The 144179-nt window shown below is 37.4% G+C and overlaps 4 protein-coding genes across 4 annotated transcripts in view; 3 read left to right on the top strand and 1 right to left on the bottom strand.

Annotated features, from left to right (window-relative positions):
• Positions 1-57858: 57858 nt before the first annotated feature.
• On the top strand, positions 57859-60631 carry LOC140232385 (uncharacterized). The gene is made up of 3 exons (XM_072312512.1): positions 57859-58196; positions 59217-59338; positions 60127-60631. Exons 1-3 carry the CDS (start codon positions 58079-58081, stop codon positions 60235-60237), a joined length of 351 nt encoding a protein of 116 aa, XP_072168613.1. The 5' UTR covers positions 57859-58078; the 3' UTR covers positions 60238-60631.
• A 2770-nt stretch (positions 60632-63401) lies between these two features.
• Positions 63402-74417, top strand: LOC140231547 (cytosolic Fe-S cluster assembly factor NUBP2 homolog). Its single transcript, XM_072311684.1, has 8 exons — positions 63402-63531; positions 64656-64744; positions 65475-65578; positions 66485-66556; positions 67268-67350; positions 68799-68909; positions 72369-72438; positions 74089-74417. Exons 1-8 carry the CDS (start codon positions 63403-63405, stop codon positions 74229-74231), a joined length of 801 nt encoding a protein of 266 aa, XP_072167785.1. The 5' UTR covers position 63402; the 3' UTR covers positions 74232-74417.
• Positions 74418-80506: 6089 nt separating this feature from the next.
• On the top strand, positions 80507-126197 carry LOC140231562 (uncharacterized). Its single transcript, XM_072311700.1, has 6 exons — positions 80507-80595; positions 83589-84034; positions 96816-96945; positions 115927-116023; positions 123562-123805; positions 125618-126197. Exons 2-6 carry the CDS (start codon positions 83664-83666, stop codon positions 126195-126197), a joined length of 1422 nt encoding a protein of 473 aa, XP_072167801.1. The 5' UTR covers positions 80507-80595; positions 83589-83663.
• Positions 126198-142711: 16514 nt separating this feature from the next.
• LOC140231505 (RNA exonuclease 5-like) overlaps positions 142712-144179 on the bottom strand; it is a 13048-nt gene continuing 11580 nt past the window's right edge. Inside the window, exon 11 of the mRNA XM_072311640.1 lies at positions 142712-144179. This exon is cut by the window's right edge and continues 928 nt beyond it. The gene's annotated coding sequence lies outside the window, so the exon portion shown is untranslated.

Raw genomic sequence — 144179 nt, 5'->3', positions numbered from 1 at the left:
TGTGTTTCTCAGAGGATAGTTCCATGTTGGTGGGGGTGGATAAATACTCTCTCAGTGGAGCTCTCTTATCGGATGCCTCTTTTCCTCCTCAAGACTGGAGGAGATGGTATATAAATCATCCTGTCTAACCCTTCACACTCCAAGTGATATCACAGTGTCCTGCAGCAATACAACAGTGTCCCACTACATAATCCCACAGTGATACCCATCCAGGTGTACTTCCGACAACATACCTGTGTCCCAACCCAGCTAGGTTAGTTCAATCCTCATGACAATGACACTCTTACAAACTTCCAAGTACTGATTTTCATCGTTATTTTATCCTCCTGCTTCTGTTCTCAACGTCCCAGTTTAAAAGAGTGTGTAATCCAGCATCCCTCATAAGCAATTTCAATGTATGTAATGGTTCAATTTTTCTTGAGGACATGCCACCTGGGCCCCATTTCATAAAAGATGTTAGGGTGGCAACTCTTGCTGAAATGGGAACTTCCCATAGCAACAGCCACTCTGGAAGCTAGATTCTTGACATTACAACATAAAATACATAAATAATGATAGTAATTATCCAATGATGATGATAATAATAATGATAAATAATAATAATAATAATAATAATAATAATAATAACAGCAATAATAATAACATTATTATTATTATCATTATTATTATTAGTAGTAGTAGTAGTAGTAATAGTAGTATAATTATTACAGTTATAATTTACAAATCTATTCCTATATCTAATATAATATTTATGTATACTGTTTCTATACACATGTATATATAGATTGATAGATAGACAGATATACAGATGGATAGATCTATATATTGCTTTGACAATTGTGCTTCTGCACAAACTCGCCTACTACGTGAGCACACAGCATGACATGTCCTTCAGATGACATTGTTGTTATCACTCCGAGTCTTGATTCCACATCACCTATTCTGTTCCCTACCAAGAAGACACCAAGGAGACATTTCACACGCTGCCTCAAGCCTTGCTCAGACACGTCCCCTCCGCTGTTAAGTAGACTCGGGCATAATTTGGATGGAAGCTTACGCCACGACTATGTGGAAAACTGATTGAATTTCAACAGGCGACAGTACGTGCTGTAATGATCGGCTTTAATGTATGCCCTGCCTTATTTGAAGAAATGATTATGGTCCATGGACGACCTGCATTCAGCACGAGCAGAGTGCCGAGTTTCCACACCCGATTTAACCCCTCCAGAGCTTGGACCCTGGGTGAACCTGCAGACACCCCTGTCTAGGGCGGCATTCCAGGGACCGACCCCCCAAGCCTTGGCTCCAGATGGTGGCCAAATCACACACAAGTACACTTCACCTCACCTCACCTCACCCTACTCCATCCTTCTATCTCTTTCCCATTTATTCTTTCCTCTAGCTCTCTTTCTCCTTCGTTTTCTTTCCCTCTCTGTCTGTCCGTTTGTCTGTCCCTCCTTCTCTCTCTCTTTTTCAGTCACCGTTTCTCCCAGTCACCCTAGCTAGCCTATTGATTTCCAGTAACCTTAGTCCCACGCACTTTGCTAAAAAAACCAGGAGGAGAAGAAAATCTGACCGGTGTGTTTGGACATCACTGTTTGCACTTGATTGGTTTCAGTGAATGAAAAAGAAAAGGTCAGCACCTCTGCATGACTCTGACAACAGGACCATTCTCCCAACAAAAACAAAACTATGGAACAAATGAGTTAATAAGAGCAAACTTTAAAGGGATCGTATAGTTTTGGTTGAGACCTAACTTAAGGTTTTTAACATTTTTTGGTGAGATGATGAGAAACCTCTCATGAAATATGAAAGAGCATGTAATTCCAAGAGGGATTCAATGTTTATTTGATGAAAATTAGTTTTGAAATGGCTGAGATATCCAAAACAGAGCAATCCTAATAAAAGGTGGAACCCACCTTTTATTAGGATCGCTTTCTTTTACTTTGTTTTTGGATGTCTCAGCCATTCCAAAACCGATATCCGTCTCGTGAATTTTGCATTCCTCATAGAGAGGGTATTGTATGCTCTGTACTATTTCATAATTGGTTTCTTGGTATCTCGTAAAAAGTTAAAAGCCAAATCCTCGTCTCCGCCGATAATATACCATCCCTTTAAACATTTCAAGAATATTTTGAATTCAGACATCTAATCGGAGATCAGCTTTATCAGAATTGATGTCGTGCTCATAAGAAAAGGTCTGATAACTTTGATCACAGCAATTCAAGCTGGGATCACAGGAGAAGTTGAAGGTCACTTTCATAGTCAACATGTTTCAAAAATGCTATTTGAAGTTCTTAAAAGTCTATATATCAAATACACTTGTGCTGTAAATTCTGTAAATTCTACTATAGTGATATTGGATTGTGATGAGTATTTCCTTAAACATTTTTTTCTCAATTGTTAATGTTTTGACACTTGTTTTGCTAATGGGAACTTCTTCTTTTTTTAACAATGGCAGACCATTTTGCTCAAAAACTGTCAACATCTGGTCTTTGATAACTTAATAATCATGAGAATACAACTTGTATATCACAAAAATAAATAAATAAAAATGATGTAAAAGTAGAAGGATACACTAAAGTATGTGAAACGTCATTGCAAAAATTCAAAAAGTGATATTGTAGAGTGATGAACCTTATGGAAGAAGGATGATTAAATATACAGTATAACCTTCTAGTGACTTTGAAGAGACAATATAAATTTTTCATGCATATCTTTACACAGACTAGTGTAAGTCGTGACCCCTCAGAGACCCTGAAAAACAAACTTTCACCATCGTCAATATTTTAGTGTCTACTCAGGCTCCCTATATCCACAGCATCTTGTGTTTAAGATGAGTGGTGTCAAAATTTTGTGTAAATTCAAATCAGAAAGATAAATCTGCGATATCAAATTACTGCCTGTAAATCAAACAGGTTTCAGCACGAGATACACCATTAGCGCTATCACGTCAGACTTTTACGTGCTTCAGTGTGTCGTTGTTAGCGGGCGGGGCATAAAATACACGGCAGCAGATGCAAAGGTCAGGCTCATCCCTCCACCCGAAGCCTGGGGAATTCGGCCCGATCTTCAATTAGTGTCTTCAAAGCGACCGTAATGGGGTCTTACAGGGGGTACATGCGCCCCGCACCCCTTGCCGCATATACAGCTAGTTTTAATACTTAATGCGGCCATGCATCGCGGGTCTCTCTGTTTGACACCAGAGCACTCTGTGCATGATGCCAAACAAACTGCCCGCTCCGACTGGGTCATTTTCGGGGTAATAATGCAACTACCGAAGACCAAAATGAAAAAGAAAATGGTGCTGGTTCTGCGACATTCACAAAAAGCATTTGTGTAATTGGGTCATCCATTACCATAGGGATAATCAAAATGTCATTGAAAGGCTGCAGAGAGTGTGGTGGTGGTGCTATGAAGCAGGAAGTGGTGGGCGATTCCTGCACTATGTACAGGTGTACTTGACTCTTGCCTCAGATATAACACACTGAAGTAGAGGGTGGAAGGTGACTGTTTACAGACTTCTGCACTCTCCCTCTCTCTCTCTTCTTTATCTCCCCCTCTCTATATCTTTCTCTTTCCCTCTTTCTCTCTCACTTTTGTCTTTCTCTCTGCTTTGGGAGAATATCTCCTCAGAAGCTCCTTAACTCTGTGTGTCTATCCACTAGACAGGCCTAGAATATGAGTGATTTCAATGACTCATGTAAACACTATGCAGACATCAAATTTGTAGAGTTTTGGCAGATATGTCAGACCAAACTCATGCAGTGGGCAACGCACTACACAACCCTCTCAGAGAGTGACTAAGAATAATTCATTGCTGGGGGGAATATCCCACAGGGCAGGCATTGGCATACATAAAAAGTAAGTTGCTCACAAAGACCATCAATAGCCTTTCTGGGTATTTCCTTCCAATTGAACTTGCAAGCACTGATTAACGACCAGTGTGATGTTTTTGTTGAACATTCTGTCAATTTTGGCCCAACACACTATTAGCATTTCTGATATTGTGTCAAAATGAAGCTCAAAAAAAAAATTATAGACAGTGAATATTATTTGCATCCTGTAAGTAAAAGTCTCTTTGTAGTGACTGGATTTACTGTGGTCATTTCACATGAACAAGGAGTTTGAATAAATCATTCTGGAAAATGCTTATTTAGCACAGTATGTATGCTTGTGCACAGAGAAATGGTGACAAAAAGTGAGTGCGCTTGTTTATTCCCTTGGACACAGCTCAGTATAAAAGAAAGTTTGACAAGTTTTGAAATGTAGCCACCACTGCATATGTATGTTAAACAATTGTCTTTAACAGACAAATGATTGCACATACTGTAAGATATCTGCAAATCTCTTGAAAAACATCACATGTGCATAATAATAATAATAATAATTAATACATACAATTTCTATAGCGCCGTTCTCCACTTTGATTAAATGCTCAAGGCGCTTACAAAAAGGGCACACTCATCGATGGATTCCCACAACAGAAATTTATTTGGCATAATGTCTACCTGCCTGGAATACCGATAAATTTGCAAAATTTGTTTTACTTGGCAACTTCTGTGCAGTGCACTTATAACCTTCAGTGTTTCTTGTCATCAGGTGTGAGCTAGTATCCTCCCCCCTCCCCCCCCCCAGGGGAAAAAAAACCCACACAAAACACAAAGGATATTTTGCCTTTGTAAATACACATGCTGATGTTCACATGATTGGATTAATTTATATTTCTCAGTCACACTGAGAATATTTCAAAGGACATATCACATTGTCATTGTTATCTTATCAGTTTGAGAAGAATTCAATAAAAGTAGTAAAAAATATTATCTCTTTGAATCCTCTGAATTGTTCCTGAATCAGTTTATGATATTTATCATGTATCACATGAAATAAATAAAATTTGAAACAGGATTGATAATCTTAAAAGACAATAATGCACATGAGTGAAGTACTTCAGTGGGCAAAAGTCATCTTTTCACAATATCTTTCAGGGGCGGATCTAGCTTTTTATAAAGGGGGAGGGGGGTGGGGGCGGTATGCGAGGAAGCGTAGCGACCGAGCCCGAGCGTAGTAAGGAGAATTTTTGAAAATCTGTGTGTGAAAATGGCATTTTCTTGCATCTAAAACACCACTATTTTTGGTATAGAGGTCATTGCCATAAATAGAAAAAAATGAAATTACAAGTGTAAAAAAAAAGATAAGATAAAAAAAAAAATGGTCCCCAGATATTTTTTTTTTTTTGGGGGGGGGGGTTGCAACCCCCCCCCCCCCTTCTAGATCCGCTTCTGAAATAAGACAGAGATGTACAGTAAAGATTTTTTTTCTTCATCTGCTTCACTGCAAAGCCTACTCTGTCTGAGAGTCAGTATTGAATTCATATTGATGGGCTCACTAAACAAACAGACTTGCAGACTAACTCTGAAATATGAAAACAAATTTGATTCTATCAGTATACTTCTCTATGACTGCAGGAAAAATAAGCATGCTATTTCTGTATGATAGTACCTGAATTTTGCCTGAAGTTTTGCATGGACCATTGGAAAGAAAATGAGTTTTGAGAAGATAAAACCTAAAGAGAGGTTGAAGCTGATGGAAGAAAGGAGAAAAATGTCTGACGGCAATATAGAACTGCCTCACTCAACCCCTGTACACTATGATGGACTGCTCTTGGTTTTAATGCCCTTACCAGTCACTCAGGCATTCTCCATGGGCCCGTTGCTAGGCAACACGTCTCCCAAATTTCCGAGTGCAGGAAAGCATCATCACTGATACGTCCATGCCCTCTCTGTACATTCCTCTACCTCACTACCTTACTCTCACCCAATTGTAGGCAAGGCTAAAGGCATTGTAGGTGAAATTGAATTACAGACCAAGTCCAAACTTGGGGTAATGAAATATAGTTCCAGGCAGTGAAAATATAGGGCATTTGCAGACCCAAGAAATTACAGACAGAGCCAAAATAGCACACAACAAACAAGAAAACAAGGAGTCTACACCAAAAACAACCAAATGATAAAGAACGACACAAACAAATAAAAGCAGACGGTGGACACCTTTCTCATAATTTCTAGCTACTACCCCTCCCCCTCCCCCCCCCAAAAAAAAAAAAAAAAAACCTCTAACAGGAAAAAAGATTAATGAAGGATAGCACAATAAATATTGATTTTTATTCAACATTTTTACAAGATTGATGAAAATGAACTGTGAATGATGCTGACAAATATGATGATAATTTCCTTGTTTTAATAACGAGTTGTTTCTGCCATTCAGAGCTTTAATCAGCGTTAGCATGTTGCTTTCTTGGATGATGTCTTTCTAGCATATAATTCAATTTCAGAACAACAAGCAGAACTTCTACAATGCTTTTATCAAAGTAGGGATCTATATGGCTGTGATCACCCAGGATGGCTCTACAGATGGGAATGATATAGAGAGATAGGCAGATTCAGCTAAAGATGGAGAGAAAGATAGAATCAAAGTGGTCTCCACTTGTCTTATATAACTCCCTCCTCTCCAGTTTCATTATCTGAAAAGTTTGCTTGCAAAATGAGGTAACTCCATTCTTGTTAATTTGAGATATTTGTGATTACAGCCAAAAAAAAAAAGAAGAGAAAATAGTAAAAAGATATTGGACATTGTAAATCACTTCACTATTCTTGTTATGTAACTAGTGAGGTATCAACTGAAAGGTTTTATTTTGTTCTATCCGATGGTGGACTTACTTTTAAATGTTTAAATATGGCATTTATGCTGTTTTGCAATCAAACTCATCACATACCGTCAGCAAGCTGCAAACAGAAAGGCCAACAGTAAACGTGGAAATAAGGGAGGGGAAAGAAAATATTACAAATGATAAAACTAAACAATTGAGTTACGGTTGATGCAGTCTTCTTTAGAATACAATTATGTGGCAGGGAATGTATCTCAGCTTGCCAATGCCAGCTCTGTGTGGGTCTGATAATCATTCTACGAGACAGACAGTTGACCAACACTCCTTGGATGGGGGCGGCGGAGGGAGGGCAACCAGGAATGTGCTGGCCCCACCGGTGCTAGTGGAGAGCCAGAATGCCTGGAATGCGATTAGGATTCACTGCGCTAGGGGCAGAGCCTCCACATCCGCTCGAGATTAATGGGTTGAAATCTGCTCCCCCCCCCCCCACATCTCCCTTTTTCCACATTTCATCCAACTCATTCAATTTCATTCTTACGACTTACACTTTACAAACGTTATTAGTAATGTTAAAAAATCAAACAATCATCAAATGAAGACAAGAAAGTGATGTTGATGTGCCATCACCTTGATACCACATGATGTGGGAAATCTGTCACCTGTGCGGTGGACTCAGAATTTAAACGCGTTGAGGATGAGTCCCAAGTATACTTGGGCAAGTGTCTATGGGAAATGCGTATTGTTGTAGCAAAATCAGCCCGTCCTCAGTGGGGTAAAGGAACCTGGAAGAGATTTAGACAGGAGAGGCCATGTCTTAAGCATCATCTTGTGACATAACAGTTGTCTCCATGGTATGTCTGATAAAGTTCAGTCAAATTTATTATGCAGAGTGAGTATTTAGGGGAAAAGGAGGACGCAGTTGACCGGGGATGGGAATTTCAGGTTTGCGTGCCCAGAATTGTTTGGTTTTAGTTCCTCCTAAATACCTCTCGATTTCTCTCCCATGGGCCTACTGCTGTGAGATTATACCCAACCCTACTACAAATGACATAGTTCACACTGAAAATATTCTAGCCTTGCTTTTCTTTTCTTTGTTTTACCTCTCGAGTGTCTATCAATATATCTCCTCTTCTTCCTGTTTCTGAGAATAAAAGGAACAGAAATCTTCTAATGATATGTAAACAAAGGTTGAAGAAAGACGGAAATCTAACTGCATGCATGGTAGTACAGTATGCAGCATATCTGGTAAAAATAATAATAACAATGCTGATTTTTGCCTTTGCTCATGTTAAAAAAATAAAGTGGGTGAGTCCCCTTTCCCTTGAGTAGACTTTTACCTTTACACTATAGCTGTCTTTTACATATATATATTGCATGATCTTGGCCACAAAGAAAGAAATAAAAAAATCTCGGGGGAAAATGGATTACATTTTACATGCGATGTTGTAACTTCCTTTTAGTTAATACAGACATAATATGCAAAAAGACCATTTTCATACACTAACAATCACTGTTGTTATCTTCAGCGAGTACACTAAAAGAGATGTCTTCAGTATTTTGAAGCTGTTTATCTTGACATGTCACTGGATATGCAAGTTGGGATCTTAAAAGGTTAATCTTTTTGTTGAGCAACCACAGATAGACAACATAGCTTTAGTCTTCAGCGGGTCACCACAACTTCCTTGAAACAACCATGCCAGTTCAGTTCATTCTACTCCTTCCATGTCTCACAAGTTATGATGAGGTCATAATATGACTTCAATATCAGGTAATGCATAATGATAGAAATCAACACTATGGCATACCTGCCAACACTTCAAGATGAAATATCTTACTCGTGGATTGCAAAAATCTTATTTTATATGCAAACTGAAGTTAAAAATCTTACTTTCGGTCAAATCTTCAGAAAATACACATGAAAGGTATATCTAAATATTTTTCAAAAATCTGATTTCTCTGACAGAAAATCTGATTTTGCTATTTTTAACGTAAAAAATCTTACTGAATCTGATAAAATCTTACTAGTTGGCAAGTATGCTATGGTATCGTCTTAATTATTAATTTCCATGATGCATGCCTCTCAGCATACATTTAAATGTCCACATTATCAATTTGTTTAATTCACACATTTAGCATACAGCACATCTAGAGAATATGCCACTGGCTATACTCTCTGGTATTTACAAACATTTAACCCTTTCTGCGCCAATGAGACAAATGTGCACAAATTTCACACACAGACCTATGGGCAAAATATTAATCTGGCACAGAGAGACTTAAAGCACATCTCCTGGACACAATGTTCATTAAAACACTAGCTCTCTTTATCCACACACAAAATTTCTAATTCAAACAAAGGATTTGATAATACATTCGCATGTGTGACTACAGGAATGTTCTACCTTACAGATAAGGGGCAAAATGGCAGGCCATGTGCTCAATGACATGTGCATATTATCAGCACACAATCTCTTGGACATTTGAAGGGTTCATTTGAAGTCTCGTCAAATGTTGTTTATTACTGGTACCCTATCAGACGGGCAAATATTTACAAATTGAACATCTGCCACAGACATGGCACCATGGTCTACATATTAACCCATGGACTGCCCCTACACTTGGTCCACCGATCCGGTCGTATCATCCATCATGCGGCTCCAGTCCGCTGGGGACAGACGCAGTGATTACAATACTTGGGTAGTGACCCAAATATCATCAGCCAGTCGGAGATGTTATCGCTATGATCAAAGCATTTCCATGGCGTGACAAGGCAACATCGATACGATCGGGACACAAACCTCCACTATAGCGATGTCTGTTGTTGTGTCACCAGTGTTGACACAGCAACAGACAGATGGCCCATCATGTATAAAATAATTCTCTCATGCCATGTTCTCTGATAAACAGATCCATCTTGACTGCACTGAAAAGTGGCAATCATCACATTTTATATCCATGCCATGTGACCTCCATACCATCGCGTTGAACCAATCCTGTGAGGTCTCGTTCTAAAAAGGGTATGCACATCAATCAACAAAGTTCAGCCTATGAATAAGGCTAGATGTGGTGGAAGGCAAAAGGAAAATAATTGTTATTGATCTGATAGTCCTTACTATCAAACTATTCTGATCTAGACTCACAGATTAAAACCCTTTCCCATGGGTGGTGAATTTTGTGATGAAAGAATGAACACATGAATTACAATTTTATTGATTTCAGTGTAATTGATGAACAATAAAATCTGCACTATCCAATACTCCTTTTATGTCCCTAGCTATATTATTGTACATGATACAAGTCCCTTGGGAATAGTGACATGTCCATTTACAATACAAAACAAAAACCTAAATCTGACTATAAACTGATCAGTGACATATAATGCACATGGTCCTTAATTGTACTTCAAAAGTGACAAGCTTGAGATGTTCCCATACCATATTTGCGTATGTTTGCTTATTTGTTTGTTTATTTGTGAGTGTTTGCTTGTATTGGGATAAACATAATGTTTGGATAAGTATCCCAATATTCCTTCGTTTTTCCTCTCTAGCTCGCATGCGTGCACCCTCTCTCTCCCTGTACTCTTTCAGCTACTGACTGGCCCAGCGTACCTTACTTTCAATGTTTTTACATCTCCTCCTTCCTACTTTGTAATCCTTCTGATTCAGTCCTTGTGGTACCATATCCCATTATTCCCATTTTGCTGTTGTTGTTGCTGTTTTCTTTCTGTGAGAATAAACTGGGGCCTGGATCAACTTGGTATGCATAGCGTGGACTAGCATTGAATGATTGTTGGCTTGTGAATACGTGCAGTGGATATCCAGTCAGCCATCGATGTGCGGACAACGCTCCTCGTTAGTCTAGGCACATACCAACCTACATGAGGTGAATGTGAATTGAAGACACAGCAACAAAGATATAGCTACTTGCTAGTTGGGTCAATTATATATTTGGGGCCAGAAAAAAAAAAATTGATTTCCTAATTCAATTGGGGTGTTGGCAATTTAGTACAAGGAGGACAGACTTACGAAAATTGACTACTTTTACATCAGGTTAAGATCTCTTACTGAATGTGGTGAAATTATCCACTGGTATTTTGTTTTCTTGTTGTTTTTGTCTTTAGTCATGTTATGTGTACCCAGTATTCCTTTTCCTTGTATATTCTTGAATTTTCCTGCAAAACAAAAATCAAATTTGCTAATTATAATCATACAATAAAAAGCATTCCCTTCTCTAAGTAAAGAGATTTTTTGTCCCCCAAACAAGCAGAGATTCTCGTGAATCTTATATCCATACATTGTATGATGCCTGTCTAGCAATTAGGAGGTCACAGGTTCAAATCCACTCATGACTTTCATCAGGGTTATTTGATACTCAAAACACTGAAAAATTAGCATGAAGCAACAGTTCATTATAGATATTTCCTGTCACAAAGAATGTTTGAGTTCTTCTCTGCGTACATACAAGCCAGCCAGAGATAGACGGGTCCTTTAAAGTAGCGATAGCTATCTGATGAATGACACATACCTAGGCTATGTGGCCTGGCCCCTCACACTCTCCTACACAACTCAGTCATGCAATTACTCATACTGCTCACAATGGGCCTCATCAATAAGGAGGTAACTTAGAGGTGTACAGCAATCTGTCACATCCCAGTCAGCCACTGGACCACTGGGACTTGCAGTCACAGTGGCCTGTACAATGCAGGTCGTGGGTTCAAAGCCCATATAATATGCAAGTGATACACCTATCACCAAGACTTGCTCTTGTCATCATCCAATGCCGCATTCTTTGCATCCACAAAGTTATTAGGGGGATCAAAAGCATATTATTTGTTTAAATGAAGGCATTCACACAGTTCTGGAGAAGTAAATTAACAGTCGATCAGCATATCAATACATTACAAAATACAGTAGTTTATCAACACATGTTATGGACATTCACAAATATTGATAAATTATTAGGTACTACAAGAGTGCACAAGTGTTTGACTTTGATAGAGCACATAAAGTTGAGCTGATACTTGTAATAATGTTATCTCTTGGCCTTTAAATTCTCCATTGGAGGATGTGTGGAGAATTACTAAATATCAAGGTGGTGCAGGAACTCACCCAAAAATAATATATTCTATAGACTTATCATATAGATACATCACTAAGGAAATTCAAGGGTTGATCTCCACCAGAACAAAAAAACAAAGCAAGAAAAGACAAGATCTTCAAGTCCATCCACAGTACTCTTGGAATCTGTTTGATGTGGTTACTAGTAATGATGAACCATTCACTCCACTCAGGAATGATGAAAACATGCTAATAAATCCACTGGATTATGAGGAAAAAAAAAACTTTAAGAGAAGAGCAAATAAAAAGTTTTAGTGCATTACAAAACTTGCATAATCATCCCTTCTAACTCTCACATGATACATTTCTATTACAATGGGAACGTACGTGACAGAAGGCGTATATCCTGACACTATCCGAGAGAAACGGATTAAGGTTTGGAAGGAGAGAAGGAATGGGGGTCGGATCATCCCACGATGGAATGTATCATGTCACTCACTGAGGTTCTACCCGTATCGCAGTCGTCAAATAAGTGTCACGTTATACAGCCCCAATGAAGGGGGAAAACTGCGAGGACCTGGGTTGTCCTTGAGGTAAGACGGTACGTAGAAGTTCAATACCCTTCGTGTTGAAGGACGCCCTCTGTCACCATCCATTGAGCATTATCGTTATCTTTACTTTGCCCCTTGGCAAGCAGGGCCTCTTACATCGTAGAATGTTAATTAATTGTAACTTCCAGGTAATGGAAATTCGACGCCTTTTGGCAGCCAGCCTGTTGCACACTCTGGAACGGTATTTTTAACAGCCAGAATAATCACATCAAAAGTACAATCACCGTTTGCCTTGTAACTGAGTGTCATTTGCAAGAGATGTCAAGAAAAATCCATCCCGAATCATAAAATTATGTCTATCACACTAACAAATGCTGTATGTAGGATGGACTCAACAGACACTCCAATGTTCCTATATCATTTCAAAGAATATCTTACAAATTAAAACAAACACACACACACATCAATCTTCACAAATTACAAAAGAAATTTCCAAAGATGTACTCAATGTAAAGAATGTAAAGTTGCTGTTTAGAAATTCATATCTAAATTAGATCTGTCAGGAAAACAACAATACCAACAAAAAATAATATAATTAAAGACTTGTCTTTTTTTTGGTAATAACAATACTTCATGTTTAAAACTGTTCAATTCTGTAAAATAGCAGTGGAGCTTTTCCAAGATTTATCAAATCATATATCTACATTTCTACACATCAATGAAAAAACAAAACTGATGGAGAAGATGCATTTTCTTTTCTTTTCTTTTTTTTAGGACAGTATACTTGGATGAATTATCATACTCCATGAGTGTAGTGAAGGTATATAATCCAATTCCATAACAGTGTGAATACAGCATTTACAGCCTCACATCTTTGTATAGAACCCCTTAATCTCTCTTTATCACACTCTTTGAGCAATGCATCATATGAAACTAACAACATATGATACTGACAGAAAAATGATGGAGAAAAGGACAAGGAGGAAGAAAGAGAAATGAAGGAGCACAGAAAGAAGATTGATGGAGAAGGAAAGTGAGATTTTGAAAGTGAGAGTAGTCAATGAACAGTGGGCACCCTTACATTGTGCCACAGGATAGCATGCAGTCATACGAACTGATTATAAATCTTGGCTGGGAGCCAATCAGAGAGATATATTTAGAGACTCAAAGTCCCTTTATGCACGTCATCTATGCCAACTTTTTATGCATCACGGCCTTCATGATGGTGGTTATGAAATTCAATTTTCTTCGTTTAGCCCCAAAGTATCATGACCCCTCCCCCCCCCCCCAACCCCTTGCATATCTGACAAGGACAGTGAGAATCTATTTTCTGCTAGTGTACGCTACGCACTGCAGCATGGGCTCAACAGAAGTGGAAAATGCATCAATGTAACAGCCTCGCTAATGTTGCACCACACAAAATGGTTCCAAGATTGCATGGGTTTGTGGGATTGCTCTAGGTTTGTGGGATCGCCTAGAGCGATCCAGACTGTGGCTGGTGGAGCACGTAGACGAAACACATGGTAGCGTGTAGCGAGGATGCTGTGAATTGTTTACCCATGCATGGAAGTCATTCATGTAGCTCCTCATGTGTCTCCAGGGGTAGACGGGGGCAGGGACGTGCCTCGCATCCACGCCGTCCTGGGTCTATCATCTCGGGTAGGCATCTCTCTGAGCCAACATCAAAACACTTTCATCATGGATACCCATCTCATTCCAACTATCCCATCTTAGCTGGGAGTAGCTCATCAGACTGTTTGAACACGAAATACAGAGGACAGCCTTCTGATGCACTTTTCCTGATAACAGCCGAGGGAATAAAGCTATTATGTTCTCCTTGCTCACAAAGATTGGACTAACATTTCTGAAAGCCAACCAGGCCTGTGTCTTCAGTTAACATCATTTATCATTTGAAACTCTTCTTGAGGATCCAGGAAATCTGGAGGCAAAGCCACGCTAAGGTTATGAGGAACATTGTCCCCATGCTCTCCTTGAGAAGTTAGTAAAATCATGCGATGGTTCTTGAATCAATAATTGGAGTGAGTGTGGGGGAGGGGGGTAGATACACAGTCTCTTTTATGAATATTAGAAAACACGGGATTTAACCCACTGCTTGGCCAAACTGGATGTTCTATGTTTTAAATCAAATGAACACTGTCATATCTCGGATATAATGGCTTAAGAAATGACATCAGTCAAATGCATCCTGTTTCAGTTATTAAAAAGAATGCCATAAAGATTGATCTATTTTGATTGATTAGGACAGGATTTTTTTGTGACTTTCAAGAGAGGCTCTCATGAAATCCATAAACAGTAAGAATCATTAGCTCTGGATCTATAAATAATTAATTTCCTTAAATGAGGAGCTTCTGTAGATATAAATGTATCTCACTCACGACATTAAGCCGTTGAGGACGAGTCCCGAGTATACTCAGGCAAGCGTCTATGGGAAATGCGTGTTATACCAAAATAAACCGTCCTCAACGGGTTAAGTACATACTAAAAAAAAAGAATGGTTAGTTAATCCTGGGACAGGGAGTCTAGCCTGCAATCCCTACATCCCACTCAATACATGTCATCTCCACCCCTTGCTAAATTCATATTGACCACCTCTTCCCCCCCCCCCCCCATCTCTTTCCATCTGACCTACCTCTTCCATGTCACATTGTCATCCTCCCCCTCTACACGGGCACCCTCCCACCCCCTTCTCCCTACCCCCCCCCCCAAAGGGGAAAAAAAAGGCATGGGATACACACATAATGAGAAGGCTGAGTATAGAAAGTGTATGGCAGATTGTTCTACACTGCTGAGAGCACACACTACGTTACCTGCCTCACCTAATAACATCACATCAATAGCATCACAACACATTGACAGGTGCAACTCCATGCAAACTTGAGCACATATCACATCACACTATGTGAGTAGGAATGACCAATGGCAGAATTAGGAAACATATTGATAACATTATTCACAGCAAGGTGATAAGAAATATGTTAACTTGGTGCATGAATCACTGCAGCGTGGTTGGACAGGATATTGAAAATTGAAAATATTCTCAGTAGCCACTACCATCTTTGTACAGAAAAAAAAATGAAGATATTCCCTGTAGTCACTGAGAATGTTCCAACAGTATACATGTATTGATACATGTACAAAGTTACCATATTTATTTCCTATCCACATGTGATGCTAATGTAGGTTATGATATTGTATTTTTATCCCTAGCTTTAAAAAAAATCCTTTTAACAAATTTGTTGAAAAAAATATGAGAATGCATGAAATAATTCAGTTGTGTATACGACCTCACACAAAGCTGAATGCAAATTTGTTTTTAAGGTTGAAACAATACAAGGCCATGCGTTCCCTTTGGAACAAGAGATGGGAATTTGTGTGATACTTCAAACTCAGTGATCCTCACCATCTGTATGCAGCCAAATGGACGAGTTATAATCTACTCAGCATAGTGTGTGTGTGAGAGTGAGAGAAGGGACCTGGGCCCCGTTGCTAGAAACTTTGCGTTTAAACGCAACTTGCAACTGATTGTCAATGGCCAATCAAAATCATTGTTGCATGCATGTCTTCTTAATAGGGCAGACCCTGAGCCAATCAGAATGGTTGTTTCAAAATTAGCAATTATTTGCAATTGATTGCAACTTTCTTGCAACGGGGCCCAGGTGTGTTCTGATGGGATAGAGAGAAATTAATAGAAACTTGAGCTACACTGAGTTTGTGTTTGTGTGTGTGTGTGTGTGTGTGTCTGTCTGCCTGTCTGTGTCTGTCTGTCTGTCTGTTGTCTGTCTGTCTGTTTGTGTGATAGTGTGTAAGGTGGAGGAGGGGCTCAGTGTTGAACATCGTTTAAATTGAATTGGAAAGTAAATTGAACCATAAATATGTATGGAGGGTAGCTCAGTGCTTACCACATCCACTCAGCGAGACGCTGTGCCTTCACGTGCACTGGGCTCCAGGGGAGCAAGAAGTGCTCGTTTTCAATCATCAGATGTGATTAGAGTCATGATCTAGCAGAGGTGTGAAGCGACGAAGGCCCGCCACCGCCCTACATGCCACGAATCGGCTCGGCTGCATCGCGAGATGGTGGCGTTAATCAACTGAGAAAATGAGGGAGCTGGCCCAGTGAGGCGTAGGAAAAAACATCTCGGCTGCCACACACTGCGCAGCTATGGTAAACACTGCAACAACAACCCAAGAGCTGAATATGAACACATGAAAACATTTTTTTCCCTATTTTTATTGTGGTTCTACACCAAGGCAGTGCAAACATCAAATATTAGTAATATTAGCAAATAGAAAGTGGATGGGCGATGCGTATACTGTATAGGCTGTCATTTTTGTGAGGGTTTAATTTTTGCGAATTTCGCGAATCATGGTTGGACCATGAATTTAACAACACGCGAAAATGTCGCCATACGTGAATGTTGTAGTGCGCTTAAGTAGGCCTCCGTGTCAAATTCGTGAAAACAACATCTCGCGAAAATATCTGTACGCGAAAATAACAGCGTATACAGTATGCGCTATGATGCGACATTGTCACAATGATCAACCTGTGATGATGAGCTGACATATTTCAATTGACGTTTACCCAAGTATACATGTACTTGGGTTTAGTCTTCAGTGGGTTAATGGTGAATCCACAGTCTATGAAAAAATCTCAAGACCTTTCCAATTTCTTCATCAATTTTTAGTCTATAGTATGTGCCTTTTTATTTACATTATTGGATCTTGTCTGTAGCATGCATCATCTGACATTTATAATCATCTAAACACCTCCCAAGCCCACCAGTACAGAACTGACATGGCACCCATTACATTGATTGTCATTGGCCCATTAATCATAAGACTGCTTGTTAATTTGTCGCAGTAATTAGATCTTCACACAACGGCCTTCGACATTCATCACCAAGAGGAGAAAACTAAAAGGGCATGACGCAGTGTGACCTCCAAATACGGTAGGAAAATTATCAATAACGGATTGATTAAAATGACCAGCATTTACTATTGAAGTCAACAAAGGAAGTGGGATGTAGTCAGCTCCTTAGAAGCCTCTACGTCTTTGCCTGTTGGGCCTCTTGCAACGTGTTTTCGAAATAATCAATCCATTTTACAAAATAAAACCACTCACTGGGTACTACACCTGAAGAGAATGAAATAATCATTGACATACTGTGACTGTACCTTCCTAGTCAGCACATATATCAGACTGTTTCATGCTGCTTAAGAATATGGAGTAATGCTCGCAAATATATTACAATAAAACCTGCAACATGCAAACATGATATGTACAGCACTACCGCACTTTGTGGATGGCTTGTCTTAGGGTGTGTTTGAATCCAAAAATTCTGAGGCAGAATCACGATCCTAAATGCATTAATTTTGAGGAATTTTGGGAGGATGGATAAACGCAACCATGTTTTCAAACGTGTTTAGAAATATGGATTTGAAACACCATTCGAAGGGCGTTTTAAAACATGCTTGAGACTACGATTGCCTTTCTGAATGTAGATAAACATAAATGCATTTTGAAACATGTTATCTCTGAGCTGCCACGATCAACTTCCATGCAGTATACACCCCCGCAGGTTACAACACGGACCTCAGTTGACCTCTGCTTCTCGTGTTGAACTGCACAAAGCAGCTGGGCAGTGACAACACTTGAATTGCGATTCGATGATGTAAGATAATCGCAGCGCTCTGAGAATTGCATTTCAAACCATGTTCACAAATGCCATTCCAAACATGTTTCGAAACGTGATTATCTCCCTCGACTTAGATAAACGCAGCCTTTTTATATAGAGAGCTGTTCTCTGAAATCTGGGGCAGCATGCTGCAGTCCAAACAAATGCCATACCATGGATGACTAGAAGGAGGACAATTCATTCTAAAGTTTCTGCCTTCTATCAAGCACACATGAAAAACCTCAGGTGGACTGTAAAAGGGCAAAGTAGAAAATTGGTAAAAAATGTAGGATTTCTGCCAACTCCCAATCCTGTAAAAACACTGCACCTATCTTCCGGTATATATAACATTTTCTGAGAAGGGCATTTCAAAATTTACATGCTAAATGCTGGTTTCTCTCTGCCGATATTAGATTATGTCCAGTGTGCATTTGTGAATGCCCACTCTGCATGTAAACTCGAGGGAAGGCTACAATCTTGTTATCAAATTTAAATTTGCAGGCTTCATTCAACTTCACCATTCCCAAGGTGGGGAGTTGGAAGAAAAATGCAAAATTGACAGTTACAACTTGCCATAGGAATGACTGGACCTTTTCAACAATATTCAGTGGAATGCGTGGTTAGAATAAGTATGTGTGTGTGTGGGTGTGTGTGTGTGTGTGTGTTTGTTTATGTAAGAGAGCGCCTTTGTGTGTTTTTGTTGCAATAATTACATCTTTTGCAACTACGCTAAGAGAACAATTATCCCGGAAAATTAAACAATTTGGGCTGATGTCATGCTAAATAGTGTACATAGGTAAATATCATGTTAGAGGCATCGTTCCTTTGAAACCGCAGTACATAAACTTTTTTTTCCTCAAAAAAGGTCGCCTAATCCTTGGAGAAAGACACGCTCCATCTGCTGTTTAATAAGGTTATATGCTTGGCTGACTAAAGGATATGAACAAACACATACCCAACACTGTGCTGACAGCTCCAAAACATGACACAGTGTGAGCTTGGAGTGAGACAAGTTTATATATTTCAACTTTTTACATACATCCAAATTTCTTTATTGCTTTTAAAACATAGTGGTTTGTCCTAAACTTCCATCCAGGATATTTTCTCCCTTTTTGTTACTCAAAGGCAATCCTCATATAAAGGTGCACTTTCTCAATAAAGCACACTGGACAAGAAAAGTAATGTGTTTTCTTTTTCTTTCTATAACTTGCAAGTGATGTCACAGGTGCTGTTTTCTATATGCACATGTATAGAGTAGATCATTTACACTTTGAGATACAAATTTATATGGACTTGTCAACATATTGACTATAATTAAGCAGAGTCCTGTCAATTAGGGGAAAAAAATCTATCAGTATTATTTCTTTTTAATGCAAAGTTAGTCACTGACTACCAGTTCAGCATAATGTAATCAATCATGTTGAAAAACAGTGATTGTAACTCTTTTGTATTGAGCAGCAAAGGTTAAACAAGTATTTCAGAGGGATTTGATTCATCATTATCTTCTCCTTATTCTTCCTTCTCAGCCTTCTCCCCTTGCTCTCTTCATTTTCTCCTACTGACCGGTAAACACATACCACCAGGCAGTGTAAAATAATGTGCACTATCTTCCTGCATTGGGACTCCCCAATACACCTGTCATCAGTGGGATCTAGGACTGATGTGAACACACTATTGCCAATTTACAGTTCATCTCTGCACAAATCCTTTTATATCACAAACACAGTTCCCATTCAAAAACCTTTGCCACAATACATCCATATCATCCTCAATTCATCTTCCATCCCTTCTTACATGTACACACCGTACATACAGCAGTTTACAAAGTAAAGATTTGCTTCTAAAAACATTGCGTTAAAGAGAAGCATGTACTATTACCTTTCTTGTGCTTTAAAAGTTCATCAGGGTTTTTTTTTTTTTTTGATAAAAATGTCGTATGTATTTGCTATATATTGATTCAGAATACCCCAAATTTGTATTCTTTTGGTTCAAATCACAGCGATGAAAGTCAAAAGTGCTCTTTTTACCACAGCCTTTGATATTAAATCAGTTAGAATGATCATTAGAATGATTAATATTTTCATATCCAGTGATGGTGATACATTAAATTACATGTTCCTTCTTCTTTGGCAACAATGATGAATATAATCAACAGTAGCTTATTCCTCTTGTACAATCAAAGCAGACTGTTGATATCATCATCTGTATCATATATCGTACAAGAAAGCAGCATTGTAAGAACAGGTGCACCGGTTCACACACTTACATGCCACTTACCTGCTACTTAACGCCTATCAAATATCGCTAAGTGGCTGAGTGATATGGGCGGATCTCTTGCGCGCATCACTGTCAGGTAGCCACAGCACCTATAGCTTTTACTGTCTTGCCTTTACACGCATTGATTAGCGAAGGCTCCACATACATTTAGGCATACAATGGGCCCTCAAATGGGGATAATTACAATGGCACGAGAATTGACTGCTTTGCCTATTAAAAAAACAAAAACATAAAAAGCATTTATCCATACTCTTTCTAAACTCAATAAGGCTGATTAGCAATGGCTATGTGTACCTTCTCACACACAATAGGCTCTGAATTGGGGATGATTATTATAGCAAGTGACGTGAAAAGAACTGATAAGGTGGTACGCCATTCGATATTCTGTATGGTATAAACACAGGAAGCATGCATACAAAATATCTTTCCCAACCTGGTCAAAAAATTCCCATCACCATAACTGTCACAGAATGCAATTCATTACCTGACTTGACTTTAATGATAATGATAAAATTACATTATTATCATCATTATTATCATCATTGTCATTATCTATTTGGCATTTGCAAGACAATACAAGTGAATGACCAAACAACAGACAAACAAACAAACCAAGTGTAATGCAAGGATACAACATGTTACGCTTTCTCTGATGAGCTTCCCCAAGATGCAGGTTTGGAAAAAAGCAATCAGAATCACAATGGGCCTTGGGCCTCTCCAACCAAAGTTTATAGCAAACCGACAACGAAAAAAAAAAAAAAAAAAAAAAAAAGACCGGCAATTCATTCATGTCAGATTTTTCTTACTTTAAAGGGATTGTATAGTTTTGGTTGAGACCTAATTGCAGGTTTCTAACATTTTTTGGTGAGATAATGAGAAACCTCATATGAAATAAGAAAGAGCATGTAATTCTATGAGGAATTCAATGTTTATTTGATGAAAATTGATTTTGAAATGGCTGAGATATCAAAAAAAGAGCGATTCTAATAAAGTGTGGGACCCAAACTTTATTACGATCGCTTTGTTTTACTTTGTTTTTGGATGTTTCAGTCATTCCAAACCCGATTTTCATCAAATAAACTTTGAATTCCTCTTACAATGGAATGCTCTGTACTATATCATAAGTGTTTTCTTGGTATCTCGCAAAAAGTTGAAAGCCCAATTCTCATCTCCACCAAAACTGTACCATCCCTTTAAAGGTCCTATTTACCTTTGGGAGCAGTGATTTTAAAGTGTTCAAGATATCACATTTGATGCATATGTGTAGATCAGTTGTATCACAAAACATCCTACCATCTAAGAATTTTGCAGTAGAACCTAAAATACAAGGAGATAACTATTTGTCTCAATAAACAGTATTTAAAGTGTAGATGGTTTAGTCTGGAACATTTTTATTATAGCCACTGTTCATATTTTGTGTATCTAACAATACTTAACATTGATTTTACAAATTCAAAATTTTATATTGGTTGTTTCTATACCTAACTCACATTTTGGAACTATTTTTGAAGCATTAATGCTGGGTTTTTCTTTCATCTGCAAATGGTAAATTATGCCTTTATCTTTCAGAGAAGATGAAAAAGGATCCTGCTCACACGCTTTGACCTCAGTATATTCAGTAACTAGGGGGTATCTCACATTATGATCCCAGAAATCTGATTTAATGACACCCTTTCAAGTTCATTACCTTTGTTACCTTTCAGAAAATGGACAATTAAACTTATGCATCAGGTTTCTTTTTTTTGTGGCTCAAACTTTGATCGGGTAATCAAATAAATTGACACTATTTATATAGTGTCTTTATCAACGCATTCAGATTTATAAGATCTCTGTATCACACATTGGACATTACTTTTTGTTCTGATCCAATCTTCTTATCTAATTATTCTTCATATATTCTTTATTTTTTATTGATTCTTTTTATATTCCAATTACAGTTCAATGTCTCTATTTTCATATGCATATGTGTGTGCGTGTGTAAATGAGAATAACCAATTTTAGAGACAAGTGTGTTCACATGTCATGATGTGTGTGTACATGTGAATTGCCCATTTTAGAAACAAGTGTAATCAGTTCTTAAAGGTTATTAATCATCCCATCACTGTCTTTCTGCGACAATGAAATGAGCTACATTCAAAACAGAAATGAGGCTCTTTTCTCTTGACAGGCCTCTCAAAATTTGATGCACCGTGAAAAATTACCGCTTGCGTAACCAAATCTCGGCAGGTAAGCACAGCATACGTGTAGTCAGAATCAGAAAGCTTCATTTGTCTGGCAGGAACCTGCCGGACTCCTGGAGCGGAGAACATCAACGACAGATTTTCGAGAAAGGACTGCAGCTGCGCGCCGTCATTGAAAGGCAGAGCGACACTGGGAAACTTCCATGATCGATGATCACTATACAATGAGCAGCCGCTACCATCAAACCACGACTCTTTTTAACTGTATCATGAACTGCAATTTCTGACTGTTCGAATGCAGAGTAGGTCACTACCAGAGAATACATCATGTCCCTCAATATTACAGAGTGAGGACAAAAACCAATTACGAAGCTGTACAAATTGCTTTTTAACGGCTCTGGACTCATCTATACTCATTGAGGGAAGTATCTCTATGAACTAACATTGACCTGAACACAATTTGTAGTGACATATTAATTGAATGAAATGAGATTGAGTGTGCAATCAGAACCATTCAATATAAACACTAAATCTACATGTATAGGCACACAACTAAATAACTTAATATTGCCCGTGTCTTCTGCAGATGTCATAAAAATAACATTGATCTTTGTCCTAAAAATGGTATTAATTCGCACGGAAGTATACTAACATAATTATATTGTACAGTGATATCTAAAAGTGGATGTGATTTTTTTTTTTAAGCATCAAATCTTTGTATGATGATGATGAGAAGGATAAGAACACTTGGAATGCAGTGGTATCCATCATGAATAGATGATGCTCATGGCTTATATCTTCATTCTGTACATCTGCTTTATAAGTGGATGTCATCAATGATATACCAACTAACAATAAATGTTTTACCCACCCCCCCCCCCCCCACACACACACACACATACATACCATACATTTATCAACCCATTGAGGACGAGTCCTGAGAATACTCGGGCAGGTGTCTATGGGAAATGTGTGTTGTAGCAAAATCAAGCCATCCTCAACGGGTTATTACTGATGAGGATATAATTTGTACACAGTAGCACAGCACCACCTATTTCTATCTTGTGCAGATAAAAACAAAGTATATCACAAGCCTATATCACACTGATCACAAGTGTCTGTCACACTCCTCTAATAGTGTCCGTTTCTTGTTTCTGTGCCTCCCCTTAGGCTTCCTCTCTCTCTCTCTCTCTCTCTCTCTCTCTCTCTCTCTCATCATCATCATAGCCCCTGTGACTGATGATCTACCTTCTCTTCCTAAATTTGCATTGATGTCTCGATGATTACACACAGACATCGTTATTTACCGTGTCAACAGATTCTGACTTTACGAAGCAGATGTTTGAATTTCCGCTTGTTTTGGAGTGCTCCGTCCACTTGCAATGAAATCCACTGATGACTGTATTTGACAGACGGAGCGACACAAAGTCGATGTTGTTGATTCAGAGCCAAACTAATCTGCACTGGGAATGGAATCACTGGTTTGTGACAAAGCCACGGCTAGGAAATGAGGGAACCAATACTGAAGTGAAAGTTGGCAGGAAAAAAAAAATGCAAGTGGATCAACATGAGATGAGTTCAGTGATTCTGACCCAAAACAGTCATCTAGTGTCCTTGGAAAAAAAAAAAACATGTCAAAGACCCTGTCTATAACAGCCACTTTCTTTTGTCTCCCTTGTGGGGGGCCACCATAGACAGGTTTGACTACATATTTTACACCATTGTGCTCTAATAAGTCAAGCCTATCCTGCCACAAAATGATGACTCACATGAAATGGATGGAATCAGATATTTCCCTTTAATATTAGATGCATAATTCATCATGACTATGTTGTGACCAGACGGATTAAATGCATGGTTTGATACAATTGAAAATATCACACTAGATACAGGCAATTCCCATCATAAAGAAGTTCTCGGGACCAGCAATTTTTTTTTTTTTTTTTTATCAAAATTTTGTTATAATCTAAGGGAATTTTACACCATAGACTTTAATGATGATACTTTTGAGAACTAAATGTTTACTTCATTGTTAATGAAGAAATTTTGCTATAATCATATTCATTGTAATGGGAGCATCGTGTATCAGATGATCTTCAATTCTGTTGCAACATTCAGTGTAGTGTGCATGGGACTTATAGTCAGATTACTCCGCATATGTTTCATCGTTTCCTCACTCCTCAAGCCTTGGGAATCAAGACAGTTTTATCTTCCTGTGTTTGATTTGACTTCCAGCTCTCTGTTGACTTGTGGAGCATGGCTTATCAGTGGGGAAGGGAACTCGACTGTGAATGGTAAATACAAGCTAATGCAGTCGGAATGAGTGATGACTTACAGACGGACTCCAATAAGCTCAGAGACACTGTCTATCTGGTGCAGCACTAATTACGAACACTTGCTGCAGGCAACCGCGATAAAGACATGCACCCTGCTATATCACACACTGCATAACACGGTAGAAAGATATGAGCCTCTTCTATTTTCTGTAGACATCACTGTCTTTGCAGCCGTTAAAGAGAATAAATACCTTTTTAACAGAATATAGAGCAGATTTGAATATTTCATGAACTTTGTCACATTTGATATGGAAAGGCATGATGAATAATGATGCCTCCAGCAAGAACACAAAGGAAAATATCTTGATTGATAACATAAATTTCGACATAACTTGAAAATTTGTCATAATGTTGCTGTGTTATGAAATATGCCATAGAGTTTATTTCTACATCTAATATCTACACTATATACTTGGTGACATAAGATGCAGTCATGTCTTATCAAATGCATGATTTGGTTAAAGGTTTTCTGATTATATCCTAGAGACTACCAAAGAACAGTACAGCATACATGTAGGCAGCACTGCATTTCTTTGGGGTTTTTTTTTCACTTATTATATTTCTGAACACTGCATTTTTAGCAAAACCTGTTATTAGTATTCAGTTCTCAGTTTCAATAACTGGGCAAAAAAAAAAACCCTCTCAAAATCTCAATACCCACCCCTTGGTTGCTGTGATATATTTCTTTTGTCTTTGTCAGTCAACACAGTTGAAACTAGTACATGTCAAAGCAAGCTCCGTCATGGAGACTGCATTAGTAAGACACTCTCTGTATTTAGCTGGAGGTGCTATAACCAATCTAAAATCCATTTTGCTGTCGACATAGTCCATCATATACAGTGCAATCACAACCGACTCTCATGAGATTAGCAAAGATTGGTGTTTCAAGCAGGCCAGCTTTACATGCAGCAGACTGGTTGGCAGTCTCTAAATGTCAGACATGGTGAGAATATAGGATATCACAAAACAGAAAAAGAAACAAAAAGCTACATCTTCATTCAAGAAAGCAGAGCAAAAGTCCACTGAAGTTCTACTTTTCATAGTTCTTATACGTCATACTAACTAAAAGTTGTACATATCTAATCTGAACTATTTATAGTTTTTATACACTTGTAGTTACACTGTATCTACATGTATTGATGTGTAATATTGCTACTGAGTTTATCACTCTTAGTTTATTCATATATATATATATATATATATATGTATATGTATACACATATATATATATATATGTATATATATATATACATATATATATATATATATATATACATATATATATATATATACATACATATATGTATATAACCATTATATTCCTCTACCTTTCAAACATACAAATTATTAATCATTTGCATGAAATGTTTCGAAAAAAAATTCCATTGTGTGTCCAAACGACACTTGGTGCCATAAGACCCTTGCAATACGTGAAGCAGTTCATTTTTTCTTGACTATATCTGTGTCCCACTTCACAGGAGAGCCACCACATTAGATGAGTGAGAGGAAGCGGAACTAATTTTCCCTGACAGTGCTATTCCCTCGGCCGTCTTTCCCGACACCACGGCTGGCCGACATCGTCTGACCCACGGGAGCCGATGGAAACCGCTCTCATACCATATTACCCTCAGCCAATTAAATGCCAATTTGTGGGACTACAGGCACAGGGGGCTGAATCTTTCATAAAATGCACAGCCGTGGTATAACCTTGAGGGAAAAGAGAAATGATAATGGTTGGACACCTCGGCCACACAGACATCACATGGCAGTCTTTCACAATACATTTTATTTCCTCCAGCAATTCCTTTGATAATATGAGTGCCAAAAGTAAACAGTGCATTGAGGAAACAGTTTATTTTTATAAACCAACTGCACAATGCTTTGTAAATTGGAGTCATAAGAAATTTGACTGTGCAAAAGAAGTTATAATGGTAACTAGTTATAATAGTAATGATTATCACATCGGTGGAAGTGCTATTTTCAACAATTGTTTGTTGTTGTTTTTTAAGTAATTTGTGTAACACCTCTGAGGCTTGGAAACAGTACAGTGAGCAATATGCACAAAAGGTGTCCTAGCAGTGTCCAAAAGTCACCTCTGAAAGTACAGTGCGTCCATGTTTACACACAAACAAAGCTACACACATCAGACTTAAACATTCATGTTGATCCAAACACAACATATGTTATTCTCTTTTTTTTTGTTGTTGCAAAATGCAAACATAAATAAAAAAGGACTTTGTATTTTTTCATGACTAGAAAGCTGTCCCATAGCTTGTGCCTAACATATCTACTACCACAGCACATAAACCAACTGACAAGGAATACTATGTAAGAACCAGGAACAAGTGACCCAATTATTAAATGAAATACATTATGAGTAAATTGCATCATACACCTTCAAATGATGCCACTATATATGAAATACAAAGAACAACCAACATATCACCTGTGTTCAAAACATTACCTGGAACAAGCAATTACACGATGTCATCTGATCATGACTAATTAAAAGCTGCAGCTAACTGCAAAGAGACATCATGTTTGACCAACTTTCATTTTTTATTCCTGTTGCATTTTTAATTTTTCTGTCCTTGAATTTCCTTGGGCCAGCTGTAGCATTGAAAGTCACATTTTCTACCACATCAACTTCCTTTCTGAGAGAGAATGCGGCTTATTATAATCATCTTACAGAGGGGCTCATATTTACACCACAGGCCTAAACAGGAAGTGATAATAGGCCAATACAGGAAGGAAGAAACGGGGAGGGAAACATAACTGAAGGTTGCATTTTCGACATGCCCATTAGAATTTCCTTGTGCAATATGCATATTTAAAAGGAACATGAGACCAAGATCTTTCATATTCAACATTTCCACAGCAGTTTCTGTGTATACACTGTACATGTGAAAATAAAACACATGATTACGCTTAATATCTGTGCGAAGCACTAGTGGCATTGTACAATGTAAGTTGCTATTAAACAATATTGCTGGTACACAGAGTGTGGATGCATTATGATAAATGTCACACCAAATATTACAAGGGGCATGTACTATATCAGTCTTGTAACAGACAAGTGACATGTACAATGTGTATTGTATACTTCAAATGAATATACGTCAATAAGTTCAGTATCAGATTTTTATAATCGTCACCAAAGCTTATATTTTCTTGGAATGCTATGAACTATCCTTCCATTGGAATGATAATGAGGTAAAAAAATAATATGGTGAGCAAGCAAACAAAATAATACTCTGAACGTTTACCATACAAATCATTGTTTACATGTACTGTACTTAAGAAGCCATCCTACTGTTAATCGAGATCCCCCCCCCCCCCAGATTTTGTAGGTTTTATCGCAGCTCTCACAAATCATTTTAAGCTGATAGTTTTCACATCACTACTCACTGAGACTCCATATTAGGTACTCAAGCACCAGGAAATTTGGTCATAAAACATGATTTAAAGGCTATTAAACAAAATATTGCCTGAAAAAGAATATCCCTATTCTACATCTCCAGAGCACTGCCATTAGCCACATGGTAGAAGATAAGTCCCCTTGTTCACGATTCTAAACGCAGCAAAAATTCTTCATGGAATGGCTCACGGTTGAATATGATTAGGCTTATGTACTTCCGCCTCATTCATTACAGTTTGGCAACCGTCAGACAGAAATGTTTACATTGCGGCTATTATCGTCCTGTCACGCTGAAAATGCGCAGCAAGAGTGAGTGCATCGGAGAGAGAAGGGGAGAGAGAGATAGGAAGCAATATGAAGTGAGAGAGGTAAAAGAGAGAGAGAGATGGGGAGAGAAAATGGAGGGAAAAAGAGAGGAGAGCCAGAATTGTTGTCATAGAGGCACGGTTGCCATGGCGATGACTGCCTCATTACCCTTGACGCACCACAACATGTTGTTTCCATTGCAGAGGCCAGGCAAGCGCCGACTCGATCCCTCCAGAGCTGTGTGGACTGAAGCAATTTTTGTGTTTTAATTAATGAGGGTAAGATGCTATTTAGGGGAGCTCTTTGCAGCTATATGGTCTCTTCACCAATGAGATTTCACATGGGGGCTAAAACAGACAGGATCTTCATCCATGCACAATAAGTGAATGCTTACAAAATATAACCAACATTTGCTCTTATTTACACCACCATCAAATTCTGAAGATGTTGGATAACATCTTTGGGAATACACCACACAAAAAAAAGGAAAACACTGAAAAATTGCCCATCCATCAAAATGAAGTAAAAATCTTCAAGAATGGCGTAAGGGCCCAGGACGTACAGAATTCAGCTGAAGGCTGACATCTGACAACCAAAACTTCCAATACCACTTTCTATAAATCACAAGTAATCTTAAGGACTCACAGCATATCACAACAATGTACAATGTGTCACATTTTTGTAAAACATTGAAGGGGGGTCTACACCTGTAGTCACTTACACGATTGTAGGTCATAATATGTCCATAGGCTTTCATGTCTAACAGACTAGAGTAGTGTTATCTTACTCAGACATGAAACTAGTATTACAAACATTTTGTAAAATATCCCTGTTCACATGCTTTCTGTGCAATTTTCATTGACCATGCATGAGATGGGAAAAAAAACTTCAGGAAAAAGTAAGAATCCCACACCACTGCCACCATAAAATACTGCACAGGATTTAATTTGCATAATATATCCACCTCAAAGCTGGTGGAGGGGGGGGGGGGGTAAGGGCTGCTAATCTTGTCAGGTGCAGCACACTTCAGGTTGACAAAACCCTGTGGATTGGATTATGCTGTGACACTGTACACAGCAAAATTTATCCGAATGTCTACAAATCCATTGTGCCACCTACTGGCAGAGCTCTTTTGCAGTTCATATATCAATGACTTCATTTATGCTTTCACTGTCTACAACCTTATAATTGCTCACTATGTCATGACTTGCTTGTTGTGTGCGACTCATTCACAGTCACATGGATATCTTATCATCAGCTTTATGATCAAATAGTCCAATAATGTTTGTGACAGGAGCTTTTAGAGAATTTTGTTTTCACATACATGTACTGTTCAAATGGAAATGGCTGCATGGTTAACTTTCATACTGAACTGAACCTCTGAGAACCCTGAGAGCTTAATGTGACACAGCATTGATCAGTATTATGAAATTCATGTTCACAAAAATTCTATCCGGGCTGACCTCCTTGAAAGATAGCGAGCCAGTACAACACTAATTGCCACGTGGTAACAAAGTTTTAGAAATCAACAAATGGAGTTAATACATTCTACAGATATTCACATCAAGTTGAGGGAAGATATGTTTTTCTCCTAAACTGTCCATCCTCAGCCATTATTATTATTATTATTATTATTATTATTATTATTATTATTATTATTATTATTATTATTATTATTATTATTATTATTATTATTATTATTATTATTATTATTATTATTATTATTATTATTATTATTATTATTATTATTATTATTATTTGTGGTACTTCCTCTGTTGTAGTGGTACTACATACATTAATAGTTTTCTATCATCTGACAGACCCTCCTTTTTTCCTGTCCTTTCAGTATTATTTGTAACCAAGACAATCTGAAAACAACTTGTGGTATCTTGCTAAAATTAGGTATATCATGCCAAGGCAATACGAAGTGATACAGCTTGGGGTTTGAGGAAGAAAAGGTCACAAGTCAATGTCAACAGACCAATTTGACTCATGTCCAGTGGTAATTCCTGAAGAATTTGAAAAATTCAATCATGCTTAGCATGATGATAGACTGTGACAAGACAATTAACTTCTTTAATTTTGAGTAAATCAAGGGTTAAGACAGATTGCTAAAATGAGATAGAGTATACCCTGTAGCTTCTAGAGAATCTGATGATGTTCTACTAAACTTTCTACAGTCAAAAGCAATAACACAGACCACTTACTCCTTTGACTTTAAAGTCACTTACTCCTTTGACTTTAAAGTCACTTACTCCTTTGACTTTAAAGTCATCTCCAGGTCAAAGTTTAATCACTATTCAGAAACTTCTGATATTTCTTCCCAAGAGAAAATAAACACAGCAAAAACTATGCCAGGGTAACTAAAAAAATCTTAGATCTGCAACCCTAGCTTCTCTGCATAGGGTAAATTCCCCAACCTTCTAAAAGATTATTGGTTTCCTAGCATTCATGGAATACCCAAAGAGATGTAATCAAACGATGTCAGCAAAAGTGAACACTGTCACTTAAATACATAAAAAGATGATGTTTCTTTCAGGATTTCTGTCTGTGATGTCAAAGATATCATATTTGTGGGAAGCAGTCTGAAAGAACTGTACAGCTTTTACAAACATTTTCATGAACTCATTTACATAATTACCTATTGATTTCTTCTTTTTTCTATAACATTACTGGATCACTGTACCCATCACAGCAAACTCTACCCAAGACATTGACCGGCCAAGATAGCCTGCCCCAGCCCCATGCTTGCGGCCTCTTGCAGTCCTGTGGTATTCCAGCTGCTCTCAGTCTTAGTCCTGTGGCATTTGCATTTTCCACTGACTTAACTCCCTTGGGTTGTAAATCATAGCTCGTCTCGTAAACCATCAGTTATACCTCTTCTTTCTCCTCCTCCTCCTCATTCTCCTGCAATACTTGGGCACTCGGACTCAATGGGAGTGCCTTACCCAGAGAATGAGGACAATCTCCAGAGTAGGATGCTATGGCATAGCAAATGCAGACTTTGACCCCCTTAAGCAAACTAAAGTTATTGTGAAAACCACTAAAATGGGCAAGCTATACAACTGTAGGACCAATAAACTCAGGTGGGCTGGGTTGTTACGTAGCTTCATCAGATCTGAAGGCATTTTATGTCATCTATTAGATGACCCTATCTATCCCTGTCTGTTCTCAAGCATATGTCTATTAAAACAGAAGGATTTACAAGAGCTGAGTGCTACTAAAATATGATGGTAAATATGCGGAATATAATATGTGTTGTGGTCGGTTAGACTGCATAACGCCATTGTGCAAAGATTTCGGTACATGGCAAAATCCTAAATAACGAAGCTTCTCTTTCTTGAAGTATAATGGCTTTACAACAGCTATAAAACAGTACAAGGAACATGGATATGTTTTTACATTCACTTCGACTATTTGGATATTTTATGACAGAATTTATTCATTCATTACTCATATAGGGGGTACTGTATCTTGAATGTACCTTTACAAACATCCCTGCATTTGTGTAAATGTTTACTATGCGTGCAAGTTTGTGAGTACTATATGTATGTATAATATATTTATGTGTATGTGTGTGTGTGTGTGTGTGTGTGTGTGTGTGCGTGCGTGTGCGTGCATGTGTGATTATGAACGTATTCATCATGAATGTGTTATCTCTGAGGGAGAGAGTATCTTACTGTGCTCCCAGAAAAGATATAAATTATGCTGACACATGGTGCATTGCACAGTGTACAAACAGGGAATAGAGGAATATATTTCTCTCCCTTCTCTCTCTCTCCCTCATTGTACACTTTGTACTCCCTCAGTCAGACGGAGCGGGAGGGGTTTGCATCTTTTAATGAGTCACAGATGAGCAAACACTCAATGTGCACACAGGGGAGATGTCATGTACAGGTCATATGATGAAATCATGTGCATTATAAGCCTGTCATAAGATCTACAAATGGAAACTTCCCACAGTGAAACTCTTGTTAATGTTTAGCCTCAGGTAAAACATCTGATGTAATTTAGCAAACTGGCGAGGAGCACCCATTAAACATCTCATTAATCCCCCAGTCAGTAATTGTAAGAGCAATTTGGCTAAATTGATGTCAATAAATGACACAAATTGTCCCACAAACTGACATCTCAAAGAGGTGTTTTGGGATCAATAATAAACAATCAACATTACATGCATTCAATACATAAACCCTCTTACAGATCACGGTGTGTTCACACAGTAAGAAGTACCAACAAAAGCTGTGATGTTTACATATTGTATCTAATGACTATCTCTACATTTGAACTGTTAAAGTCATGCCTGCTATATGCATCACATCCATCATGAAAAATCTTGATTTATTAATATTGTGCAAACAAAAACAACAGATTTTAATTGTAGGTGATGACGCAAGACAAGTTGTCATGCGACTGCGTAATGTAGCACTGTCTGTAAGATTAATTCATTGGATGATATTGAGTTGCTCCTCTGCACATTGCAGAGTCTCAAACAAGATTATATTATGTGTGTTGGTTAAGCAAATGATTCGCTGTGTTAAAGACAACCATGCTTGGAAGCTCAAAGATAACAGTAATTATTTCTGTGCACTTTGAACCCTCAAATTCCAAGCCGGCCCCCTCATATTTCCATACAACTTAATGCTTATCTGTTGCTGACTTTACTGGCCTCAAACATAGTATCAGGTTTTATTTGAATGAACTTCCATATATGCTTGGACAAAAAGTACTTCTGTGAATTCCTCTCAACATTTCTAATACTTCTTCCCTTTGCACTGTCAACTGAATGCTGGAATATTCATGCTTTTACCTTTGATATCATAAACCGAATGCTGAAATCTTCATGCTTTTACCTTTTAACTTTAACTACATGGCCGGCGGAACAGTGGAGGCTCGGGCCCCGACACTTTTTGTGCACCAGACAAAGGAATACATAAGGTGTCATCACTTTGGTCCCCCCCCCCCCCCCCCACACACACCTTTTTTAACTCGGAAGTACGTAAGTGGCACTAAAAAGAAATAGATAGAGATTTTGAAGTGTGACTGGCAAGGTTATGTTTTTCCGCTGAGCACCCCTTTTTTTTTTGCTTGTTAGCTCATCAAACCCGGAAGTGGGCCCCCTCCCCCCTTCCCCCCTCCCCCTCCCCCCTCCCCCCTCCCCCCCCCCCTCCACTTTTGAAAATGCTCCACTGGCCCTGAACTATACATGTAAATGGATCAATATTCGAATTTGTCAATTAGATGCAAGGGAATGTTGTGTGAATGATCACATGACATGTCAACGCTTGCAGTGGCCATGTCATGGGCTCACGTAATAAATTCAGCTAGCTGGAGATATCCCATACTTTGCTATTCATGCATACTACATACAGTGGCATTCGACTCACTGAACATGACATATACTGTTTCAAGCACTGCTCTGTACAAGAGACGGTACAGTCTTGGCTGTAAAGGTGGTGATTTTGCTGCTCCCATCTTATCTTTCACTGCATCTACTGGAGCTAATGCATGAGCGGAAGAGGAAGATGTAAGAACTTTACCTGCCTTTTGAGTGTCAGGTAATAACAGTGTAGAAAGGGGACTGAAGGAATAAACATAGCCAAAGATTTTGAATAGTGGCTGATAAGACACAGAACCAGTCCAAGACAGCAGTACACTGTATTTTTCCTCATGCATGTAGAAACTAAATTCCTTTGGGGAATGCACTGTTAGTTTGGTTTGGGGCTATAAGACATTAATAAGATATTAACCAGACAAGTCACAAGGACTACAAGACAGCAATTGCCTAAAAGTTGGCATGACTCAACCTCTGATATGGGAGATCTGACAATCATTAACGTTTTTACTATTAAAATAACTTCAACACTGCTCCTTGTGCAATGTACTTCCTTGCTGAAAAATCAAAGTGCATACAATTGATGAACAGCTGTGAGTGTACATACAGTGTACATAGAGGTTATTAGGTGATCCGAGTATCCTCTCGGATCACCTTCTGTATCTGTACTGAATCTTTCTTCTTTCTTTGTTTCTTTATTTCTCCTCAAAAGTTGTGCAGAGGTTAGCTCAGAAAGTGCATTGCCTCTCAATGTCAAACTTATACCATATATGTATCATGTCGCAAAGACGACAGCGCAAGTAAAAACATAGTGATCAGTCGACCGTGACGTCACTATGACGTCATTATATGAAAACACATTTTCATGCATATCTCATTAATGGAATAGAATATTTCAATGAAATTTACGTCACATATATTTCAAGTCATGCGAATTCTACTCATATTCTCAAAATTCGTTTATATCTCAAAACGCTACGCGCGCGCGTTAAAATATTTGCTCAAATCGAGCTCAAAACTTTTTTGCACACGTTTCAGACCATTTGGAGCATTTTTTGAAAAATTGAAAAAATTGGACGGACGCGTACGCGCGCGCACATATTCGCACGCACAGCTCATATGAAATAGAAATTTTCAATTTTTTCACACGGATCGGATGTCCGAAATGTCAAGGAATATTTATACCAAGTTTCAAGTCGATCCGATTCAATATGACGTCATACGGACCCGTCAAATTCAAAATTCCGCGCGTGCGTCAATGGGGATACACAGTGCAACTATGCCAAAAAACCGCCAATTTTAAATCGGATTTTACTCGTCAGGATGGACGGTGACCCCCCATTTTCTTGACATATTCTGAAAGCTGATGAGTTGTACATGTCATTTCATGGGCTGGCTATGCTGACAAAATGATTGAAAGATATCAAATTTCTGAATAAAGTAAAAAAGTAAATTTTAAAAATGACGTCATCAAATTTCAAGTTTGCTCGAGTGTATCTCACTTATCCTTTGCTAATTTTCACCTAAATTTCAATATGTTGTAGCTTATGAAATGCTCTTTCATAAATGTAATTACACAAATTTGATTAGATGACTACATCACCTCGAAAAAATGGATTGAAGGTAACCTTGTCAAATTTGACCAGTTTACGTGTAATCTCTATGGGAGTGCAATTTTTATGGAAATGAAAATTGACATGACTATCTTTATCGAGCACTAGCTCACTTATGCTTCGGTGAATTTCTCTAAGATTTTAATATGTTGTAGCTGAGACGTAGGGCTATCGTTAGTGTGCCATTTGTTTTTTCATACGTTGTCGGGATCACGTGAAAAAAACTTGGTTGAAATTAAAGCTTATCTTCGATGTATTGTAATATTTCTTTCTTTTTACAACTTTATGTGCAATAACTCAAGAAAAACATACCCTATCACCACCATATTTTGCACATATTTAGTTCATGTCACGAACATTATTTCATAAGAGAACAACTACTTGATCAGACGCTATCTTGGGTATGTAAATTAGGGTCAAAGGTCATAAATGTTTTATCCTGTATCTTGGTGAATACATGTCCTGTCTTTCCCATATTTTGCACACGCAAAGATCATGTTACAAGAATCATTTCACAAAATAACCACTCTTTGCTCAGATGCCATCTTGTCTGTGCAAAGTGGTGTCAAAAGGTCATATGTACTTCTTTCAGTTTCTTCGTTATGACGTGTTATCTCTATGGGAGGGAATTTTTCTAGATGTGAAAATTGACATGATTGTCTTTATCGAGCACTAGCTCACTTACCCTTCGGTGAATTTTTCCTCAGATTTTAATATGTTGTAACTGAGATTTTGCGCTATCGTTCCGTGCCCTTTGTTTTTTCATATGATGTCGGGATCATAATACAATACTTGGTTAAAATTAAAGCTTATCTTCGATGTATTGAGCTATTTCTATGTTTCTGCAACTTTCTTTGCAATAACTCAAGAAAAACAGCCCCTATCACCCTCATATTTTGCACATGTTTAGTTCATGTCACGCACATTATTTCATAAAATAACAAATACTTGATCGGACAATATCTTGGGTATGTAAATTAGGGTCAAAGGTCACAAATGTTTCATCCTGTATCTTGGTGAATACATGTCTTATCTTTCCCATATTTTGCACACGCATAGATCATGTTACAAGAATCATTTCACAAAATAACCACTTTTTGCTCAGATGCCATCTAGGTTGTGCAAAGTGGGGTCAAAGGTCATATGTACTTGTTGCTGTATCTTCGTTATAGTGTATACAGATTTGGTACCAAAGATGGCAGATATGACTCCCTTTTCTAAATGAGAATCCAAACATCACACGGCCAATGTCTCGAACACAGATGAAACCTGCATGGCCATGCCTATTGCGATCAGGACTTGAATCATTGATTAAAAAAAAAAATCGGATCACCTTAATTTGTCAGTGATGACAAATTACAATCTCTAGTTAACTATAAAAGCTGTACACAATTTGTCACAGCGATTAGAATTCTTGACTACACTGTATATGAGCAGGGCCAGCCTTCTCACTCAATGGTATCTCCATGCTATACAGGTCCGTAATTATAAAATGGACTTCCTTCATCCAGCTGATAATACAGCTAATAATCAGACCCGTTTTAAAAACAAATAATAAAGTTTGTGATGTTAGCAGAGATGCAAGACTTGCACTCTCAGGTATTCACAATGTTGTGCAATATTGTAAATATCCTCAGGTGCACAGCATCTCCACCTATTAAATGCACTCTCACCTGTGCATATAATTTGTATAAATATGCTCACATCATGTAATATAAAGTGAAACAATGTACATGTACATCCTTTGCAGGGTAAACAACTCATAGTTCATACATGTATATTATTTCATGATGTCCATGACTAACAGTAATTGGCTGAAAGGAAGAAAGGCTATGCAGACTTTGATTAGTATATGCCTCAATGTCCTATACCACTTTTTGACATCAAGGACACTGTACTTATGACTACAAATAATCCCACTTCACAGCTAGCGCACCTCTCTCATGTAGTTTCGTTATTGACCAGAGTCCAGACTAGACCTGCCAGAGTCCATCAGACCTTGGAAGTGATGCTGATGAACAGCTGGGATCTCAAGTCAAGACGACAGTCTCAAAAACACAATGGACATCGCAAGAGGGGACTGTCTCATGGCATAGCATGTGATGAGACTCATAGAGACGACTCTACTTTCACTAGATGGGAATTTAAAGGGCGCCTACACTGTCTCGCAAGCAAGGAATGCTCTTACTGAAGGAATGCTGCATGTGTTTTATGGAAATTAGTGTATGACGATGAACTCTGGTGTTCCTAAAGATTTCTCTTTCACATCCAAGCAAAGTGAAAGTCAAACAACTTCGCCCATCCCTCACTGATGTACAATGTAAGCTTGGCATGCCTTCAGTACACAACTCAATTCAATAATACTCCCATATTACTATTCCAGACAATTTGAACTTGTTGAGAGGAAAAAAAAAAATCTCTCCATGGGTTTTTACCTCCAGTGTCATATTTGGACTAGTCCTGAATATTTGAAAAGAGGCAAACATCATGACACTAATTAATGTCAGAGACAAATAATTTAATGGTGAGACCATTTCATAAACCACTTCTTGCACACGGCTTAAACAGCTATGTACTTCTATCACATGGCTTAAACAGCTTTGTGAAGTACAGGTTCATGATCAAGGCCACACTTTGATTATTATCGTTTTTCCTCCTACAATCAAATTTCCCTGGCAGAAGCAGGTTCACTCCAAATATGGCGGCATGCAGGGGATGGCAGTTTATCATCAGCAGTAGACAGCTGGTACCAGTGAAGTGAGGGAGAGAGAGAGAGAGAGAGCATTCCAGGCTGGTCTGGCCAACAAGCAGGCAGCCATCTCTCCCCTAGCAGCCGCGGCATACTGAGTGCCGATTTCAACAGTTTTCAATGAGACTCCCACACCATAGGAAAAAATATGGAATAAAAAAATCTGCATGCTTCTCTCTATCTCACCGGACCTGCCACACGGTATCAGAGCAGAGCGTAGAGCAGAGCGTATGGCAGAGCCTCGGCGGTTTCTCTACATCCTAGCATGTATGCATTAACATTGAGAAGGGGGTGGGATGAGGTACTCCGGCATTGCCGGCAAAGAGATCGCTGGGATTCCTACTGCACAAACAGTCACCACACCACACACATGCCTCACGACAAAAGAGTCAGTATGTCTGCTTTAATAATTTATCAATTTGACTTTGTTCACCTTTTGTATGATGAGGGAGAGAGCATAAACATCTCATAATAAAAACTCACGGCCGACTGCTTTAAATGGTTCTCCCGTCAACTCATTCCCATGTCTCCCGCTGTATGAAAACAGAGTTACAATATAAATAAAATTCTGTGCATCAGCCTGTATAAATCACAAAGTTTGTAGTTTTCAAAATCTCTCTCAATATCAACTATACCAGCACACACACTCGTAATAAAATATGCAGCACTTAGGAGTATGTGAGCATAGAGTTAGTACTAAAAGAAAAAAAAATATGGCACAGCAAAGAGTATCTCAAATGGCAGCCACAAAGTATACAGAAGGAGAAGCTTAGAGGAAGTTTAGACCGAAACACAGAGTGGGGAATGACAAGACAGCCAAACAAGTTGACATTGACAAATTTGTTTTCATTCAGCTGACAGTGATAGATACATTTCCTGGCAAATAATGATGTAAAGCAGACTTTTCGGGCTAAATTACGCTGCACGAAGTAAAGCATACTTCTTCTCTGTATAACTGGCACTTCACTTATATCACATCATTTGACAGTGACAAAAATTCTGTAATTGGCCATCATACCAAGGAGCCGAACACATCATGCACCTTAGACAACTTCAAATCAGATATATTACTTCCCCCTCTAAATTTCTATATAAACATGATACAGATATCCCTTCTAATTCCTGACCTCTACTCTGAAAGAAGATATCTTCATGATCGCTAAAGATCAGCAGCTTCAAATTCTCAAGGATTCTATTGCCAAACAGAGTGTTATCACCATGACATAAATCACCAAATGTCGCTTCCCAAATATCTGATGCTATGAACGCAAAGTTAAAAGGCATGACTCCAGCCATATATTTCCAAGATGCGATAGAGCAACCTGAATTCTAGAAAGGCAGATTATCTGGTGCTCTTTTTGTTACTTTATGTGTTTAACATGCCTTTGACACATTCAAGAGAAATAGACTGCTTCAGTAATGTACAAATTCCATGCATGCTATGTTCACAAAAGTAGCCCATAACAACCACAGAGCTTCCTGGAGGCTCGTCCTACTTTGAAACAACTAACTGAAATCCTGCTGAAAGAACTGAATTTTAACTTATTGTATACTTCTTGAACTTATAGAAAAATCAAGTAATATCCCATGCAAACCTTCTAGTTGTTATAAAAGAAGGATGTCCATTGCAGATTTGTGATATTTGAACATTTTTGGCATAATAAACATATTACCCGGTACATAGTAACATGAGCATGCACCCAATCAGTCACAGATGTCACTGATTATATAAGCACAGCTGCGTAATTTGTGTCTCTAAATTTCTGCAGAGGAAATACATGATTTTTCTCATTACAATCTATCTTTTAATAGGCTGCTTCATATTCATGCAGTTTCTAACATACAAGTATACTCATACCTTCACATTATGCAAGAACATGCATTATGAGCACTTTGTATTCCTTCATCTAAATTATGCAGGTACACACCGTACTGCAATGTAACACCTTCAGCACCACCACACGGAAATCATCTTGACATTGCATTCATGTTGTAGATCTATGAGACAAACAGAGTTAATTGCCACCCCCATACTATTCATACAACGTGAATATAAGAATCATACGTAAACTGTCACACCCTTCATAATTTAAATCAACTCTTGCAATAAAAATCAAGTTGTTGTTTTTTCCAATAACCTCTTATGAGTTGTATATTGAAGTAAACACAAAATGATATGTTTATGGCCAAAATGTATAGAGTGGTTTATGGCTAATTTAGAGAGACAATAATAAAATGCTGAAAAGGCAAAGGTTATCATTTCAAGTCCTGCACACGACTTGCACAAGTAGCGAACCTCCATCGGGGCAATTACACTGCAATGGGAATAATATCTGTAAATCACCAACATGTGCAGGCAATTAAGTGAAATGATGTCATCAGCCAAATATGATTTATTTGAATTATTCACTAATTTCAGATTTTTCAGGATAATGGGGTTTAGAAATGTACATGCATACTATTCCAAACAGAGAAACACACATGTACAGTAACATCTGAAATGGACTGACTTTCTCATCTCATGCTCACATTTTTTAGTCATGCTTCCTTCCAAATGATTTGTAAGGTCAACCCATGATATACAAGAGAGAAATTGCTGCAGAAATGATCAGTGGGTCATTAATAAATCAGTTTATCTGAATTTCACTGTTCTGTGGTGAGCATCTTATTAGGTAAAATTAATACATTTTAGTCACTACTGATATAAAAAAAATTGTTACCTCACAAGCTTCGACCTTCAGAGAAACTCATCATTCTTTTTGTGGTTTCCTCTGGCAGATAACACCTTATTACATCAGTCCTCACATACATTGTACATCAAAGCACAAATCTACACCCCTGCTCAATAATGCTTCAAGCCTTCCTGCCTCTTTCCATTCAAATCATCTTTGTCCCCCCCCCCCCCCCAATCACTTCCAGCATACAAGCATAATAGGAATATAACCCCCATATTGTCTTATTGCTGTACTTCTTTGTTCTGTCAGATGAGTTCTCAAAGACAGTAAATCCTACAGTACATCAGTACACACTCTCTTAGCATGGACTCTACCAGCACTCACTATCGGCTATTAGGATTCCTACCTTGATACAGCTCCTTGAACTTTACAGCCCTTTAGCAAACAATAATGGAAGTCTGTGTTTGTTGAGTGGAGCAAATCGCACTGATAACAGTCGCCATTATATAAAAAGTATTCACAGACAATGCCTATTAGCACTCTGTTGTTTTTTTCTTCATGCTTACATAATTGCACATTCCTAAATAGTTTCTAGAGATTTAAATTAACTGTGACTGTAATCTGCTATTATGTTGAAATGACCACTGTTGAAAAAGCTAGGCTCGCATAAAATTTTTGATGGTGAATTATACAAACTATTTTATTTGTATGTAGTTTTAAATTATTTGAATATCACACTTGGTGAATTTTGAATTTAATGAAAACTGCACATATTTGATACGCACAATAACAATATTGACACTCTCTAAATGGGGACCTACATTTTAACACACAAGAAGTTCAAGTACAATGTACTATCAGACCATATTATGTTTGGCACGCCCAAATGAGTGCACTAAGTACTTAAAACTGACAGCACTGACTGGTAATAGAAATAATATCGTATAAAGCAATATTAACATACATCAAAGAAAGTAAATAAAATCACCAGATAATTGCAATGGATAGACATTTTGACTGGAAGAGTAAATCATTAACATTGAATAGTGATGTTAAGATTACTATAATGAATTTGAAATTCCAACTCTGAAATTGAAGAGCTTGCTTACGAAAGGCCCTAAATCCATCATTTTTTGATGGATTTAACACCTTTTGGAAGCAAGCTCTTCAATTGTGGTTGCAATCACTTACAATTAGTTGTATCCTCTGAAAGAAGCACTCTGTTTAAAATTTTCTATGCCTTTATTTGAATATTGTCCTGTAATGGTATTCTCTTACTAGGGCATGGATTACACACTAGATTCATTCAGTCTATATTCTAACCTACACATTCCTCACTCACACAAAAGGCATCTATCCCCTAATTTTTTCTTCCCTGTGTTCATAAAAAATATTCCAACCATTTGTTCCTGCACCCTGTGTAGTCTAGACACTATCTATGAATAGCCTTTGAAGATTTGACTGATTTCAACAAGCACCAAATAAAAAGCTTGATGCAAGTACAATGGAGTGACTGTTGGCACTCACTTCTGTACTTTACGCAGCATAAATAAATATGCAAATGTATGGTTGAAAGTCTACCACTGGCAACGTACCATGCAATGTGTATTGTGTGCATTTCCTAGAGATGAAGTGGGTTAATTCTGGCATGTGAACTCAACCTTGGCAACTACGGACTGGAATAGGTTGTGCACCATTCATATTATGACGTCCTTTATGTGTGTCTGTACACTATGTGTGTGTGTGTGTGTGTGTGTGTGTGTGTGTGTGTGTGTGCGTGCGTGTGTGCGTGTGTGTATTGGCACCACTGTAGGTGTGGTTCACACAATTGATCTTTGCAAGTTTATACAAACAAAAAAAGATTGCATTATCACAAACTACTGTACATACATGTGAAACAGTTGTTGTAGCTTTCCTATGGTACAAATATATCTGGACATAATTTACAGTGTAAATGGTACAGCATTCCTCTGTACTACACATGGTCGTAATATTATTGTCAGATATCTATTGACAATTAGAGGCAAGAGGTGTTAAAAGTTGAAATAACAATTTTTGTACATTGTATCATATATCATGCTGCTGTTAATTGATTCCTACAGGTGTACATGGTATCATGGTATCACTGCACGGTATTTCAGCCATATTCTGTATATAAGTACATGTAGCAGCTGGTATCTTTATGAACATTTAAGATATCACAAAGTGTATTTAGTGTCACTTATATTGTACGTCAAAATATGAAATGTCAGACTAACCATGCCATCTAACTAGTCAACACTTGGGGCAGAATTACATGGCCAAGTGGCAAACACTTTTCATAAATGATCATTTTGATAATGTATATAAATCTAATATCCATTCAAATGTATGACAATGCAGTCATCATCTAGGTTAGAGGTACTGCGTCTGTCGGCCAATAAGAGCTATATAGCCTTTTACGCAGAACACATTATCTATGAAAATTCATCTGGTTAGCTAGTCATTGCAGAGTATCAGGATGCATTATGAAGACATTCATAACTACAAAGATGTCTTGAAGTAGGTGAAATGTCATTTTTATGGGCACAATTAAATTCTATCCGACAGATACATGTAAGTATACTTCACCTTTTTCTATTCACGAGGGCCCATGAATAAGAACCTTGTATTTACAACATATACAAATTGACTGGTACCTGCTCATATTCATGCTTTCACAATCTATGAACAACACCATTCATACACCAGCAGAGCCAATACACTGCCTTGCAAAGGGGGCCCCATCTAGGTCATCATAATTAGCAATAAAATGTCCTCGAGACAAGTTGGTAGGGAGGGGGTTAATTGGCGGAGACAATGGAGTTCCCATCATGCTCCTGCCCTCCGCTTCCTCTCAGTCAGCTCCAATCGCCATACCAAGGATGACGACAGGGAAAGCCATCTGTCCACCCATCATCTCTCTGCTAGCTGTCACCGGCAAGCTTGATCAAACAACACATGTATGTAGGCAGCTTGAAATGCATTCGAGATGCAGGACTGATGCTTGTTGAAATGCGACAATCAGATTCCACTGTGACACTTCTTGCCTAAAATGTACACAGCTCTCCTACTTATGTTCCACTTTCTGCCTGGAAAGTTACCTTTAAACCCCTTGTCAAATCAAAATTGTTGGAAAAGAGTTGTTGTGACTGAAATTTTGACTAAATGATGTATTTACCACGACTATGAGACTATGTAGTATTGTACAGTAGGTCCACTATTCATGAAAGAATAATTTCAGGTCTGAAAATAAAGAATTTTTTATATGGAATTGTCTGTCAATCTCATCTGGAATCATTTGGGACTGAAGTCACATTTATGCAGTATGCAGTTTTCACACCGCCACAAGAATGGATCAATACATGGCCTGTACAATGGGGCTGATCAAACAAAAAAAAATCTCTCATAACCCTACAGGTGGAAGGCACCAGCCAATTATTAAACTGTATAGAATTTAAAAAGTTCATCATCTTTCTTTGAAATCAATTATCATTTCATGGATGAGTCAAAATGCCTCTACTTTAATCGAATTGCATGTGTTTCATCTCTTTGCTTTGCTATGCCAGATATTAAATCCCCATACACAATAAATTTCCACTGTCAGTACCGGCAGTGACCTAGCTGTTCCCATACAATGTTGATGGCTTTAAGACATGATGGCCCAGTTACAGTTAATTGGTTGTCTGACTGATTGAATGAAAATGAGCATTTCACTCTCTACCACAGGACAACAGCACTATAGTTCAGCCAAGTATATTGCAGATTCTTGTGTAAGCTGCATAAGGGATTATTCCGTACATCAAACTAGATTTTAGCCCTCTGGTAAACTGAGTATTATACTGCTTTACAATTTACATTTAGTGTGAGATGTAATCAGAATACTTTAACAGCATGAAAATTTTGATTTCATTAAAAAAATGCATTGAAAAAGCAAGTTTATCTTTTTATTTATAAAATATAAATTTTGAACCTCAATCTCTGGTTATTTAACAGGGTAATATGAGATCAAAAATGTACAAATTGTAATGTACACTAATAAGAATCTCTCTGTAAATATGTCTGGATATTAAATGTCATTATTTACATCAAGTGTTTCTATCATTCCCATCCCTCCAAATCCACTTCATCCCAAATATAGATTCCCCTTTCCACAAATAGCAAATGAAAGAGATATTTAAACATTGATTTTTTTTTCTTTATCACAGCTGTAGGCACTTGTACATATGTAGAAAGATTGTCATTCTCACTCAACGTGTGGCACACCAAAAATCAAAATGCTCTCAAACTACACAGCCTTTTGTCTACTGTACAGTGCCATATAAAGTTTCCATCTTTGACAAAAATCATGGTCCTTTTAAAGCTCATTCAGCCATGGTTGCCTTGCAATTGTTGTCAGCGAGTACAATTATGATGTGTTTGACTGCATTGTACACACTATGCACTGTAAATCAAGACAAAAGGCAATGAGTACCCTTGACCCCTCCTGGGGTACATGTATTCTAGGTTACCATGGAGTGGGTATCATACATTCATTGTATACCTGCAGATCTGGTTGCAAACAGGACAGGTTGGTCCTATTTCATCTTGTTACACAATTCATAATTCATCAGGGCACTAGATTAAATGCATCTTAAAGCAACATGTTCTATCCCAGGGGGTATACATGCCACTGTCATCACTTTTCAATACTGTTCATAATGGATTCAGAGAAACTACAGCAAGATATTCTGAACTGAAAATAGCAGTGAAAAGGGATATTTTTTTTTCTACATCCAGGGCTGCACACTAACCCAATTTTTCTACTGGTTTGACCTGTCTGTCAGATCAGTAGGTACCCAGTTTTTCCATTTTCTACTGGTCCATACATGAAAAAGTTACTGGTCCAACAGTGAATTTTACGGGTCAGGGACTGTCGGACCAGTGCCAGTGTGCAGCACTGACATAATCATACCACAAAGAAGGCCTACTGTATGTGTCACATCTTCACGCCTCCAGAAGACAAAAAAAAAAAGAGAGAATATATATATGATTAAATATGTAGTATCAATCTTACACAGAAAATACATGCACCACAACTGAAAGTTGTCAGATCTGTAGTATTTCTGATCAATCATCTGCTGTACCTAAATTGATACCATAATACAAAAGTGTTTCTTTGCTGAAAATATCTAAACAAAAATGAAATGGTAACAGAATAATTTTGTCCAGGTGCACTTTAAATTGCAAGCACCAAGACTTAATATTTCTGTAGCCCATATCCCTCCCTGACAATTTAAAAAAATTGGAGAAAAAAGCTGATTATTTTTAACAACTGCATAGATCTGTGTTGGTAGCCTGTGCTGCATTATATTGTAGCAATGAGCTACAGCACAGCATTGTACCAGGTCTGGCACAGGGTACTCTTTAGGCCCCTAGGAATCGGATTAATTTCACGGCTACACTAAGACAGGTGCCAAGTGAAGCCCTCGATCCTCACTCTGTGACAGATCTTTGCATTCCAATGATGGTCCATAAACAGTTTGGCGCATACCCCTTCTGACCATAACCCTGGTCCTCTTACACTCTACTGACGGAAAGGAAACAAAGTGGAGGCATATAGGGAAGGAGCCAATGTCACATGACCAGTATGTGTACCACCACACCCACAAACATCGCTGGCTGAAGGTTCTAGCGATTCCACATGAGAAAAAGAAGAAAACCAGACTTTAAAAAAAAGGAGTGCAGTGAAGTGCCTACTACTACAGCTGGAATTAATCCCTCATGGAACAAAGGCTATCAGTTTGTGAGTAGGACTATTCAACTCTCAAGGAAAAAGCATGGCTCCTAACGAGACATTCAAATTCATTCCATATCATTAATAATGATGATAATAATAGTAGTAGTAGCAGTAGTGATGATAATAATAATAATAATAATAATAATAATAATAATAATAATAATAATAATAATAATAATAATAATAATAATATTAATAGTAACCAATATTTATATTGTCCCTTTTCTGTACACACTCAAAGCACTTCACAATTTCAACACTTTAAACAAGAAATCAACAATATATACTAAACAAAGTAAAACAGATAAAGTAACAAAACAAAACAACCAAACAATGACTTTGAACTTGTCAATGGCTAACTACATCATGTTGTAGATATTTGTGCAAGGGAAAAGGAAACAATCAGTTGTGCGCTTAGAAACATCTGTATTAAGCGCCTTATAAATGTATTGTATTATTATTATTATCAATCTGTTTCTTCTTCTTTTTTTTTCTTCTTTTTTTTTGGGGGGGGGGGGACATATTGTCTGACATCTTCAGTTTAGGCTGAACTATCCTTCTGTGACACACAGAAAGTCTCTGTTCAATCCCTAATACTAAATAAAACTTTTATTTGTTGAGTCTGCCAGTCTTGTGTGTACAGTCATCAATGTTGCTCTTATACATCTGGATTAATCTGACTGACCCAGACAAAAGACTTGAAATGTATAAAGAGCCCAGACACTTTACAGGTATAAGCCACTACTTGGGGCATACTTGTAGCATCTGTAGATCAATCTCAGAAAGAAAAAAAAAAAGTTGTGTGCTGTTTATGAGACTCAAAAGCTATCTAGATGGCATTCAGTAGGTCACTTCTGCATGAATCAAGAGAAAATGTCTGTAGGATTTTTTTTTGAATTTATATCTTTCCACAATCTATCCAACTAAACCTCTATCTAAAACATATCTCACACAAAATAGTGTGAATTTGCATAGTACCATACACACTATTACACACAAACATTACATAACACAATGTAAGTCAATAAGAACATAAAATCTACATTTCACATGAATCAAATTTTGAGGAATGCTGCAAAGGATATGGCCAGCAGATCAGTTGTATACACCACAGTCGTGGGAGAGTCGTCTGTTTACAGCAGTAAAAGACCTTATCATGCAGGAATGGAAACAGACTTTCCTCTCCATCCACTTCCGCATCACTGCTGGTCACTCCATCTCGATCAGTCTTGGGTGACCCTGACTCCTGGTCCCGTAATCCCTGCGATCCCTTCTTGCTGCCAGTGCGCTCCAGAATCTGCTCCTCCGGTGGGGTGCGAATCCGCACGTTTCCTCTCGATTCTTCGCTCATTTTGGTGGGAGGTGTCGAGACGGACTGGGTTCTGAGCTAGACACCGAGACAAGCGTTGCCTAGGTTACCAACCACTTTTTGTGTGCTTCACTGAATCACTATCAGCTCATCACAGTCCCACAATATCTGTCAATTTCCAGCAGCTCATACATTACCATTTATTGAACTCCACTTGATCGCCTACATGAATATGAAACTATTAAATGCACTAGTACAACATACTGCATTACTGGCTTTGGCTGTAACTCTGGAACTTTCTTGGCGGGATGTAACTCAGCGGCTAGTGCAAGAAAAATCTCAGATTTTTAACCCAGATCGAAAAATTGACAGTTAACCAAGATACATTCGTTGCTCATTAAGCATTTGTCTGTGGGCAAGTTTTGCGGTCTCACGGTCTTCCAGCCGGAGCATCCGGCGAGATAGGAGGAACCCGTACAAAAGTGTCTGTACGCGGTGCGCAACGATCCTCCACCTCCAGGATTCACCGATAATCCTACAGAATATTATCCACGCCTCACTAGCTCTAGAGTTTGTTCGAGTCTTTCCAAATAGAATAAACCAGTAAGATCACTCAACGAGACACAAAACATTTTATATGATCTCAGTTTCAGGCCGTTACCTCGTATAATCCGTAAAATACGGCTGCCAATAACAATCTCACGCTCTTAATTTTGCTTCGGGAAACGCCGCACCGCATCACAGCAGGTACAGAACCCCCAAGATAGGTTGTCGTGAAGTGCGCACATTTCGGTATTCATGGGGTGCGCCGAGTCTCGACTTGGTAGATGACGGCAGGCATCCCCCTTACCGGCTCCTAGCGACCCAGCTGCGAGAAGAAACCAAAACTAATCTTGATTGTCGAATCGTGTAAATTCTACAAAAGAAATCCGGCCTTGGCTAAGTCATGACGGAGACAAGTGCATGAAATCAATGGAATTCGCATAAACCCGGAACAAATTCACGAGCAATGCACTCGTATTTCGGACCCATCCTCGGCATGACACGACATCCACAGTGTGATAACAGCATCCACGTAGAATATGCGACACGATCGTCGCTAATTCAATGCGAACCCTTCCAAAATGCATGCATACCGCACCACCAGTAATATAACACCAGTGTACCCAGGTAGGTAGCGAGCATGCACTGAGTGGAGTACACTCGCCTTGTTTTTCCCTCCTGGTCCGATCCTTACGTGTGCGCTCTGTCGCCAGGCGCCGCTGCCGCGTTGTGGTGAACGCCAAAGAAGAGAGGGCGGGTGGCAATTATGAAAAAACGAGCAACCATAATTTACATTTCTTTGCAAGCATTGGCTTACGTCAGGGTTTTGGTGTTATGGTTGAGGTGGGTATTTTCCCTCTGTAACGTGACGTTTGCATTGTTACTCAAAGGACTCGTACTGTTTCCAGTTGATTTCTATTGCCTCACTGTGGAATTGATCATTATCGACATTATACCTTCTTTGTGTGTGTTTTTTAAATTATTATTCACAGTTGTGTGACCATATCCAACATGCAATATTCTTCATGTTTGTTGATCTTGCAGAACTGATGAAATTCAAAATGCAAATAAAATGACCTTGTAAAACGCTCTATCATGTTCAATTAATGCGATTCTTATAGTGCTATCTGAAAGGATTTCCACAACAGTGATTCTCTTCATGCTATTTGCGTGAATATAACTTTCTCTCCCGTGTAAGAGACTTAAGTAAACAGTACAGATTATAATCGTGATAGTATGTGTTATAATGATAATGATAATACAGTACATTCAATTTTGGCAATAACGACATTAATGAGAGTCGATTTCATCAAATTGTGGGAAAGTTCCCTGAAGCCTTCTTGACCCCATCCTAAACACACACACACACACACACACACACACACACACACACACACACACACACACACAAATACACACACTCCCTCCCCATTTTTGAAGTTATAAGCCTACATCTAACCCACATCGACTGAGTTTCCTTTTTCATTTTTAGAAAAGAATGGTTCAAGTGAAAAAACCATCACCTGTAACCGGACATTCTATTGTTCCTTTAGAAATTGCATTTATGATTTAACGTATTCCATCGTTCATAACGTGGGATTTAACATTAAGGTAATGTGGTCTAGTATACTTACAGCAAAACTTTATAATCTACAGATGTATGCATTCCAAGATTTGGATTTATTTCAAAATCTTAGTGATAGCTGCTGGATATCATTCCTTGTAAAGTGTCAAACTCTTTATCTATCTATTTGTCTTCTGTCTATCTGTCTATATCTATCTATCTATCTATCTATCTATCTACCTATCTATCTATCTAGTCCGTTTATTTATCTATAATCATGATCAAATCTAGCTGAGAGTGAATGCAAGTAACAAAGACACAGAACGAACCTACTCCTCAAAAGAGTGGAAAATGGATAGCTTGTCCCAAAATATTTGGCTTAAGACCTATATGGAGGAAAGTCAAGGAGATCAGTTTTACAGCGGAGCTTATTGAGAGTCATGCTTGGGACAGAAAAGTTTCATACTGAATTCTGACATTCCCATATTTATAGACGTAATATACAGGCCACTAAGGTTCTCATATATAAGGAACTGTTTATCGATCCCTCGTCAGGTCAAGCGTTCAAAAGCTTTAAAAATGCCGATTTAAAGTAATTTATGTAATTGAAATATGTGTTATTTCAGGACATCACCTGGAAAATTGAAACTTGCTGTTTATAATTATGTTCTACTTTATTCATGTTTTCTTTCTCATTCATTTGTGATTTCTTCTTGATATTAAAACATTTTAAGGATCGGTCATAGCACCTTTATTGGGTGAGGTAATATACGGAGAATAGCAGATGAAGCTTCCCACGAAAAGCTGCAACAGGGATTACTCCTTCAAGGTTCAAGAAATAATAATAGTGATGCCATATGCCATATCCTTTCTTGCTCGTGTTGATGATGTTTTTGTTGTTGTTGCAAGATCAAAACTAGTGCGTATTATTGAGAGCATCTTATTTTAGAAAACAGAAACATCAATGATTTTATTATTCTGATTAATGATAGAACGCCCAAACCCCATAACTGACTGATGCCACGACGATATGCCAGCAATCGATTCTAGCCTATATAGCGAGTTACAATCTCGGCGAAAAGCCATTGTACCAGTGACTTGGTGTTATACAAAAGCTTTATTGATTGTTTTGTGTAAACACCTGTTTCAATGAATAGAGCGAAAGCCCACCCTGTGTGGCTTTGTGTTCTCGTTGTTTAATGCGATCTATAGCTGCACGCAAGTTTATGGGATTTTGTGGTTGCCCTTGTTCTCATTAAAGTTTGTGGTCATTAAGGAGAATGACACATTCCACAAAGTCCATGCCGATTTTTGTACGGTTTCTGACAGTTCTTCTCAGTAGTATACTCTAGACCATAGCAGTTCGATACATTTAGATTTCGTCTGTCGAATGAGCCACTGTTCTGCACTTTGTCATAATGAAAACTGGATTGTAAAGACATGTCTATTATACTGCCACAAGACTGTGTAATGTGCAGGCTTCTGTCACGGTATACTTGAGTACAAAAGAGAGCATGTTCGAACTGAATGATTTACACCAGTGTAAGATAATGATATCACATTCCGCATTCCGGGATTTCTTCTTCTTTTTCTTCTTCTTGTTTACCACTTCTTCGTCCTTTTCCTCCATCATTGAAAAGCATCAGTGATCATGAACATTTTGATGAAAACAAAATAGCATCATAATTATAATGTTATGGCTTCATCAAACCTTGGTCACCCCATTTTGTTTGTACCCTCTTTCCACGCAGAGGGACATGGTAGCAACTTCATTTTCAAAGAGGTTGTAGAAGGTATAATACACACTCATTCATATATTATGGCTTGATTAATGCAGGAAGGGCCTATACGGAATATTTTTTTTTTTCGGCGATTTATGATTGTACGTGTCCGAGTGAATTCGAACCCATGTATAATGACAGAATCCAGCGTATTGCAGATTAGTATTTATCACATCGTTTTTATTTCTAATGATGCAATCAGAGCGGTGGAAATGGTTCACTAAACCCTTCATGTGCTTTGAGTACCGATTGACAAGGAAAAGCCTATATAGCGTTGTATATACACTGTCCAAAGACCCCGGTACACAAAGGGTATAACAGATAACATAGAAACAAAACTACAAGGTATATCCTTAAAGTTAATGAGAACTCTCACTGATCTTTTTGTTTTGTTTTGTTTGGTTGTTGTAGTTTGTTTGTTTGTTTGCTTGTTAACTTTTTTTTGGCGCGGCCTTTCTCTTTGTATGAGTGTATAACCAGGGGGGGGGGGGGTGGATGCATTTAAAAGATTAAACAGTTAAGATTTCAACACACAATAATTTTCTCGTTATACTCGTGTAAACTTTCGTGAATATTTTTGTTTTGATTTGTTTACTCTTTTTCTTCCTTTTTTTTGCGGAGCTTTTCTATAAGTACACATTTTTGTAGTTAGGACCCTACTTAATACCAAGGCGGGGAAGGTGCATTGAAAGGGTTAAACAGATCAGATTTTATCAACAAATCTATCGTTATGTTCATGCTAACTCTCTATAGATCTTTTTGTTTATGTTTGTTCTTTTCTTTGTATTCTCTCTCTATTTTTATCTCTCTCTTTCTATGTGTAATAACTATAAGTCTATAGGTACGTACCCCAGGACGGTGAATCAGTCTAGTCACGAGTGCTAGTCACGAGACCGAAACCCACGAGTCATACAGCTCACGAGTTATACAGCCTTCGAGTCATAATAGTCGACACTAAGCAAACAAGGCCCACGAGACCTACACATTGGCCCGGCGCGTTGTAAGTTCGAACTCGTGGGCTGTTTTTACCTAGTGTCGAACTCATGACCTGAATCACTCGTGGGCTGTGAGAATCATGGACCTTATTTCAATGACGAACTCGTGGATTGTGTGACTCGTGAGTGTCGGGCTCGTGGGATGACCCCGAACCACATGGGGAAACTGCATGTCAAGTTGGCCAGCGCTCTCGCTTCTTTAAGGTTGACTCCTGACTAAGAAAGGTGGGGGAGGAGTATAAATGCCCTTAATTAAAAAGTCCACCCCCATGATAGGAAGAATATCGCGGTGATATGGGACCCTCGAACGTGATGAGGTTTTTTGTGTTGGTTATTTTTATTATTATTATTTTTTTTTTGGGGGGGGGGGCGGATAACAGCAAACAGTTTGTATGTATGTGTGTGTGTGCGTGCGTGTGTGTGCCCCCCCCCCCCCCCGTGGAAACCATATACAATTTATGTAACAGACTTACAGTGCGCAACACAACTTGTTACAGATGGCGCTATTCTCCCTGTCTTCCACGACGTTTCTGTTCCCTTTCACATATTACAGTATATGGGAACCAACACTTCACTCGTATACTGAAAGTGACTAAATTGTTGGCTCTGTTCACGATTGCATTCAGTTTCAAAATCGATGGGAATACCTAATTTATGCCAACGTGATTTTAATATGATTATCGATGAATAGATAGTAGGTAGTTATATGAATTAATATAATCCGTTAGCTTCTAAGGGAAAAATTTCCTTTTAATTTGCAAAGGTTAATTATCAGTAATTTATATCTCACACATTCATCTTATATTAACAAAAAGTTTTCCCTAATGCTTACAACTCGGAAGTGTATGTACCCGACATAGCGAATATATATGCGTGCAAACTAAAGTCCAATATATGCAATTGCATGTCCTTAAATGATACGGGAAAATAATTGAAGGGGTCGGTGCATTATAGTGCTAACCCACACAATGTTCATTTTGAGATAATCGCTTTTGAAAGTTTGAAAAAATCCATAAATCAGGTTAATGACTCGAGAAGGCCAATTTTTTCGTATATGAAACTTTACATACTCAAGATTGAATAGTGTCTTGGGGAAATTTACTACCCTGTTATTTTGGTGGATTCAAGAGGATTTTTCAAGTCACATTTTGAATTTGTGGCTTAGCACTTTATTGCAGCCAAATCCGTCGTGTATACAAATACTCTTTATTTTTTGAAAACTCACAAAATATCAATATCTCTTCGCTAGAAATGGAAAATTAATGTAATATTTGAGTTTTTCTCCTTTGTGACGTGAAATTAAAATAAGATAAACTTGTTTTTAACTGTCTGTATTGTATAATCTGTGTGAATTATGAAGACAAACATTGCATATATTTCAGACGCACACACGCGCACAGAATCAATCATTGTACGCATAAAGACATCTTGAAATGTGGATATCAAACAATTTCAACAATTCAACTTTTAAAAGAAAAAGCATTCAGTGTCATACAACATAATAATATGATTTGTTGGGGGGGGGGAGGGGTTATATCTCATTGAGGATTTTACATCTTCCGTGTACCTAAAAGCAGGGAAAGAGTCCCTTCTTCAGTATTATGCATAACGCATTTTAAAGTTAGGGTATCTAGATCAGAGAAAATAAAGTAAAATGGTAGATATCAACATTACTCCAGAGATTATCATGTCTTTTGTTAAAGGGAATAAAATACCATAGATTAGACATTAAGGCCTTGTTTAGCTAGATTGGTTTTCTTATTTAGGGTATCAAAATCACCAATAGTACTCTAAAATCCTTCTTTGTATGACAACGAATTTACAAAAAAAAATAGTGTTGCATGAGAATTATGACTGTACGTGCCTCAATGAATCCTCCTCCTCCATGTTCGTTGGTAAATGCAGGCTGTGTGAAATTATGCAGGAAAGTTCTTATCATAAAATGAATGACTAACTCTTAATGGCCAAAAATCCATGAAAAGAACAGTTTTAAAAATTGGGAAAAATCTCTTTGGAAGTCTGAACACTTAAAGATTTCGTATATTTGGACAGACCATACATGCTGAAATCCAATGTGCCGAATAAGACCAAAGTAGTCTACGTATTATACCAAGTTGGTGTGTTTATACACATACATTTTACCCCATATGCATGTTTTCAGACTACATTTGGATCTTGAAGATCATTTAGGAACAAGAAAAAAAAATGTTCTCATGTCAAAGCTGTTACGGTGACAAAACATACACGAAAAAGTGAAAACTCTATATGCTTTCAATAATTTTATCAATCACAAATCTCCAAATTAATTTGAAGGAAACTTTCTTTTTTGTAAATTAATCTTGAAAACAACCCTGTGGAAAAAAAAATAACTCTGAAATTTGTAACAGAATACAGCAAATACATTTTCTTTCCAACATAGAGACTTCTTCATAAAAATGCATGATAAATACCGAGTTTAAAGGGTAAATTCAGTAGTGGAAAAAGGGAGCTATTGACTCACAATCAAATTACGTTAAAAAAACATTATACTATCAGCATTGATGCTTTAAATTCCGCTTTGATTGCTTTCAATGTGTATTGATTTAAATTGAGAAACCGTATAGAGGTATCAACAACGTGGAACTATGAATTTTATACGACAGCGTTAGATTTGAAAAATAATGTTTCCAGTTCTATCATAAATGTATTATATCCTTTCAAAGGATGTTAAACATGCAAGTATCGTGTCTCGGTTATTTAAGAAACTGCAGGGAAGCACAGCTGTATTGACAGCGGCAGGATTTTTTTGGGGAAAATTTGAGGTAAATCAATCGATATTAAAAATGCATTTTGTTTTCATCCATTTTCTACTGTCTATAGCTAATCCCCCTAGATATGGCTGTGAAAGCATAGCAAAATTGCATTTTATTCAAAAGAAGTTACAAATTAATCAATGACAATTTCAAATGTTGTTTCACTAGTGATCTAACTCTGTAAGAATTACTAACAGATAAGGCACATGTCCAAACATCCAGCTATCCGTACATTTTTTTGTACCCATATTTTTTTGAACGTTTTCAGATAACACTTGCATCGGGAAAAAATCTAAAATTTAGAGACAATACATTTATTATAATAAGCCATTTTGATGAAAAAAAAACACACATAACAAATAAAGATTTTTATTTTGAATATATTTCATCAGTTATTTAACTACTGATTAATTTTGAGGAAGCTTTCCTTTTGAAGCGAAATGTCAGCATGAATAAAGTGCTAACCCACTAATGAAACTTTAAGGTGCTGGGACAGACCATGAATGTTGATTAATTTTCTTATAGGTCATAATGCACAATGCTAAAATACTCCTAAAACCAGTGATTGTGGTATTTTCCTGACAAGTTCAACAAATATAAAAAACTGGCGAAAAATGTCATGATCAGCAGAATTAGCATGAAAATAGTGCTAACCCCGACAGTACAAAAATTAACAAAAAATACTCATTAAATGCTTAAAATTTCATTAATGTTTATCTCATCTCCATTTTCATTACTGGCAGAAGAGTATACAAGTTATGTTATGAATCAGAATCACTCATTTTTGTAGATGAAAAAGTTTCCTCACTGTTCAGATTTAGATATTTTTATGACACCCTTCTGTCTGCTACCATGGAGGTCGCCATCTTGAAAAGTGTGGCTTAGCATTAGATATATTCCTGCCTATAAGATGTGATTAATTTTCGGGGCAAAAAGATGCCTGCATTAAAAAACCCATTTATTGCTTAAATTTCAAGATGACATTTTTAGAGATTATAGAGCAGTGATTCAGGATGGTGTAAATGCATGTAACTCATTTTTCACCAAAGTGTGGGTTAACACTATAATGCACCGACCCCTTCAATTCCATAAATTTGGCAACGAGACAGGCAAACGAGAGAGTTGGCCTCTTAGTCCCTGAAAACTGCATGAAAGGTTGATTAAAGATATATTTGTGGTTACTTGCCTCCGATGCCATCTCTATGTCCCTATTATTGACTCTATGACCATTACTTTAATTTGAGTAAACTAGACGTTTGAACTGTACGAGATATTTGCCCATATAAATCGTGACGTTTGTACATTCGCACAGGCTACTAAGCGTATAGGTGGTACATTACAGTGAAAATGAAAAACATGGTGACTTCTATGAAAAAAAATAAAACAAATAAAAACAAACATTCATTTTTGGTTGTGACCCATTTTTGCTTTGTGAGAACACAGACATTCTAAAATGTTTATGAACGAAAAGTTTGAATGCAAAATCTGATGATACAATTAACACATTTAAGTAAGATCATTATCAAAACGGAAAAAAAAAATAATAGGCCTACCTTTTCAGTGATAATGCACTTTTTACATATTAGTAACAAGGAACATTTTTGAAGATATTATTGTCATCACATGTATTGTGATTATTTCTTTGGTTTTTTTTTTAGCAGATCTAATCTCAAATATCACAAAATGACAATAGTTAATATATTTTTGTTCATGGTGTAAACTCTATATGTGATCTCGCATATCATGTTGTCATTTCATGCATTTGTATTCAGTGTTTTTTGTTTCCTTTTTACTGACGTGCATGCTGGTGATTAAGACCACCTGTCGTAGGAAGTTTCCAGCATTAGTTGACGGTATATCAGGCAATTTTCGGGCAACCTTTGTTAAAAGGGTGTGCGCAAAAGTTTGGATGAGTCTACATAAGGATCGAGGTTTTCATGAAACACTGAATCTCGATGAGATAACTTTAGCTAAATGAACCTTCATAACCTCATCTGACAATAAAGGGCTTACGTAATCTATTACAATAATTGTATGTGCTACATGCTGAGAGCAAAACATTTTTCTTGGTAGCCAATAAGCTTGTTTAATTCTGCCCTTCATTTATAGCAACAGTTGATGAATGTTAAACCACCAGAACGAAACATTCATTTTATTTGAATACTACAAAACTCCTGCATTCCGTTAAAAACGGGGACACGTTTCTGTCAGCTGTTCTCTCAATTCGGTGTACATCCTCGAAATTTTAGAATGCAGAACAAGCTTACAGGTTGTTAAGGGTTACTTTCGTTACTTACTGTATAGGCATCAGAGAATGGATCTTTTCAGTCATAAATGCTTTCTCGTAATCACCCTTCCGTGATTGCATGGCGAGACTTTTGAAGGGAGGACACAGCGGTGCTAATAAAGAATCTGTGCATGATATCGAGAGCAAAGAGACATGCTTCTGTTCGTGAATCCCCTATTTATCCTTGCCCTGGCCCTACTGTTCTCGACTACCATCGGGACAGGGACGGCTCCAAAGACGAGGGCGGACACAGTCAAACGTTCTACAAATGGTGAGATAAACTGTTTGTTTGTTTGTTTGTTTGTTTGAGGGGGAATTATCAGTTGGCAAACATCTTGCATGTATCATTTTCCTGTACCACTGAAATTCATTTGTCACATTAAGTTTTTTTTTCTTTTGTTTTCATTGCGGATAAAGAAATAAAATTCGCTCTTTGCTGCTTTGAAAGGTGCACTAATCAAAGTCTTGGTTGCAGCAATTTAATAAAATCTTTCCTGTTTTCGTCTCAGCGCTGTGGGAGGTCAACTAGAGTATAGTCAAAGAATAGAGCGCTTCAAAAGATAAAAATGAATACTTTAGGTCTTATCGTCACCATCGAATTGCATTTTTTTGGTCAATAATTTACCCATTTGATTATAAGCACTCATCGTTTTTGCAAAGGGGTCATCTCACGAGACCGACACCCACGAGTCATACGGCTCACGAGTTCGACATTGAAAAAAGGTACATGAGTCATACAGCCCGTGACCTCAACACTGTGCAAATATAAGACACATGAGTCCGACAGTATACAGGCAAATAAGTCGGATACTATTTGCTAAAGAGGCACGACACCGGCATTACATCACGGTTAATGTGTCGGTCTCGTGGATCCTTTTTTGCGTATACAGTGTCGAACTCGTGGACCTTACTCACGTTGTTAGCCTCGAACACGTGGGCCTTGTTTGTCGCGTGTCGGACTTCAAATATTGGGCTTTTTTGCCTAGTTTCGGGCTGACGGACTGAGACTCGTAGGACGGTGTCGAACTCGCCACGTGCACCCGTCATGAGACCATATTTTGGGATTCCGCAAGTTCAGCGAGAAAAACAATAGGAAAACGCCGTGTGTGTGTATGTGTGTGCGTACTCATAGGTTTTGTTTTTCTTTTCTGCAGTGCGAGATTGAAAAACAAAAAACAAAAAACGAAGTCTAAACGACAAAAAAAAAAAAAACACGGAAAACCCAAATTCATAATTACTGTCCCTAAATGCTAAATCCTGACTTTATTTGTTTGTTTTACATTTCTTAAAGACTTCGCAGGACCAGAGGGGGAGTTTATTGAAATTGCCCTTGGGGATCACCGCAAGAACCTTTGGACTCCTGTTAACATGACCCCTGACCTCAAGGCCAACAAAATGTCGGCAAATCGAAGGGTAAATAATTATTTCATCAGAATTGCTTATAGTCTGTAAAGCAATTTCATCTTAGATTTTCTATAAGTCAAAGTATATGCGAAGGTAATCTAGCTGGTACAGTGTTCTTCGCGCAAAACGAATAAAATGCTTCGTTCGCTTAAAAAAAGTGTAACATAATGTTTTGTGGGTCTGTGTACTAAATACCGCGTTCAACGGTGATAACGAAATGATCGTCTTGTGTATTAATATACTCCTCTATCAAATTGACAGGGGCTTATTGATACTATTCCAGTAGCTTATTAAAACCAATGTCGCTGTGTCCCTTGAATTATAATTCATTTTTTTTTATAATGTGTTATACATCTAGAGATTATCAATGATCAATGAGAGAATTTTGAAGGAAATTGTCCGAGAAATTTTTATATAGAATTCATGGAATTGGCGAAGTGCCATTCTATATTCAAGTTGGTATAGAGCAAAATAGAATTTTTAAATTTCATGACAATATGAAATGAAGGTTATTGATAGATGCAAAATACAAACTATAGTGAGGAGAGGTTGTCGTTACATAGAGCTGATCTGCATACATGCAAGTTAATCTTCTCAAGATTTCAGTTCTTACGTTGAATTTAATATTTGTATTTACAAATGTGATTATCTTTCTCATCAAATTGTTGCGATGTAATAATCATTCAAATTTTCGGCGTTAGCAGTTAAATATGTCTTGCAGCAATCCTCCAAAGCTCTTTCATGGATGGTTATGTTACTGGACTTTAAGGACCTACTGTCTTCATTTTCCTTTGCAGAGGAAGCGTGGACTTCCAGCGGCAAACTCAAAGAAGGAGGAAGTACTAAGGACAGAACATCCGTCAGAGAAATACAATGCCATCAGAAACACGGATGGATACGTTTCGTAGTCTTTAAAACACAGCTGTTGGATAGAATAGACCGTTGTAGCCTGTGACGTGAATGTTTGATTCATTCAGATCTCTTTATTTGATAGGGGTGTATAGATTTATAAAAGAAACGGAAAATAGCACATATATATGATAATAACAATGACAAAAATTATGAATAATCAGGTATTAATCTATGATGTAAAATAATCTAAATCTGAATATATTTATCAACTATGCATAATCCACTCAGGTCATTACATAGAGAATCGCATAGATTTGTATCAAATTAAATGAAAATAACACACAGATATTCTATTCTGAAATTGATGATTATTATTACTGTTTGATTTATATATTCATTATTAGTCATTCACGACACTACCAATGATGATCTAATTTAGAACTAAAAATTAACGCCATTGACTGATTTTCTTCCAGCCTATAAGGTATATGTTACCATTCTTGCAGATTTAATTTTTGTTAGTTTCTCAGATGACAACAACGTATCGAGGGCCATGAATGAATAAAATTCATAATGCAACATTGGTATGTGTGACTTGTTTGGACGTGCATCATATATATCGCACAGGTCATTCATCTACAGTTGAAGAGTTTGTTTGCCAAAACCGATAAGTCCATATTTGCCAAATGGAGATATTTGCGATTAAAGGTCAAGAAAAATACAGAGAATAATAAGAAAATTTTTGCTTCTTTTGACCATAACTTCAAAAATATACCTTTATATGTAGTGACCAATATATCATTTAAAAGGTATTATTTTGTACTTTATGACAGAGACCGTACTTCAAAATCTTAAAAAATATACTTATCGGTTTTTGCAAACAAACTCTTCAGTTCATTCTCAATAACCATACATAATTATGCCTCATAACATTCGTACCGTATAGCCATACAGCAATGTTAAAAAAATAACAAATAACAGACAAAATACTATATGATCTGCTTGTTACCAAATGTTTAATCGCTTTATTGACTTTGTCGATAAACAATTTCCAAGTACAAAGGTCACCAGAATATTAATCATGATGTTATGGTCATGACTTTCTTACATTACTTCCGACATTATTGATTTAAAGAAGCGCTGATGATGTTTCTTACCCTATCAACATCGACGATTATCTTTCATCCACTCACAACAAACGATTGTCATAATACAGATGGTTACTGGAAGATCAGCAGCTGAAAAGGGCACGATGCTATTGAGAAGGGGGAGTGAGGGGCGGAATGGGGAGCGGAGGGGCACCCCTTACAATGGCATGAATCCTTGGAAGTCATGGGTGCTTTTCTTGAGAGGTTTTGTGTTTGTTTTGTGTTTTTTCCTCTTTCTTTGTTCTTTGGGCCAAATCTGTGTGTGTGTGTGTGTGGGGGGGGGGGGGGGGCGTTCTGCATTGACAGGACTGATACTGACACTACTTTTCCAAGAGATAACTATTGTTCCGATATCACACAAAAGTACATTAATTTTTCAAAGCGATGATTTTTTTTTTGGTCAGTTTGTATTGTTATTTTCACAACCACTTTCTTGCTTCAAGAATGTAAGAATTGTCGAAGGAAAATGGTGCTCATTGACTTAATTTAAAAAAAAAAGTATGTTATATCATCCGACTGTGTGCTCTTCATGATCAGTGGGGATTTCAACACTTAACCCTCTGCATTAGTCCCTGCTTCTCAACCAGTGGGCCGCTATTATGTCGGGTCAAAATGAATAATGAATATATATATATATATATATATATATATATATATATATATATATATATCTATATCTATATATATATATATATATATATATCTATATATCTATATATATATATATATATATATATATATATCTATATCTATATATCTATATATCTATATATCTATATATCTATATATATATATATATATATATATATATATATATATATATATATATATATATATATATATATATATGCCCGTGCAGATAGATAGATAGATAGATATAGATATAGGAGCCAACGTGGGCTTTGGGTTGAAAAAAGTTTAGAAACACGGCTATAAGTAACACCATCTCAATGTAACATGGTAGGCCTGGAAGTGTTCCACAGATATAAGTCCATCTTTGAAACTTAAAATCAACTTAGGCCTATATATTTTAGTATATATGCTGTGTGTGTTCTAACATGTCTAACTCTCTGCTAAGTCTTGGAGACTTTTTCATGCAGCCATAGATATGTAAATATATATATGACAAAGGAACTGAACACAACCAGTGGCACACCATAATTTGAAGTTGATCTCAATTTTTAAGATCGACTTAATAAAGAATGAATTCTTTGTGAAACACCCCAGGCAATGTAGTAAGCAGGAAAATGTTGCAGATGGAAAGAATTGACACTATGTCTTTTGTACCAATGCTCCTTGAATTGCCGCTTAAAAGTTATGCGCTCCATCGCAGGTGATTGCTTGACAAAAAACAACATTTCTGTTTGAATATGCAACATTCATCAATCACAACTTGCAAGTGAGCAGCAGTTTGCTGTCCTTTTCAATGTTTCCTTCAACAATTATTTAATGCGTACCGGTAGAGAATCGGACACGCATACAAATGTCACAAAAATGTAATAACTAGGCCTATTGTTAGAACAAAACAAAAACAATGACAAACAAACACGCATTTCTCAATCCTGAAAGATTTCACAATAGGTATTTGTAATGCACAAATATGCGCAAAATGATCCTGATATTACTTTTTCAGTAGGCCTGTAGGCCTACTGGAGTATTGATAACAAAAAGATTAAAAGAAAAGAAAGATGAAACGATTGTTCGTAACATATTACCAAAAAGTTCAGGATACAGGAGACAACTCGACCTAAATAATGCATAAAATTGCCAGAATTGAAACCCTCTTGTTTGGGCTAGGCCTATGGCTATGGCAGAGAAAATCAAAGCCAATGGCATGCGAAGCATTCAGTTGCCACTCCGCATGAATTTGCAAATCATTTGTGTGAAGAGATTACAACCTATCGTATTGCAGCTGAGTCATGCTTGTTGCCTGAAGAAGTCGCCAGTTGCAGGCTTGCAGGCTTGCAGCTGGCACTCGCTGTACACGGGCCGCGCCTCTGGCTGTAAACCAAACTGTACAGTGCCGCCTCGCCGCACGACAAGATATTGCGTAATCATCTTTCGCGAGAAAGCATGGATGAAGTACAGAACAACTTATCAGGTGTAAAGCACACCATTCTCGTTTTGTCAGGAAAAGGTGGAGTAGGGAAGAGCACTGTAACAGCTCAACTAGCACTGGGTCTTAAACATGTAGGAAAAAAGGTAAGTGCGTGGAAAAGTGGTTAAAAGTTTCACGTTTGGATGATGCGTAATTTAGCTTTATTGCAGCGACGAAGCTAGAATGTTGTCCCACATATTACAATTTGTGTTAGTTGAATACGAAGACTAGTGTATACGTTTCGAACTCATTGCAGTGTGTAATTTATTTGCACCACCATCAATCATGTGTGTATGACAGCTACCCTCATAATAGCGCAGCAAGCCAGGGGTGGGGGGGGGGGGGGGGATGTCACATTTGAACCACTCTCCCGAGGCTGTTTGATGGAACTTCTGTAATTAGAATCTAATGCATACGTGTGATCATTGTTCCTACCAAAACTTAGGATGTGACATTTGTCACCAGTGAACAGTGTCTGTCTGCCAGTGACAAATTTCAACGGCCGGACACCTTGGCTTCACCTTTGACAGCTCGCATATTGTGCATTCTGCAGGAGAGTGACTTGGACATAGTTGATTGCTAGGGGTTGCGCATGATCCACGACTGGCTTCAATCATGTAAACTTATTTCAAATTGCTCGTTCATTGCATGATCTCAACATGTCAACCATGGCATTCGTATTTGGAGCAAATTATGTTTCTCCCATGCAGTTTACGTGCAAAGTTCACCAATGTATCTTTTGATAAGTAATATTCAGCACAGTAGATATCCTGCTCTGACATTTTGTCTATAACCATTCATTTGCTAGTGTTCTCAGTGCTTTATTTCTTCTTGTCTTCTATCTTTCTCTTCCTGTTTTGAGTGACTTGTTTGTTTATAATAATTGTATTTCTTCATTGCAACTGATTGACGGAAGAAATTCATGAATTTGAATAACAAAGCAGTACCCGCTGCATGCTATAAGGATTAGAACCAACACTTGCTGTCGGGCGAAAGCTCGGTGGTCTAGTGGAGATGACGCCTGTCCGGTGATCAGGAGGTCGTAGGTTCGAATCCTGCTCGAGTATGTACACGCCCATGATTTTTTATCATGGCTACTACTAAAAAACACTGATCAATTCAGTGCTTATTTACGTCGATGTAGGGCAATTTGTCAATCAGTTGCAATGAAAAACATCTCGACGGAAGAAATTCATGAATTTGAATTGTATTTCTTGTTCTGTTCTAGGTCGGTGTTTTGGACATAGACCTTTGTGGGCCAAGTATCCCTCGTATGCTTGGTGTCCAAGGCCAAGATGTACACCAGTGTCCCCAAGGGTTGGTATAACAAACATTTGTATGACCCTATTGTGACCTCACTGCCTGAAACCTTCTCTTTCCATTGTTTTTAATTTTTCCAATCACAGATCATTTTCGAGCAGGTATCAGTGTAGCAATAGGTTTGCCACATCTGTTGATATGTGTGGTTGGGTTGAATGCTCTATTACAAACTAACTATATTTGTAATTGACATGTTTCACTGAAGATATAATTCTGCATGAAAATACGGCCTTTATGAGAATGACATGTAACTGAAGCTGCTTATTAATTTTGTCTTCTTACCATCATATTTTCTTGTTTTTACACCAATGTCTCCGAGCAAATAGCTTTAATAGGCAGGGCCTACCCACTACAATGTACCGGTAGATGATGATTTGCTTGATGTAGGATATTTTAAAGATTTTATTGTACTGACACTGTTTTTGTTTGCTTTTGTTCTTAGAAGGAAAGCCAAGGAATATAAGTCAACAAGTGTATGATAGATGTTGCAATGGAAAGCTTACACATCAAGATGATGGGATTGGAAACAATACTGAAGCTGTTATTTTCGTGAGGGTTTAATTTGTGCAAATTTCGCAAATCACTGTTCGAATGTGAATTTAACAGCATGCGAAAAAATCGCCATGCTTAGGGTAACTAGGAATTTTCGATAGTATCGTGAAAATATGCAAAAACAACGGCTTATACAGTATTTTGTTTTGTAATATCTTGTGTATTGGATTTTTAGATGGGTGCCAGTGTATCCTGATCCTTCCCTTGCTGTCATGTCCATTGCTTTCCTGCTTGGTGGTCAGGATGATGCTGTCGTATGGAGAGGACCTAAAAAGAATGGTAATCTTCACAGCTTCAGTGACTTTCATGACGATCCCTTTAAACTTATTGTGGTGTCACATGGAATACATATCTTGATTCAGCAAACTGTCACCTGAAGAAGATTGGAAGAATGAAAACTTTGGTATGATATTATTATCTTTAGGTTTACTTACCAGAAGAAGCCTCGGAATGGAAATGATGAATTCATTTTTGCTAGTTAGTGTATGCATACATTTCCATGTGATGACTACATGTTCTGTGACATACACACACAAAAAAGAGTTTTAATAGCAGTCTCCTGTTAATGCCTAGAAATACCTGTTGCAACAGTCCTAACTGTATTAAAATATGCATGTGTGTGGTGTATTTGTTGTGTGTTTAGAGATGCACAACATTATCGAAAACAAACATGTTAGTTATGAAGATTGTACTCTAGAAACTTTTTCTTTGTTTAAATTGGATTGTACTTTTTAAACAGTAAATTGAGTTTGTTGTTATTGCAAGTCAAGTTTGCTGTCTTTCACTGTTTGTTTCTGTCTCCATGTAACTGTATGAAAGAAAAGTTGCCATTCATATGTATTCATGTATTCTGTCATCCTTGATCATCAAATCAGATGTCTCTAACAAGTTTAGCCCTTGTGACTTTTGAATATGGATTAACAAGATATGTGTATAGAGTCTTACATGAGAGATTCAAGAATATAAAATAATCCATTACATGTGTTTTAAAAAAAAAATCACGTATGCTAGGAATTTGTATATGAAATTGAGACCCCAAAATCAGTTGACAAAGGTAAAATTCTTTGAAGTTGCTTCCATTGGCATGGAATTCTCTCTTATAATATATATGAAAATCATTCAATTCAAGTATTGAGGCTATGTGCTGTTTATAGCTTATGTTTCGTTCTTTCTCTTTCTCTTCAGCCATGATAAAACAATTCCTGACTGATGTGGTGTGGGGAGACTTAGACTTTCTAATAATTGACACACCTCCAGGTAATGCAGCTCAATGTGACATCTTGTCATCATTATCGCCCATGCCTTTTTTATGTTTATCAGTTGCTGTAATTGGGGAATTGTGAAGACAAATGTCATCATTGTAAATGCCATAGGAAGGAGTGAATTTAATGTGACATACTGTACATTGTAATTAGTGAAGATCCCCACACATTTTGCATATGTGTGTATGAGTGTGTGCATATGTGTGAGAAAAAAAAGTGAGTGTGTGTTACTGTACTTGTTCTCTCCTGGAAAAAAAAAGAAGAAGAATTATTTGTGAACAGAGATCTGCCTGTATGTATAAACAAATGAAAATTGTTTTTTCCGTGTTATAATACTAAAAGTTTATTATATGATATTTTGGCAGTAATGTTTTTGTCATGTTTGTGCCCATGCTGCATGGAATGAATGATCCTCTCTGTCATCCAAGCATAATGAAGCAACTTAATATATATTAAAAGGCACAAGGGTTACTGTCCCTAAGGACACACTGCTCAAGGTCTTTGCAACTGATTGACAAATCGTCCTGCATTGACGTAAATAAGCACTGAATTGATTAGTGTTTTAGTAGTAGCCATGATAAAAGAAATCATGGGCATACATACTTATTTATGTTGATGTAGGGCAATTTGTCAATCAGTTGCAATGAAAACATCTTGATGGAAGAATTTCATGCTCAAGGTCTTCTTTGGTATTTCTACTTGACAGGTACATCAGATGAACACATCACTATTGTGGAGAACCTTCAGTCTCATAATCCAGATGGAGCAATCCTTGTGACAACTCCACAGGTAGAGGAATTTGTGATCTTGTACTCTAAAGCATACAAATATCACATAATTGCATTATTACCTTTGAACCTAGGCATTCTGAGCTTAATTTCTGATACAGTGTCAGTGTATAGATGAGGTTCTGTGATGTCAAATAACATGTTGCCGGAAGGAGGGGGGGGGGGAACAAATCATGTGTGTATTCAGCGCATAGCTCCAGTGCGCCATACATGTACCACACACCAGCCTGCCTGTATGGCCTGATAAAATTGCTTGCGATGGTTGGACGTGGGAAGTACGAAGTAATGCTTACACGCTTACCCACACGTATGGGGGCTCCCATAAGCAGTTTTTGCCACTCAGCATGGCTTGATGGCATCTCTGGAACCTTGTCTACATACTCAAACGGAGTCAATATCCTTGACTTCAGGTCACCGAGTGAAGAGTTTGATCGCAGAATGACTTAACTTCATTCTTGTTAATTTGAGATAATTGCTGTCAAAGCTGCTAAAAAGAAAATGATAAGAACATGTAATAAGAATATATCATGAGAATATATTTTTGTCACAATTTTCCTTGTTATGTAACAAATGAGGTATCACTGGAAAAGTTTCATTTGCCTTGTGTAGTGATGGACTTACTTTAGATTGTTTAAATATGGTGCTTAACCTGTTTAGCAATCACACTTTTCAAGTAGAGTCTTGGGTTATCAATAGATGTTATTGTTTGCTTCTATTCCTCTGCAGACTCTTCCAGCATTTCAGTATTCAAGGAAGTTTTTTAGGGAAATTGAAATGCCGGAATTAGAACTTATGCAGAAGGTTGGCAGATTATAGACTTTAGTCATTTTGCTCAGTCATAGCAACGGGGTTCCTTCTTTCCGAATGCTATGATGATCAGGCAGTAGCCCTGGCGTCAATATGGGACTTGATACAAGTACAATGTACACCAATTTCTCATTTAATGTCACAGCATGACTGTTAAACCATCCTGCTATTTATATGCTGTGCTAGGTATCTAATTTGCCTTGTACAGCTCTCATCTCACTTACCATGATATATTCCCATATATACATTGTAGATCTATTTATCTCTCTATTGTCATGATAATCCATCTTTCAAGTAATCACTCTATTTATCTTTCTATATAATCATCAATCTATCTACCTATCTCTGTCTATTTCTCAGTTTGTCAGTCCACCAATATGTGTTTGTGTCTGTCACCATTAACCTTTAGTGATGTCTGGCTGACTGTATGTTCCTTTGTAGGCCCTATAATGCAGGTTATTAGTATTGTTCTCTGTGTTGGAAAGCTGGTAATGATAATCTCTTTATCTTTTTGCTTTTCTACAACATGGTTCCAGAAGAGCTTTACAAACTATTATCACTCAAATTCATGCCAATGATCTGTTTAGTTGTTTATTGTCGTCATTTTGATTTTGATATTTTTTTAATGTAAACATGATCCAGGCTGTTGCAGTTGGTGATGTAAGGAGGGAACTCACATTCTGCAGGAAAACAAGGTTACCTGTACTTGGTCTGGTAGAGAACATGAGTGGCTATGTCTGTCCTCACTGCTCAGTAAGTCAGCTACAGCTGGATCTCTTCTTTCAGTGTAACACTGTGTACGGAGGACAAAATATTTCATTAACCCATATCAGGCAATATGTGACCCGCTACAACAAAAGGATTGGAAAGTCAGGGGATGACGATTTTCTGAAAATGACATGTCATTATTCCCTTACTCTTCCTCTTTAATTTTATACAACACCACTCATAAAAGTACTTGGTTGCGGAGATGTAGATGATTTTATAAGCGCATGCTGAGTGGTTTTAGGAAATCAGCATTTCAAAGTTTTTCTTCCAGTGCTATCATGATCAAGGGGAGGCAGGACAGTTTTCACCTCTTGACAGTAGAAGGTCTGCTCCTAGCAACCCCCGCGATGTTCATTCAAGCTTAGTGCCAGTGGTCTACGCACAACCAATCAGTAACCACGATGCCACGTACTGACCAAATAAGATCACTCCCTTATTGCAAGAGACAGAGTCTGTCTGCGGCGCGAAATCCAAATCTTCGGACACATTTCTGTTCCGTAGAAAGTCAGAAATTCATGGCCCAGAAAAACGTTAATTTCTTGCCTTTTCATCGATCATTTAGCTTTGAAATTTCGGCAGATGATGGACGATCAAATTAGACTACAAAATTATGCCAAAAACAGAAATCTATTGTTTTGACCAATTTTTATGCCTCCGCCACGAAGTGGTGCCGGAGGCATTATGTTTTCGGGTTGTCCGTCCGTCCGTCCGTACGTCCGTACGTACGTCCGTACGTACGTCCGTACGTACGTCCGTCCGCTTTCGTTTACGCGATAACTTGAGTAATATTTACTGGAATTTTACCAAACTTGGTCCAAGTGTGAAGTATGATGGGGCAATTAATTGATTAGATTTTGGGTGAAATCGGCTGAAGGTCAAAGGTCAAGGTCAAATCATGAAATTGTATCCGTTTACGCGATAACTCAAGACTGGATGGAGCAAATTTCACCAAACTTTGTTGGAGGATGATGTATGATGGGACAATTACTTGATTAGTTTTTCAGTGAAATCGGACAGAGGTCAAAGGTCAAAGATCAAGGTCAAATCCTAAAATTTATCTGTTTACGTGATAACTCAAAACTGGATGAAGCAGCTTTCACCAAACTTGGTCCAAGGATGATGTATGATGGGACAATTAGTTGAGTAGATTTTAGTGACATTGGCAAGAGGTCAAAGGTCAAAAGGTCAAGGTCAAATGCTACAAATGTTGCAATTTCCCCCATATCTATGCAATGCCCAAAGGTATTTTCTTGAAACTTGGTGTGGACATGTACTACTGTGTAAAGATTCTCCAGAGAGAGTTTCATGTCATAAGGTCAAAGGTCAAAAGGTCAAAGGTTAGGTGAAAATGTTGCAATATTACTTTTTCTCAAATGCTTCAATGTATCTTCGTGGAACTTGGTACATATGCATGTACTGTCTGGCAGGGATTATCTAGGGAATTTAGGGGTCATGGGTCAATAGTCAGGGGTCAAAGGTCAAGGTCAACTCCTCAAAATTTTACTATTTCCCTCATATACTAGTATATGCAATGCTTGCATTATTAGTTTCAAAACTTAATACATGCATTACCTAATGGAGATTCTCCGGGAAATTTCCAGCCAGAAGGTCAAAGGTTAAGGGTCAAAGGCCAGGTTTCAATGCCCCCCCCCCAAAAAAAAAAAAAATCTCTTTTGTACCGTCATCACACTCTTTCTTCGTACCTTGGAAATTACTCATTGCATAAACTTTCCCAAAATTCCCCAAATATGTGTACCTGCCCTCTTAGAAAATTATAACAAACCCAGTTCAAGACATTTCTGACAAACCAGTCATTTCAATATTTTGCCAGTTATGTGAAACTGTCATGGATCACACATTGTAAAGACATTGTACTATACGCCTATTGGGAGAATCATGCATTATGGCGGAGGCATCAGTCGCCATAGCGACATTTCTAGTTATGATCTGACTTCAAATTCCATTTTCTCGGCTCAGTCGTCGGCGACTTTAGGATCCTTTTGTTGTGGCAGGTCACATATACGGGTTATCCAGCAGTTGAAAAAGCAGCAATGTAGCTGTTCATTGAAACGTTTTCAATGCCATGATTGCTGAATAAATTGAATGCAAGTGATTCATGTGTGTAGATACACAGAGAATTGATTTTTCTCCTCTCTGAAATGATCCATAGCTTGCCCGTGATTTATTATTTCTTTGCCAATGAAGAGTGATCATTTTGAGAGCTATCAATTTGAATGCGCCCATGTGGAAAAGGGGGTGGCCTCCTTTAGCTGTTTGTGCAATCATGTGCACTGGCCTGATATGGGTGAACAAGCAAGAGAACAGATGAGGAGAAACTGAGTGTGACATTACCAATTTGACCAACTACTAGAGTGAGAGTTTTAAGTTTAGTAAAGCATGATGTGGGAGTCATAAGATAGTCTCTGAGACATGTGACTGTGTTATGTTAGAGTTGCTTTTCATGTGCATTCAATCGTGATTCTCTTGTAAGTCTTTCTGTGTTTCTGGTAAGAAGTGATTACGCGGGTAGACTTTTTCAGATTCCATTTAACTTACAGCAGCAGAATGTACAAACATGGCATCAATAAAATGGCCAGTTTGACAGTTTACTTAATTATTAAAAGGAAACCAAAACCCAAATGTAAATGTGTATTGAGTGAAAGGATCAATATTAGTAGAACACATTTTATAAGTGGAAATTTGAGGAAAATTGAACAATCAATTTAAAAGTTGTGCATTTTAAAGTAACGGTGCCGCCATCGCTGGATAAGGAAACTACTAATTTTCATTATGGACAACAACAAAATGAAAATATAATGAAAATTCAACATATTTTCACATTTCCAGCATAATTAAAGATAATTAAAGAACGCTTGACTTAGTTCTTTCAGAAAGTAGGGAAATAACATTACCCTTAACATATGTCAGTAACCAGTCAATGGAATGTGTACTTTCCATGAAAAATAAACTTTTGTGAAATTCACCTTATATTTTCTTTATATTGTTACTTAAGTCTATATTGATGTCATGAACTGTGGTAGTCTTCTTATTCAGTGATGATGGCACTGCAACTTTAAAGATTCACAACCTTTGATAGAATCAATTTTCCTTTAACTTTCAATGATGTGTTCTACTATTATTGCTGCTTTCATTTATTTATATATTTGGGCTTTGGTTGCTTGTGTACTCACTTAAACCTGTCATAAACAATGGAAAATAAGGTGAACGCAGAGTCAATAGCATTTTTAGTGGCCACCCAGAGGAGGTTAGTGTTTATCAAATTGGAGGAATCAAGGTAAAATGTCCACATTAAGATTGGATATGGAATGAAAATGAAATTCAAACTTAGCAAAATAAGGATGGAAGTCTTGCAAATAGTAGCAAGTATTGCAATGAAGAAATATGTAATATTTTGGTTTTTCTTCTTTGTGTTTTTTTCGCCAGGAGTGCTCAAACGTCTTCTCCAAGGGAGGGGGTGAGTCACTGGCAGCGGAGTGTCATATTCCCTTTCTTGGTGAGTTTGCTTCATCTTCTTTCTCCTGCAGTGGTGGTAGTGATGATGGTATTAGTGAAGTTGATAGTCCAGAGAACCCAAGGATGCCTTCTCCCTAGTGGCCTTTGGAGAGATGAGGAAAGAGGGAATGTGCATGTAGAAAGAAAAAATAAATACATCCCCAAACCAAAAGAAACAAAATACTTGCTACATTTATTGAGGACATAATCTGTATAAATTGTGAAATTAGGAGATGACATATTCCTAGTCATGTGTTTTGACAATGAAATATCATATGCCCTGCACTGATACATGCACAGATGTGGTGAATGTGTCCTGATGCACGCTTGTCATCCCCATGAACTACTGTAGAACGAGAAATGTTCGCGTGCATTTTAATTTCGTGAATTTTGCGAGTGCCAAGATGTGCGAAATTAAAATGCATGCGAAAGTTCTTGTCTACACTATATGCATTGAATGCCCATGTCAATTCGGGAAAATTTCATGACACAAAAAAGGCTGTTGGCTCCAATGCGCGAAAATTTCATGCCGCAAATATAATGTTTTACAGGACCCATACCTGATTTTACGTACCCGGTATCTCCCCCTTCCCGCCACACACTCATTAATACACCGTAATAAAGGTTTTCAGTGCTACATATCTTTATGTGTATAGTAACAAAGATGATTGCGAACAGCTGCATTTAAAAGAAGCATTAGGGGGACGAAAAATCACGAGAAGGAGGAGAAGGAAGAGAACTTGAGAGGGCAAGCAGGGAGAAGAGATTGAGGGAAAGGAGGAAGAGGAGAAAGTGGAGAAGGAGCAATGTGTCTTTAGTATACTGAAAAGATTTACACAGTGAAAATAAAAAATCTCTTTTTAGTATGACAAAGAATTACGAAAGCTCTCCCTAATTTTGGAATTGATTTTGCACAGTAACCTGTTCTTTATGAAGGCTTGGCATACCAGATTCCTAAAATGTAGACAATAGTATCTGCATTCATGGCCTAAATTCATGTTTATTTGTGTTATGCTCACCAGAAAAATTACATTGATCAAAAGATCTAGATTAGAGTTCTTCTCTCAATGTCTGTTCTCTTTCTGTACCTAAACTGTGTGTATTTTTGTCCAATGTACCTTTTCCAAGGCAGTAGTGTGCTTGTTTGCTGTAAAAATTGTATGAAGATGTATGTTTCCATCAAGGCTGAGCTCACTGGATTTTGACTTTTGCTGACCCCATTCAGGTGCCCATTCGCTGACCCCATTCAGGTGTATAACAAAAGAATTTGTGAGCCCGTCAGCATACGCGCTATTCATACAACAGGTCCGATTGATATTATTGTTCGATGGCGCATGCAGTTTGTCATGGAAGGAGATGTGTACTGCTGGACTACTTTCCCATAGGTGGATTACCAACCTGTTTGTTCTCTGTTGATGGGTCAAAAAAATCTCATTTTGGGGCATTGAAGGCTCTAGGAGAATTGCGGAAGGAATGGGTTAAGAAGCATGCAAATGGGTGTCTCCCTAAAAGCTGTCTGGAATCTCCTTGATTTTGAGGTGTGAATATTAGCAGCCCTGGATGTAATTCATATCAGCCCTTTTCAGGAAATCTCCTTTACTCTTAGTATTAGAATGATATCATAATATTTGTCTCACTTTGTTTTCCACAGGTCACATACCCCTGGATCCTCAGCTCACCAGCTGCACAGAGTCAGGCCAGAGCTTCATCGACCGCTTCCCTACCTCACCCTCATCTCAGGCCATCCAGAGAATCATCCAGACAGTTTTAGAGAACTCAGCACAGGCTACATGACAGCGGATTTCCTACCCAACTGTCTGTTGAAGCTGTAAACGCCATATCTACCAGTGTAACGTACAAAACTAGGAACATCATTTTATAGGCTCCTATGCTATCTGTGGCAAAAGCTGCGGTGGCTCTGGCAGAAGATCGAGAAGTTTAAGATCGCTATCTTTAAGATCTCGAAGTTTTCCCGCGAAACTTGTTGTGAAAATTCCCACTCAAACTAGGGGTATTTGAATACTCGCAACTGAAACTTCGTGAAGTTTGTGATGTGACCAGTCCACCACCTGCTTGTGGCATCAGTTGATGGATATTGGGTGGTGCCTCGATGGGAAGTACCATGTGCATTGATACGTCACAATTGTTAACTGTCAGATGGTGAACTCTTTCTTCTTTCTTGTGTACGCGTACTAGTGACCCAAACTTCTCAATCCAAAGATCGAGAAGTTTGGCTGCCATTGTGACAGGATGACAGAAGATCACATAGACTTCATGATCTTTTGCCAGTCTGACTACGGCTATTGTTTCAGCCAGAAGTTAAGTCTATTCTGAGGCATATTTTCCTTCAGGTATAAAGTATCAACTAGTTTCTGTGTCACTAGAATCTCAGAGTATGTTGACACCCATAGAGATGAGAGTAAGAGGCAGGTGACATGAATAAGGCGTGGCATGAACTCCAAGACTATCTTCACTCTCCACTTTATCAGGTGGTGTTTTAACCTTGTAACATTATGTAATGTCATCAATATATTAAATTAAAGTATACCAACACTAAATTATTGTGATACACCATTTTTTTTTATATAAAGTCTCTTTTCAAAGATGTAAAAGCACATTGTCTGTGAGACATGTAAAATAATTAAAACTGCATGCACAGTCAAGATATTAAAAGCACTGTCAAATCCCAGTAATAATCAGGAATTTATTCCAGATGCCGAAGTGTTACCTGGACACACAAGCATATTCAAATGATAATCAGCAACCAATGGTTCTATGATTGCATAAATACATATGGAAGATGCCCATTGATCAGACTTGTTCCATGATTGCTGCTTTTAACATCTGAAGACTGTTGGAAATTGAGGGAAATGGTGATGAAATTATTTTTCTGTATTATTGTACATCTTATTTCAATTTTCATACCGAAGATAGATCCTGTTTACAGTGCGAGGCACGGCCGCGGCCGAGCCCGGCCTCTTCTTGGTGTAAACGCAAACTGGGCCAAATGCGCAGCCAATTTTAGTCTGGCTTCCAGACCCTCTCCCCGTACTATTTTGCTATTCACGATATCAACCCCCTCAATGTCGAAAACTAGTATAGTTTAAGGTGGTTTTGTCCTGCAAAGGATTTTTCCTTCGGCAAAGGCCTTTGCCTGAATGGCGACTTCGTCGCCACGGAATCCAGTTGGCAAAGGGTCTGAAAACCAGGCTATACCAAATTGCGTTTGTTTACAAGCAGAGCGCCACTACAACAAAATATTGAAAGGTTTGAATTAAAAGCGCGGCCGAGCCCGGCAGTGTAAACGGACAAAATTGCGGGGCTCGGCCGCGGCTTGGCCGCGGCTCGGCCCAGCCCTGCACTGTAAACGGGGTCATACTCTTTATAGACAAATATCCACAATGAGAGCCATGCTACAGAATGGAAATAAAAGTCACACATTTGTGGAAGTAAGAGCAAATCATATATATATATGTGAGAAGAATGTAAAGTTATTGAAGACATCTCTTAGAAAATCCCAAACAACAATTCTGAACATTGCACCATTATATCACAATGTATTTATAATTGGTTTTGTGTGCAAAAGGATCAAATGATCTCTAATGATTTTGTATTATGATTTTCAAAGTTTTGTAGTAGTTTATAAGAATAAGCATATTTTGATATATCCTAACTTATATATTCATACCACAATCAAAGGTAAAGTTAGGAGAACATTTTAAAAAGGTTCTCTGTAATGTTGTAAGCTGTACATCCATGGAGAGTGTTTGATGTACCTAATTAATTCTGTAATAGATAAATTACTGACATTCAATGTTCCATTTAGCTAGAAAAGTCAGCTGAAATAGTATTCTTCTTACACTACTTTTTATTGAAGATTCATATGTAGGAAATTCCCTGAAATCTTCTCTGTTTGCTGTTCATTGTTTGACAGATGCCCCCAAAGTTACCGTCAATAAATGAGAGTTCAGTTATCCTTTCACTCCTGTTTTATTACATTGACCTTCATGTTGAATTGTTGCTATGTTCCAGCTGTGTGGATATTTCTAACTTAACTACTGGCAAAGATTATAAGGGTTATGAAAAATCACAGGTGTTTTGTAAACAGCTTTGAAGGCTGATACTCCGGTTGTCAAATTGTACACCAAGTAACAATGTAAATTCAGTGCACAGTCTACTCCACCATAGATTTACTTCAGAGGGGCTGGTGAATCTTCAATGTCACTCCTACGAGTACAGTGGACTCTTGTTATAGCAAAGTCCTTGGGACCGGCTGTTTTCTTTCGTTATATCGAAATTTTGTTATAATGGAACAAATAAACAATAAAAAACATAGAGCAGATAATGTTGCGTCTTACTTTGTAACCGGAATTTCGCTATAACCTTGTTCATTATATTGGAGTGCACTGTACTGTGCATAGTGGATAACCTCAGAGGAGAATATGTACATGTTGTATGAAGTGCTCTCACGCTCCACTGACATGAGACTCATGGCATGAAAAGTGGATGGGGAGAATTGGGGTTGGTACAATTGCATGTAAAATGTTGTGATGTAACATACTACATGTATATGACAACGAAGGATAAGCTCAAGTGTTAAACACATTGCATTGATTCTTTATGTGCTAGCACTCTTTAACGAGATTAAGTCTAAAAAGAGTACTACATACTGGTGTGTATTTTGTTGTAAATGTCATTTGATGTGCAATTTCTCATTGCCTGGTATATTATGACTACTATGCCAAAATCTAGCTTGATGTAGGATCAAGCTGATTAAAGAGCAATTCAATAAATCTTACGTCTATTCAGATGATTTCATTATATGCTTCACTTGATGTAGACTTTTCCCAACTCTTCAACCAAAATAAAGAAAAGAAGAAGAAGAACAAGAAGGAGAAGAAAAAAAAACAAAACAAAACACACACACACAAAGTAAAGCTTGTGTAACATTTGAATTTGAGTGGGGTTGCATGCATACCGGTATAGTAGGATGTTGGTGGTGACAAGGATTTCAATGAATTCCAGTACCATCTCTCGATCTTCTAGGCCGCATTCCAAACCAAGGAGCAGATACTGGAAAACAAAATCTAATGTTACCAACAGTAAATAAACCTGCTTAGATCAAATCTAATAAATTGAAGAATCAAACAATTGTATCATCAACCGATCAATCATAGAAGAAGGTGAGTATATACTGTAGTAAGTTTGTTGCAGAATAATCACAGGCTGTTATAAGACATCAAAATTTAGGCTAAAAATCTACAATTAATGAGAAAATCCCAAATCCTTGCAGAACTTTGAATGAACCAGATGCAATGACTAACACTGGATGATTTAAATGTAAATTTTATACATAAGTAGTCTTATTAGGCCTTTTCACATCAGCCCGATGTTTCGAAATAGCGCGCTATTTTCTGACTTGGAAAATTAACCCGATCACAAAACAACACGCTATTTGATAATGTGAATACAAATTAGCGCGCTAATTGATCTCGAAAATTTCTTGAGTCCAACTCGGGAAATTTCCAAGATAGCAGGATAATTAATGCGAACTAGCGCGCTATTTGATAATGTTCGGGCTGATGTGAATAGGAAATGAAATAGCGCGCTAATTTGCGATCGCAAAAAATATCTTGAGCTTGGATTTTTATTGGGCTGATGTGAAAACACCTACTGTATGAATTTCAATGACATTTTTTGTGACATTTAGTGACATTGGTTAGAGTTTCTCATCCTAACAGCACACACTTTTTACAAATTACTTTTAACTGTAGAGGCCATGGATTCAGAATATTGTCTGTTCTTTTTGTATTTTTTTCCTTATAATATTGCTTATTTTTCCACAAGCCAATTTTTTTTTTTTTTTTTTTTTGGGGGGGGGGGGGGCTGCAGTCTCCCCTTTCTGTTCCATGGCCCCTGATATAAGTTTTCTGTTTCACATTTTATGACTGTTTAAACAATTTACCCGGAAATTATGAGTCTGTTTTATCTAACTAATAGAAAGAGATGCAGAGCAAGAAGTCTTTGGCATAGAGCCCTATAGTGAATGGTGAGCATGATCATGAAAACATTGAAAGACATGTTCACCCTCATTTACATGTGGATTGAGTGAATGTGGCATTATCATAGAACACATCAGTAAAAGTTTGAGGAAAAGCAGAGAATCCTTTCAAAAGTTATGAATTTTTAAAGTTTTTGCGCAGTTACTGCTGGATGAGAAGACTACTACAGTCTATGATGTCACACGTGTAGAATAGTAAAGGGGAAAATATAAAGAGAATTTCACATTTCATTGACTTGTCACTGAGGTACACTGTATGTTAAAGTTAATATTATTCCCCCTGCTTTCTGAAAGAGGCAAGTCAAGTGTTCTTCCGATACAAGAGAAGTGAAAATTGAAAAGTTGATTTTGTTGTTGTTGTATATTTCTTCTATATCATTCTACACGTGTGACATCACAAACTGTTGTAGTATTCTCATCCAGTGATGGCAGCATTGAAACTTCAAAAATTCATAACTTTTGAACGGATTGTCCGATTTTCCTTAAACTTTCACTGATGTGTTCTAATCAATATTACTGCATTCTCTCAATTCACATGTAAATGAAGGTGAGGTATAGATTTATTATGTTGATCTATGTTAGTTTTGTCTGGGGCAAAGTATGTATAGGGTCCCAATTTTTTTCTCTCTCTCCTTTTTTTTAATAAAAACAACAACAGCAACAGCAACAGCAGCAGCAGCAACAACAACAACAACAACAACAACAACAACAACAACAACAACAACAACAACAACAACAACAACAACAACAACAACAACAACAACAACAACAACAACAACAACAACAACAACAACAACAACAACAACAACAACAACAACAACAACAACAACAACAACATACATACATACATATATCCAGAAAATGTATTGAACAAAATTATTAATACAATGAATTAGCACATCATATATATCATTTATGTACACTTGCAAACATATAAACAAACACAGTACTTCTTGCTCATGTTGTGTTTTTGTTCTGATTATCAAGATATTGATAATGAGAGTGTGGTCTCTGTAAACTGAAGACTCGATGAATACAAAATATGCAGCATTATTGTAACCAGGGAGGTGTAAGAAAAGGAGAGACAACTCGTTCGTAATTCATGCAAACACATGTTTGGTTTCAAAGCGTTACAATGGGACGTCTATCATTCCACTATACACTTTGAAGTCATGCTCTGCACCGCTCTAGTTACAAGGCGAAGTTCGGAGACGAGAAACGCATTTCACCTTTCGTTGAATTACAAGTTTCATTCCCCCATAAAATTTTTAATGAAATACTCGAATTGATTAAGAGTAGTTTAGGAAAGAATTCAATATTATAAACATGTATTTCTTCGTAATGTGCAAATCAAAATGAAATGGCCCTCTTAAAAACCTAATATTTTTCTATAATGCGTACATTTTCGCATGTTATTTTTCTATCCTTTAATCTGGGATATTTTGATTTTTCAAATAAAGTACTCCGCTAAAGCGTGCTCCAGCGTGCTTTTAAACTATTTGCTGTTAAAATTGTCAGTTTTACATTGCATTTTGATACGCTGCTCCAATTCAAGGTACACAAATTCATTGTTGCCATCACATTGAAAGAGAGAGATCGAAATGCAGTAGGGGCAAGTATTCTAGATGTGAGAGCGTTAGTCCCGATTATTGATGCTCTCTTTTGTCAAAGCACCTGATTTCCACCTGTCGTTAAGCGCATAACTTCTCGGCGGTGCCGCGCATCCTTCGAAGGAGAGCAGTTGTCTCTCCTCTTCTTACACCTCCCTGTTGTGACAGAGCAAAGTACAATGTATCAGAAATGTGGTAGAACGTAGATGGCGCTCGACCACAAGAGATTACGATCGTTCGATTCTCGTCTCTCGAAGGATTTTGTTTTTCTTCCTTGCTGCACACGGTACGTTCACTACGTACACTACGTACCGATACATCTTGCATTCATGACACACATATTATACTAGTACATACGTAAAGGGCTCATAGGGGGTGTAGAAAAGGCAACAGAGACACGAAGGTAAGAATCCACGTCTTCTCGGAAGGACCACGAATATTCGGATGGTTTTATGGAATCGGATATGAGATCACTCTTCGGATCATGGTGAGTATAGATATATATTTTCTGTGCCTTTGTGCTGGCTATGGTATTTTAATGTCTCTCAAAACTGACGTATTTTGTTGAAGATCAATCGCCTTCAATTATGAAAATGGTTAGTCAAGTGTTTTGTATGTGGCGATGTAGCATACAATTTTCGTAGTCCTATACGTTAGAATTCGTGCTGGCTGTTGTAACACGCAGCAAAACTGAGGTACGGTTCATCACTTTGCCCGTCACTGCCACACTGGCTCGGAACCTTGAACCTGTCCTTGAATCTTTAACCTTAAAATGCTTGGACTAGAGCATGGTACAGTAAATTAATCCATAGTGAGCCCTTGGCCCTTATGCTAAATAGAATAAAATGACACATGAACCAAGCGCGAGCCCTACCACTACCAGAATTTGACCTTATTAATGTTAATTTACATAATACATGTTACACTCGTGCCAGTCATTTAAGCACAGCTTTTTTTTTTTTTTGCAATTATTTTTTTTTTTCAACTGAAATAATGCTTGCAAATCCATACCTAACAAATGTTACATTACAACAATGTATGTTAGATCTAGACCCTATGTTAAACTTCAGGTAAAATTTTGAAATCGGCTCCACCATTGTGCGCAGGCACCTGGCCGTGCGTTGCCATTTAGAAAGCAAAGTTAGGTTTATTGTTAGGATTAGGTTATAATATAGGGTTGTATTTATGGGTAAATTGGTCATTGAATTAGTCGAGGGACATTAGGAAGTCGTTTCGTGATTAAAATGTTTAAGAACAAAGGTAAAAAGGGAAAGAAGGGAGGACAAAAGATGCTGCTGTGGAAATCGGCTGCTGCTCTGTCAATCAGGCGTAAACACCGTTTGGTGGGGCTGCATTCACAAGTATTATACTGTGAAAGTATACTTTCATCCAATACTCCACCTGCACCAACTGTTTCAAACACTCTTATATTCCATGTACATGTACCATCAAGGACTGGAACTCATTACACCGGACATGCAGGGCACAGTCAACAAAGACACTTTTTTTACTTCAAGCAACCACTTTTTATTTCACAACCAAGACTCAAGCTGCAAGTAGGGCCTACTAACAGAGCAATATCGCCCACTCCCCCTTTCCTCCTCGTTTGGTTCCAGACAGAACGTTGAGAAGTACCTTGAAGAAGAAGAAGAAGAAGAAGAAGAAGAAGAAGAAGAAGAAGAAGAAGAAGAAGAAGAAGAAGAAGAAGTGGAAGAAAGCCCCACCGCTGTGCTTACTGTAAAACATGATATATTTGCAGCACAAAATTTTTGCGAATTGGAGCCGACGGCCTTTTTCGTGGCATGAAATTTCGCGAATTGCCACTGGCGTTCAGTGCATATAGTGTACACAAGAAATTTCGTGTGCATTTTAATTTCACAAATCATGGCGCTTGCAAAATTCGCGAGATTAAAATGCATGCAAACATTCCTTGTTTTACAGTACATGTACTGTCGAACGCCACACAGTGGGGCTGAATTCATGCATATAATAGGACAGCCGCCGTAGTATTAGTACAGCACATGCAGTGGTTGGGCCTATTTCACAAGTATGCCAAACTTCTTTTATCTAATTTTGATTTTGTTGTTGTATACACTTCATAGAATTTCACAAAATCCAAAAATATAACACTATGATAGCCAACCAGAACTGGCCGTGCGTGTTTAAGGCTGCTGAAAAATGCGCTGCGGTATATCTTGTTGGCGCAAGGTTGCATTGAGGATGTTCTGGTGTCCGTTGGTGACTGAAATGTGGCAAGTCAGCACTTGCATTCAACCCTTTTATATTTAGTGACTGCATCAACACGTACAGGGATTTTTTTTCCTTTTGAGTTTTTGCGAATACATGAACCGTCACACTCTGAGCTTTAGTTGCAATGAGTGAAAAATCTCACAACAGAACAGCATATTTCTTAATTTTTAGCGCTTTTTGGGTGACCTGGTTCTTAACACTTGACTTTTGAATACTGTACACTTTGGAAATACTGTGCCGATCTCAGATTTTTTACAGCAAAATTTGGCATTTTTGGAGGTGACTTTCCTGTTGTGAATGACAGTGCCAGTGTGTGAAATGATGTGATTGATATGCGTGTGTTGTGACAATAAAATTTGCTGGCTTGTGATTAGTGACAAGTGGCCGAATTCTGGCAGGTGGCCGAATACTGATCAGTATACTCTAGACCCCTACAAAGAGCAAAGATTTCAATTTCTAACCGCAAAGCTGACCATTGCCACAATTCAAAATGGCAATTCAAATGAAAGCTATCAGCTTTGAATGATGAGGTTATGAGATCACTCTCATTGTAATGATGATCAGTTTAAAAGTATGATGTGCATCACACTGCATGTTGATGGGGCTACAAGTATGTCTAGCCTGCTACAGTACTTCAGGCTTTGAATATATGTACATCACAGTCACACACGTGTGACTGTATCAAGTGACTGGGACCACGGATACAACCACACGCATGCTGCTGAATGGTAAAGACACAAGTGTGTGGTTGTATACACTTCCTTGCTAGAAACTGTGCATGTGAATGCAACTTGAAAAATAAAATGCAAGTTCCCCAAATTGTACACAAATTTGCTTTTTAAATGCAAGTCTGTTGCTCAAAAGACTTTGAATAGATTTTGTACACAAAAGGCTACATGGTGTTTGATTCTGCTCAAATGAAAAATGTATACATGCCTTATCATACATACCTGTAAGGAAAATACATAATCAGTTCTTATTACTCTCTCCTTAATGCATCATATTTACTTGAAAGAAAACATATACCAAGCAAATGGTTATGTCTCACTTGCATGCATGTATGCTGTGCTAAAAGGGATTTTTTTTTTTTGAGTGATAAATGTGAGAGAATGCATACATTTGTACCGCACAATGAGAATACTACCAGAAATATTTGAATTTATCTTTAGAGTAGTACATTCTTCTTTCATGGCTGTTCACAGGTTTTTGATTGTTCTCTTATATTCACAGAGTTGCTGAGACTGAGTTGCTGCAACCATGACCAGTCTGATGCAGCCTGCTTGTGTCAGGCATGAACTGTAGACGATGAGCGCGCCAGAGCAGGGGCCTTGTGCCGCACCCGTGCCATCGGTGGTGAAAACGGGCGTAGCACCAAAGGAGAGTAGTAACAGTGGGAATGTGTGTGGCAGCAGGCGTGGTGTTTCCACCGGTACCCAGAGCAATGGCAGCAAGGGTAGTGGCAGTAATGGAAACAGCAGTGGTAACGGCAGTGGTAGCAGCAGTGGTGGCAATAGTCGCAGGAACTCCCTGACTGCCAGGAAGAGCAGCAGCGGTGGTTGCAGCAGCGGGCGGCATCGGGGAGAGGCGTACATTGAGGGTGACATCAAACTTAGATTTCTCTGCCCCGATGACGTCGAAGCTGTGAAGGGACTATGTCGAGAGTGGTTTCCTGTCGAGTAAGTACAAATTGTATCAATATCTGACTTTGGTGTCAGGGCAGAAAAGCTGCACATTCCCATGGTGTGAAATGAAGTTAAAAAGAGATCTATATTAGAATATAGACTTTACCTCTTCTTGAGTCAGAGACATACATGTAATAGTGATACATGTTGCATCATATTTGGAGGTAGAGGGCAATCTTATTATGAAGAGGAAAGAACAAAGTCCTTTTTCTAACAAGGTCCTTACTGTTTTCATTTCTTTGTTTCTGTACCCAATTATGCTGTAACTAGTGAGAAACCTGATGTAAAACTTAGGTATTTTTCTTGGTCTTTCAAAGTTCTCAATATTACAAAGTTCCCCTGTATTTAGACCCAAAATACTTTTTTATTATGTCTATCTTTTCGGCTTAAAGGCAAACAATTTTGATACAGTTATAGGTCAAAATTAAAGCATCATGTGTTACAACATACAATTGTACAGTCTGAATATGACTGATCTGTTGTACAGTGCTAGTGATTGAAGGAACAAAGATGAAATTGAAAGAAAAATTGACAGATGGATGTAAAAACAAGGCAACTCACTGCGTGTTATGAACCGATGCAGTGAAGATTTACTAGGAATTGAATACCAGTAATTTACAGTAAGTCAGTTACCAGTATTTTTTCCTCTTTTTTTATTCAATCTCCTTCCAGTACTGTGCATAATCTCTGAGAAGTATACTTGCACAATATGTGAAGCGCTCTCAAGTCCCAATGGCATGAGACTCGTGACATGATCTACAATGTAAAAAGGTGATGGGAGAATAGTGTGTGTAGTAAGTGCTTCACTGGATTAAATGACTGTTAAAGCAGGTTTCAAAATACACTATGAAGGCTGCAATGTGTTTCAGGTCACACTGGTTAAAGGTCAGAATAGAATTTTCTAATGATTGTTTATATTAAAGGGAACTGATCCTTAACATTTTTGTAACCAACTTCAATTCAATAATCTCTAGATTTCCATACTTTGTGCACCCAGGTTCTGATCAGGCAGGTCATTACTCCCTTCCCCCCTGTAAATTTATATTTTAGGCTTACAGCTGGTACACGTGTAAGTTTTACCTGCATTAACAGTCAAGAACATAACGTTAAAGTCTGTTGAGGGAACTTGTCTTGAACTGATCTTTTACTCTTCAGAAGTGTAATAATGTTTTATTGTGTTTGTTGTCAGGGAAAACCCCTCTTAACTTTTCTTTGTAATCTGCTCGTTTTGAACCCTTTAGATGATACTTCAAAGGGTTTTGTAGGGATAGTTCCTAATAGCTACATAGCATGCAGGAGCGGATCCAGGAATTCCATAAAGGGGGGGGGGGGGGCACCTTTACAAAGTTAAAGGGGGAATGCACATGCCCCCATTTGTTTCTTTTTATTTCTTTTGTTTTAACAAAAAAAGAAAGGGGGGGAGGGAGGTATACCCCTGTCTGGATCTGCCACTGTGTATGTCAATAATTTGTAATATTTAAACCTTTGTCACTTTAGTAATGACTTTTATATTGTAGGTGATGAGTCTTTATTTCATGACAAGCATACATACAAATCACCTGGGCAATTGTGCTTTGCAAACAATGGATTAGTATACATTGTACAACTGTAACTTGTATACAGAGAGTCAAAGTATGTCAGAAAAAAATAGAGTTGTCAAACAAAGAGAGAAATTTAGGAAGTAGGTTAAGACAGGAAGAATGCCATTCAACATTCAGTAGGACAATGATCTGTCCTTACTAGAAGGAATACATTGTAGGAGGAACAGACTGAAGAGTTGTGAAATCAAGCATTCAAGTCCTGTGTGTGCTTTTTGTATTGCTTTTCAAGCAACAGGTCTTTTTAAGTGTCAATAAAACATGAGTGTTTGTGTGTGTGTGTGTGAGCGTGTTTGTGTTTGTGTGTACAATGTATGTGTGTGTTCATATTGGGTGACTGAATTATCACTTGATGTGAATATTCTTTCACTCCTGTGAGTAAAATTTGTTGGGGGGGGGGGGGGAGTAGTACAATCAAACAGTACAGAGAATTCTTCAAGCTAGTTATACACTTCAAAGATTAAATATTCTAATGACTTCATGGAGACGTTTTGGGTTGGATTTGTCAAGTGCTACTGAGACCATGGAGAAAAACATTTCATGTATGTATGTGCTTGTGAGTGGTTTACATTATGCATCCCTCCAATACCGTTTAAAGGTAGGGGATACACTTGTACCTTTTACAGAACTCCTAAAATGCAGCAAAACATTACATATGAACCTCAGTGGACCTGTTTAGGCCACTGCTTAGAAATTTGGAAGTCAACAGTTATCTACAATTTTAATAATGCACAAAACTCAACTACTCAGTAGTTCTGTGTGTCAGCCACACTTAAGCCTTTTTGTTGCAATCTTCTGTATTTTTTATCTATAAACACAAATCTAAAAGTATAAGAGCTGATGTAATAACATATAGAGTGTGTGGCAAAAATGTATATAGAAATGTTTGTAAGTTTTGATGAACTTTCTTCACAAAATATACACTGTACATGATGGACACACACGCAGTGCATGGGTCTGCAAAGGTAGCTTAGTAATGTACTGGAATTTACGGTGAGCCCCGAAAAAAATTCAATTCAAAATCTAACGGTCAATAAAAATGTACTAAATGTTACCTTCCACTTTCAATACTTTATGGGAGTTTCTAAAATGATACTCTCTTCAACATACCACTGTGTTTATACAACTTCATTTAAGGCATGCAAATGGGATTCCCTACCTTTAATGCATCTCTAATGTCTATGACCTGTGATTATAATCAGTGCTCATACGTGTTAGCAATAGACCTATACAAAATGTACATAGTCTGCCAAGTAGTTTAATATTAGCCTCAAGGCAAGTCATAGAAGAAAAGTTTTTCTATCATTATGATTGGAAGATCTATAATTAATGACAAAGGTACATGTACTGATTGATTATGATAATACTTACAGCTTGTATTAACATACTGTAAAACGAGGAATGTTTGCTGGCATTTTGATTTCGCGAGTGGCAACATTCGCGAAATTAAAATGCACGCGACAGTTCTTGCCAACACAATATGCATTGGATGCCAGTGGCAAGTCGCAAATTTCATACTGCGAGAAAGGCCGTCGGCTCCTATTTTCGTAAAATGTTCATGCTGCAAATATCGTGTTTTACCGTGAGTGTTGATACCAATGATGAAGTATTCAATACATGTATTGACAATAATAGAATGATAACACCGAGTTTTAGAGATGCCATGTACTGAATAACACAAGTAACAAAGTAGACCCTACATGTACAAGCACTATTTAAGCAATAGATCTACAGTTGTATGGTCAAAACCAAGGGAACTTTGAAAATGAATGGGGCATTTGATAGAGAGGAAAAATTTGTTCCATTCAGAAGCTGCTGATATTGAATTAATGCACACCCCTTTTCTTTACAATCAATTTAAAGATAATAAAAAGTTTTGGTACCTCAAAAGTTTCCCTGAATTTCCTTGTCTTGGTTTGTGTTTCAGGTTAAAGTACGTTGTCTGTGAGAATTACTCGCCCCAAAGTGCTCTCATGTCTTAGTAATCATGCAATAATGGTTTCGTACCAGAGTCGTCGTGGTACCGCGGCGAAAATTATAGTATGTACAATGTATGTGTATTGTACGAAACCACTGACTGCGACAGACCAGCACTGTGCAGCCCCATACGCATAGCTAACAGCGACCAGCAGCCCCATACGCATAGCGTAATGGGCTTCACATTGTAGCATTCAGGATCATGAATTGAAAGAATTAGTATCGCGGGTAACAGTCAGTTTAAAATCCAAAAATTTCTTCAATTTGAAGACTTACCAATTAAGTTGAAGTATTGAAAACAGGCTTCGGACAACGTTTGGTTCTGCCAATAGTCCCTTTCTGTTCGAATTGATGACTGAATGTGACTCGGTCGAGAGGACCTTGGGAGAGCTACATACACTGAATACTACTGTACGGCCAGCGCATGTGCACACAAACATCTTATCCGTTCATGGATTTGAAATCTGTGTGCATGCATGTGATGTGTTCTCATGCACTGGCTGTAGTATTCAGTGTACGTAGTTCTCCCAAGGTCCTCTCGACCGAGTCACATTCAGTTATCAATTCGAACAGAAAGGGAATATTGGCAGAACCAAACGTTGCCCTAAGCCTGTTTTCAATACTTCAACTTAATTGGTAAGTCTTCAAATTGAAGAAATTTTGGGATTTAACTTGACATGTACCCGCGATACTAAATCTGTCATGATCCTGAATGCTACAATGCGAAGCCCGATTACGATATGCGTATGGGGCTGCTGGTCGCAGTTAATTGCATGATTACTAAGACAAGAGAGCACTTTGGGGCGAGTAAGTCTCACAGTGTTAGTTATATGAAAGGTGCTTTAACCTGAAACACAAACTAAGACAAGGAAATTCAGGGAAACTTTTGAGGTACCAGAACTTTTTATTATCTTTAAGGCAGAACTGCAACACTGTAAACTTCCATAAGAGCAAATATTTCATCCCAGTGGACAATGCAACTCAAAACACAGCTCAAAGTATGGTGATGTTTCATTGTGATTCACATCATGCAAAATGATTCTAAATGCAATCTTCAGCTCTAAACAAATGTGTTACATGGCAGGATGAAGTTGAATTACTGACCATAACAAAATGTGGACAGGCCAGCTTTGTATTGAGAAACCTTCAAAATTCAAATCTGCACCTGAGGGCCACGTGTGAAGTTCATCACATAGTGAACTACAAATTGTATAAGGCCTTTTTTACGATCAGTGGTGTAACTTTTGTACTCAGAGGGTCAAAATTTCAAACAAAATATTTTTTCATTATTCTGTTTGATTCCTGTTGGAAAGTATTCAAATTTTTGAAAAAATAACATTTCAGACCTTAAAGCTGAAGAGTTATTGGTGTAATTTATGGAAAACCCTGGCACCTGAAGTGAATTTAAGCAAAATTTTGTTTTCATGAATTGCACCATAATGACAAAACTCTGTAGTCAAACTTCACCATGCAAAGTTTTTATGGTCAACAACAATATATAGTTTGTGAATCAAAACTATTTGGGGTTGAATATAAAGTGAATTAAAAAAGAAATACATGAGATTTATAAATTTTTGGTAAAAATTCCAATTGACATGCAATTTTTAAGATTTTAACTATTTATTGGGGAGCAAGACAGGTCAAACTCTATACTATAACAAGTCTTTAAGAAGGGCTACCTTCCTATGTAGGTTAAATGAAATTCCAATCATTTCTTTATATCTTGGATTTTTCACACATGGATGTTTCGGAGGTGACAGTTAACATAATGGAATGTTTCGGAGGTGACATTAATATTAACGCTCAGTTTTTTTGAGAATAAGTGACAACAACACAAAACTTCTTCTTTTTATCAATGTTTTTAATAATTATAACTCGAGAACAAGAAATTAACTCCTGTTTCAAGCAGATAAACCACACAGAACAAGTGTTTTTTTACACTTCATTAATTAGCATGGGCACCGGTACAATAGTTTGCCTTCCATTTGGACGAAGGTTGTAAGCTAAATATTGTAATCTGAAGAAACATGGCATTCCATTTTCTACCTTAAATTGAGATGAGGGTGTGAGATCACTTTAGTAATGTTTCTTTGCTCTCAGAACATTTTATTCCACAACACCAGGGAAGAATCACTTCGTTTCGGAGGTGACATTCAATGTTAACATTGTGTTGAAATATTCATTTACAGTAAGAATATGACGGACATAAGCTAGATATTGTAACCTGAAGAAACATGGCATTAAATGAGGGTGTAAGATCATTTTAGTAATGTTTCTTTGCTCTCAGAACATTTTATTCCACAACACCAGGGAAGAATAACTTTGTTTCGGAGGTGACATTCAATGTTAACATTGTGTTCAAGTATTCATATAGTATGTCCCCCCTCCCCCCCCCCAAAAAAAAAAGAAAAAAAAAACAAAGAAAAAAAAAACAATTACAATTAGACTTTTGCATTGATAGCACCCAGTACAATGATTAAATCAGCTAAAATCGACTTTGGGGTCTTAAATTATAACATCGTAGCTCTATTTTGCAGAAAGCCCCATTCAATTTGGTTAAGTGGTCTCAAAGAAATGTGGATTGTTATAAAGGCTGTTAGGAGTCTGATTCTTCCAAGTTTAGCACTTGGATGCTCTTGGAACTGCATATTAATGTGTAAACACAATATACAGAACTTGGAGGGAAGGGATTCCTGACATGCTCTACAAAAATCCTCATTTCTCTTTGACCTCTGAAGCAAATTGAATGGGGTTTTCTGTTAAGGTGTGGGCAATGAGTTATAGTTTGAATCCCTGAAATTGTATTTTAGATTGATTCATTATCTTTAAAGTTATCGTTGCAGAGGGTACCATTGTAATTTTTTGGTGGGGACATAGGTTATGAATGCCAAAAGCAAAAATTCTTATTTGACTTGTATTATGTTTTTGTTTGCACATAGTATTATAAATAGATTAATCCAAGGATGTTCATGAATTCTTCATCATTCTTGATAGCCACCATACAAATGTTATAATACTGGTGAAAGGTGTTTGGTTCATCTGGGATAAATTTTCTATATACCAGATTCATTTAAACTGTTGACATTACTAAAATATATTTTATGTATCTTTCTGAATTGCTTGAAAATTACCAGCAAATCATATATATTAGTCACTTTTGAGAGTAAAAAGTATAAGATAAGAAAAAATCATTTTATTGTTTTGGAGGTGACACGACACAGAGACAACCCAACTTCTCAGGTGTTAACTAATATATTGTGAACATTCATGTCTTTCCTCATGGCTTTAATTTTCAAATATAAGCTCTTTCTTTCAGTTCTTACTTGTTATTTTGTTTCGTTATTCTCTTTCATGATAGTGGATACCAGCTCATATTTTGTTTTAGATTGTAATTCATACTAATCTTCAGCAAGTTTTTACAGTTTGGTTAAGACAACAGTTTGTGTTTCCCAGCTGAAGAGAGCAGCATAATGCTTTTGTGTGAACTTATGGGGAAATTTTTTTTTGTTCAGTAATTTTACCCATCAACTTCACAGAAGGTCCCGGACACAAACTGGTCTCAAATAACCCTATAAGGGACCGAAAAAGGACAAGTTCACCTCAATAGACACGAGGGTTGAGTAAATACAGCAATATTAGTTAAAGGGAAGGTAAACCCAAAAAGCAATGTGGATTGAGTGAAAGCAGCAACATTAGTAGAACACATCCGTGAAAGTTTGAGGAAAATCGGACAATCGATGCAAAAGTTATGAATTTTTTAAGTTTTGGTGTTGAAACCGCTGGATGAGGAGACTACTAGAGGATATGACGTATGAGTGGACAACAATACAAAGAAAATATAAAGGAAATTCAACAAAAACTCACTTTTCTAGAATTATGAAAGAGCAATGGACCAACCTCTTTCAGAAAGCAGGGGGAATAATTGCTACCCCTAACATATGTCAATATCAAGTTGATGGAATTTGTAATTTTCGTGAGAAATGGATTTTTGTAGAATTTTCTTTATATTTTCTTGGTATTGTTGTCCACTCATACGTCATAACCTCTAGTAGTCTCCTCGTCCAGCGGTTCCAACACCAAAACTTCAAAAATTCATAACTTTTGCATCGATTGTCCGATTTTCTTCAAACTTTCACTGATGTGTTCTACTAATGTTGCTGCTTTCACTCAATCCACATTGCTCTTGGGGTTTATCTTCCCTTTAAACACATCAGTGAGAGTTTGAGGAAAATAAGGCAATCCGTTCCAGAGTTATGAATTTTTGAAGTTTCTGCTCAGTCAAAGCTGAATGAGAAGACTTCTATAGCTTGTGATGTCACACGTGTACAAGGATATAGAGAAAGTATCAAGAAAATTCAACATATTTTCACTTTTCTTGCATAACAAAAGAACACTTGACTTCTCTCTTTTGGAAGGCAGGGTGAATAATATTGCCCTAAAATACAAGTTGAAGAAATGTGCACTTTTTTTCAAAAAGTAAAGTTTTGTGAAATTCACTTATATTTTCTTTATATCGTTGTATGCATGTGACATCATACACTGTCGTAGTCATCTCATCCAGCAGTGATTGCATAGATACTTAAAAAAAACCCATAACTTTTGAATGGATTGTCCAATTTTCCAAACTTTCAATGATGTGTTCTACTAATGTTGTTGCATTCACTCAATCCACATGTTTATGAAGGTGGACTTGTCCTTTAAGAAACCATTTTCTTTTCCTTGAAATTCCAGTACTTAAGCCAAATTCTAAGATAAAACATAACAAAACAAGGTAAACACGTCATCAAAATTATATTGAGATAGAACTACAAATCTTGTTTTTTGGATCTTTCCCTTTCCAGTCCTGGGGACTTGTTCCTCTGTTCACTTTAGTTGTCAGATAACTTCAATAATCTTAAAAAAATACAATGTCATAAACAGTTGGTTCAACTCGGAAAATGTAATAATTATTGTCACATTAAAAAAAAAAAATCACATAATTTTGTTTATGATTACCACGTTGTACATGGAAAAACAACAACTAAGAATTCAAGAACAAGTTGTGCACCAGCTATAGGCATGTGGCCTTTTTGTGGAGTTTGATTATTTTATGATTTTTTTTTAAGATTGTGGACTAGGGCATGCATGAACTGCCACATGTATCACTTTGGTATCAAGGGAATTCTGGTGAGCTAGGTATACAAAAGTCACTTCTATTGTGATGATTTTGTAGATATTAAATGTATTTGAAAATGTTAATAGATAGCGAAAAGGAACTGAAGTCTTGCCTTTCACTATCACATAACAATATGGTGTTAACAAACAATGTCACCTCCGAAACACAAGAAAAAGCAACCTACATGGAAAGCTTTGATTGGTAAATCTTCACAACTAAATTGCTTAAATTGGAAATCAAGCTTCTAAGATGAAAGCATCTATATGTTTACTTAACTAAAGCAGGAGAATTGATCTTGATTACAATATTATATATACCACAGATGGGTGTATTTTGTGCATTCTCTTTGTTAAAAAAGTGAAAAAATGTAAATTTGCCCTAAAACGTACAGTATAGTAATAAAAATAAGAGTGAGAGTGTGTTAGTTGATTTCTCCACTTTGAGACTTATGTTACTAAAATAAATGAAACCATTGGTGTACATGATATGGTTTCTCTTCAATAGAAATGAGCAAAAACTCTTGTTAACAGTGTTTTGTCACCTCCGAAACAGTAATTCTTAGTTTTTATTAGATCTTTTATTAATCTCTAGAAAATTCTCACTTCCTGTTGCCATATTACTATTTTCATCCAAAAGAGATTCCTGTCAATTGGACAGAATCAAACAAAATTGCTTTGTCTTCGAGAAATTATCAAATATAATACGCTTGTTGTTTCGGAGGTGACGATTGTTTCGGAGGTGACAAGTGTTAACGGAAAATTGTAAATTGCTCCAAAATGAAAACAACAGGGTATATTTCTACTACCTTCCTTCAGAGATAATGTGAGGGGATATGTTACATTTTTGTAAATGTAATGTATAACTGATGTCAAGAATAAAAAAATCAAATACATAAATCTGTTGTCTCGGAGGTGACAGAAAAGTTAACGGAAAAGTTGCATAAATTTATAAACACTCACCAAAAAATGATAAGCTATTTGAATCAAATAATCTTTGGATCAAAGTTCAGTCAGATTGATTACTATTCTGTTTTGATGGAAATTAGCAAAGTTGAATTTTATAATTGTGAGCAAGAGCTAACTCAAAAGAGGGGTTAATTGTTAACGGAAAATGTCACCTCCGAAACATAAAGTTTGGATAATTTCAGTCTTTAAAGAAGATAAAGCAGAACCTGGTAAACATAATAATTCTTAATGTTGGATACCTGTCTATCACCGCAACAACAAAAATAATGAAAAGGAATAAACAATTTAATATGCTAGGTCTGACAAAAAAACCATGTCAGAGTGCATACACCAAAAGTGTTGGATTTCAAGCATGTAAGTGCATGCCACATCTGAAAGAAAAAGAGAGGAAAGTTCATTAAGGTACCCAAGGTAGACACTGTGGTTGGTAAGTTTATGAGAAAAAATAATGCATATCTGTCAGTGTATAAGAAAGTTATACACCAATTAGTGCCAGAACCGTGTTTTACACCACTGATTGTAAAAATGGCCATAAAGCATACTCAAACTGTGTGTTGCGTGATGGCATTCATCTTGAGATGGAAATAAAACAGATTTACTGCTCAATTACATCTGAAGATGATGAATGTATGTTCTTAGACCAGGACAGAAGATGCTATGTACAGGGCCTGCCAGCTCTGACCATTTATCATACAGGACATTGACGGCTGTGACTTGTGGCATGAATATAGTAGAGTGTACTATGACAAGCTATGTACAGCATACTGCCCTGTGAGTCATGATCTTCCAGAACAAAGTGCAGAGCACCACCTCAAACTACAGTAATAGGTCACCTGATTCATGGCATCATCATGTGACTCATTGTATACACTCATTCCCTGACTGTGTGAAATTTAGACTGAGTTCCCACATTGCAGTCTGAGAAAGTTAGACTGGGAGTTTATGTATTTCAAATAAAAAAAGTATTGAATCCAGTTGCAATGTACACACACATGCATTGTAGTTGTTTTCTATGCCACACTAGCTCTACATTGTATGTAATGCTTGAGATGCCCCTATCAGCACTTGAGGCAAATGGACTCAGAAATGCATGCAGAAAAGACATACAATCTGTAGAATTTCTATTTCACTTTGTTTAATATTGAGGAAGATTTCATACAACATTTGTTATGCACAACATGATACACCTGTACGTACCGAGCGTGAATGTACAGTAGCTTACAATGTAATTGTTCTGCACTCCTGTCAATTTAAAGTCCCCCTGTGACTAGATTAAAAATTTCAACCACAGTTTCCACAATTATTTTGCAACACCTGAAACAATCAAAAGTGCCTGTATTCAATTACAATTTTTGGTCAAAATTGAGTAGGAAACATAAGATTACATGCCATAAAGTGTACCTTTTACTTACCAACAAGAAGGTTTTGAGAAAGTCACACACCTACATTTATCTTGACAGACATACTGTAACCAATTTTGAACATATATGTCCAAATTAAATATTACCTTTGAAATAAAGAAAAAAGTGATTTTGTGAAATCATTCTGATTAGACGTATAAAAATTTTTTAATTTTTTAAACTGGTGTTTCATCTCTTGTGGTTATTAAAGATTGCTTCATAAATGATAAGTATAACTTGAGTTTAGTGAATGTACGCTTTTCTGTTTAAGTTTTGTCAGTCCACGTAATGTACGTATGTTTACCACTATGTCTACAATCAGTGGTATAAAACACAATACAATAGAATGCTGATATTATCCATTGTAATCAATACAGACCATTTAGTTGAAAAAAAAAGCAACAACCAAACAACAACAATAAAGATTCAGGGACTATTTTTGTTTTACCTTCATACAATGTATGTTTGTAGAATGTCAAGTCTAGTGTTACCTACAAATTATACCCTGTGTTTGTCCAGAATTTTCATTTTGGCATAAATTCTAATATACATTGTATTCCTTGTTTGCCACAATCGTTGGTCAAAATCATCTCTCATTAATGTTCTCAAAGATCATATTGCATTTTGGGTGTAATGCGCATTGGAAATAGAAAATTGCGTAACTGGACATCCCTGAAATTGACCCCTTTACTTCGGAAATGTACAGGCGTATGCAGGCCTAAATGGGAAATGTTCAAAGTTTAATGAGCAGTATAAAGTAGTTTGCTAATTTCGTACCATAAAATGGTGCTTCTCTGCCAACAGCTTTACGCCTAGAGTTAGTGAAATGTGCCGAATATGGTACACTGTATACAATGTATGTTTACCACTTCTTGTGGGGTTGTTATCGCAAGTAGTGTTTTGTTCATAATGAAACCATCATGGACAGTCAGTACATGTACAATGTACTATGACACAACATAGGGTCCATTGAAATGTGAGAGCTGATCAGTTCCGATCTATATAGCAGGCCTGTATACAGGGAATGTTTGCATTATAGGCCTACCTACAATGTACCTCTCTGTTTATGGGAAAGGTCAACTTTTCATTTTATTGCATTATCCTGGTAGAAGAATAAATGTAAAAGGTTGGGTACCTGCCTAAAAGCCAAAAGAGAAATAGACCGCATTGGCTGCTGGTCATTGTTGAAATTGATATCCATATCCTTATCTATGCAAATTCAAATCTTTTTCTTGAACATTTCTTTATTCAAGACATACAAATGTTCAACCCTAATCAGTCTAAAACCTTCTTCTGATCCTTCTTAGCTTCTGGAATATACCTAATGTACAATGTAGATCAAACAGTAGTTTCCATGCCAAATACCCTCTATACCTCTCATGATAATTTCCAGGTACAACGTAGAGTGCTCCATGTTATTAGAGTTTGTACAAAGTTTCGTTGGTTGCAGGGATGTATCAAGAGTTAAGCTGGTGTTGTGATAATGCATTAATATGTGCTTGTCCGATTTCATAGATTGATATGATATTTGACCAGAGAAAATGTTCTAGCAAAAATCGGTTTACAGATCATACCTGTATGTATTTTGTATATTAAGAGCTGCAAAAGGATTATTGTTTTGTGTCTGCTATGATAGGTACATTGTAAATTGTTTTAAATTGTATTAATATTTGTCCACAGATACCCAGACTTCTGGTACAAAGACATCACCAACGACAAACGATTCTTTTCGTTGGCTGCTGCTATCAACACAACCATTGTGGGTTTACTGGTGGCTGAGGTGAAGACTAGGGCAAGATGTCATAGAGAGGTAAGACTGCAACAGGGAAGTGGAAAGAGACTACAAAACTGATAGTGTTTGTATTCAATGCATACTGTATACCTAATACTGGTATACATTTAAAAAAAAAAAAAAAAAAAAAAAAAAAACTTTTTTGGTGAGTCTTTTTGTTGCTCACGCTTTCATTTTTTCCTCTAGTTGAGTATTATCTTTAGTACTTTAATTTCATAAGATTCACTTTCCCATTCCTGGTAATACATCATATGTAATGATGAGTTTGCTTACAGGTATGAATATAAAATGTCAGTATCATGCCCGTGAAATAGCCTTCATGTTGCATTATGTACGTACTGTAGCTTATGTAGTGCAGCTAGTCACTATCAGTACTCATCCTGGAAGCTTGATGAGATTGCCCACTATACAGTGAGTGACCATCAATGATTGACCATCAGTGATTGACCATTTGGGCCCAGAGTGGTGACTGATAACTGTGGATATCAAGACAGATATAACTGTTTTGTTGCTGTGATGTACCAGGATCCTGTGCATGATTTGTCATTGCGATAAATTCCTCATTAGTTTCCCAGTTTGGATAGTTCAAGGACTTCTTGGTAATATCTACAATGTAGTTCCTTCCTCTGCTGTTGTATTGCACTCCTTAGATCTGCATGACTGCATAATCTCTATACATAAAGTTGTAGCTATGAGTGGATGGAAATTTGATATTTTTTTTTGCCAAATTCATGCACTCTATTTATACCAAGTGCTGCACCAGTAGGCATCAGAATTTTAAAGGGTACCTCCGGATGATTTTCAGACTTTTACATTTAAACAACTATAATTAGTCAAACTGAGTACCAGGTACACAGTTTCAGAATTTATAGTGATTTGGATAAGGAATGAGAATGTTTTAAAAATCTAAAACGAATTGCAATGAACAAGGATGATGACATGACAGCCTCACCATAAGAATGCATGAGTTGGGGCTCAAGGTAGCAGAACAAAAGAAGAAGGCATGCATAGATTTTTCACAGGTGAACTTGTTGAGCAAGCAGTATTGTAATGGAATTACACTGCTACATTTCCGAAATATATGAGGCTCTGATGTCATCAGCACTGTTCAGTGTAATTTGTGTAAGATTTTCAATTTATTGGTTTCTCTGCTCTAGGACCACAATAAATTCCACGAATCTATACATGGAGCTGTTGAATTATGTACTACATGATGTGAAATTATGAAAATCGTCCGGAATGCCCCTTTAATACAGTGACTACAGTCGTTGTTAGATTACCATTACATGTGCAAATCAAAAGGATGAAATGCAGGTCATTCAAGAACCTGCCTGCATTCACATTCCGTCATCATATCAAAGCCCATCTGGTCAGATACATTTTCAAGTCATTCAATAAGAAGAGTACTGCAAACTGTAAATGTTACTAAAAATCTGAACTGTGTTTGGACTAGAATCTTCTGATTATTTTTTTCTTCAGATGGCAGATAAAAATGTTTTTTTTTGTCATTATATATGTCATATATCTAGCAAATCTATTTTTTGGTGAATTGGGACTTCCCGACAATTTCCTGACAATTGAGATGCCTGCCTAGCTTCAGGCAAGCTCAACTGGGATATCCCAGCAGCCCCTTGAGCAAAGCTGTGTTGTATGATAAGTTGTGACTGATTGCTTGTAAAGAAAACGGGCAAGTGCAAAATGGCTCTCAGCCAATGAAAGAACATGGCCATTAATTTCGTATGATTTCCCACAACTAGCCAAGTTTTTGTATTTTTTAATGAAGTTTTCATGGTGCTGAATATCGCTGGGTAATTGATTGTCAAATAGATGTGTTGGCTTGTTATCACTGTCTGTTGCATTCTACCATGTGGAAGCTATGGAAGTACAAGTGTACATCTGAGTAGGCAATTTTTGAAGTACATTGTATTTCCCTCTTGAACCATTGAGCTAAAATATTTGCTGGAACTGCTTGGAATCTCAGACATTCTCCCTATAATCTCCATTGACCAGAATATGTGCAGTATTAAGTTTGAAAGCCCCTCAGCTAGTTAAATACCTCCAGTATTTTTTTTTTAGATCATTCTATATGCTGTAAGGCCTTTTTTGATATGCATGCTACAGAAGGCAGCAGCAAAAGTGCTAAAAGTACATATGTATTATTTGAGTTGTGAACTTTGACGTTTGTTGCCGAAATACAATGTATGCTCTGATTCATTAGGATTTTGTATACCGGTAATCCATATTCACATTCAGTGCAGAGCTCAGAGACTCTTGCACCAGTCTCCTGTCTACTTGAATAGAAATCGAGTAGATTTGCTATTGCTTGATGGCTTTCTTGGGCCAACAGACATATTGAGTGAAAAACCCGCACTATTTACAAATCCAGCTTTTGTGATCTGTGTTTAAAATTTTACCTTTGAATGAGCAGTTGCTGGCAGCCATTAGTTACCACTTTCTGAGAAAATACCACTGAAGCATGACATCAAAATACGATGTATTGTAGGTGAAGTCAGAAGCGGATCTAGAGGGGGGTTGGGGGGGTTGCAACCCCCCCCCCCCAAAAAAAAAAAAAAAAAAAATCCGGGGACCATTTTTTTTTATCTTATCTTTTTTTTAAAACTTGTAATTTTATTTTTTTCTATTTATGGCAATGACCTCTATACCAAAAATAGTGGTGTTGTAGATGCAAGAAAATGCCATTTTCACACACAGATTTTCAAAAATTCTCCCTACTGTGGGAGGGGAAAAACCCCCCTCCCACACCCTCCCCCCCCCCCTCGCTCGCTCAGGCTCGGTCGCTACGCTCCCTCGCATACCGCCCCCAACCCCCCCCCCCTTTATAAAAAGCTAGATCCGCCCCTGGAAGTCTTTGCCTCTAAAACTTTGGATGCTATGCATTTCATTCTTTTGATAAAAATAACAATGTAAAACAAATATCAAAATAAAGAGAAAAACTGAACAAACATTAATCATCCTGTAAAATGACTAACCGAGATTCCAAGGGCCATGGCATTCCAAATAATAATCCAGCTCTACTCTAATTTTCATTTGTTTGTTTTGCTAAATACATACGCACTTTCAGTCCAAATACTCGTACTCATCAGAATAGTAGATCATGCTCTTTTAAGAAGAGCATGCTTGCAGTATTGTTTGTTATAAAATGCCAAGGGCATGGTCGACAAAGGGATGTCATAGGATCCTTCGTCACATTAGTGCTGCTTGGTGCCATTTTATGAATGAATCATTAAAGTTTGTCATGCCGAGTTAAAGGTTTGATCTGACTAGGTGCACTTATCTTACCTTGGTTTACCAAGTACCAGCAAATGGTAAATGCATCATGCACAACATTCTTCTAAATGTGACTTAAACATTAGTTTACTGCAGGTACCCACTTCCTCAGCCCTGCTTACATTGTTCTTTCAGACTGAAAGCACAGCTATTCTATTTGCTTCCATTTCACCCTACAGCACTTCTCACTCTCAGCAATGTGAGTAGGCTCTATTTGAGTGACTCCGTGAAATTGTTGGGTGTGGACTTAAATTGGTCGGCATTCACCGCCAACCCCATGGTGGCAGTGTTTCTTCTCCGAGGCTTTGGGTGCTGGTGCAGAGCGCTGAGCATAGTTTCATTTTTCATCTCTGCCAGCGGCTTTAACCTTGTTAGGGGCGAAATGGATCTTTTGGTCATTACACTGATTACCTGTGGGCCATTGAACCAGTCCTGTGGAATGGAAGAATGCTGCCGAAGGAACCATGACTGTTGTGTGGGTCTGTTGTTTGTGAATGCCAGCACTGGATGTCTCATTCAAGGAGCGATCCTTGTGAGACAATGTGGGTTCTTTCAGTGGAACGATGGTCTCCTCCACAGACATGAATAGAAGGAGGTGAAAGCATTGTAGTGAATGAGCTAATGAGATGGATATGCAAATTAGTGCTGTCATGCTCTGCAGTCAGCAAGCAGCTGTAGATTTAAGAAAAAGTAGATTACCCAGCTCAATGAATGGGAACTCAATATCTTCCAGCCCCCTGTAGCATACCAGGTTGTGCAGCTATCAAATTAAAGTTGTTTGTTTGCCAAGTGGTCCATGGATGTTTTACTGCCTCCTCTTGAATGATACATTGTAGGAGAGAGCTTTTGAATTTATGCACTTGTCAATGTAATGACTCACCCCACTACCCCCGGACATGGGTGCGTCATTTCCTCGTTTGGTCCGTCAAATTTGTGACCCACGTGTTCGTCATTTTACCAGCTTTGTCCGTTAAATTTTTGACCGAGGGGTGCGTCAAAATCCCATCATTGTCGGTCAAATTTTTGACCGAGGGGTGCGTCATGGTACGTCACTTGGCTATGGAAAATAACACGCATTATTCTGAACCGAGGGGTGCGTCACTTGGCTATGGAAAACTGCACGCATTTTTGCACGCTACCAGTACCGTATACACGTACCGCGAGTGAAACTACAGTGAGCGTTTTCCCGCGGCAAGTGAAAATCAAAGTCAGGAAGCGTTTTGGAATAAGAGGGAAAAATGCTTGCCAGAATCTGGCAAGCAAATAATTTAAAAGCCACCCTTTCTCCTCACATTTTCTATCCAACAAACTCATGAAATCACACGTATACTCAATCTCAAACCAGGGACTGTTTAGCGATGTAACAATTTCAACCTTACTGTTGAACACTTAATGCCTGTTGCACATTATTGCGATGCAACACCAACACACATTGCTATCGAAGAAAGTTCGTTTATATTCCAATATGATGTGCGCCTAAATAATGTCCTGTGGTGACAAAGGCGAATTTTTGACAGTAAAAGAAGCGGCAGTGAAAGAAACTGCCTGCCGCATGCCATTTTCTGCTCGCGGGATTAGCCCGACGAGACGCGCGACGCTGTTAGTACGCTGTGTGAATCTCTACGTACAGCGACTGGGCTGTGTATACTCGCGGGAATGCCGTGGCGTGGTGTGTACCTGCGCTGCAGTATGCATCCACCGGACTAGCAATGGCCACGCACACACAGCGCATCTGCACACATGTGATTGTCATGTATGGATTGCATGCACAGAATACATTATGTACGGAATATCGTAGCATGCAGCAGCGTGATGTACGGTGAATGACGGTACGGTGCTTACAGGGCCAGGGTAAGGGAAACTTGCCGAAACTTTTACAAATTATGTTTACGAACCAAAAGAAAATGAAATTGCTTGAATAAAACGTATGCAAAAATCGTTTCAGTATTTTCAGGGGTGCGTCAAATGTACCGAGGATGTCCATCAAAAAAGTGACCGAGGTGTGCGTCACTTTCAACGTGTTGTCCGTCAAAATAGTGACTGTGGTGTTCGTCACTTGCAGCGTTTTGTCCGTCAAAAAAGTGACTGTGGTGTCCGTCAAAAACCCCGTGTGGTCAGTCAAAAAATGACCATGACGCACCCATGTCCGCGGGTAGTGGGGTGCGTCATTACATTGACAAGTGCATTACATGACTAAAATGATCTGCAATGCAAAACCGACTTCCTATCTGTATACACTTTGTCTAGAATTGTCAGTTAGTGTCCCACAGAGACAGTTGATACACAGGTCAACATTGTGATGTAACATGCTCTGTGTTTACAGAAATACTGCATTGTCATGATAATTTATTACTGCTTTGACTGGCCAGAGTCTGATAGCTTCAAGAAAAACAAACAAACAAACAAAACAACAACAACAAAATTATAACCTGCGTGATAGCTGTACCAAGTAGGGGGGATTATACCATTAATGTGAAGGTCATGTACATTGTACATATGTACATGTACGATTCTAAAGATGACTCGCTTTGGGGGGGGGGGGGATTTGTCAATATATTGTGACCTTGCCCTATCACAAGTTTTTAGTAGTTGCTTTGTGGCTCCCCCCCCACCCATTCAGCTCAACTTCATTTTTTCTGCTATTTTTTCCTCAAAATTACTAACAGACAGTGTATGTAGACCTGCAGATTAGTGTGCTACCATCATCTGTTTCAATTTAGTCCCAGAAAACTTATTAGTAAAGAGAGCTAGGATCCTAACCAGTATTGTGCACAGTACATGTAGGTGCTGTCAGACATGGGATGATGTAAGAATGCACAAACTTCTCCAACCTATCGTCAGTAAATCTGGAGCGTGAGTTTTGAAAAAATTTTTTAGGATATACATATATAAGGATATACATTTATGAGTGAAAAAGAAGTATCACTTTAGAATGAATGAGCCTCTGTGCCTCTGCTGCAATGATTTGTACACCCCAAACTTGGTGATGACTATGATTTATGTCTGTGTAGTGATGTAGTACTGGTAGTGATGGAGGGAGATCTGTATCTAGCATCGTCTGTCATCATCTTCTCATTCTGTGTGGAGAGAAAGATAGAGAAAGAGAGAGTGAGAGAAGGAGGAGAAGAAGAAGGAGAGAGAGAGAGGGAGATAGAGAGAGAGAGAGAGAGAGGGGAGAGAGATGCTTCACAGCTCTGGGCTTTCTAGGATGGGCTTTAATACATGCATTCAGTGCACAAAACTACGACACTGGACCTGGCGGACATAATACCGTTGTAAATGCTCCATCTGTACCCTGCCTTCCTACATGCCATTTTCAAATATTGACATTACCAGGACCTCTGATGCCAGTTGAATCCAGTGAATGTTGACACATCTAGATATTCTCTGGCAGTGCTCAGATGCAAAGAGGGGTGGGGGCGTTACAACGGCACTCATTTTTTTTTTTTTTCCACTGAGGATGTTTCTTAAACATAGAGTAGTCTTGCAAATGGACGGAACAGAACTTCTTTTTTTTTTTTGACAATTCCTGGGGCAGAAATTTCGTGACGCTTAATAATCAAAATCCAAAATATGAAGCGTGAGCCAGAGTATGATGTGAATGATGTGAACGGATAATGGTTTTGTATTACAAAATCAAACCCAAGCTCAACACCATTATCTCATAATACTACTGGTGTACACCCGTGTAGGTTTCATCAAAATCGAAGTAAAAAAAAACCCCAACCAAACAAACAAAAACAAAAACAATAGGTGATACGCTGATAGCTTATCACCTACTGTAATAATGGAAAGGCGATTAATTTTACATACATTTTCTGCGTGAAACTGATGTAAAGTAGCAACCACATACATGTATGCCATGTTGAAGACATGTGTGAGTGTGTGTGTAGTCTAACGTGTACATGTGTGTGTGTGTGTGTGTTATTTGGTTTAGGTATCATACGTAGTAGCATATTTTATTATCTCTTTAAATTATTTGTATCTGATATTCAGGTTGTTTGTAGCGTAGATTGCTTTGTGTTTTCATTTGTACATTGTGTTATTTAACTTTGCAAGATACAAGAAAGACAGAAAAAAAAAGAAGAAGTTAAAGATGATGTAATCACCTCATTACCACATTGATTACCCAGATGTCCGACCATGAAAATAGACGGATAGTTGTACCGTGCTAAGTATTAACCAAAAGCACATTTTCATCACATTTTTGTGATCTCAAACTTTAGCAACATGCCTGTATTGGTCCCCAAATATGTGAATGGCTTGTGATCAGAAATGCACTACATGTATTTGAAAAATTCAAAGAATCTTTCTGATATTGGTTGTATAGATAGAATACCGAATTATCACTTTGATGTGTACAGGTATCAGATTCTACAATCATTTGAGAGAAAGGAAAAATATGAGTGTTCATGTACAAAGTGTTCCTGTGTGATAGATCTATACAAATGTCAGGGGTGTGCTGAGGAAAAGATACTAGTGCTGTACTTGCTGTGGGTATGGTATGAGTGACTTCTGTGCATCTGGACATCATAGTATGTTCTACAGACAAATTGGACACACCACTTACTGAACTAGGAAATGCCCTACCCAAACGCGATGCAATTACGCGAAGTGCGCCATGCTGCATTTCTCAAATTGCGGAAGGTGTCTTCTAGTAGCCCAAGGTCAAATTGGTTAACTTTGCATGGCTGTTGTGTGGTGACAATTAATTTAATTAAATGTTAGTGTACATGGCGCAAGTGTGTGTTTAACATGTCAGTCAAAACGTCAAGCTGGAATGACTCTCTTTCTATTTATAATTAGTAATAATGATAATTTTAATAAGGCATTCTTCATCCAGGGTTGCCTTTTTAGTGTTGCCACTGCTCTACAACTGTGTACCAGAAGGCCCTGCCATTATTATTACCCTAGCGTTGCCAGGTACTCATTTATACACCTGGGTTGTGAGGGACATGATAGGTAAAAACATCTTGTCCAAGGACATAAGCACTGGACGGGAATGAAACCCGGGTCCTCCGAGTGGGAGTCAGGAGTCTTATCCACTACGCCAAGTGCAGTGCTCCCGATCTTCAAACCGCCACCACCACCCCCCATTTTCACACATACTCATACACACACACTCACATTGAGGTTGCAGTACAGATAAAAGTTGCTTTTCAGATGGCCTTGTGGAAGATGCAAATAAAATATTTCCATGTTCAGGTAGAGTTTTAACAAAATTATATGCTAGGCCAATATCTTCTTTCGAACAAGTCATAAAGGCCCGAATTCACGAAGGTGGTACAAATGAAACCATGGTTTAAACCATGGACAAAAACCATGGAGTGCCAAGTGTCGCATGGAATATTTTGTTAAGAAATCAGTCATTTCGTCGATGAAATGAGTATTTTGTAACGGAATGACAACATTTTGTAACTAAATGAACATTTCATTAATGAAACAGTCATTTTGTTGATGAAATGACCAATTTCATAACGAAATATTCTTTGCGACATTTGGCGCTCCATGGTTTTTGTCCATGGTTTAAACCATGGTTTCATTTGTACCACCTTCATGAATTCGGGCCAAAGTGTTTTTATGTCTAGCTGTACAAGGTCAAAATGTAATGGAATTCATTTTCCATAACAATACATGGTCACCACATTACTTGTCTGTGTTGATACATCATAGCTTTTGAAGAGCATCATTCCTATTTAAAGTTTTGTTGGCTTTTTTTTTTCTGATGATGGTCCATGCTTTTTCATACCGGATGAGATTTTCCATTTCAAGACATCAAGATCAGAACTGCCTGCTCAGATACATGTATGTTCACTAATTTAATCCAAGGCCTTGATATTGAAAGTAGAATTTATGTCAATATGTAATTATTAACCGTGTATACGTCAGAGTCTGTGCATTTTTCTCAGAGTACATTTGAATTTAACATCGACTGTATTGTGTTCACATTGAATGCATTTGACCATGCAGAGCAAGTGGAAGACAAGTGTTTGTGTGTATGTGTGTGTGTGTGTGTGTGTGTATGTGTGTATGTGTGTTTCATTGTTTGAAACAGGTCTTTATTCAGATTGATCATGATAGCAGCCTACAAGTGCACCATTGAAACCCATTGAGGATGATTTGATTTTGCTATAAGACACATTTCCCATAGACACCTTCCCGAGTATACTCGGGGCTAGACTTAAACGGGTTAAAGGTCCTGTTTACCTCTGGGAGCAGTGATTTAAAAAAATGTTATCACATTTGATGCATACAGTATGTGTAGGTCTATTGTATCACAAAACATCCTACCATATACATGTAAAACTTTTTCAATAAAGCCTAAAATATAAAGGAGATATCAGCATTTTTCTTATCAAACTGTAAATATAGACGGTTTAGTCTGGAAACATTTTTATTATAACTATTGTTCACATTTTGTGTATTTAACAATACTAAACATCAATTATACTGGTTCAAATTTTTACATCTTGGCTGTTTCTATCCCTAACTCACATTTTAGAACTATTTTGAAGCACTAATGCTGGGTTTTTGTTTCTTCGGCCCAGTAGTGTAGAGACACCATGTAGTAGGAAGGCCAACCCCACTTGGGATATACAGTGTATTCGGGAATCCCCGTAATGAATCGTGTACACTGTCAAATATAGAGCTTTATGTATACGCAGCTGAAGAATTTCGACTGGGGTTTAACATTGCTGATTTGTAGTGCAAATATTTTGCTGGCGGGCAATTCTCATACACTAGTTGAAGTATTTCAAATGTTTGTGTACCTTGCCAACGATCAATATTCAATCAGGCCAACCTTCCCAGAACACAGCATCCTCATACGACCGGGGAGGTCATAAAGCTGTTCTTCAAGTTACGTATGACCCACTGGTGATCAGTTCTTGTGCTGAATTATTGAAATTCTGATAAGTATAGCACATTTTAACTTTTTGCGAGATACCAAGAAAACACTTTTGTAGGATATAGTACAGAGCGTACCATTTTAAGAAGAATTCAAAGTTTATTTGATGAAAATCGGGTTTGGAATGACTGAAACATCCAAAAACAAAGTAAAACAAAGCGATCGTAATAAGGTGTGGGTCCCACACTTTTTTAGAATTGCCCTTTTATTGATATCTTAGCCATTTCAAAACCAATTTTCATCAAAGAAATGTTGGATTCCTCATAGAATTACATGCTCTTTCATATTTCATAAGAGGTTTCTCATTATCTCACCAAAAAATGTTAGAAACCTGAAATTAGGTCTCAACCAAAACTATACAATCCCTTTAAGTCATTCGTAACTTTAAGAACAGCTTTCTGAAACACCCCTCTGGTCTCTATAAAGAGCATTGGCATACATTAGCTGTATTACAGGTTCAACCTCATACATATAGGAGTTGAACAAATACTGGTACTTCTCCATGGATGTTTGATGACATCACCTTCTTCCTTAGTACATCATGCACCCATAACCTTACACTGTTTACATACATGTTGAGGAGACAATAATAGAGCCAAGGGGAAAGGGGAATAGATAAAGATGATATGCCAAGGTCATGTGATAAGATGATAAGAGAGTGACTTTCCATTATCATGATGGATCAGGTGTAGAGCTGCAGGTGTCATGCTACACAGTCCTGAGCTGTGCCATAAAAACTCTTTGGTCTCCTGTCTCCGGTCTCCTCCTTCCTCGGCCTCTGTGGTAGTGGCTAGGTAGCTATTGTAACTTAGTGAGCATGTCTTATGTCTTCATCAGAGCAAAGTTCAAACTAACAGGCTATGTTGCAGTTTGGGAAAATAGCCCAATATTATGGATGTATGTGTTTATCAGCTCGAAAACAGCCCGCCTTGGAAATTAGCTGAAAGTTGACGCATACATGCATATTTTGCATCATCACTCGGCTCGCTCAGCCACAGAACTTTAATACATAGAGTTCTGTGGTCTCAGTGGATGGTGTGAATGATCAGATAGAGAAAATTTTGGGTTGATGGAGATGCAACCCAAATAGCATGCTAATTCACAAATTAACAGACTATTTCACAAACTTGACCAAGATTTGTTATAAGATTTTCCTGATCAAATAGCATATCAGCCATATGCTGTTTGCATCTTCATTGTACAAATAACAGGTTAATTTGATGTTGGGCTAATTTTCTGAACGCCAAATAGTGCGCTATTTTAAAACTTTGGTCGGATGAAGACACTCTTAATGTGTGTCTGCTGAGTGTAAGATTTACACAGCTCTGACGAATTACCTGTGCACATGTAGTATTACTGTGTTGCTTTATACACTTTTCCCCGGATGCGACCATGATCTCCAATACAGGGGACGATGCCCAGCCGCACACGAGATTACGCAAAATTTCTTTACTGACACAATTGAAAGCGTCCATCACATATTTCAACACAGTCGATTGTAAAAGGTGATAAGAAGGTGTGAATGTCTATAAGTCTATCTCCTGTATATTGATGGCTTAATATGAAATTTAAGAATAAAGAAAAGCCACTTTTATGTATTGCTATATAATGTGCCATATATTTTATGGGGGTTTAAATTTGCAAATTAATAAGTTGGGTGCTACCTGCAAATTTAAAAACATGCAAAAATATCAATTCTGATTGTGATGTGAATGCAACATTCGATGCGTTCCTCCCCCCTTTGCTACTATGTATACTCTACGATCACAAATTTGACCACTTGCAAAATTGTTGGGAAGTCCCGATATGGCCATTTTCAAACAAAAGTGGACATGAGGGTGAAAATTAAAACTTGGAAGAAATCATTAGGCTTCAATATTTTTTCAAACTAGATATCTTAGACCATATTCTTCCATAAAGATTACGTAAAATAATTTATTATATCTTGTAATACAGCAAATTTAGTATTTGGGTAATTTAATGTCATGAAATGTGTATTTTTGCATTAAAATTCACATACTACAAATCATGATAAAATATTTGTATTTGAAGAGTATTTGTTGATAAGATAAAACCTTAGTATTGTATTTATCCCCTGAATAGCATTACATATTCTCAGAAATCATTTTCAGAACAAATGAGGGCCTCAAAGTTTTCAAAAATGGTTGTCGTGTCACTCACGTTTTAAACTTCAAAATTTTTCTAGAGCTGTGTATTTTGAAAATCAAATTACCCCAATACAGGACCAAATACAGTTTCACCATACCTTATTTCATGTGTAGTAACTTTGTCCAATTTGTAATATGTAAAGCCAGAATCTACAGTCAAAGTTCTGTCGTGTCACTCACAATGTCGTGTCACTCACGATATGTCGTGTCACTCACGATATCGTATTGTACACAAATAAGGACAGAGACTAATCATTAAAACATTATACTAAATGGAAACTATGAATATAATCAAATGTCATCCCTGGTAAGAGTAGGCCTCCTGTAGCTTTTCCTATTTCTTTTCCAATTTGCCCATTGCAACAGGAATAGTCTGGTTATGATGAGTTCATCTGCATGTTACAGTGTGTTTGTGTTTGAAATCGGCACCATATCTTTTACATGTGGGCATTCCCCCCCCCCAAAAAAAAAAAAAAAAAATAAAAAAAATAAAAAAAAAATCCCAAGAACAAAAAACAAAAATGATGATCAAATATCCAGAAACAACTTTGTTTCACAGTGGATAGTATTTAGGAAGGGTCATAGCAAACCGATATAACAATTTTTGGTTCAATTTGGGAAAAAAAACAGCATTTTTCAGCTATTGAAATAGTGTGTCTTTTGCTGAAAATATTCATATTTGGCAAAATTTGCATGTACAAGGTTAATCTTCTAAAGTGGAAATTTTCACTATAAAATGACTTTCAGCTGATTAATCCTCCTTGGTATCTGATAAAATATTATAATATATATATAATATATAAAAATATTCAAATTTCAACCCCTTTCAAAGTGCCTTGTCTATCCTATTTTTGACATACAAGTTTTGGTAGAAAAACAGTGTTTTGGTCAAATTTTGTTCTAAATTCAAATGCAAAGCTAAAATGTGATATCATACAACACATCCACACAGTTCTTTAAAAACCTGCATAATTCAATTTAAAAAAAGTGCTATGGACATTACATCGCCATGCTGCAGACATTACACATTTGTAGAAAAAGTATTTAAAGGTAAAGTTATGATTGAGAGTAATGATAGTTTGGATTCTACACTGCAATATTGATATCTGTCATAATGAATGCCCGAGCCCTTGCATAATTTATTAAACATTGATGTGGGACTAAATTTCATCAGCAATAAGTGCACTGTTCAACAAGGTTTTGACCAATCTTCTGCATCCATTACGATCTTCTATACAAGCTTGTAGATCTACATATTTTTACCATGAAACTCTTAGGCAATTGCTGTAACCTACAACTCTGTATGTAACAGCAACAGCATATCATGCTGAGCGATTACACTGTGTTGGCAAGATTGTGAGTTGAAACATTGTTTGAGAAGAGAAACAGAAACATCCCTGTTATGGTCAGTTGCTGTCTGACTTGTCTGTGAAACACATTCCAACTCAGATTGTGAATATCTGACCATGTCATGACTGGTAGCCATCTCGACACATTTTGTCAGATAAGAGAGATGTGCTCAAACATGACACTCTATGCAAGTTGTGTTTGGGGCATACAAAAGACATTATCAATTTACTATTCAATCCAGTTATTTACATGATAATTTTATGTTTCATCATTCAAATAATGTGGATTGAAAAGGAATGTGACTGGAAATACATGTACCCCTTCCCCAGAATCTACAGTTTGTTCCTTCTAGCAACTGTATTTTGGTTTGTAGAAATATAATGTTGTATCATAGCAACATTTACGTCCTGAATTACTATTACTTTGCAAAAGAATCAAGTGTTTTGTACTTTTAGAAATCATTTTGTACTGAACAAGCAAAGACATTCATGTGCCATGCAGTCTATTGTCTTGATTTTTTTAGCAATCCAGAAAAGTGATTACTGTGGTCAGACTTTACTAAGTGATCTGTTAAGAGGCTAGTGCTAGGAGTATGACATTTCTGAAAAGACAAGAATCCATCAAAATTGCTTTGAGTGCAGCAAAGGAGAGCCATTCTTAGAACAGAATGAAGTCACAGCAGTAGTCCTTCTCCCACAATGAACCAACAACAAGAAAAAACAACAACTAAACACTTTTAGTAGCTTCAAGCCGATGTGGAAGCAAACAAACCATTTTTTCTAAACAGACTTTTCTCATCCTAGAAAGGATTGTGTCGAAGAAATAAAGTAAAACAAATCCTTCATAGTGCAAAATTACGTACTGAACATTTGTTGAAGTCTTACAATGTGTGCATTAGTTTTCATTAGAATAGAAATTGTTTATTAGTGCAGAGTTACCATGAACATAATGCCAAAAAAAGTTACATTGTTGAGATAATTGTGGAATTTTTGTACTTGTCGTGTCACTCACGTTTTGGATGTTGTGTCACTCACGGCACGTAAGGGTGAACCATTTACAACAGAGATGGAGGGATTGATTGTGACTATATATGTTAGATAGGTACACTATTGATGTACATGCACTAGTACTCATGGTTCTCTTGGAGCACTACTTTGGCACGAATCCAGCTGTAACCGTTAATGGTCAGAAACCCATGTCCGAAATTTGTCGTGTCACTCACGCATCGTTTTTTAATCATAATTTACTTGTTAATTGGAGAATTCAAATCCAACTGGTAATGGTACATGCCAGTCCTACACTGAACCTAAAATGGTAGTCATGATCCATTCATAACCTCCAGGTGGGAAGATATGTGCCCTTCTAACTCTCAGATTGTCGTGTCACTCACGTTTGAAAATGACCATATATGAAAAATTAGACTCCCTTAAAATATGGCATAGCTTTATAGTACAGTAGTTGATCATGCCAGCCATCCTCATGGAGTCATATAAATGTCATTGATGCAATAGTCAGGTGCTGATAAACTACACTCACAAACTTGTGTTAAATTGAACGAACTTGGACATTAATCAGTGTTGCTTGTATGGGATAAAAATCTTTTCCTGTCGATGATGGAACGCCCTCTCAGTGGGGTTCATGGGATAGATCACATGACACATTTATGCGCTATGTTCCTTGATACAATCATCATCAATCTTTGTTTTCATTTTTTTTTCTAAACAGCTTCGACCAATCACACAAGATTATTTCATGAGACATGTGATACTATTGGATGATTGATTTGCTGAAGGTCATAGTTTAAACCCTGCAAATTTGTTTCTGAGTTGCCAATGCTAAATTGTGCAGGCCTACAATTACACCATAAGATTTTGATATTACAGTGTTTAGGTTGGTACATAAAATCTTGTTTCCTTGGGTAGTGTAGACTTAGAAGGTTATGATGTGTAAACAAATACTGCATGCGAGTGAAAGTTAAGCCTGGTGGAAGAGAAGGAAGATGGCATTTACAGTGGCAGTGTATGAAACTTTGAGATGCTGAAGTACAAATTGGCTGGGGGGGGGGTCTTGTTCAAGAAACTGTCACTATTCAGTCTGTATTCTGACGTGACATTCATGCACCCACTTGGTCATTTGAAGAATTTATGTAGGGGGCCTATAGACCTCTAATTACTATTTCAAAGTCTATGTGCTGTGTTGTTTATTTTTTTTTTTCCTCACAGTATATATCAATTGTTTTTTCATGAGAATCTTTCTAAGATGATCTCACCCTGTGGAAACCCTATTCAGCAGAGTATAACTGTAAACTGTAGAACCAAGAGTACATTGGTATACTGTGCTGTAAACTTAAAGGGAAGATAAACCCCAAGAGCAGTGTGGATTGAGTGAAAGCAGCAACATTAGTAGAACACATCAGTGAAAGTTTGAGGAAAATCGGGCAATCGATGCAAAAGTTATGAATTTTTAAAGTTTTGTTGTTGGAACCGCTGGATGAGGAGACTACTAGAGGATATGACGTAGGAGTGGACAACAATACAAAGAAAATATAAGGGAAATTCAACAAAAAATCACTTTTCTAGAATCATGAAAGAGCAATGGACCAACCTCTTTCAGAAAGCAGGGGGAATAATTGCTACCCTTAACATATGTCAATATCAAGTTGATGGAATTTGTAATTTTCATGAAAAATGGATTTTTGTAGAATTTTCTTTATATTTTCTTGGTATTGTTGTCCACTCATACGTCATAACCTCTAGTAGTCTCCTCATACAGCGGTTCCAACACCAAAACTTTAAAAATTCATAACTTTTGCATCGATTGTCCGATTTTCTTCAAACTTTCACTGATGTGTTCTACTAATGTTGCTGCTTTCACTCAATCCACATTGCTCTTGGGGTTTATCTTCCCTTAAAAAAAAAAAATAAATAAGTAAGTGGATACACCTAGAGTGCAGCACAGCATGATCCTGTCAATGTCAGCCCGCTGTAAAATGAGGAATGTTCGCGTGCATTTTAATTTCGCAAGAGCCGAGTTTCGTGAAATTAAAATGCACGCTGAAGATCTCGTCTACACTAGTATGCATTGAATGTTAGATGCAACTTGCGAAAATTTCATGCTGCGAATAAAGCCATCGGCTTCCAGTCGCGAAAATTTCATGCCGCAGAAATATTATGTTTTACAGTATGTTCAGACATGTAGAGGAACAACGTTCACCTGTTCCTTTGTTGTTGTTTGTTTTTTTCTTTACCAAGAGCATGAATCTGCAACGTGTGTGAGCAGTATATTGTATACAACAGATGAGAATACAAATGCAGGCACACAATGATTTGTGGTGCAAGTTTACAAGTTTAAATCACCCCTTTTTTATCTAGGTTGACAAACAGGGACTGCTACAAAAATAGCTTCATTGTAGTTCACAGAACAGCTAGTCACCTCATTGGTATGGACAGGTAGTGTTATATTGTGCCATCACTCCAGACTGTACGAAACATGTCACGAGTGCAGTCTCTAGTGCTGGCGTCTGGTACTCAGGAATGACAGCAACAAGATAAATAATTCCACTAAAAAAGTCATCATTTGTTTTTGGCCCCCTTGTAGAGTAGGCATGTATCACAATCGAAAGACAGATCTCTGTGCACGCAACGGGAATATGAAACAACAAAAGAAAAATATTGCATTGTTGAGCCGTCAAAGTCACTAGAGCTTTCACTGCACTGTGCGTGGTAGCAGCTTGGTATGAAGACATGATTGCTCTCATGGTATTTTCTGTTGTACAAAGGGTAACTACGTTGTACATGTATCCTCCAAGAAATTTGTTCAGTTTTTCTTATGATACATTCAGTAAAAATGAAATGTAGTCAGTCTATCTGTGAGGCAGCAAGTGTAAATTACTGAAATCAGTTTACCCTTTAGAACTTGTGTTGAATGGGTGCTGTTTGTTATTCCGAAGGTTCGCTATTCCGAAGGTTCGCTATTCCGAAGGTTCGTTATTCCGAAGGGTTGTTAATCCGAAACACACAAATTCCCTATTTCTAGAGGTTCGGTAATCCGAAAATGAAAAAGGGTTTGTTAATCCGAACATTTGTGGCGTTATTCCGAAGGTTCGTTATTCCGAAGATTCGTTAATCCGAAAATGAAATTCGGAACAATGAACCTTCGGAATAATGAATCTTCGGAATAAAGAGCCTTCGGAATTATGAACCTTCGGAATAACGAGCTGTTAACAGTGTTGAATGACTCTATAACCCTTTCCCTCCTAGAAAAAGTGTTTTAATAACAACAGTCAGAGAGTCTGCTGAAATAATCAAAGGATGTTATGGAGTGACAACAGTTTACTAATTATAGTTCAGATGTTTTCTTTCAGTTTCTATCATTTCATCTCTTCTTGCAGTACAAGTAGTTGTGCATATCCTTCCAATATGGTCTCAAGGAGTGCGTCGTGTGAACGGTTTGCAAATTTGTGTCCAGTAAAGTTGAAAATAAAGCCAAGATATAGGACCCTATAAAAAAGTAACAAGATATTGAAGCATTGTAGACAAAGTTTATTCTGTGTGGATGTGGTGTTTTACCTCTGGTGGTCTCATATTGTAGATGTGCACCGGTCATTTAAAAAGTGTTGGGCAAATATGATTTGTGTGGTCTTAAAAAATGGTTGTCAAATATACGATTTTGTACCCACTTAAATCAATTTAATCTTGTTCTAACAGACACCTACGCTGTAACACTTTTACATCCTATGTATGATGATGATATACATTGTACATGATGTCCGGTGTTTGAGTGCCTGCAGATGGGTTATTGCACCTTTTGGTGTCCAACCAGAAATAACTTTATGTCTATGTTAGATATATGCAAACATGTTTGAATGGATACGTATGTTACACTTTTTAATGTTGTGATATTATACTGTGGGGCCAGTGCTTTTATTTTGTTAAATGATTTGACAGATTATGTAGCAGTAGTGTAAACTCCTGTTGGTGCTGACTATGGAAGACAAGAAGAGCTCAGATGGTTAACTGTGTGAAATGTACTTTGTGTTGGTGACAGTTTACACTGTACATTATGTCCCTTTTGAATGAAGCTGATCATCCTCTTTCTTTCCTCTGTGCATTGGCTTTCCTGTGATGATGAATTATTTTTATGTGATCATCTTTCAAGCTGCATCATACGATGAACCTCAGTACAGCAAATTGGTTGTACTATGCACTGTATACCACATATCTCCACTGCACACTGTCTGTACGTTGAGTGCCTAATGTAGCTCACGGCTCTTGTTTTTAAATGCAGGACTCCAACATCTTGTCGGCAACCTTTCCAGGGTCCACACAAGTAGCCTACATCCTGAGCCTGGGAGTGGTGGAGGAATACCGGAGGAGAGGCATTGGTAGGTAATGGTGCAGGCATTCAGCCTAGCTCACAATGAACGATGTGTACATCGAAGGAAGGCAGACAGATCCAGTAGGTCGTGACCTCTGTGTAACCTCCCTGATACAAAACAATGTGTGCATATTACTGTGGATGGAGAAGTAGGGTCGTGTGGCATCTTACTGTACATCTATGGTTTAGACTTAAAGGTGGTATCCCTTTTGCAAATGTCACAAAATATTGAAAGATTTAAGAATAATGTCTCTCAAAATCATGTATGAAATCTTTAATGCGGTAATGCACCTCATTTTTTTTTTTAAATTTGTTTATCTATCATTATTATATATATATATTTTTTTTGAGAAATGAAAATCGATTAACCCCATATGTCACTTGAGATTACAGTGTCCTGGTTTGTGCAGAGAATAACAGTTGGGATATCTTCAAGGTTGGAATAAATTCACTGGAAATTTAAAGTCTTACTCCCCCTCCATCTTAAAGAAGTTCCAAGTTCATGCTATTCTGAGGAAAGGTCTGACTACCTCTACAATATACCAGCTCATAAAAGAAATTTAATTTTCAGAGTTGTAAAAGGGACACTCACACTTTAAGAATGATGCAAATGGTCTACCTCCATTTATAAAATGACTCGTGATCATCCCAGCAAATGTGATCAATTTATAAACATTTTTTTTTTTTTCAGTAGAAGCAACTTCCAATTTTTATTTTCATTTTTTATTTTTTATTATTATTATTATTTTTTTTTTTTGGCTGATTCCGGGATTTTCTGTGTTGTTGCCTTTCTGCATTATACAAACCTGACAGCAATAGGTAACATCTAAAGGGTTTGAGAGGAGAAGTACCTCTTACATGCAGTATGCTTAATGTGCAATGTTAATACACCATCTGTCTTTTGCTCACTAGTTATGCCATATTTTCCCCCAGTTTCGTTTGACATTAGGTAGTGTTCATGTTTGTAGGAAATTAATCGTTTACCACTTGGGAGTGATTTCTTCATTTATAAACATTTCTCACAAGAGGGGTGGTTGTATAAAGCCATTAGTGGAGCTAGATTACCAGTAATATCCTTTGCATGAAATGGAAGTGTGGTGCATTGATATCAGGGCCCTGTTTTATGAAGAGTTATTTCATAATTGATTATATAGGTTGATTTCTATCGTAAGTCGGTGGCAGCCTGTGTGGTAAGGAAATTTATAATCGATTTTATCTTTTGATAAAACAGGGCCCTGAGCTGTTTGTTTTTTATATGTACAAGGTGTAGCATAGAGAATGCACTTTAAGACTGACATAATTTCTTTTTTTTTTAAATGTACAATGTTGTGTGTGTCCAGAGCATGGCTCTCCTTTTATATTCAATGCCAAGAGTCAATGCTGCTTTACTATTCTGCAATAATAATATCAGTGAGTGAAAGTGGATTATGTGTGTATGCAACTGACCTTGGAGATGCACAGGAGTATCATAACATCTCTAATGAAATGGTAGAGACCAAGCCTTGTTTTGCATGAGGTTGTCAAACAGTAAACCATCTCATTCTCATAATGGATAGAATGGACCTGCTGTATCAAAAGTGGCATCAACAATTTAGTTCCTATTTATTTAGGATGACAGTAATGGTAATATTTATCTATGTCTGCGTTTAGCTTCCCTTTGCCCATCTTATTTTCCTCTTCATTTTGCTGGACAGATTTTGACCTTTGATTTCAGAGTGCTGCTCAAATAATGCATTTATATAAGCAGACTCTGCCCGTGCTGCTGGTAGTGGTGGTATATTGTAATGGGTCTTACATCTCTCTCTCTCTCTCTCCCTTTTTCTCTTCTTCCTTCTCATTCAGTTAAGGTACAATAAATCTCTGTGGCATATGAAATATACTTCAAACTATTTTTAATCTTTTGCTTGTGTTTGGAAAACTGCTTTATGCATACTACTGTACATTGATTGCTGAATGAATTTTTTAGTTTTGATGATAACCCATTTGTAATTGATGCATATACTATATATTTGGGAACAAAATATGTTTGAATGTGATTTAAAATGACCACTTTTGTTGCTTTTTGTCAACAGAAAATTGCATGATTTTTATTGTCATATTTTTCAAGTCTGAAATTACGTCAAACATACGCTAACTAGTGATGGTCATTAGTTAATTGGATACACTTCATGTATTTCTATACAGGAGATACACATGAGATGAATGTTGTTCATTGAAGCTAATATTAAACTGCTTATTGAATCGTTGACACAAACAGGGGTTTCACACTGTTAAAAGAATTTGTTTGTGACCTTACTAGACACATGTTTCACACTTATAAAGTTGATTTTATTTTCAAGCTTGAAAGCAAACTCGAATCATAATTATTCTCACATACATGTACAATGTATGCATATTTTGATGTCATTTAAATAATTGTAGCAGTGAAATTTCATTTTTAAGTTGAAACTCATAATTAGTCTGCATTACTTTGATGAAGATGTTCCAATAGTGAAATATGAGTTTTCTCCAAGATACATACTTGCCAGTATTTTCAAAAAGGTACAAAATGTACCTTTGCACCACTTTAGTGGCCCTCAGTAGTTCATGGGTTAAACAATGCTGCACACTGGCACTGGTCCGACGGTCCAGGACCAGTGAAAATCACTGTCGGATTGCAGTAACTTTTTCAGGAATGGACCAGTAAAAAAATAGAAACACTGAGTACGTACTGGTCCAAGAAACAGGTCAGACCAGTAGAAAAAAATGGGTTAGTGTGCAGTCCTGGGTTTTACCATAGAACCATAGGAGATACATATGTACAGTATGCACACAGCGCTAGTAATAAACACAGTAACGTGAGACGATACAGTATTGTGCAGAATTCAGGCATATACTTTATTTACATTCTGGAGGTTGACACAGAAGGTGTAGGTGATTAGTGATCACAGAGAGGTCATGCTCAATTTCGAGTTTTTTGGTTATCATGCCCACTCGACATGAAAGTACTACTTGAGTACAAGGTGTAGGCCTATTCCTCAAAAGATGACCACCTTTATGGCCTGGATAGAGCATAAACCAGAAGATAGAAATCTTGTACTTGTAGTTTGAATCTTCAAGACTGTTAACTTTGAAGTCTGTCTGCACATGGGGCTTAACTACAAGCTAATCATAGAAGTTAAAATTTTTGAATTAATCTGTAACATTAACAACCCCGGGTGAATCTAAAGTTTTAAGACGTACAATTGTACGTAGGGTAGGTGTTATTTACATTTATAAAGCTCACTTACATAACATGTCTTATCGACTTGGCTTTGTCTAAGGTTAAAGATAATGGTTGACATTGGGGCAGCTTGATTACAGAAATTGTCAAATTTTGCTGACTTACAGTTTTACAAATGTGTAGTTCTATAGTGATGTCCAAATGCTGAAAAACACTCCATCATACAAAAATTTCAAGGATTACGCTGTCATAAATTTTCTTTTGCACAGTTTATGTCTCACAAAATACAGATGTGTGATGTATGTATAAAGCTATTATGGTTAGGCTCTGAACCAGTAACTTTGAGACAGTGTATGTCTGTGTCAGTGTAGTGGGCATGGGGTCTACCTGTATCTTGGCCTGGTGCAGAGACTAGTCATCTGCTGGCGCAGTGTGGATGAATATCTCCTTGGAATGTCCATTAGTAGACAGGGACAGTGTATTGTCAGGCACCTGTGCACATGATTTATGTTTTATGAAAGGTCAAGTACACATTGTCCAAGCCCTTGGAGCAGGTCAGTGGCCCAGTGGTGAAAAGTATCGTTATTATGTTTGGATAAAATATGATTTATGTCTGTATATGATAGCTAGGTTACTTTACCCTCATCAGAGGTGTACATTTTATTGCCTCTAATCTTTCCAATCTACTTTATGCAGAAATTTGGTCAACATATTGTGAGGGAAATATGACAGTGTCGACCTGAAACCATGGACACAACAGCTTTGGTTTTGAAGTTGTGCATGAAAAAAGATGACAGAAACTATCTAGTGTGTACATGCTTTGTTAGCTATCCATTGATAATGCATGTATGTACATATTCTCTGTCGTTTTACAAAGGAGACCAGTGAAATCCCAAGACTGTATGCATAGAACTGTGTTTTGTGATACAAAGAGCCAGCGGAAAAAAACAAAACAAAAACCCAACAAATATTCTTGGTTTAAGATTTAGTCATACGGAGAGATTTTGTGTGCTATGTGTAATTCATTCAGTTCAAAAGCTTACTTATATTGCTTACAGACAATGTATTCATGTTTTTAAGTATATCTAGATATATATATATATATATATATATATATATATATATATGTATATATATATATATATATATATATATATATATATATATATATATATATATTTTTTTTTTTTTTTTTTAGTTTAAAACTATTCCAAGACTTTAAAAGCAGAGAAGAAACCACAGTTTGTACAGTTTGGCTTTTATTTTCACATTCATGAGGAAGAATAATAAAACATGTCATGTTATGATTTATTACCAATCAGTCCCCTCTGCCAAAGCAAGTATGATATCAAAACAAAGAAATTAAAGCAAAAAGGAATAAAGAGTAGCATGTGTAGGTCTATCACCATGGGAATGTTAAATATTTTGCAGCGTGAAGGGCAGGCATGTGATATATGAAGCTGTATATACATGTATTCTCTCCCAAGTCTTTCAGAATGACTTTGCCACACACACAGTATGTTATTCATGTGAGGGTGGCCCTGCTATCAACATCATGTTTGTACAGCCCCCATTTAGACAGCTCGGTACGGTGTGTGATTATTTCCAGAATGTCTCACAGGCATACCAGGCTGTGAGTGAAGTATTGCAAAAGGTGAACCATCAGTCAACTACAGTTTCACATGGTGTGGCAGATGTATACATTGTACATCCAAGCATATTTATCTACAGTAGTCTCTCTCAAGGATTTATGTTTGTTTGTGTGTGTGTGTGTGTGTGTGTGTGTGTGTGTGTGTGTGTGTGCCTTTATGCATGTTTGTCTGTGTGACTGTAGTACAGTATTTGTTTTTGATGCATCAGATCTGTGTGTTAGGGTTAATGCCTTACAAAAGCTCGATTGCAGTATTCACACTTACGGCACTTTTAATACATGATAGTTTGAAGGGGATGGTACAGTTTCGGTTAACATGGGGCTTCAGGTTTCCAACTTCTTTGATGATAATTTTTTTTTTAGATAATAAGAAACCCCTTATATGAAATTATATGAAACTAGAAAAGCACTCTGAGAGCGCAGACCTCCGCCAAGCATGCAGCTCATTTCCACCACTGACCTTGTTCTTCCATAGAGATATCAGTGATTTCCACCCATACGTAGTTATAGCATTGTGTACTGAAAGTCGCCCGATTTCCCAATAAAGAAGTCTTTGTTGCGTCATAAACCCTCAGCTGCACTGGGCGCCTCACCCTAGCAGAAACTAGAGCACGCACTTTAGTGCGCGCATGCAAACCTCAAATACGCGCAGCCTGAACTCCCAAGTTCATTTACCCTACCTGCCAAAATATCAAAAATCCTTCATAAATTCCCCCAAAATTCTCGGATCACCACCAAAAGTTAATCGTTTGTTACTTGTGTCATTCTCAACCTTTCCTGCAAGTTTCATCCCAATCCGTAACTACTTTTTGAGTTATTTTGCACACGGACAAACTAACTAACAAACACACAAACACACAGACCAACGGTAACGAAAACATAACCTCCTCCCTTGGCGGAGGCAATTAAATTCTAAGAGGAATTGCAAGTTTATTTGATGAAAATTGGTTTGGAAATGGCAGAGATATCCAAAACAAAAGTGGGACCCACCTTTTACCAGGATCCTTTTGTTTTACTTTGTTTTTGGGATATCTCAGCCTTTTCAAAATCAATTTTCATCAAATAAACATTAAATTTCGCTTAAAAGTGTATGCTCTTTAATGTTTCATGAAGTGGTTTCTTAAGCATCTTGCAAAAAGTTGAAAGCTGAATCCTCACCTCAACCGATACTATACCATTCCCTTGAAAGTGATTTTACTTTCGAGGCAGATGATTCATACTCATAGTAGCCGTGTACATGCCTGTAGTGTCACAAAATGGCTTCTGGTGTATGCCCAAACTACCAAGAGCTTCTGTATGTTAAAGGGATCGTACAGTTTTGGTTGACACCTAATTTCAGGTTTCTAACATTTTTTTCTTTTTTTTGTGAGATAATGAGAAACCTCTTATGAAATATTAAAGAACATGCAATTCTATGAGAAATTAAAAGTTTATTTGATGAAAACTGGTTTTGAAATGGCTGAGATATCCAAAAAAGAGCGATTCTAATAAAGTGTGGGACCCACACTTTACTACGATCACTTTGTTTTACATGTACTTTGTTTTTGGATGTTTCAGTCATTCCAAACCCGATTTTCATCAAATAGACTTTGAATTCCTCTTAAAATGGTATGGTATGTACTATATCATTTGTGTTTTCTTGGTATCTCGCAAAAAGTTAAAAGCCCAATTCTCATCTCCACCAATACTGTACCATCCCTTTAAATTGTTATGTGGCCCAATGTGATGTTGTTCAATCCTTGGTTGTTACAGAGCTGCCAATCTTAATGAATGTTAGGAGTGAGATGCTGTTATGTAGTGGAGCAACCAAGGGGGTGGGGGGGGGGGGGGAGATCAAAATGACCAAAGGGGATGGGATGTTGTGTGGAAGAGGGTGTCATCCTTTGACAATTTTATATTTTTGATTGTGCAATCTGGTGCATACTTAGGTCATGATTTCAACACATACATAGAGTCGGTGTGCCTGCAGGAGAGCTTGAAACCTTGGGATTGGGCATATCAAATGTTTGGAATATCAGGGATTTTGGAGACATTGTCTGTTTGTTTGTTTGTTTATTTTTTGCTTTCTGTATTGGGGGTTTAGTATGAGAATTTATCAGTGTAGGGGATGGGATGTTGTGTGGAAGAGGGTGTCATCCTTTGACAATTTTATATTTTTGATTGTGCAATCTGGTGCATACTTAGGTCATGATTTCAACACATACATAGAGTCGGTGTGCCTGCAGGAGAGCTTGAAACCTTGGGATTGGGCATATCAAATGTTTGGAATATCAGGGATTTTGGAGACATTGTCTGTTTGTTTGTTTGTTTATTTTTTGCTTTCTGTATTGGGGGTTTAGTATGAGAATTTATCAGTGAGACAGAATATGGTGAATAGCATGAGTCTCATGCTGATTGTGTGAGAGTTGGCAGTCTTTTTTTTTTTGTTCATTCAGAAATTTTGTTACTTACATTTACGTGTTGTTAGACTGTAAATCTTAAAAACTTGGTTTATTCAAAAGATTGCCTGATCCTATCCTTCTGATACATTAGATCTTCATGGACCTAACTGACGTGTGTAAGCAAAACATAACTTAATTTTGAATTTTGAATTTCTTTCTATAGTTTGGGGTACATCTTTTTTTTAACGATGGCACTTTGCGTGATTCAATAATACCACACTTTGTCACTCTTAAATCTGTACCCGTCACAGCTTCAGCCCTCCTGGAGAATTTCCTCGCCTCGCTGACCTCCCAGACTAGTGGGTCCAGGCCCACAGCCAAGGCTGTCTACCTCCACGTCCTAGCCTCCAACACGGGGGCCATCAGGTTCTACGAGAAACACAAGTTCCAGCGGCACGAGTTCCTTCCTTACTACTACTCCATCCATGGCCAGGCAAAGGACGGGCTCTCCTACGTTCTCTACATCAATGGAGGCCAACCGCCATGGACTCTCATATATCCTTTGTTTCAATCTTCCAAGCGCTGTGCCCAAATGACTCAACTGTTACCAGATCACATGAAAGTGTGTGCTGTTACACACTGCATTGTTTGTATTTGCTTTTGGATGTTTAGAATCAGGGATGGCTCAAATCAGATCTAATCATTGCACGGTTAGATAGTTCTAAAAACACCAAACCTGCCATTAAAGAAATAATAATAATCAGTATAGTAAATGAAAAAAAAAAGGAAAATAAGAATTCATGACACTATGGCATTTTTTTTAGCTCACCTGAGCCAAAGGCTCAAGTGAGCTATTGCGATCACCCTTCGTCCGGCGTCCGTCGTGCGTCGTGCGTTGTCCGTCGTCCGTCGTGCGTAAACTTTTACATTTTTATCTTCTTCTTGAAAACCCCAAGACCGATTTTCATCAAACTTGGCAGGTAGCATCCCTAGGGGTTAGGAACTCAATTTGTTAAAATGGGCACCATGCCCCACCCAGGGGGCCCCCAGGGGGGCCCAAACCCCCCAAAATTAAGGAATCTGTAAAAATCTTCTTCTCTAGAACCAGAAGTGATAGAGCTAAGTTAATACTATGAGTTAGTACATTGATGACTGTAGTTTCAAGTTTGTTCATGGCAGAATCAGGGGTGCCCCCCTTGGGACCCAGGGAAGGGGGGTGGGGAGGGGTCCTAATGGGGCCTAAATTATACATTTTCATCTTCTTCTTGAGAACCCCATGACCAATTTTCACCAAACTTGGCAGGTAGCATCCCTAGGGGGTTAGGATCTCAATTTGTTAAAATGGGCACCATGCCCCACCCAGGGGCCCCAGGGGGGGCCAAACCCCCCAAAATGAAGGAATCTTTAAAAATCTTCTCTAGAATCAGAAGTTATAGAGCTAAGATAATACTATGAGTGAGTACATTAATGACTGTAGTTTCAAGTTTGTTCATAGCAAATCCAGGGGTGCCCCTCTTGGGGGCGGGGGGGGGGGGGGGGGGAGTTGGGAAGGTCCAAATGGGGGCCTGAATTGTACATTTTCATCTTCTTCCTGAAAACCTCATGATGGATTTTTGTCAAACTTGGCAGGTAGCATCCCTAGGGAGTCAGGATCTCAATTTATCAAAATGGGCACCATGCCCCACCCAGAGGGCCCCAGGGGCCCCCAATCCCCCCAAATTAAGGAATCTTTAAAAATTTCGGCCCTTATTGCACATTTTCATCTTCTACTTGAGAAGCCTGGTCAAATTTAGATTAGTGACTGCGTGAAAGGTGAACTTGCGATACTCAGGTGAGCGCTAGACCCGCGGGTCTCTTGTTTTTTGATAGTCTTGTACCCACGTTTACCGTAGGAAATCAGAAATACTTCACTATTGATCCTTGAGGCTTTGTACATATTTATTTATGTACATGGCTATCTTTTGATCATAATGTCAAGGTCAAGTTATTCTCAAAATACTTGAAGTTTATATTTCATTTTGCTTGTTACACATTGGTGTTGTTTAACTGTTAGAATGAATAATTCTCTGATTCGCTTTTTGAAAATAAAATGATTAAGATCAGGGACCAAGATTGTGGTCATTTGTAAGATTCATGTTGAGAGGGTTGAATCAAATGTCTGTATTTCATGATATAAATTGATATATCATATTACATGTTTTGGTAAATTGTGACTCTAAGGTGTAAGAGTCATGCAAAATTTTGTTTATATAATACTAGTGACAAATTTTCAAGATACTCCAAATTTTCTTGAAGGATAAGTTTCAAGAATGGTATTTGTAATACTTATCTCAGATTGGAATAAATATCCTTGACTGATCAGCTTACAGATTATATGAAGCACTTTGGATCCTACATCTCACGCATACAACCGTGCAATCTGCCTCATGCCATGGCTCGACACACACGCAACTTTTTCGCCGCCCGCCGCAGTTGGGTGCACCTCCCTCACCTGCCAAACATGCCCAGTATGCCCAACATGCCAAACATTAATATGCCCAACATCACCATGCCCAACATTCTCTCCCGCATCAGGGGTCAAGGGTCATCCTCCTCATCCTCCGCAGCAGGCCCCTCGGGGTCATCGTCTAATTCGGGGGCGGGAGACTCGTCCGATTCTTCTTCCTCATCGTCGGCAGAGGCGGTCACGGTGGTGGACGACACTCCCAGCGTTGCCTCGTCGTCAACGTCGCCGGCACCGTCTCCAGTGCCGGTGGTTGTCACGGTTCCCATGACCCCCCACGAGGCTGGGGAGTCGTCGGGATCGAGTCGGCGAAGCTGGCTGCCGAGCATCAATGTGAGTGGCATGAGTCTGTTGACGCGTTTTGGCGGACAGTGTTACGACAGCGGAGAACAAAACGAACCAGAAGAGCCTGAGGAATATACAAATGCAGATCACTCACTATAATGACCGTATGAGTGAGGGTCCTGAGAGCAAACAAGGGCTACATCAGTGCAACCATCGTGGTATCATGTAGGATCATCACTGTGGTGTGAATACTTGTCAGCTTGCCTAGTTCTAAGGTTTTGATGCATGGCAAGTCAATTTGCCTTTGGTGGAAAAACGTCCGGAAGCTGTGATGTTTAATGAACCATGATTTTTTTCACATCAAAGTTGGATGAAGTGCTTCATAGCAGCAGTATGACTTTTGAAGCATTTAAGAGAGGTGTGTGTGTGTGATGATCTGATGCAACCTTGGATCCTTTCACAGTGGCTGACACCAGGGTTTGGAGAAGAGTGGTTGGTCATTGTGCGAAAGCTCTTTGGTCTGAAAACAGACTAAGCAAACATTCTCATCTGCTTGAAAAGTTCACACGCCCTATCTGTATATTGTATGTCATACCTCATACACTTTTGATGATGTCTGAATACAGTTTTAGCTCGGAGACATTTTTATAATGATTTTGATGTAACTTGCACTGTGCAGGCATCAACTTTTTCATCTTAATATCTTACAGCCATCTGATATCATACATGGATTGATGACAAGAAGTCAAAATATCACATGGAAACAGCGAGAGTATCAGAGTGGTAATTTGCTTTCCACGCTGTACAGTGTTCGTTCATCGTCACGGCAAATTTAATGTTTTTGTGCAATAGAGAAGCAGAGATGAGTGATGAAGAAAACATCTCCAATCCCCAACATCACTCAGTAGAACCATACAGTTGGAGCACTGAAAACCTATATTTCTTATCACATAGGCCTAGTTTGATAATCCAGTAAGCATAGACGTACTGTAAGATGTCTCCAGAGGGATATGTTTGGCACTTGTACCAATGAGGCAGACATGCTTGCAAAATGAAATCTAGTGATGACTCTTGTATGCCAAAAAAATGTACAAATTGAAATATTTTAAGGAGTGTGATTTTAGTGATGATGAGATAGAATGCAAATTCTACATTTTGCAATTGTTTGTTTGTTTGTTTGTTTGTTGGTGTAAGAATAAAAGTATCAGAGAGGAAACATCATTTGGTCCAGGTACAGTGTGAGGTTCGATAATACTCTGCTGTACCTATCCATTTGGGCGACTCGGTACTTAAGATGCATTCTCCTTACGTATGATACACCATGTGGTGTTATAAAATTTATATGTGTGCTACAGCTCATATGAGGCATGGTCGCAAAGGATCGGCAGCCTCGATATCAAGTCTGTCAAAGTGAAAAAACAAAAACAAACTTCGCTGTTTATCAAGGGTTCAGTTAAATTTTTGACGTCATTATTGTTGTTGTCATTGTAATTATGATGCTGATAATGAATAATTGCTTGCTAAGTGCTCAGTTGATTGTGGACAAATGGCAGTTCAAAAACAGGAAGACCCAAACAGCCTTGGAGCTAGATGGCAATCTGTATCACAAATCAGCACACTTTGATCCTCTCCCTTTTCTTTGATTACCAGTAATAACCTGTTTTTTTATGACATCCCTGGCAGGCAATCAAACTGACAATAGTACCAGATGAAAGAAATCCCCCAGGTAGAGTCGATGACAATCAAATTTAAAAGTATTCTGCCTTTGTCTGTGTTAAATGGTGTTTGTCAGACATTCAGGCATTCAATGTACCAATAGATTCAAAGAGATAGAAATCATTTCCTGAATGTTCTTTGGAAATGTGGCATGTATGAACTGATCACTCCAGGAGGTACCTAGCTATATCTCATTGGCCAATTTGTGCTGTACAAACAAGTACAGCCGCTCTGCCGCCATCTTACCAGGCACACTCTGCGGGGTCTTGCCGGCATTTTCCATAGAGACTGTCGCCAAGATATGTGATGTCTTGAGCTACAACTGTACAATGTTGTACATTGTACGTACACACAAGTGCATGGGCAATGTGCTTGGTAAGATGGCTGCGTGGTGGCTTCAAAACGATTGGTCTGTGAGATATCTAGATACTTCCTATGGAAGTCAGTGTGTGTATGTAGCATGAAAGGTCAAGCAATGCCAAAATGATGGCCATGCTCCCTGCCTGGATGTATGACCTCATGGTATCCAAAGCATGATGTGATGCTGGCATTTTAGAAAGAAATGGAATCATAGTATAATTTTTAGCATGTGCATTTCTTTGTCAGTAACTTACCTGTCAGCAGAAACACAATGAATACTTAATTCTTTTCTCTTTTTTTTTTCACTTTCAAAACTGCCTCTTTCTTTTTTAAGAATTTGAAGTCGGCTGAACAATACAATCAAAAGAAAACAAAAATGACACAGTGGACAGTATTATCATTATTTTTTCCCCATCATTTGAAGTTCTATTATTTAGTGTTATGAAATCCAAACTTTTTGTTATCATTAGCAAACCAAGAGCAACAACAAGTAGTTGCATTCCGTATGTAGCATTTCAGGATACCGCAAGATTCAAAGTTCCCAATGTGTGGTACATTGATGCTACTTGTGTATGTTCAGTTGCAAGTTGGTAGCTACTTCACGTGTTGTAACTGGGAATTTTAGGGTGAAGAGTTGCTGAATTAGAGCTCTGTATGGTCAATCAGCCCTTTGTGGCATGGGAGAGATAAGATGCTAAATAGTATGTGAAGGTGCAATGTAGGGCTTCCTGTGTATACATACATTCAGCCATCAACTAAACAAAATGTGTACTATTTGAAGCAGCCGCTAGAAAGCACATTCATTGTATATGATGAAAGGGTGTGAAGTCACGTAGACAAACACTAAAACCAAACTACATTGTAGGTAATGCGTTCTTCATTTGTTAGTGAGTAAAGTGTTTTATGTGCATTTCTTCTTTGAGCAAAAGGTTCTTAATTGATTTCAAGGAAGGTCATGAATTGTTTAAATTACAATTGTATTTTGACTTTCAAGATGACGTGAGTGGTCTGCAGGCTTTCTCAAACGTTCAAAAGTGTTCAGGGAAAATTCAAATCGGTTGAGGTAAAAACTTTTCAGTCAAATTCACTAATATAGTTTTGTTGATTTTTAAGAATTGATTTTTAAGAAAAAATCCATGGCTTAAATTAAGTCCATGGATCAAAGTAGGCACGAAATAGGCGTAACTTTTGCATTCTTGTATTAATACCCAGTTATTATCGGATGTCTGTTGGTGTACATGATCTGTCACGTACATTTACACAGAGGAAATTTGCATAGTCCATTAGCAATAGTTAAACTATCTTTTTGTAAAATTTGGCCATTGTGCTTGATTTTGAACAGTAGAAAAATCTAGAAAAACATTGGTTATCTGGGTACTTACATCAAATGGGTGCAATCAACTCTTCAGTATACCTTTATGAGGCTGTATATATCAGGCTTGGCATTTTTTTTTTTTTTTTTTTTGTAATTACATGCATTATTGTAGGTATATTCACATTGAAATTACCATGCTTAAATATATGTACCACAGTAATTTGTTTTCACCATTCTCATTGGCGAAATACATACGTACCAAGTTAATAGATACTGCAGCATATCACTTGATACCGTTGTAACACAAAATACCGTGGCATTTCTAGCCAAAAAGTACATAATGTGCCTGCAGTGAGAAGACAGGGGAAGTGGGTCAGCTCTTGTGGAGAAAGAAGGAAGTATCCACACTCAAATATTGTATGCATAATTCAGATAGTTCATGCGAAGTTTGAATTACCAGCCAAAGTACCATGGTATTTTGCGAGGTACTGTAAAAGTGGAAATTTTTGCGGTGTAAAATTTTTTGCATATTTCGCGCAACCTGAAGCTAGCATGATAATAAGAGCACGCAAATATTTTTGCTTGCCATAGTGTTCCAGTAGTTCATGTCTGAATTCAAAATATGCGATACTCTTCTTAACCGGCCGAGCGCAGAAAAGTAGTCGCACGAAAATATCCACTTTTACCGTATTTCATGAGGTATTTGCGTTCACTTAATGAAATAATGCACGAAAATACTGTGGTATTTCAGATACTGCTGTATGTCACCATCAGATTGTTTATACTATAAATATCTGTACACTGCCAGTGGATGTAGACTGTGAAGAGCTCGGTCTTAAAACAATGTGACCCAATATCACATGGGACAGTTGTTATGTATTTGATGTGTAGCTTTAAACATAATGAATATAGGAAATGCCTTCTTGCTGAGCTTACGTTTAAACAGATGTTTCTGATGTTACAAAAATACAAAGAAACCAAAGACTCATGTAACAATTACCTGTCACTCATGGCATCAGTTGGAACATAGATTTTAAAAATTAGAAAGAAGATATCAAATTGTTTTTTTTTTTCTTTTAAATAGATATAAGATTATTGATAATGTAACTTTTTTTTGTAGGTTAATGTGCTTGGAGGGGCCTTTATTGTATAAGATATTTTGAAGTTGAAGAATTGAATGTAGAAGGGAGTTTTTACACTGAAGGCATGGAAGTGAGAAAATTCAACAGTTGGTGGTATATTTTTCATAGAGTTGGATCATTTATCGAGACTGATGGCTGTAACCTGGAAACTCAGTGATCCTTTGTGGTTCTACTTTATTTGTTTATCTCTTCTATTGTGTGTTATGTTTTTGACTTGATCTAAACTCTTTCTTTAACTGTTACATCCCACTGTACATACTTCATTATTTCCCCACATTTTTCATGGAAGGTGATTTAAATCAAACAAATTTGAGCACTGATGTGAAGATGATGTGTGGGTATTCTTCTTTCATTGTGATTCACAATTATTTTTAAAGACCCCACAAGCAGATTATTTTACTCTTTAAGACGCAGTGTCGCCCATGTTCCGTCATTGTACATACAATATACTATGAAACGTGTACCTTCTTGTGCTAGATTGAATGTCTGATGTCTGTGGTACATTTCTGTGCATGGATATTAGAGGAAGGTTGGGGGAGAGCAGACACACATACAAACATACAAACATACAAACACACACATTCGTAAGATGCTCAATTTGTTGAAATTCGTGCAGAGGGACCCCTTTCTTTATTCATGCAAATTCTATGACAGCATGCTCAGTGGGGCATAATTATATCAAAGTCCATCTATGCACACTATTCATTGATTAGATGTATCACTGAAGGCTGATTGGCAATTTGTGATTTTCATGTACCTCCTTTTATCTGGTACACTGTACATTCTGACATTTTTCGAACTTTATGATATGTTACACTTGATGCAGACTTTAGGTGATTGTTGGTATTATACAAATCATTTATACAAGCTCCCTGTTGAAACTATTATGTACTTTGGGATATTTCTATATGTGATATTTCTATTGCTAGTCTATTACAAGGTATCTTTGTGTATTTTTTTATGATTATAACTTCGTAATGAATGTTTATTGTCCTTATCACATTATGTGTATCTCCTCAATGTAGATGTTGTGTATACATAAGCATCTATAATGCTTCTTCTAGTCATGTAGGTAGACTTTGTATTACATTGGACAGAATGATCCTGTCTTTTTCTTGAATAACAATAGCAATAAGACTTAAATCCAGGAAGTATTTCACCTTCTTTAGAATGATATTTGTAACCACCCAGCTCAAAACCCAGGATTCCCTAAAATGGACCAAAATATGTCATTTGGGTTGACAGACTCATTTTTTTTAAAGTTTGTTTTAAGTGGGAGAGTATTTTCTTCTGTACCTACTGTCAAAAGTTGGCATAAAACAAAACTGAAAAGGAGATATTAGCAGTTGTTCTGGACCATGTTTTTTTTTGGGACATGAGCTGCTTTTATCAGAAATTTGATGATGCTTCTGCACAGCACGCCTGAGAATCTTAATATTGTCTTTTCTCCCTTTTCATGTGAAACTGCACCTCCCAGCTCTCCAATACTGAAATCATTCTTTAATAGGTAAGGATGGTCCAATTTTAACCAGTTATTCCCTTCAAGCATAGAGCTTAGTACTCTTTTTAAACTTGGAAATTGTGGAAATTCATCAAGGGCTACGTTTTGTGGGTTTTGAGCTGGGCGGTCACATTTTGTGAGTTGATTATCGTTTGAAGCAACGGGTGGCACATGCTTAGCAATATGTGTGTTAAGTTAGTTGCTTCTCTATGTCTGTGTGCTAACTTTATGCATTTTTGAGAAGATGTCAATTTATACTTTGTTGTTGTTGAAATGGATATCAATCAATCATTGGTGGTTTGCCCATTCTGTAGTTTAACAGCGTAATTAATATACATTGTATTGATAATTGGCATTTGCAAGATTTCAGACTTAGATATTGATATAAGCAGTAACTGTCATTTTTCTTATAGTGTATGCATGTTCTTATTGGTAGAATCTTATTTATTCTTGTTTTTGAGTTACACTTTTTTTTTTCTTGTGGGTCACATTTGGCTGACTGAGTTGTCAAGAGGTTTATTACACAGAGTTATCTTTATTTTTCTTATATTTGAAAAGTGTAAGTTGCATGTCCTGTGTACATTTTCTTTTTTTCCCCCTTCTTCCTCCTAGGTAGTGTCAATACACTAATTCAGGCAGGAGCCAACTTGATATTCAAGCAAAACTAGATAGGGCAGCAGTTTCAGGAGCCTATGTAACAAGAGCTTGGCAATTTAATTGGTGATTGGTGTGGCTACCAATGCCAGCAGCTGGGAAGCAACCAAACCCTGTTAAGTGCTTACAATAGCTGTAACTGTTGCGACTTACTGTAATTGCCAACATCTTTATTGCTTATATTTATTGCTCGCTGCAATTTTTGTAGCTACCTGTGGTGGGGCAGCAACCAGGAGACGAAAAATCTCATTTAAGTTTTTATGTTGCTGTTACAGTCAAGTGTAACCATAGCAACTGAACTATCACTGCCCGTTTCCTCATGAAACAGTCCACTAGACTATCTTGCTCTGCTTTCTTTTTTTTTCATCTCAGGATGCATGGAATTCTTAGTGAATGACCTCAATTAGTTTGACTTTGTGACAGGAATATACTGTCAAATTGTCGCAAATTTGTAACAGCAGGTATTGATGGGTGTACCACGATATCATTGCAATGTGCATAATGCAGTTTACATGTATTGCTTTTTGAAAAGCTTCATGTATGATATTCAAGAGCATCATATAACCTCTTCCCATTCTTACAATGTACACGGATTTCTTCAGTAATTCATATACCTTACACTGGTGGTGTACAATTGGACATCCAAGACATGTAGCTTGTATTTTGATAACATATTTTTGGACAAAACACTTATGACGAACTCATATCAAAGTAATGCTGTTGCAACACCCTTTTAATCTCACAGATTTCACATATTTTTATATTTTCTTATGCTAACGATGATCTTGGATAAACCCGTACATTCCATCATTCTACAAAAGGCAGACTCTACTGCACCATTTCTGTGGCTAATTGTCCTGTCAGCACAATCAGTGATTCACAATAACTCACAAATTAAACAATCAGCAAAAATAGCCATGTTCATTGCTATGATATGTAAAATAATCAGTTAGTAACGATTGACACAAATATTTGGGCCAAACATACTAATTTGCTTCTAACTGATTGTGTTTGACAGACTTGACATATAAACAGGAATATACATGTACTTTAAGAGGAAGGCATTAGTTTGGGTTTATCAATTCTGGCAAATCAGTTCCTTTTGCAAATGTCACAAAATGTTGCATGGTTAAAGAATAACGTCTCCAAACATTGTGAATGAAATCTTATGGTAACACACCTCACAGTTGTATAAAAAGAAATGAAAAAACTAACTTATTATCACTTGAGAATACCCTCCTCTTTTGTTTTAAGAATAACTGTTGGAATTTTATTTTCTTTTATGCCCAAATGAATTCACTTGTAGTCTATAGCACTGTTTCCTCCTCCAGCATAAATGCTGTTAGTTTCAAGTTTTGTTATAACTCTGAGGGAAGATCTGAATCACCTACCTCTGCAACATACCAGCTTTTGAAAATAATCTAATCTTCAGGGTTGCTAGAGGGACACAAATTTTGAATGTCTCTTGCACTCAGTAACATTTCCACCTGAGCATTTCAAATGCGGGTGAGAATGGTTCTATTGTTAAATAACTTTCCTCATGAAGTTACAATTGTGCATTGTTTACTGTTGCATCAGATTTGTATGTGACAACTTGATAAAGAAACTAAACAAAGCAAAACAAAGAGAGAAGCTGCTTACTTCTAAGGAAGCTGTGTCACTGTGTTAGTGTGTTGCTTATCTGTTTATCAAGGGTAATGTCATGTTACCAATGGAAACTTCTCTCCCCATTACTTGTTCTATTTCTGTGATAAAAAGCTAATATTGTACTAAATGACTTCCATATATTGTTTGGGGTCTTTTACCAGTCCCTTACAAGTCTATTGGCACTATGCTGACAGTCATAGCACCGCTCAGTCCCTCTGATTCTACAAAAGGTTCCTTTAAAACTTGAAAAGATCTTACATGTCTTGACAAGAGAATATAAAAGCATACCTAATTTGATTAACATTTTTTTTTTTTTGCAAGTTGAGGTGCATGTAAACACAGAAATATCTACCACCCACATATCTCCTCAAAAACAGTCCTGAATTCATAATACGTAAATGTAACCATCCCTGCAATATAGTACCTGATGGATATTGTCTAACGTGAGGTCAAATGGCCCACTCTAGCCTAGGTATCGTAGTACTAGTGTTAAGATGCACAGCAAAACAAACTACTTTCCCCCCCTTTTTTGTCAGTTTGAGAAACTGGAACCAATGTTGTGAGGCTGATAGTGTTTGTTCTCCATACCAGCAATGATGAATATTGGATCTACTGGCTATCCCTCATCCGTGCTGGGATGCTAATCAGTCTGTGTGTAGGACAAAACCACCTTGTGCCATCATGAATGCAGATGGTTGGCCCTTAAAGCACTCTAGGTAATTGAAAAACAGCAGGAACCTCCATGTTGGGCGGGCAGTGCTGGTAATTGAACCATAACATCATTGCCAGGGGGTGTGTGGTAAAATTATGAGACTGCAGGTTTATTGCACATATTCCTTCGGCGTGAATACTTCTTTCCCCCTGTCCTCCTCTGTCTAAATTCCATTTTTGAAGTACATCAGCAAGTGTACACTAATGTAAAAAAGTATGAAGTTATGAGAATAAGTAGGTATATAGGCAGTGCTTCTCCCAAAAGGTGGACCTTGGAGTAAACTATTATTTATTTATTATTTTTTAATGCTCCATTCATGAGAATGTCTCAAATTGTTGATTCTGATGAGGTTTATTAGTATGAGAGAGATATTGTGCATATAAGATGCAGAAAAGATGGTAATGTATAATTTGTCGATGTACATATACATTATATTTTCCCAGGAAGATTTACCAGTAATAGTAGAAAAAAAAATCTATAACAGTAACAACATGGCAAACTAGATTTAAAAAGCTTCGTATTGCTGTCTGCACTTGTAGTGCTTTCTCTTTGTTGTTGGTGGTTCTTTTGTCCCCAAGAGAGAGAACAGTACCCGCATGCATTCATGGAGCTTACCCTGTTAAGGTAAGCTACAGTGAATCATGAAACATCACAGTATTGGGCATGTTGCATTCAGTCCACAGTATATTAAACAGTATTTGGGGAGGAGTGCAACCAATTAAAGACCTCCCTGAATATGAAATGGTGGATGGGAGACTAATATAACAGACATACGGAATAGAGAGCTGTTTATTTATAGAGATAGGATGTTTACCCATTAAGATCTTTGATTGTATTGATTTTTGCTTGTAATTAGTGTTGGTACCATTAATTGTAGCAGCTCTACATGGATATAGGACCATTCCCCCACTCTGTTTAATTCCTTGTATTTTAATTCTGTTGAGATTTATGGAGGCCTACATTTATTTATGACCCTGCATAATGTCAGCTTGTTTCTTGTGTGCACTGTGAAAGTTGACAGAGAATCCTTACTTCATATCAGAAAAGGCATAAAAAATTTGTGAATTTATTGCCTTTATCATTACTAATATGCAATTCAAGTTTCAGTGGGGCTTGTTTTAATTTGAATATATGTACATTGTTACAGAATTGCTAACATTTAGTTATTTGCATGTCATGAACTCTTTAAGGTTTTCAATTATAGATTCTGCATATTCTTTATTTTCATTTGTTGTAGGCAATCATCTATTCCTTTTGGCTAGTCTTTTCAACATGGATTCAACACATGACCAACAAAAGAAAAAGAAAATGTGTTGGTTAAATTAGCATTTCTTTCATTCTTGCCTCACAGAAGGAAATGTAAGAATAGTACTCATATCACACCTGTGAGCTGGAGTATAGTTGGAATGTTGACCAATTGGGTCAAACGTGTAAACTTACAGTGAAAGAGGAGAGCTTTATGAATAAGTAGAAGAAATTTTACTCCAGGGTATACTGTTTGTTGTGTTTGTGTAAGCCCTAGCCAGAATGTTTATGTTGGAACTACATACATCCAGTCATGATACTCTCATGTGGTGAATCATAGTTTGTAACATGTTTGTCTTCTGCTAGAATACACTGTTTAAAAGTCTGTTGCAGTGTCTGTTCAAAATCCTTTGCATAATCATTCATTTAGTTGAGAAGGAGGAAGATGCAGACTCTAAAGCCTGGACTGACTCAATATTCTTTGGTTCTATCTTTTTAGTCAAGTTTTGACATATGTTTAAACATTGTCTTTTTTGTCATTCATTTTTGTTTGTTTATTTATTTATTTATTTTTTGTTAATTGGTTTGTTCCCATTTGTCCAGAATTGTTTGAATATGTGTGACATTGGTCCTGGTATTTTCTTAACTTTGTTTCATCTAGCTCCATTTGTATGCCAGCATTGTGTGTTTCTCGCTTTATCTTTATGTCAGCTATTGTCTCTGTCTGTCTGATATTGTCTCTGTCTGTCTGCCAATGTCTTAGTGTGTCCAGCATTGTCTCCTTGTACTTGGCATTCTCTGGATTTCTCCACAGCTTTTCCTTTGTCTGGTGCTGTCTCCAGCTGTCTAGTGTTGTCTCTGTCTGTCTCGTTCTCTCTTTTGTCATGTCTTGTCTCGTCCTTAGCTAAAACTCCTTTCAGCCCTGTGAGACTTTGGCACGTATTCACCACAGCCTCCGTTTTGTATCAATGAATGTCTCACAAAACTTTACCAACACTATCCCGTAGAGCCTCCATACCAGTAGGTGTGACTGATAAGCACAAGTAGTGTAGCTAATGTGCTGAAATAACTACAACTCATGTGCACCATATTTGCATGTTCTTATGTGTGTGTTCAACTTTGCAACAAGCACACAGACTAAATGTTTTAAATTGAATGTTGTTACTGTGTTAGTAACTGCACATAATTTCGACATCTCTGTGTAATTCCAGTAGGGGATTACAAAGTCTAATCTGCACAAATTACTTGGTTATGGTATCAGTGCATAACAGATTTTCACACCAAGTATTAGATGCGTTATTGTGTACATTGTAAGTGTGTAAATGATAGATCGAATTTCTACAACAGTAATCAGTGGAATGTGGGCTCAGTGCTGTGTAAACTTTTTAGCAGTACCACAAGGGTTGTTACAAAGGAATGTATGAACTTACAATGTATCAACTATATTAATTTAATGTACATACATATATTCAAATAAAATCAGATGATATAACTCAAAGCAAAGTGCTCTTTGGCATCTTTATTAGTGTACCAATCGCCTTTGGATACAGGAATGTGATGGTATTTCTAAAAGGCAAGTATCTCAGCATACAATTTTTCATTCTTTTTCTTTTCTATTTTTTTTTTCTCAGAGAAGTGGAGTAAAAGCAAATAATAAGTCAACAAGAACTTAAAAGTGTACGGTCCTCAGGAAAATACAATGTACAGTGCACTCCCGTTATGAAGAACATGGTTATAACGAAATTCCGGTTTTAACATAATAAAAATTCAGGCTGCAACATTATCTGCTCTATATTGTTCATTTGTTTGGTTATAATGAAATTTCCATATAACAAGAGATAAATGGCAGTCCCGAGGACTTTGTTATAATGGGAGTCAACTGTATGTGAATTCATTTAATGCAGAATATTTTTTAATTCTATTTATTTTATTATTTTGAAATCCAACAGGAACATTTTCAATGACATTGCATATGAAGTCTTTCCTCCACTCATGAGTTGAATACACCACTCTCTACTGATTCTGAATCTTTATTCACAAATTTTCACTTTTCTTTTATATGAGTAGAGATACTGAATCGTCCAACTCGGCATTTAGGATTTTATCTGCTTACATTAACATTTTCAGCAAGGAAACTTGATTTTGTCTTGAGAAATATACATATAGATATAAATATATATATATTTTTTTGTTTTTTCTTATTATCGGGACCCAATACTAATTTGGTTGGCCCTCTTGGGCCACTAAAATTTTTAAATCTGAAATTTTGGTGGCCCGAAAGAGATATGTAGTAGCCCAAAATAAAAGCAAAACAATCCATTTTTTCATCTTATTTGCCTGACCAGGTCACCAAAAATTGAATTTGGTGGCCCAACACCAATTTTTAGTGGCCCCGGGGCCACCAGGCCACTTCTAATGTCTAGCCCTCATCTTGGACACCTTTAAAGGGAAGGGAGAATCCATGACCATAGCCTGTGAGGCTAACATCAGAATTTCATTGAATTCAACAAAACTTCTACAAATCACCTCTTGAAAGGATTATCTAATTGCATTCAAATTGTTCAGTTAGATTTCAGTATGTGTTCTGCAGTCGATTAGTCCACAATTTTCTGAGGCTTGCCCTTGCAAGCATACTCTGCATGAAGTATGCAGTATCATTTTGCATTTGTGTGTGTGTGTGTGTGTTTGTGTGTGTGTGTGGGGGGGGGGGGCCAAAAATGGTTATTATTATTATTATTATTATTATATTCTTTATTCGCTTCTTACAAAGCACATATATATACAGTAAAATATTCCTAAAAACATGCAGATACAATGTGTAGACATGGATACAGAAATGAAATATTAAAAAAAAAAAAAAAAAAAAAATTAAACAGACACACACATAGGTCTAAAAATGCCCTCAGGGAGATCCAACAGACATCCACATATTTTTGCCCATCAACCCTCCCTCACCCGTGCCCACTCTGACTGTTCGGGGAAGTGAGTGGAGCACAGCACCCATCCGTATCCCAGCTAAAAAACTACGCACCCAATCCAGCACAATGTACCTCACTCTCTGACAACTTACACGCAAATGCGCACGTGCGCCCGAGCATGCTCTCATAGACATGCACACATTGTTCAATAAGTACAATGTTCTACTATGCACCCGTACAAATGTATACTCACATTCGAATGCATTCACAATTTGGCATTCACTCGCTCCCATACACTCCCGCAAATAGACTACCAGCAATATGACAGTGTGCATGTATATAACTACACCATGTATGTGTACATGCAGCACAACATGTGTATAAAATTCAACAACTGTCCCCGAAGCAGTCATGATGATAAAAAAAAAAAAAAAAATTGCATCTTTTACTCTATGTTATATTTACCATGAACAAACAAATGTAGAAGTACGCCACTCGCATAAAGCAGGTTCTGATTTAGATATCTCGCAAAATGGGCAAGCAATGCTCTGCACAATGCTGTCAAAATCATGCAATAGTGGGAAAATAATTTGATTCCATTTTCCAATAATTTGTTATTAAATCGTCAAATTCAATAAACTGAATAAACAAGGAAAAAAATCCCCCACACACATACATAACATATTAGAGAGTTGCTGATTTCCATGTAATTTGCCAGAATAGTGATATAAATCAGTCAATTATGCAAATTTGATAAGAGGATAATGTCATGGCCTCACATGTCTCCATTGTGCTGATATGTAATCTTAGCTGACTCTGCCTCTCTTTGTGAATTCTAGAACAGGAAATTACATCCATCACATAAGATTGCTATCGAGTTGCAATGATTTGGCAGTCATGGCTCTGTAAAGATGTAATGGTCCTGGTTGCTTGAGTGCTATTAAACAATATTATAATATTTGTACGTACAAAGTGTATAAGGAATGTTTGCTTGTTTGTTACTTTCTTCCCTGTTGTCTGTTTTGTACATGTATATATATATATATATATATATATATATATATATATATATATATATATATATATATATATATATATATATATATATATATTTTTTTTTTTTTTTTAAGTGCCATGAGCAACGAATAGTGGACTTGTCTCCATACTAGTAGCCATTATTGTTGGTATTATTATTATCAGTAGTAGTAGTATTATTAACATTATCATTATTATTATTATTATCATTATTATTACTTTTATTGTTATTATTGTTATTATCATTATTATTATTATTATTATTATTATTATTATTATTATTATTATCATTGTTCTCATCATTATTATCATTATCATTATCATCATCATCATCGTTATTACTACTACTACTACTACTACTACTACTACTACTACTACTACTACTACTACAAACCACAAGAAGGTTCAGGAGGTGATGACATTATCCAAGTGTCCAAGTTTCTTTTTTTTTTAAACAATATTGAGATTCAGTTCAAGAACTCTTTTTTCTTTTTCTTTTTTGCGGGGGGGGGGGGGGGGAGAGTGGCAAGAACTCAATGTTTCTGACTTCACATTAATCTTTATGTTTATCATTTCGTTTGTGTGGCTTTAATTGTATTTTAAGAGTTCAGTTGAATATAGAGTGGTGTTCCCTTTAAAATAACATCATTTGCTTCTTTCCTATCAATTTCTTACGGCACTCTAATGGAAAATAGCTCCCTCATTTCCATGGCTACAACAGCTTTGTGGCTACAGGCACTGAGAGAGTCTACATAAGGACAAGGGTCTGTTCAATCCATTATCTGTTAATTAAAAAGAGTTAACAAGCCGACACATGTAATTCACCCAACTAGCACACACACACACACGCATGCACACACAATCTCACACACCATCACACATAAAGAGTGTACATGATGTACAGTATACATGTATGTGATTATCCCATTGGAGCATCTGACATAGGGATGTTCTTTGTGTGGGCCTTAATTGACTTGATGCAGAGATACATGTTAACAGGTCCATGACGATGTAATGCAGAATAGTGAAAATGATTGGCAATCTATAATACTCTATCGCTTGTATCACAGGTTTATTGTGATTTCTATATAAAAAAAGAAAAGAAGAGAAAAGCTTATGAAACTTACATGAAAAAGTCATAAAGATGAAGCCTTCACAAGTATAATTGAAAGAGGAGGTACTGTAACTCAGTGTATATTAAAGAAGATTGTCATGCTTGAGGTTGTTGGTTTGGGTCATCTCCCTCCAGTACTTGTGCCTCTAGGCAAGGCACTACATTTTCATGAGGTGCATTCACACTGGAATTACCATGGTACATGTATTAAAGGAAACCAAAACCCAAAGAGAAATGTGGATTGAGTGAAAGCAGCAACATCAGTAGAACACATCAGTGAAAGTTTGAGGAAAATCAAACAATCTATGCAAAAGTTGAGAATTTTTTAAGTTTTGGTGTGGGGACCGCTGGATGAGGAGACTACTAGAGGTTATGATGTCATGTGTGGACAACAATATAAAGAAATATATTCACGGAACTTCACAAAACGAAATCACTCTTCCAGCAAAATGAAACAGCACTTGACTAAACCGCTTTACGAAAGAAGGGGGAATAGGTACTACCCTTAACATATGTCAGTATCAAGTTGATGGAATGTGTAATTTTCATGAAAAATGAATTGCTGCAGAATTACATTGTACCTTTATATTTTCTTTACATTGTTGTCCACACATGACATCATAACCTTTAATACAGTCTCCTCATCCAGCAGTTCTGACACCAAAACTTTAAAAATTCACAACTTTTGCATCGATTGTCCGATTTCCCTCAAACTTTCACTGATGTGTTCTACTAAATGTTTCTGCTTTCACTCAATCCACATTTCTGTGTGGGTTTTGGTTTCCTTTAAATATCACAGTAATTTGTTGTCACTGCCCTCCTTGGTGAAACACCATGTATTTTCTGCTTAAACATACACCTATCTACGGTACATGTATAGCACTGAGCATTATCTCATACGGGAAGACAACAGGGAATATGTCAGGTCACATAAGAAATACAAACAGTGGTAGGATTGTATTTTGTGACAGGATTCACACTCAGATGTCATATATCATGTAATTCACACAAAGTTTGACTTCAGCACCCCAAGGAGAGTGGTATTTTAAGAGGTACTAGTATTTAGCGAGATTCTTCATGAGGTATTTGGGCTCACATTACAAATACCATGCAAGATTGCAAAATACTACAGCATTTCACTGATAGCTTGAACGACCCTACTGTGAAATAGATTTAATACACTGTAGTTATCCTGCATGTCAAGGAGGGTCTACACAACACACACACACACACACACACAAACACACACACACAAGTACAGTATATCCAGTCATAGAGATAGACCCACACAAATGAAGACAAAACATTCAGAAGTACACTCATCTGTACAAGATGAATTCTGCTGCTCCTTATCAGCATTGCCTTGCACAATATGTAACATTCAATTTTCAGTATAATTCAGATGGTACTGGTTGGGCATTGTTCTCATTATTATATCATCCTGATACTGACAAATCATGACATGACATGAATACCAAGTCTGAACAAACCATGACAGATTCATTCACCTTTCTCCTAACCAAGTTTCTTCACTGCTTTGTTTCACAACAATGCCATGAATATCAAAACTTTAAGAGGGATGCCATAAGTGCACATTTCGCATGACAAGAAACTAGCACGACTGTAAGAGTATGCCTTTCTTTGCACGTTATATCTGTTACGCTTATTTCATATTATGATTCCGCAGAATTAAAGACATGCAGAATTCATCATATCCAGCCAAGAACAAAAAAAATCACTCACACAAAAATTTTGGCTTTGACAGTAAACTAGGACATTGCTTGCTTGTATCATCCCATTTATCAAGATGGCAAATTTGTGCAAACACAAACATGGAAGTACCTTGCATCTGCAGGAAAAAGCATTCACACCAACAACTCATAACTTTATTGTGTGTGTGTGTGTGTGTGTGTGTGCCAGCCTGTGTGTTTCAGTGTTCGTTTCTGTGTCTGTTGTAAGAGTGTACAGTATGTCCAAAAAAAAAAATTACAACCAGATTTTCACATTGGTAACTTCCAATATGATTAAACTATCTGCATGCCGTTTCAGGGTCTTACAATATAACATCCTAGCTCTATTTTGTAGAAAACCCCCATTTAATTTCGTTAAGTGGTTACAGAGAAATGCTGATTGTTGTAAAGCAAGTCATGGGTCTGATTCTTCCAAATTTAGCACTTGGATGCTCTTTGAACTGCAAATTAATGTGTGAACACAATGGACAGAATTTGAAGGGAAGGGATTCCTGACATGCTCTACAAAAATCCTTATTTCTCTTTGCCCATTGAAGCAAATCAAATAGGGTTTTCTGTAAAATGTGGGTAATAAGTTATAGTTTCACACCCTGAAAGTATATGTGGATTGATTCACTATTTTTACAGTTATTGGTGTCCCGTTGTACTTTTGTCTGGGATATACAGTATGCCTCTGTGATATGACATACATACTGTATTAACAATTAATGATCTATTAGACTCTTGTTTACATCGCAGAGACAAGAGATAAAAGTAGGCTATTGGGAAAAGGCACTTCTTAAAAAAAAAAAAACAGTCTTTAATACACGTTAAAACTCAACTGGTAGTGTGCAGTACACTGTTCCGTCTCCAATACTTCCAGTAATCAAGTATTAAAGTGTAAAACAATATCTTGCTTGGATGGGAAAGCGTCATTTAAATGCCCAAATTTCTAACATATTTCATCGAGGAAATGAAGGATCTTTCATTTCTTATCTCATAGTTAATCAGTGGAGAAATGTTAGAAATTTTCTTGAAATGTGATCACATGT

The sequence above is a fragment of the Diadema setosum genome, chromosome 8 (genome assembly GCF_964275005.1).
Source record: "Diadema setosum chromosome 8, eeDiaSeto1, whole genome shotgun sequence".
Taxonomy (NCBI): Eukaryota; Metazoa; Echinodermata; class Echinoidea; order Diadematoida; family Diadematidae; genus Diadema; species Diadema setosum.
This window is presented reverse-complemented; position numbering and strand designations above follow the sequence as displayed.

Excerpts from the sequence above, each read along its gene's own strand:
- LOC140232385 (XM_072312512.1), top strand. The coding sequence starts at position 58,079 with ATGCTTCTGTTCGTGAATCCCCTATTTATCCTTGCCCTGGCCCTACTG. Across the intron at positions 58,197-59,216 it reads AGTCAAACGTTCTACAAATG|ACTTCGCAGGACCAGAGGGG; the intron begins GTGAGATAAACT and ends CATTTCTTAAAG. Across the intron at positions 59,339-60,126 it reads AAATGTCGGCAAATCGAAGG|AGGAAGCGTGGACTTCCAGC; the intron begins GTAAATAATTAT and ends TTTCCTTTGCAG.
- LOC140231547 (XM_072311684.1), top strand. The coding sequence starts at position 63,403 with ATGGATGAAGTACAGAACAACTTATCAGGTGTAAAGCACACCATTCTC. Across the intron at positions 66,557-67,267 it reads AATAATTGACACACCTCCAG|GTACATCAGATGAACACATC; the intron begins GTAATGCAGCTC and ends TCTACTTGACAG. Across the intron at positions 68,910-72,368 it reads ATGTCTGTCCTCACTGCTCA|GAGTGCTCAAACGTCTTCTC; the intron begins GTAAGTCAGCTA and ends TTTTTTCGCCAG.
- LOC140231562 (XM_072311700.1), top strand. The coding sequence starts at position 83,664 with ATGAGCGCGCCAGAGCAGGGGCCTTGTGCCGCACCCGTGCCATCGGTG. Across the intron at positions 116,024-123,561 it reads ATACCGGAGGAGAGGCATTG|CTTCAGCCCTCCTGGAGAAT; the intron begins GTAGGTAATGGT and ends TACCCGTCACAG. Across the intron at positions 123,806-125,617 it reads CAACCGCCATGGACTCTCAT|AGATTATATGAAGCACTTTG; the intron begins ATATCCTTTGTT and ends TGATCAGCTTAC.